The sequence below is a fragment of the Lithobates pipiens genome, unplaced genomic scaffold (genome assembly GCF_037356315.1).
Source record: "Lithobates pipiens isolate NorthernLeopardFrog02 unplaced genomic scaffold, aLitPip1_a1.2 Scaffold_3, whole genome shotgun sequence".
Classification (NCBI taxonomy): Eukaryota; Metazoa; Chordata; class Amphibia; order Anura; family Ranidae; genus Lithobates; species Lithobates pipiens.
Genome location: NW_027507790.1, coordinates 82,949,844 through 83,094,022, shown reverse-complemented (window position 1 = coordinate 83,094,022; position 144,179 = coordinate 82,949,844). Strand labels below are relative to the sequence as shown.

Genomic DNA, 144,179 nt, shown 5'->3' with positions numbered 1-144,179 from the left:
GCGAAGCCAGCAAAATAAAATATTACTAGGCTATTTTCTCTCCAGGTTAGATGTCCTTCATTCATAAGAGTGGTGTATATGAGCAAAATACCACATTATGGCCACTTGATATAGCTGATGATCATAGTAATTAAGTACTTATTTACAATGATTGTCTGATTAATTTCTCAGTTGTGAAATTGGAGCTGAGGGGATTGGTTCCAGTAAGATACTGTCAGCCCCCCCCCCCCCCCCCATTTTACTTACCGCACACGGATCTTTCCCTGGCTGGGAACGAGAACACCATCTGTAGCTGGTGTCTCGTGTCCTGATTGGATAGATTGATAGCAGCGCAGCCATTAGCTCCCACTGCTGTAAGTCAAATCCAATGACGTGGCGCCAGGGGGCAGGGGTAAGTCCTGCATTCTGTGTGAATGAACACAGATGCGGGACTCGGGGTGCATGGGTGTCCACCAAGGAGCGTGCTTCTTCAACACGGACACTCCATGTGGGGAGGAGCTACCAGTGCCGCCGGGGGACCTCAGAAGAGGAGGTTCAGGGCCACTCTGCGCAAAATGAACTGCACAGTGGAGGTAAATATGGCATGTTTGTTATTTAAAAAAAAAAAAAAAAAAGGCAAGGGTTTACAACCCCTTTAAGATAAAATAACCTTCTGACTTTACAACCCTTTTAATGTTGAAAAATGTAAAGTAATGCATTTGGGTGCTAAAAATATGAACGCAAGTTATTCGCTAGGGGGTGAACCTCTGGGGGAATCTATAGATGGAAAAGGACCTGGGGGTCCTAGTAGATGAGAGGCTCAGCAATGGCATGCAATGCCAAGCTGCTGCAAGCAAAGCCAACAGAATATGGGCATGCATTAAAAAGGGGATTCATTCCAGAGATAAATCAAAAATTCTCCCACTCTAGAGGTCTCTGGTCTGGCTGCATCTGGAGTTTTCCATCCAGTTCTGGGCACCAGTTCTCAAGAAGGATGTTGTGGAACTGGAGAGAGTCCAGAGAAGGGCAACAAAGCTAATAAAGGGATGGGAGGATCTCGGCTATGGGGAAAGACTACAAGCATTGAACTTATTTTCTCCGAAGAAAAGACACTTGAGAGAGGATATGATAGTGATGTACAAATACTATACTGGTGACCTTAGCATAGGGAAAAAACTTTTCAGTAAAAAGGGAACTTAAAAAGACACATGGCTATTCACTTAAATTGGAAAAGAAGCGGTTTATCCTTAAACTGAGTAGAGGGTTCTTTACTGTCAGAGCAGTAAGGATGTGGAATTCTCTTCTACAAGCAGTGGTATCAGCAGGGAGCGTTGATAGTTTAAAAAACGATTAGATGGGCACCTTAAAGATCACAACATACAGGGATATACAATGCACTATTGACATAAACACAAGCACACTCACACAGGTTGAACTGGTATCTTTTTTTCAACCTTACTGACGATGTAACTATGTAACCCCATTGGATTTCTGGTGCCGCTCCTTTACACTGTAATGATATAAAAGTATCGGAATTAGCTTGATTTAGAGCATGACAGACAGGAGTAAATGTTTGGCTAAGATGTGCCAAATTTGTTCATTTGTTTCCCTATGTTAGAAAGACCCTCTTGGGCCCAACATTTGGATCTCCTGTAAGAAAAATGGAAGTGTTCCCTTCAAATGATCAATACGCAAGTAAAGGCTACATGGCATATATCACAGATGATAAGGTATGTTTTCCTTCTCTAACTATGATTGTTTATTGATTATGCTCACAGGCAATGCATTAATAAGGAGTTGCATGTTCTGTTTTAATTATACATTTATCTAGTCATTGGCTGATGAATAGTGTTCTGTGGCGAATGAGAAAATATTATGCCTTCACTTAATAGTACTATTTCTGTCTGCTGGGAATGCATAAAGATGTAGTCATGGATTTAAACAAAATTAGTTTGAGGAGAAATAAGGCTGGATGTTTCCAGGTCCACAGGTTTTATGTTACTCATATTATGCTACATCACTATCGTTCCACCCCCTTCTTGTTGCTTAACGCTTTGCTGTCAGCATAATAACGTGGAGGGGTAGAAATAAACAAGAAAACATTTTTTTTTTTTTTTTTTGCAAATCTTTTTATTAAAGTTTATGCAGTAAACAACAGCAAGCAAACTAACAAACAAAAAAGAACACATACATTGGTCACGACTACAGTTACAGGCGTGATGTATACAGATTTGTAATACAAGATAGTTTGGTACATACAGAATATGACGGAGAGTCTAAGGCCGCGTACACACGGGCGGACTGTTCGCCCAACCTTGTCCGCTGAACAGTGTTTGGGCGGACAGTCCGCTCGTGTGTGGGCTTTCAGCGGACAGTTTCAGCGGACAGTTGGACGGACAAAGTCTTTCGGAAATTCCGAAAAACTGTCCGCTGAAACTGTGTTTGAGCGGACAGTCCGCCCGTGTGTGGGCTTGTCCGCTGTACTTTCGAAATGAGCGGACTGTTCCCGCTCGGAAAGTCCGCCCATTTCGAGCGCGTGTACAGGTAGGCGGGGCCCGCGAAGGAGACGTCGCGGGCTCCGCCGCCTGGAATGGGCTTAAAGGGGAACCCCAACGCCGAAAAAAATCAGCGTGGGGGTTCCCCCCAAGTCCACACCAGACCCTTGTCCGAGCACGCTACCCGGCCGGCCAGGAAAGGGGGGCGAGCGAGTGCGCCCCCCCCTCCTGAGCCGTACCAGGCCGCGTGCCCTCAACATGGGGGGTGCCTTGGGGAAGGGGGGGCCGCGCGGCCCCCCCACCCCAAAGCACCTTGTCCCCATGTTGATGAGGACAAGGGCCTCTTCCCGACAACCCTGGCCGTTGGTTGTCGGGGTCTGCGGGCGGGGGGCTTATCGGAATCCGGGAGCCCCCTTTAAGAAGGGGGCCCCCGGATACCGGCCCCCCACCCTATGTGAATGAGTATGGGGTACAATGTACCCCTACCCATTCACCTGTGAACTAAAGTACAATAAAAAACACAACACAGAGAAAAAATATTTTATTGCACAGCTCCGGGGGTCTTCGGGGGTCTTCTCGCCGGACTCCTCCGCTATGTGTGTGTAGCTCTTTTGCTAGCGGAGGAGTCCGGCTTTCTTCCTCCCCGCCGCCGGCCTCTTCTCCCGACTTCGGGGGTCTTGTCCCCCTCTTCGGTTCTTCTGCCGGGCCACCGCGCCTGGTCCGGTGGCCCGGTCTTCTGTCGCCGTCTTCCGCTCTTCTGTCGCCGCCTTCGGTTCTTCTGCCGGGCCACCGCGCCTTCTTGTAGCTCTTTTACAGGCGGTGGCCCGGTCTTCTGTCGCCGCCGCCGCCGCCGCCTTCCGTTCTTGTTCTTGTTCTTCTTCTTCTTCTCCTGGAGATGTTGACTCGACGATCTCTCCGGCCGGAATGCCAGAGCCGCGCTGTGCGGTCACTTATATAGTGACAATGGGGCGGTGTCACATGGTATATGTCACATGGGTTGGTCACATGGTGACCCCGCCCCCTTACGATGTCATAGTCCCCATGTGACATCAACCCATGTGACCAACCCATGTGACATATACCATGTGACACCGCCCCATTGTCACTATATAAGTGGCAGCGGAGCGTGTCCCTGGCATTCCGGCCGGAGAGATCGTCGAGTCAACATCTCCAGGAGAAGAAGAACAAGAAGAAGAACAAGAACGGAAGGCGGCGGCGACGACAGCGGCGACAGAAGACCGGGCCACCGCCTGTAAAAGAGCTACAAGAAGGCGCGGTGGCCCGGCAGAAGAACCGAAGGCGGCGACAGAAGAACGGAAGACGGCGACAGAAGACCGGGCCACCGGACCAGGCGCGGTGGCCCGGCAGAAGAACTGAAGAGGGGGACAAGACCCCCGAAGTCGGGAGAAGAGGCCGGCGGCGGGGAGGAAGAAAGCCGGACTCCTCCGCTAGCAAAAGAGCTACACACACATAGCGGAGGAGTCCGGCGAGAAGACCCCCGAAGACCCCCGGAGCTGTGCAATAAAATATTTTTTCTCTGTGTTGTGTTTTTTATTGTACTTTAGTTCACAGGTGAATGGGTAGGGGTACATTGTACCCCATACTCATTCACATAGGGTGGGGGGCCGGTATCCGGGGGCCCCCTTCTTAAAGGGGGCTCCCGGATTCCGATAAGCCCCCCGCCCGCAGACCCCGACAACCAACGGCCAGGGTTGTCGGGAAGAGGCCCTTGTCCTCATCAACATGGGGACAAGGTGCTTTGGGGTGGGGGGGCCGCGCGGCCCCCCCTTCCCCAAGGCACCCCCCATGTTGAGGGCACGCGGCCTGGTACGGCTCAGGAGGGGGGGCGCGCTCGCTCGCCCCCCTTTCCTGGCCGGCCGGGTAGCGTGCTCGGACAAGGGTCTGGTGTGGACTTGGGGGGAACCCCCACGCCGATTTTTTTCGGCGTTGGGGTTCCCCTTTAAGCCCATTCCAGGCGGCGGAGCCCGCGACGTCTCCTTCGCGGGCCCCGCCTACCTGTACACGCGCTCGAAATGGGCGGATTTGCCTCCGCCTTACGTGGGCGAGTCCGTTCATTTCAAAAGTTGAGCGAACTGTTTGCCCAACCTTGTTCGTCAAACAGTCCGCTCGTGTGTGGGCAAGTCCGCTCATGCAAATTTTGAGCGGACTGTTTGATGAAACTGTTTGCCGAACAAGGTTGGGCGAACAGTCCGCCCGTGTGTACGCGGCCTAAGGCACCTCATTGGCCACAGATAGCTGACTCCATGAGCAGCAGGACAACTTGGGGTTACAACACTCTACTCAGACATATGACATTTCCACTGGTGCAGTTTCCCGGTTACTAGCAAAGGGTAACTTGTTAAGTAGGCTACGGGTCAGAGGCTGTGGAGGTGTCAGCCAGCCAGCTGGACCAGACCTTGTCATATTTTTGCGGGCAGCCCCTATTAGCATAGCAGTCTTTGTAAAGAGGCAGGCTGTCGTTGACCAATTTCTTCCACAGGGAGAGAGGAGGGGGAGTTGGCTTACGCCAGCTGAGGGCTATGGCCTTGCGGGCGTAGAAAAGGAGAAGCCCAACCAGGGTGCGTCGCGCCACAGTGGGAATAATATGATCTATCAGGCCCAGTATGCAAATTTCTATGGAGGGCTGGAGTGATATGGAGGTGACCTGTGTAATGACCCTCAGTATCTCCTTCCAATAGTCGACAATGGCCGGGCAGGTCCAAAAAATATGAGTGAAGTCCCCCGGTATTGTCCCACAACGCCAACACCCCGGGGGGGAGGCGGGGTTCATTTTGTGCAATCTATATGGGGTGAAATATGCTCGGTGGACCATCTTAAACTGTATTAGCCGGTCTCTCAGGGAGACCAGGGATCTGAAAGGGAAGTCCCACATGTCATCCCAATCATCATTATCAAAGGTGGGAATGTCGCGCACCCATTTGTCTCTGAGCTTTCCCAAGGTAGGGAGGGAGGTCGTTATCAAATGGGAGTAAAGTTTCGAGGTGGGCTTATTTTCACATCTGGACGTGAGGAGGTCCTCTAGTGCGGACTGGACAACCTGGGGGGGGAGACCCGGAGAACTGGCATCTGAAGGCATGGGAGAGTTGAATATATCTAAAAAAATAGCTCTGCGGGATGTTGAAGTCAGAAATCAACTTGGGGAATGGGGCCAGCGATTGGTCGGAAATTATTTGGTCTGCTGTTTTAACGTTAAACTTAGTCCAAGCATGGGGTTCAGGTAGTTTGTAAAACTGCTCCAGGGTGGGGTTCAACCACAAGGGGGCAGCTGGAGAAAGGGCATTGGCAGGGTATTTTTCAACAAGAAAACATTTAGATGTGCCACTCGCCAGACTACAGACTTAGGCCAAACATACACGATGCAGGAAAGAAACTTGCATGATTCCTGCATCACCACAGATAGAAGCCACTAGCGATAATCGCAAGAGAATCCAGCAGGCTGGTTGTACCCAAGTTGATCGATTTGATCAACTTGGTACATTCAGCCTGCCCATTGATGGTTTGAACTATGCATGACCGGCCTAACTTCTTTCACATTCAAGCATTTGTCAAAGTTGCAGGTCTATGTAAGAGTAGGGTAGAAATGAATTCCTGAGAGCTACTTTAGCTCTGTTCACAATATGCTATGCAAATTATATTTATTTCATAAAAATGATCAAATTATGTACTTACCCTGCAACAGTATTATGATGTGTAACTACTGTACTTCATCATAATTCTACCAGACTTGGTACGAATGTGTGCAAAAATTGTAGTTTAATCTATTTCATATACCAGTGCTGCTTTTTACAATTGGTGCACCCCCATTCCCACTTCAAGAAAAGTAAGAAAGTGTTAATTGATGTTATGCATCTGGTCTTTCATAAGGGTGGAAATTCTTGCCCAAACAAGTGTCTCAGAGTTGGGCAAACATTGTTCTGTTTTTAGATACCCTAGGACAGTGATGGCGAACCTTGGCACTCTAGATGTTTTGGAACTACATTTCCTATGATGCTTGTGCACTTTGCAATGTAGGTGAGCATCATGGGAAATTTAGTTCCAAAACATCTGGGGTGCCAAGGTTCGCCATCACTGCCCTAGGAGGTGATAAGTTCTTCTAAGCCCTTGTACACACGGTCGGACATTCTGACGGAAATGTCCGATCGGACCATGTTGTCGGATAATCCGACCGTGTGTGTGCTCCATCGGACTGTTTCCGTCTGAATATCCAACCGACAAAGTTTTAGAGCTGGGATATAAAATTTTCTGACAACATGATCCGAACGGACTTTGTCCGATCATTTGTAGAGAATTCCGATCGGACAAAGTGCCACGCTTGCTCAGATCAAATTCCTAGACCAAAGCTATTGGCTACTAGCCTGAACGTAGTCCCGTCTTAATGAAATAACGTCATCACGTTCTGAACGATCGGATTTTCCGACAACTTTGTCCGACCGTGTGTATGCAACACAAGTTTCAGACAAAATCCGACTGACAAAATCCAACGGATTTTGTTGTCGGAATATCCGACCGTGTGTACAAGGGCTTATGCTGGCAGTATTTATTTTTGCTTGAGCGGATTTTTTAATGTTTTGAAAAAACATGATAAGACCTGGCCGATCCTTTCATCCCTCTTGTGACTGACAAAAGCAAAAGAAGGTGTTGAACACACATACTGGATGTTAAGAAGGGCAACTGACTTGGGAAGCAATGGCAGGACCCAGCATCACAAACAACATCTCCACATCCATCATAGCTCATCTACGGGTAGCTTTAGACTAGTCTTTTCTTTAAAGTAGGGTTTTTTTTAATTCAAGTTCCTATTGTTACATTGGTGGTTGAGCATTAATCTGCTCGGTATTACCAGAATAAAGTTTGGCCTCTGCATTGTCTCTATTACAGTACAATTTAAAAGTGAAAATAGACATATTGCTATTAATAAAAATGTGTTTAGTAACAACAAATTCCCATAAGCTCAATGTCTTTTTCATCTAGGTCGGGCTTCAGATCCTACCTATTGATGGAAACCCACACAAATCAATGGCTTTAATTTGCCATCCCGATGGGGTAGCCAATGCTGTCTGCTCACCTGATGGGCAGTATGTGTTTACTGCTGGAGGAAATGATTGCACAGTTTTTTTGTGGAAAACAAACTTTCAGTAAGTAGAAAATACATTTCTTATATTAAAATATAACACACTGTATTATAAGGCATTTACTGTGTTTAAAATAATTCAGAATAAACATATATGGGCAGGATATTAATTATATAAATAATAGCACCAAAATAAATAAATAGCATAGCAGTGAAAAAGTGAATAGACTCTCTGCTATGGCATCATTTAAAAATCACATTCCTGATAATTAAAGTATCAATTCTAGGTAGGATAATACTTTGTAATGAGGTGTAGGATGTAGCATAGAAGCTTGCAATAATAACAAGGGATTTAAAAATTCCCTAACTGCATGCCACCCTCCCTGTAGTAATGCAGATAGAGTACTCATCTTTTACAATCTCTTTTGTAATCCTCAGGATTTCTATCTGGCATTTAGCAGTATGCCTGCATGGGGATAGAAGTCCAACCATAAAAGCACAGTGATTTTTATACAGAATAACTACATTTTATGGCTGTGCTGAAATGGCAAATTTCTCCAGCAGGTGACACTGTGGGTAAAATGTTAAATCACATTTTTATGCTCAGCTAGAACACCGGAGCTATATGAGAAGAGGACCCCTCTAATGCCGCGTACACACAAGCGGAATGTCCGACCGAAAAAGTCAGATGGGAGCTTTGCATCAAATATTTCTATCGTGTGTATGCCCCATCTGACTTTTTACGTCGAAAATTCTGATGGACCTAGAAATGGAACATGTTCTAAATATTTCCGATGGAACCAATTACTATCAGGAAAACTGCTCGTCTGTATGCTGTTCCGACAGACCAAAAATGATGCATGCTCTGAAGCAAGTACGTGACGGAAGCTATTGAACTTCCTTTTTCTAGTCCCGTCGTACGTGACCGCGTTCTTGACGATTGGACTTTGGTGTGATCGTGTGTACACAAGACAGTTTCAGCGGAATTCCATCGGAACTCCGTTGGAAAAACCTTTCCGAGTTTATTCCGACGGGAAAACCGGTCGTGTGTACAGGGCATTAGGCTACAAAAGGAAGATTTCCAGTTTTACTAGCTTACAAGCTAAACTATCAAGCAGGTATAAACAAAGGTTATTAAAGTCATCATATAGCAGCTGCTTGTTAAAGTGGATGTAAACCCACTCTCATCCTTTCTAAACTACTACAATATTGGTAATCTAGAAGGATATACATGCCTTCTGCATGTATAATTATCTGTCAAATGTCTCCCCTCTGTCTGCTATGAGACCCAAAAAACTGCAGATTATGTGGGTGGGTCTGTTTTCCAGGGCTCAGTGGGTGGACCTCTACCCTTCCCTTATCAACATGCATTTTCTCCTATGTATTTATTACACTGAACTTCTGCTATGATCACTAACATCCAGTCAAAGCCCAGAAAAGTCCCCAGAAAAGTCAGCATGCCAAATCATGCTGAGGTGTGGAACAGCCAATCCTTGCAGAGCTGCTGAAGAAAGGAGTGGGGGTGGGAATTAAAAAATAATGCATTTGTAGCGCTGGCTCATGACGAGCAGGCACTATATGTTTTTCAAAGTTACATTTTCCTGAAACCACAGTTGGGTTTTGGGGCTAATTTTACTAAATGTATGGTTTCAGTACCAGTCCAGCTGGGTTGGACTGGGTTCTCCTTGACCGCAGGTGTTGCTGTCACCGCTGGCAAGAGTAAGAACGCAGTCTAGCTGGGTGTATTGAATGCCACTGTTCTTTCGGGAACCAGTCCGGTGGGAGTGTTCTGGGAGGTGGTATTTAAGGTACAGAGATCACATGGTTCTGACTGTTCTGGAGAATATTTTCTGCCTGTTTGGTTCTGGTCCTCCTGACCAGCCCCATGGCCCTCCTGGCCTGGGGTGCGGAACCATGCATTTCAAGTCTCAGGGCTGGCTAGCCCGAGGCAACGCAACTGCAGGGACAGGCCTGAATGGATTTCGGGGCCTACTGATCCAAAGGTGGTCCGGTGCCGTCTCATCTAAGGGAGAGTCCCAGCAACTGGAGAAAGCCCAGGGGAGGACTCTTCAGGAGAAGGCCATGTGCAAGGCTGGCTTCTCTGAAGGAGCCTGGAGGCTTAGTTGAAGGACACTATATGGATCTACACTCATACGGTATCGCTGGATTGGCTGAGAGATACTAGTACCGTATGATAGCTCTTTAAATTTGTCTATGTCCCTCAGTACGCTCAAGTCTGTGGCAGAGACTTTCTCAAATATTCTACGCTCAAGTCTGTGGCAGAGACTTTGCTCAACACTCTACCGGCTGCTAGGCCTAGTGAGAGGAGGTCTATCCGGGGGGTTGTAAAATCCAGCTGTGAAACGTTTGCTATTCTCTGGATTTTTCCTATAAGAGACTTTTCATTTTTGCAGTCTAAAGCAGTGGTCGTCAACCCTGTCCTCAGGGCCCACTAACAGGTCAGGTTTTATGTATTACCTTGGGGAGATGCGGACTAGAATACTGCAATCACTGAAGAGCAAATGATATCACCTTAGTTATCTTGCAAACCTGGCCTGTTGGTGGGCCCTGAGGAACAGGGTTAATGACCACTGGTCTAAAGTACCTGAACTTACTCCTAACCCTCTACCGTAAACTGAGAAACTCTGTTTCTGTTTGAAATAAATAACCCAAAGGAAGATTCAGTGTAGGTTTCCACATTTCTTTGGGCCATCTACCATGGGATCCCCTAGACGGAGAAGCAGTCAAGAAGGTAACGGTAAGCCCAATAAAATCAGCAGCTCCTTCGGGGGTCAGTGCTACACATGTCCTAGGCTAGTGCACGAGATATGTAAATCGCCTGTCAATCACAGCAAGGGGGAAGAACGGACAAAGATTTCATAGTTTGTCCATTTTATTTCACTGAAAAAAGATATGAGGATTGCTCAGAGCTGGGTCAACTCTTTGTGGCAAGACTGGGCATAGCTGATCTGAAATCCCATACTCTATATTGTGCCAGACAAAAAAAATTAAAAAAATTTGGGTTTACATCCATTTTAAGAGTGACTAAGAGGATATGAGTGCTGCATTTTGCACTCCAGTTTTGCTCTCCAGTAGTTGGTGGTGCCATAGACATTTATAGATTGCCAGTTGCTGGGATTAGTTGCTGGGATAGGTCACATTGTACTGTATTATTATTATACTTTTACTTTTTGTTCGGAAAAACTTTGATCAAAAATATAATTTATTTGTTTATTAATAGTAACACTAATCTGTATGAATTACATTTCTGTTTGTGTTACAGGTCTTTGGAAGCCGTTGCTTCCCTTGGGGGTGATGACTTAATACCTTTCTATGGGATGCTTCCTGGGGGAAGAGATGGAGAATTATTTAAGGTTAATATTTAGTCATATGAAAAATCGAATTCTCTGCAACATTGTCTGTTTCCAGTCATTTATTATCAGTTATTTTTTTAACAGAATGTCAAATAACTTAAAAAAAAAAATCTTGACTGGTTCACAGTGCTTCTTTAAAGTTATAAGGTGCAACTTCAACTTTAAACCAAGTCACAGATGTTGATGACCATCCACATACTGTAAAAGGTTCATGTTCAAAAAAGTTCAGGAATCAAAAAAAAAAAATCATACTCGCCTAGAGGGCTGCAGTACCGATCCCAGCTGCAGCTGTCCCCCGCCGACTCTAAGACAGAGAACTGAGCAATCAAACACTGCTGATCACTCAGTTCTCGGTCTTCAGTGAGCACACAGCTGGTGACTGTCAGTCTCATGCTTTCTGCTCTGCTCCTCCAGTGCTCACTGGAGCGCAGGGCTTTGGAGGGTGTGGGAGGGGCTGGCTCAGGCCCGAGCCTGAGGATCTTTTCGGAGCCTGGACAGGCTGAGTGATGTCAGCTGACAGCAGGCTTTTGCCCACTGCTGGCTGAAAACGGGTCACAGGAGGGCAGAACTGTGAAGAGAAGAGTTTCAGGTTTCTGTTTGTGAAATACATACAAAAAGCAATGGTAGGTCAGTAGAACTCTAGAACATAAAGCCAGCTAACACATAAGCTTTAATGACTGTACCACAAGCGAGTATGTAACAGACAGTACAAACCTCAGTACACTCCTTTTAATAAAATAAAACTGTTCTATTGCATATCCTTTACTACACACAGCTAACCTTAATGTGATATTAAAGTCTTGTTTTTTTTTTTTAATAGCAAACATGTTATAGTTACCTGCTCTGTGTAATGCAGAGGATCCTCCTCTTCTTGGGTCCCTCGCAAACACCCCTGGCCCCTCCCACCTGCCGGGTGACCCTATAGCTAGCAACCGAATCTCTGTGTGTCTGTGATTGATAGCAGCAGGAGTCAATGGCTATCTGTCCCCCTCCGGCTCTAAGGCTGAGAACCGAGTAATCAAACACCACTGATCACTCAGTTCTCAGCACTCCCTGAGCAGAGAGATGGTGACTGTCAGTCTCTGGCTCTCTGCTATATGATCCCCCTCTTATAGTCCAGGGCCTCCAGACACCTGCTGTCCTAGTCCAGGGCCTCCAGACACCCCCTCTCCTAATCTGGGACCTCCAGGCACCCCCTCATCTAGTCCAGTATCTCTCTTGTACGCCCTTCCCCCCCTCCCCATCCAGACGCCTTTGCCACACCAACCAACATTTCCTATTCAAGGGCCTCCTCTGCTCCCCCCCGTCCTAGTAGTCCAAGGCCTACTCCACAATTCCAAATTCAGAACCTCATCTTCACCCTGCCCTCCGAATCCCCAGTCCAGGGACTCCTCTCCACTCCCCTCCTAGTCTAAGGCCTCCCCTACAACCCCCCCCCCCTCCCCCCAAGTTCAGCTCCTTCTCTTCACCCTGCCCTCCGAATCCAGGTCCTTTGCCACACCAACCCCACTTTTTAAGTCCAGGGCCTCCTCTACAGCCTCAGCCCAGGACCTCCAGTGTACTCCCCTCCTAGTCTAGGACCCCCTCTGCATCACTCAGTCCAGGGCTTCCTCTTCACCCCTAGTCCAGGGCCTCCTGTGTACTCCCCTCCTAGTTCAAGGCTTCCTCTACACTCCCCTGCTAGTCGCGTACCTCCTCTGCACCCCCCAGTCCAAGGCCTTCTGTGTACTCCCCTTCTAGTCCAGGGCCTCCTCTGCACTCCCCCCTCTCCTAATCCAGGTCAGGGCCTCCTCTGCACCCCCCTCAGGTCAGTGCCTCCTCTGCACCCCCACCAGGTTCTCTCTGTATACTGTATATCCCTCTTTCTGTATACTGTATATCCCTCTTTCTGTATACTGTATCTCCCTCTCTCTCTGTATACTGTATCTTCCCTCTCTCTGTATATACTGTATCCCCCTCTCTCTGTATATACTGTACCCCCTCTTTCTGTATACTGTATCCCCCTCTCTCTCTGTATATACTGTACCCCCTCTCCCTCTTTATACTGTAACCCCTCTCTCTGTATATACTGTATCCCCATCTCTCTCTGTATGTAATGTACCCCCCCCTCTCTGTATGTACTTTATACCTCCGCTCTGTATATACTGTATCCCTTCTCTCTTTATATACTGTACCTCCCCTCACTCTGTATATACTGTACCCGCTCTCTCTCTGCATATAATGTACACCCTCTCTCTGTATATACTGTACCTCCCCTCTCTCTCTGTATATACTGTATACCCCCTCTCTTTATATACTGTACCTCCCCTCTGTTTCTCTCTGTATATACTGTACCCCCTTTCTCTCTTTGTCTTAGTATATACTGTACCTCCCTTCTCTCTCTGTATATACTACACCCCCTCTCTCTCTGTATATACTGTATCCCCCCTCTCTCTGTATATACTGTACCCCAGGGGTCAAGTCCTGGGGAAAAAAGTGTGGGAACTCCCACCCAAGATCCACTCCTCCCACCAAAAAAAAAAAAAACAATACGCTTGTATGCACAAATGCTTCAAAAGTGGTATTTTTCATCAAATTTTGAAGCTTAACTGTTAGTACATAAAAAAAAACAATTCTCAATAAACATATATACGGTAATTCTCTGAACAATCAGCATTCATTCAATTGTGCTTCCATGCAAATGTTAACATCATGTTCTGATCTTTATTGGGGAATGTTAGTTTGTATATAGTATTTATGTGGTGAGTTTACACTTTTCATTGAACAGAGTTTGGATAACACAGGGTTAAACGGAAAGGTCATAAATTAACTGCACATTATCTGGACAGAATGCTTAGGGAGATAGTGATGTGTTCCTGCTTAGGAGATGTATGTTAGCTTGGGGGGCTGCAAACTCTGCAGGGCTCCAACACACACTCGCTGCTATTCCAACCTAAGCTATTTCCACTTAAACTTCCCTCCTGGCATTAAACTTTGCCAGTTATTGTGCTCAGCTTACCACCCCAAACTGATGTTCCTCCCTCAGCTCACCTCTCTCCCTGCATGTCCTGTGAGCAGAATAGCTGTGCTCCTCCTCTGGGTTCTCTCATCATATGGCACTGAAGATAGAGGAGGGGGGGATTCAGCGGGACACACAGAGCAAGTATGCAGGACAAGGGGGGGAGGATGAGGAGACAGAAAATCAGGAGGGGCCAGCGGGGAGGAGCGCATCACGAGAGGTCTGACTAAATACAATCTCTTAGCAGCAGGGACTGATCCACCCATCAGCTAGCTGTGATTGACAGGTAGATCAAAGCGGAAGCTGTCATGGGCCCCCTACTGGCAATGCCTGAATGGTCAGGTGTGCGGCACTTACTATTGCGAGCTGTGTCGGCGGCTGCTGGTGTAGCACCTGCCATACAGCTCGCATACTTCAAAGTCTTGCAGGACATGGCTGCTAATGGGAACTGAGTTCCTGTTGTGGAAAAAATACAGGAACTCCGTTCCCGTGAGTTCCCGCAGGACTTGAGCCCTGCTGTACCCCCTCTCTCGCTGTATATACTGTATCCCCCTCTCTTTTTGTATATACTGTACCCCCCATCTCTGTATATACCGTACTTGCTCTCTCTCTCTCTCTATATATATATATATATATATATATATATATATATATATATATACTGTACCCCCTCTCTCTCTGTATATACTGTACCCCCTCTCTCTCTCTGTATATACTGTACCCCTATCTCTCTCTCTGTATATACTGTACCCCCCTCTCTCTCTCTGTATATACTGTGTAATCCCCTCTCTATATATACTGTAACCCCCCCCCCCCTATATATACTGTAACCCTCCCTCTCTGTGTATTCTGTAACACCCTTCTCTGTATACTGTAACCCCCCTCTCTGTATACTGTAACCCCCCTTGGTACATTGAAACTCTCGCCCTCTGTATACTCTAACACCCCACCCTCTCTGTATACTGTAACTCCCTCCTCTGAGTATACTGCAACTTCCCCTCTCTGTATATACTGTATCCCCGCTCTCTGTATATACTGTACCTCCCCTCTCTCTCTCTCTCTCTCTCTCTATATATATATATATATATATATATACTGTACCCCCCTCTCTCTCTCTGTATATAATGTACCCCCTCTCTCTCTGTATATACTGTATCCCTCCTCTCTCTCTCTGTATATATTGTATCCCCCTCTCTCTCTCTGTATATACTGTAACCCCTCCTCTTTCTCTCGCTCTCTGTATATACTGTACCCACCTCTCTCTATATAGATATATATACTTTATCCCCCTCTCTCTCTCTGTATATATTGTAACCCCTCCTCTTTCTCTCTCTCGCTCTCTGTATATACTGTACCCACCTCTCTCTATATAGATATATATACTTTATCCCCCTCTCTCTCTCTGTATATATTGTAACCCCTCCTCTTTCTCTCTCTCTCTCTCTGTATATACTGTACCCACCTCTCTCTCTCTCTCTCTCTCTCTCTCTCTCTCTCTATATATATATATATATATATATACTGTATATCCCCCTCTCTTTCTGTATATACTGTACCCCCTCTCTCCGTTCTCTGTACCTCAACAGTGTGGTTCTGGCTGTCCCTCACGTGTAGTCCATCTGCAGGCTGCAGCCAATGGTTGGGTGTAGTGTGGCCTCTGAATGCTCTTCCGCGAGTGTCAGTCTGGGCCCTGCCCCCTACCTGCTCCTTCCTTCCATTCAGTAGAGCGGCCAGCAGAGCCGCCTGTGTGCAATCAGCTGTACGCCGCTTGGTGGGGGGGCAAGGCTGGATAGGCACTGCAGGGGGAGAAAAACAGTGCCCGGAGTTGAACGTGGCAGCCCCTGCCTGCGACCCAGGGACATAACATAACCAGGGATGGTCTTGGACTGGGGACCATGTCCTCAGTCCGGGGACTGTCCCCGCAAACTGGGGACGTCTGGTCATCGTAGCCTATAGTCCAGGTAATCTGAGGACTGTGAGCTTGCAATACCAAGTATAATGGGAAACAGACAAGATGCAATAACATCTAGGCTAAGCAGTTATGTGTGCCCTGGTTCAAATACAGCATATATATATATATATATATATAGGATAGGTTTCCTAAGTTATGAGACCAGATTTGGTGTTGGTTCTCTCAGGCAGGAAAAAACAAAGCATCTTTGAGATTTGATCTGCAGAGGAATTTGATATCGTTATATTAAGCAATGAAACAACTACAGACACCCGGGTCATTTATAGCTTGAGTTCGCAGTCTTCCTTCTGGCAGCAGGAAGTACAATATGATTTGACCTTTCCAAAGCAGAAAAGGAGGAATAACACTCACTGTCTGTTTTAGGCCAGGTTTCCAGGTAGTGTCCAACCCCATCACAATACAGACAGAGGTTGTGCTGACAGCATCATCATCTCTTATCAGACGGCAGAGGAGAATGTAAGAGTAAGAACTGTATGGCCTCATGCACATGAGCGCTTTCAAGCATACATCGTAAATTGGATGTACAGTGACTTGAAAAAGTATTCATACCCCTTGACATTTTCCACATTTTGTCATGTTACAACCAAAAACTTTAATGTCTTTTATTGGGATTTTATGTGATAGAACAACACAAAGTGGCACATAATTGTGAAGTGGAAGGAAAATGATAAATGTTTTTACATTTTTTTTTACAAATAAATATCTGAAAAGTGTGGCGTGCCTTTGTATTCGGCCCCCTTTACTCTGATACCCCTAACTAAAATCTAGTGGAACCAATTGCCTTCAGAAGTCACCTAATTAGTAAATAGAGTCCACCTGTGTGTAATTTAATCTCAGTATAAATACAGCTGTTCTGTTAAGCCCTCAGAGGTTTGTTAGAGAGCCTTAGTGAACAAACAGTATAATGAAGGCCAAGGAACACACCAGACAGGTCAGGGATAAAGCTGTGAAGACATTTAAGGCAGGGATAGGTTATAAAAAAATATTGCAAGCTTTGAACATCTCAGGGAGCACTGATCAATCCATCATCCAAAAATGGAAACAGTATGGCACAATTGCAAACTTACCAAGACATGGCCGTCCACCTAAACTGACAGGACAGGAAAAGAGAGCATTAGAGAAGCAGCCAAGAGGCCATTGGTAACTCTGGAGGAGCTGCAGAGATCCACAGCTCAGACGGCAGAATCAGTCTACAGGTTGACTATTAGTCGCGCACTCCACATATCTGGCCTTCATGGAAGAGTGGCAAGAAGAAAGCCATTGTTGAAAGAAAGCCATAAGAAGACCCATTTACAGTTTGCGAGAAGCCATGTGGGGGACACAGCAAACATGTAGAAGAAGATGCTCTGGTCAGGTAAGACCAAATTTAACTTTTTGGTCTAAAAGCAAAACACCATGTGTAGCGTAAAACTAACACTGCACATCACCCTTAACACACCATCCCCACTGTGAAACATGGTGGAGGCAGGGAAGCTGGTCAGTGTTGATGGGAAGATGGATGGAGCCAAATACAGGACAACCTTAGAAGAAAACCTGTTAGAGTCAGCAAAAGACTTGAGACTGGGGTGGAGGTTCACCTTCCAGCAGGACAACGACCCTAAACATACAGCCAGAGCTGCAATGGAATGGCCCAGTCAAAGTCCAAACTTAAATCCTATAGAGAATATGTAGGAAGACTTGAAAATTGCTGTTCAGATGCTCTCTATCCAATCTGACAGAACTTGAGCTATTTTACAAAAAGGAATGGGCATTTCCTAAATGTGCAAAACTGGTAGAGACCCAAAATACTTACAGCTGTAATTGCAGCGAAAGGTGGTTCTACAAATTATTGACTCAGAGGGGCTGAATACAAATGCACGCCACACTTTTCAGATATTTATTTGTAAAAAATGTTGAAAACCATTTATCATTTTCCTTCCACTTCACAATTAATTATGTGCCACTTTGTGTTGGCCAATCACATAAAATCCCAATAACATACATTTTTGGTTGTAACATGGCAAAATTTAGAAAATTACAAGGGGTATGAATACTTTTCAAGGCACTGTAAATAATTGCATATTTCTGCCCCTGGCAGAGACAGCTCCCATGTACAGCTGGCAGTAGTAATAAATGGCTGTAGATGGGTATATGCCGCAGTTAAATAAACTCGCACGCGAGCATAAGTTTCTGATTGTGACTTTTGTGTTCATTCTGGGATTTACACAGGTTTGTACGTTTACACAAGCATAGTGTATGCCCATTTGCAGCCATTTATACCATACTATTTATAGCTCTATGTTGAAGCTGCCTCTCTAAGGCCTTTTCACACTGATGCAGTGCAGTTTGACCACACCATGGGTGCAGCGCAGTGTACCCGTGGTTTTGGTGCTGGTTAGTTGCACTTTCCCATAAAGTTCTATTATGTCCCATGGTTTTGGTGCACTTTTTAAAATATCAGGACAGCTGTAGCAGCAAGCATTACACAGAGGCGTCACTGTGCACCATTTTGAAAAAACAGAACTATGCACTTCCATGCAGAAATGTGGAAGTTCTCATGCTGAAGTCCAGCTATTTAGACTGGCTTGATTTTCCCGACAGCTTAACTGCTCCTTCTCACAATGCAAGTCTATGTGTAAGCTGACTTACTGAAAACAATGCTTACTCAATGCATTTTATATCTATCTCCACAGTTGCCATCTATTAAACCTCCTGCACTTGTTTTAACTTTGGATAGTAAAACATTTGTTTTCTGCCAGTAAATACCTTATACAGCTCACTTCCTCTTTCTTCTCTGGTAATTAGCCTAGGCTTATGACATCATGCACAGCTCTCTCTCTGGCTCTCATGAGCATTTGCTAGGGAGGGAGGGCAAGATGAGTCATAAGAGGGCAAATGAGAGCTCCAGGTCTGCAGATCTGGAGGTGTGAACAGGCAGCAGCTTCAGCTGCCCACAGTTAAAATTGTTGCAGCCAGATTCAGTGGAGGGAGATTTCTGCTGCATATTTGGCAAGTATAGAATCGCAGTATATATATATAATAATATGCAAAGTGGTTGGAGGGAGGATTCTAAATGGCAAAGATGTTTTTCTTACAAATTATGTCAGCAGACCGCAGTTCCTCTTTAAGGGAATGTATAGTGAATGTGTACATATTTTTTCTTTATTTTTTTAAGGTCTGGACTAAAAAATATAATTTCTATAAATTATGTTTTTTTAGTGAGTTAAATATGAAATATGCACATGATTATGTACTTCCACTAAAGAAAACAATTTAAGCTTTATGCCTCCTTTCACGTTTTCCTTTATCTCCATACCCCCTCCTGTACCAGCTCTGCTTTTTACACAGATCAATAGCGAAAATTTTACTTTACATAAAAATTAATGAGTTAGAACAAAAATGAATGAGTCATGTTCAAAAGCTTAAGTTTACTGAAAAAAAAAAAAAGGTTCCCTCCAATTTCTCGTGATTCCTGCTGCCATAATCTTCCAGTGTAGTTAGATTTTTTTTCTAGATTTTTTCTAGAATTAAGGGTTCTATTAACGCCACTGATGATGTCTATATTACCAAATGCGTTGTGTTGGGTCACCCAACATTTTTGCTGTTTTTTATGGATTGACATGTGAGTTTTACATCTATGTTTGTGAGTATACTGGATAACTGTTAATAAACCTATTGAATATCAGTAATACATCACAATGAGGTGTTCTTTATCTATCTCCAAATCCTGCATGAGTTGAGGTTATTTTCCGTTAGAGTCCATTCTGTCAGTGTGGCTACAGACATCTGGTGATCCTGTGGATTTTGTGACTTGGAGCTGGGTTAATTGAATGTGTTTGACTGCTGTACAAGGTGGTCTACTACTGAGAGTAAGGGTCAGTGTGTGATTTGCTCTTGGTGGAGGACCTCTGTAGCACTTCTTGTGTGTGGAAATTGCACGGTTGGAGCCCATACTTTTAAATACTAACATCATACTGAAAAGGACTTTAATTGTGAATTACATGTCAAAGCGCTACACTTATGATATTATTGTTTTTATATTTCAGTGAGCTAGCTAGCTAGCTGCTTTCTTTATTGAGTTAACCGGTCATATACTTTCATATTATTGTAAGCACAAGTGTATTGTGGTTATATACAGTTGGTGCCCAACTATGCCCGTCTTTTCTACACAGCTCTTCTATGCATTCTACAGTTTTTATAAATGGAATGTGATTGATGAAAGAAGGGGACAGACCTGTCAATCTGTCCTCCATTCATGGATCCTGTTTCTTACATAAAAGCTATAGCACTGGCATCTATGACTGAAGGTGCTAGGTGGAAAGGACTATAGCACCGGCATCTATGACTGGAGGTGCTGGGTGGAAAGGACTATAGCACCGGCATCTATGACTGAAGGTGCTAGGTGGAAAGGATTATAGCACCGGCATCTATGGCTGGAGGTGCTTGGTGGAAAGGACTATAGCACCGGCATCTATGGCTGGAGGTACTGGGTGGAAAGGACTATAGCACCGGCATCTATGGCTGGAGGTGCTTGGTGGAAAGGACTATAGCACCGGCATCTATGGCTGGAGGTGCTTGGTGGAAAGGACTATAGCACCGGCATCTATGGCTGGAGGTGCTTGGTGGAAAGGACTATAGCACCGGCATCTATGTCTGGAGGTGCTTGGTGGAAAGGACTATAGCACCGGCATCTATGGCTGGAGGTGATGGGTGGAAAGGACTATAGTACCGGCATCTATGGCTGGAGGTACTGGGTGGAAAGGACTATAGCGCCGGCATCTATGGCTGGAGGTGCTTGGTGGAAAGGACTATAGCACCGGCATCTATGGCTGGAGGTGCTGGGTGGAAAAGACTATAGTACCGGCATCTATGGCTGGAGGTACTGGGTGGAAAGGACTATAGCACCGGCATCTATGGCTGGAGGTGCTTGGTGGAAAGGACTATAGCACCGGCATCTATGGCTGGAGGTGCTTGGTGGAAAGGACTATAGCACCGGCATCTATGGCTGGAGGTGCTGGGTGGAAAGGATTATAGCACGGGCATCTATGGCTGGAGGTGCTGGGTGGAAAGGATTATAGCACCGGCATCTATGGCTGGAGGTGCTGGGTGGAAAGGATTATAGCACCGGCATCTATGGCTGGAGGTGCTGGGTGGAAAGGGCAGTCATAGTTGGGCACTCTTGATGAGTGTCTGTGAAAGCCCCCTTAGTTCTATTAACCTCCACTGCACTAGTAAATTACGGTGGTGGGGTGGGGGCATTAGAGGAGTAATATTTCTGCTAAACGAGGACACAGCAGCACAAGGAACATATTTTACTGAAGGAAAGTAATGTCCCATGTACTTATTCTTTATTTTATTTTTATTTTTTTTAAAGTAAGCTTAGGCTTTAAATGTTCATTTTAAACCATTTTTTTTATTATATAAAGAAATTAATATTTACACAAAACCAGTATAGTGACCCTGGGGGGACTGAGTGGTGGTGAATCAAGAGCTATAGATATCTATATTAAATACAGTCACAAGAGCAAATGCCCCCCTCAAAAATATGTGTGTCTCTATCCTATATATTGGCTGTTTGGGACAGGCAGAGAGCTAGGAAACAACTTCATTCCCCCACTTTCCTCTTGCTTCCTTATTAAATAATCCTAACTTTACTCAAGGACTACAATCTCACCTATTTAATTGGTAGGAAAATAAAGGCTTACAAAGGATTGGTGACTTTCTGTTCGGAACTGATACCGTAACCCGAAGTCTCGGGACTGATGTGGACGAGAAGGCCTGGCTCTCAGTCTCCGCTCTAATTCATCCCAAAGGTGTTCTACCGGGTTGAGGTCAGGATTCTGTGCAAGCCAGTCAAGTTCCTCCACTGGAACTAAGGGGCAAAGCCCAACCCCGGAAAAACTACCCCACACCATAATCCCTCCTCCACCAAATGATTTTGACCAGTGCATAAAGCAAGGTCCATAAAGACATTGATGAGCAAGTTTGGCTGGCGGAACTTGACTGGCCTGCGCAGAGTCCTGACCTCAACCCGATAGAACACCTTTGGCATGAGGTTGAGCTGAGACTGCAAACCAGGCCTTCTCGTGCACATCAGTGCTTGACCTCACAAACGCGCTTCTGGAAGAATGGCCAAACATTCCCATAGAGAAACTCCTAAACCTTGTAGACAGCCTTTTCCCAGAAGAGTTGAAGCTGTTATAGCTGCATATGGTGGGCCCACTCAATATTGAACCCTACGGACTAAGACTGGGATGCCATTACATTTTATGTGCGTGTAAAAGGCAGGTGTCCCAATACTTTTGGTAATATAGTGTAGCTAATAATTTAATAAAAATATCCATTATTACAACCCTTGTTGAATCTATTTATGAACCTTTCCTTAGATGGTATACATGGTACCCATCAGGGTAGCAAAGATGTCCACAAGAGTCTTCCTCCTGATTGCAGAACTATAGGTCTGAGTCAGCAGAGTAAAGCTGGATACACACTATACAATTTCCTTTAGATTTTTTCCTTTAGATTTACCAAAACCATATAATATGAGGTCAAACCCTAATGCTGGGTACACACAATCATAAAATCATACGAAAAATACCACTTTCGATTCGATCGTGCGATAATCGGATCGTTAGTACAGAGCTTTCAAGAGCCAATCAGGACAGTTCATCCAATATTATTTGATCGGACATGTACTAAAATATTTTTCGTACGATGCCAGATTGTACGATTTTCCTTTTAATCAGTACAGTTGTCGTTTGAAAATGTAATTCAAATGCATTACAACAGATTACATGACTTCTGAATTTTTATTCTGTCATATGAGAATTTTCGGGACTTTAGTAAACTCATCACATTCGATCTGAGATTTGCATGCAAAAAAAATAAAAAATAGACGATCATTCGTCTGATAATCTCATCTTGTATACCGGGCTTAAGAGTTTCAATTTGTATGCAATCAGACAGGCCCTTGCACTATATGGTTTTGGTAAATCTAAAGGAAATCAGACAAGAAAAGTTGTATAGTGTGTATGGGGTCTTCGGGTCATACCTGTGAAGTGACACCACTGTTTTCACACATAGAGCACAGATTCTTCTCTGCAGCATTCTGGTTAGGACTGGTGCAAGGATTTTTGACATCCTAGGTGAAACCTCATTTTGCTGCCCCCTCCCTTGGCTCCACCCCCTTTGCCCTGCCCAAGTATACCCCAACTTTTTAATGAAGCACCCATCAGATGCAGCCTCACCAGTGCCCATCAATGCAGCCTACCAGCACCCATCAATGCAGCGTTCCAGTGCCCATCAATGAATTTTTTCTTGCTTCCATTCATTCTGAAGTCGGGACACAGATAGTCCTCCGCCGCCGCTGTGCCTTTGACACTATGTGCGAATGGAGCGGCGGCTTCCTGCTGATGCTGAGACTTAGTTGCTTGCTGCAGAGAGAAGAGAGTAGGAACACCAGTGGCCGGGCACCCTAGGCCACAGTGCGCCATAGGCGGCTGCCTAGTTTGCCTAGTGGTAGCACCTGCCCTGATTCTGGTAGGTGATGTGCTTTTCTACTCAAGCTGTGGCTGCTTTCTAAAGACTGACTAAAAATGCGTTGTTGGGAATGAGGAGCCAGAATCCAGAGCAGCTGTGCTTGCCAACCAATCAGCTTTTCAAAGCTTAACAAAAAGCTGATTGGTTGCCTTACACAGCTGCTAAATAAATCCCCCCCCCCCTCGTGCACTTTCCTTTAAGAGGATTTTAATTGATTAGAAAGATTTGACAAACTGAAGTCTCAGCGTGTGAATAAATCAAGTGGATATCAAAGATGCAACATGAGAAAAGCAATTTTTATAGCATGTCAGTTTTTTTTCGGGCTTAGGGTTTCTCATGTACCGTATGCTGGGTTATGGAAGAGGCCTAGCCACCCGCAGAGAACCAACAATTCAATTATAAGCCCTTGTACACTCGGTCGGACATTCCGACAACCAAATCCGTCGGATTTTTTCCGAAACTGTTGCATACACACAGTCGGACAAAGTTGTCAGAAAATCCGATCGTACTTAACGTGATGACGTTATTTCGTTAGGACGGGACTACGTTCAGGCTAGTAGCCAATAGCTTTGGTCTAGGAATTTGATCTGAGCATGCGTGGCACTTTGTCCGATCGGAATTCTCTACACATGATTGGACAAAGTCCGATCGAATCATGTTGTCGGAAAATTTTATAGCCCAGCTGGAAAACTTGGTCCGTCGGATACTCCGATGGAGCCCACACACTGTCGGATTATCCGACAACACGGTCCTATCAGACATTGTCCATCGGAATGTCCGACCGTGTGAGCAAGGGCTTACACATGCACTTGGTTGTTAAAGTGGTGTTCCATACGCTTTTCTTTTTTTCAAACACAAACACTGTAGCTGCTGACTTTTAATAAGGGCAATTATCTGTCCAGCGAGCCTGCGATGTCGGCCCTCCAAGGCCGATCCGTCCATCGGATCGGGTGCCGGCGCCACCATCCTAACTAAGGGAAACAGGCAGTGGAGCCTTGCGGCCTCACTGCCCGTTTCCTACTGCGTATGCGTGAGTCACGCAACGCTTTGTGAATGGCCCTGTGGTTTTCTGGGACACACACATGTCCCAGAAGACAACGGGGCAGCTCGCCGAAGAGGAGGAAGTGAAGGAACAGCGCCGCAGAATAGGAAAAGGCAGATTAGGAAGACTACCTAGTAAAAAAAAAAAAAAAAATTCACATTTTTATAATATATTTCTTTTAGAATGTTAATGTCATTTTTAATTTTAGGGCAGCCCTCCGCTTTAAGTTTGCAGGCAACATAAGACTTTTTTCACTGGAAATTATGTTTTTTATTCATTTACATGTTTATGTTATGTGGCCAGTTTAGATGACAGTTTTGAGTCGGATGTTTTACAATGTTTGTTAGAACAAATAAATAAAAAAAAACACATGCATTTCCCCATTTTTTTTTTTATCCCTTTTAAAAAACCTCCAAGCTGATCTGCCAGAAATGCACTCAAGCTGTCCATACACAGTTTGTAACTATGGCAGCAACAGCTTCATTACCGCTGGTTCTCAAATAAGTAAACTGGAAGCAATTAGGACCCACTCTGAGCGTACAGAGAGGTAGAGCAGTACTCAGAGTGAGGCATGTCTATGCTGGGAAGCTATCATGTATCTGACAGCTTCCCACACAGTACTGTATCCTCAGCCCCATTTAGCTGTCAAATGGGAGATTCTCTGGTCTCAATGTAAGAAGAATGCTCATTCGTGAGTTTCCGGGTCGCGCATGTATTTGCAGGGCAGAGAGAGGCGGGCAATAGAATAAGCATCTTGAAAAGTAAACATTATTTTACAAAACAAAAGGCTAAATATTAATGTATTGAGTTTGTTGCAATGAATAACTGATGTTTTGTGCCAAATGTCATTGAAGATGAACTAACCCTTGAAAGAGATTTTATTTAATGGCACTGCATCGCAATTCATAAAGAGATACTAATCGTAAAGAAATGACCACCTAAAATCCTGTAACCGCTAGCTGTACATCGGTTCGTGTAATAGATACAGTGGCTGCGCACGGCACCGGCGCTGATGCGCGTGACCGGTGGTCGCTATGTCCGCCGGCCACCAGCGATCGATCCACAGACAGCCAAAACGGGGATCTGTCTATGTAAATAAATACATCCCCGTTCTAACTGGGGAGTAGAGTAAGATTGTCTGTTCCTTGAGAAAGGAGCACGGCTATCATACCATTTATAGCATGCACGCTCAGAAACGCGTCGTATTATAGTGACGTCACAGCCCGGCACCACGCTGTTTGTCTTCCAAGCCTCATTCTGGATCCTCACCGCACGGCCATTTCCCATCATTGCGGACACCGGACTGGAATGGGCTTGTCACAGGCTCTGGCGCTTTACTACCCTAATCCTTCCTGGAATCTACACCCTGCAAAGCGGACTTTCTGTGATCCCACCTCACTCTCTCTGGGTTTCGATGTGCTGCACTTTGTCAGCTATAAGAGGACTCGCTGGGACCTGTAGTTCCACCTTATCCTCCCTGGGATCTGATGTGTTGCATCTTACAGGTCAGAAGTGGACTGTGACACAATGTCACAGTCCTGCTAAAAATTGCTGATCACTGCCATTACTAGTAAAATAAAAATAAAATAATAAAAATGCCATAAATCTTTCCCCTATATTGTAGACGCTATATCTTTTGCGTAAACCAAGCAATACACTAATTGCGATTTTTTTTTTTTAACAAAAATTCGTAGAATATATATCGGCCTAAACTGAGGAAGAATTTTTTTTTATATTTTTTAGGGTGATATTTATTATAGTAAAAAGTAATAAATACTGCTATTTTTTCAAAATTGGCGCTCTTTTTTTCTTTATAGTGCAAAAAATAAAAACCATAGAGTTGATCAAATACCACCAAAAGAAAGCTCTATCTGTGGTAAAAAAAAAAAAAGACATAAATTTTGTTTGGGCACAACGTTGCAGGACTGCGCAATTGTCAGTTAAAGTGACGCAGTGCCGTATTGCAAAAAATGGCCTGGTCATTGAGGGGGTAGAGCCTTCCAGTCCTTAAGTGGTTAATCGATAACCCCACCAATTAAAGGGGACATACAGGTATGCCCATTTTCCCACTGCTGCCATTGTGCCAACGTATATTGGCATGCAGCGGTCGGCAAGTGGTTAAAGACTAAGGCTGGGTTCACACTTATGCAAATTGGTGTCTGTTAACACTCCTCAGGCGGCAGTGGTCCACATTTGGAACGGGTCCTGTGCATCTTTGGTTCTGATTCAAGTGCAAATTCAGACCTGATTCACACCTAAATGGGTGGACAGAGACGCACCGGACCCCTGCTGTGAGTCGTGGCTGCAGCATGTGTCAACCCAGCCTTGCAGAACGAGTTTGGTATCCCTTACTGTACCTGTCCAGGTCCACATCTCATTGACAGATTGACACTCCACTTATAGTTCAACTAGCTAATGTTACTGATAACCAATATATATATATATAATTGCGCTACCAAATAGAAACAATGTATAAGGCAGCCAGCATCAACCATGATACAATTGCATAGAAAAAAAAAAAAAAAATGCAGCGCTAAAAATGAAAAAATCACCTACTTGTGAAAAAAGGTGAAAACATTTTTGCACAGTGGCATAGCATAAGCCAAGCATAATAAAAATAACACAAATGCAATATGTTTAGATAAACAATACAGAGATCCACGTGAACAATGTGTAAAGATCCCCACAATATATGTGGATAAATAATAAAGAGATCCACGTGAACAATGTGTAAAGATCCCCACAATATATGTGGATAAATAATAAAGAGATCCACGTGAACCGTACCACGTAGCTCAAACAAATAATGTGAAAAACAAAAAAATTATCCTATGACACGTAAGAAAATAATCGTCCCCTTAAGCAACAAATAGTTCCTCTTCAGTAAGGAGTGTTCCAAATTGACAGGAGTGCCCAACTTCCAGTAAATGTAAAATGGAACACTGACGGTACCATCATAGCGACACCCTTCCAAACAGGCCCGGACTAGGACAAAAAATAGGCCTTTTAGATTGAGCAGCCAACCTTTCCAGGGACCGGGAGGGGGGTAGGTTCGGTAGACATTAGCGGGGGTGGCTGGTGTTGGTCCTCCACACTGTAATGTGCAGCGACACTGTGATATAAAGGGAACTGCACTAAAAAGGGGCACTGCAATGATTACAGTGCCCTTTTACGGGGAAGTCCCCTTTATATTATAGTGTCCTAGTCCTATTGTGGCCATGCCAGTACTGTCTGTCTCCTATTGTGTCCATGGCCCAGTGACACTGACCTGCTCTCTGGCGCTGCGGGTACAGGGTAGCTCCCTCTGGCGCTGCAGGTACAGGGTGGCTCTCTCTGGTGGTGCGGTGCAGCGTCGCTCTCTCTGGTGGTGCGGTGCAGCGTCGCTCTCTCTCTGGTGCGGTGCAGCGTCGCTCTCTCTGGGGGTGCGGTGCAGCGTCGCTCTCTCTCTGGTGGTGCGGTGCAGCGTCGCGCTCTCTCTGGTGGTGCGGTGCAGCGTCGCGCTCTCTCTGGTGGTGCGGTGCAGCGTCGCGCTCTCTCTGGTGGTGCGGTGCAGCGTCGCGCTCTCTCTGGTGGTGCAGCGTCGCGCTCTCTCTGCTGGTGCAGCGTCGCGCTCTCTCTGGTGGTGCAGCGTCACTCTCTCTGGTGGTGCAGCGTCACTCTCTCTCTGGTGGTGCGGTGCAGCGTCACTCTCTCTCTCTGGTGGTGCGGTGCAGCGTGGCTGGTTGTGCTGGGGCTATTAGTTCCCCCAGCACAGTCCTCTGTTTCATTTGCCATGTCTCCTGTAGTAGCTGCTACAAGCACTCCTCAGCTTGTTTCTGGGTTTTCTCTTTCACCCCAGCAGAGTGCATGCTGGGGACTGTAGTCTGCTCCCTGCTGATACCAATGGTGCCATGTATCTCTGGGATTACATTTCCCATGATGCCCCTCTAGTTTCTTCTGATTGGCCCTCTGTGTTGGCCAATGGGGAGGGAAAACTACCAAAAAGGAATGCCTTCTCGTCCCCTGCTGCCGACGTGAGAAGGGGAGGGGGAGCGAGGGGGGGAATAGTGACAGCAGCCTGAAGCTCTCCCCACCGCGCGGACGCCCACAGCTGGAGGAGGAGAGCGGAACTGTCAGCGCGGCGCTGAGGCTGAGCTGTGTGTGAGAGAGACACACAGCACAGCCCATGCAGTCGCCAGTTCCGCAGGACACAGGCACAGCCGTATGGCGGTAGGCGAGCGGCGGCTGTGGCCTGTGTTACCCACGATCAGGCCGCGGCCGCCGCTTACCTCCCGCTGTGCGGCCTGATCATCATCAGGCCACGGGCGGCCCCGGCCCACCGGGCAAAAGCCCGGTCTGCCCTATGGCCAGTCCGGGCCTGCTTCCAAAGCTCCTCATGCAGGTAACACAGCGTACTGGATAAACAGAGATAAGTAATGGGTACTCTTACCCCAAGGTGTGGACCCACACACCTTAGTGGTGAGTCAGGCGTCAAGCTGTAATGAACAGCAATCCTCTCAAAGGGATGGTATGAACCTCTACTCCGCCAAGCCGTCTTCCATACTCTGTAAAAACGGGGTGTCCAATGTAGGATATCCTCAGCTTAAACTCCAACGTAGGAAGTACTCACATCGTAGTAGGTGTATCAAAAATAAGAAAGGGGAAAAGAAAAAAGCAAAAGGCCTCCTCATAGAGTAGATTAAATCCATTTAAAAAAAAGTTTATTAAAAAATATATAAAATTTTAAATACATGCATGTACAAGCCTGCAGTGAAGAGGGGTACAAAAAAGAAAAACAACAACAAAGGTGTCGTCTGGATGCGTGGAAAATCTCGCCAGCAGGCTAAGTACCCGACATGTTTCGCAATAACTTGCTTCAACTGGGGCAACTGGATGCCGAGAGGATGCCGTGGGGTGCTTTTTTTGCCGAGAGCAAAAAAAAGCACCCCACTAGCAGCCGAAAAGTGGCACTAAAACGAGCGGCACTTTCAGTGTGAAAGTAGCCTTACCTACCTAGTACGTTTGAGGAATGGCATACAACTCCTTCCTTGGCATGGCATACAACTCCTTTACATTCCTTGTAATAGGAATAAAAGTGACCCAAATAATTTTTGTTTTAAAACAGTGTAAAAATAAATAAAATAAAATAAAATAAATAAGAAAAAAAAAATATATATATATATATATATATATATTTTTTTTTAAGGGTAAAATTTTGACGCCATTCCACGAGCGGGCGCAATTTTGAAGCATGACATGTTGGGTATCCATTTACTCTGCGTAATATTATCTTTCATAATATAAAAAAATTGGGCTAACTTTACTGTTTCGTTTTTTTATTCAAAAAAGTCAATTTTTTCCAAAAAAAAGTGCGCTTGTAAGACCACTGTGCAAATACAGTGTGACAAAAAGTATTGCAATGACTGCTATTTTATTCTCTAGGGTGTTAGAAAAAAATGTATAATGTTTGGGGGTTCTAAATAATTTTCCAGCAAAAAAAATTGTTTTTAACTTGTAAACACCGAGTCTGAAAATGAGGCCCAGTCCTTTAGTGGTTAAAAGGGGTGCTTCAAAATATGCCTTACTTTGAGCAGTGCAAAGTCAGAAAGTTTTTTATCTTAATGCAATCTATTCATTAAGATAAAAAACCTTCTGTGTAGCAGCCTCCCCAGCACCCCCTAACTACCTGAGCCCCATCTCTCTCCAGCTATCTCCACAAGTGTGTTAGCCATCTAAGACTCGCCTCCTGATTGGCTGAGACACATCAGTGGCGCCATTGGCTGTCCGTAGCTGTCAATCAAAGTCAGTTAGCCAATCAGAAGAGAGAAGGGACCGGGCCAGGTCAGGGCTTCGTGTCTGAATGGACACAGGGAGCTGTGACTCTGCTTGGGTGCCCCTTTAGCAAGCTACTTGCTGAGGGGGCATTAGACAGGACGTAGGGTTCCAGGAGCAGCCAAGAGGGACCCGAGAAGAGGAGGATCTACGCTACTCTGTGCAAAACCAACTGCATAGAGGTGGTAAGCATAACATGTTTGTTATTTAATTTTTTTTATTTTTTAAAACAAGACTTTACAATCACTTTAAGTTTAACAATTTATTGGACCCTTGGTTACAGGTACCTGGATTAGCCCCACTAGCTCTTGTCTCTCTACAACTCTTATAATGCTAATTGCTCTGCTATGGGTATGTTCAAGTAGACAAAACATGGATTACTAGTGTGCTAGTTAAAGTTAACTGTTAGTATGGAGGATCGGCATGCATACAGTGTGATGTTAGCAGTAGGATGGTTTAAAGTCTCGAATTGTTCAGTTGTTTCTTAGGCATGCATTTGTTATACCTCACAACACAATTGTTTTTTTAGAAGTAAGAATACATCTCTCGACTTAAAACATATGCCTGATTTAACTGCTTGCCAACCCTATACAGTATTCTACACATCCAGGTCTGGGGTGCCACGTGTCGCCAGCCACTCATTTGGCCTAAATTGATGAAGAAATTGGATATTTTCCATTTTTTATTGAATATGTTTTATAGCAGAAAGTAAGAAAGAAAACTCTATTTGTGGGAAAAAAAGTGCCATATCACAAAAAATTATCTGGTCATTAAGGGGGGGGGGTAAACCTTCCGGAGCTCAAGTGGTTAAAAATCCTGTGTTTTTTAGTGTACTGATTTGATGTAAATTCTTACCAGATCAGTCAATTTGATATGTATAACAACGCTTGCATTATGTGAGAACAAATGTACTGCTTTTTAGGTACTTGCCCTTTGTTTTTTTGTATACTTATTGTTTTGTCTGATGTAAAATTACAAAACCTTTAATAGAAAGTTATTTGAAAAAAAACAAAAAACAATTGATCAAGACGTGATGGTTGTTTTTTCCTGTTTACATTTGTGTGTGTTTTGTGTAGGAGCTGGAAGATTACTTTTACTATGCTCAGATGCGTAACCAGGGTATTGATACAATGGAGACCAGACAAGTTTCAACCCATATTCCCTTGAAAGAAGTTCCTTTCATCATGCGAGCACTGGGATATTATCCAACAGAGCAAGAGGTATTTAAAATGTGTGTCTAACTGGCTGTAGAACTGTAGAATTTGGTATCAGTGAATGGATTTAAATTCTTACTAAACGTGAAAAATACATATTTTAAACCAGTGGTTCTCAGCCACCTACCTGGGAGCTTTATGTGGTTCTTATCTATCTTTCCTGAAAGGCTCCATGGCAGCATACGTGTGGGGTAGCCCCGCCTCCACGATTACCCAATAGGACCCAACTCCCATAAATCTTTGCTCCTGGCCACTATCAGTGTTCCTTTTTTGTCCTCCCCAGTAGGACCAGATGGTTTCTTTCCTGGAAATAAAACTTCACGACGATCGATTGGCTGATTGACTGAGAAATTTTCCTCCGATAGGCCCTGACTGTTAAGCAGGGTATGGAGAGTATTTGCAGAGTAGCGCTGAAGAAAGGATTTCCTACCTGAGTGCGCACGGTCTGTGTCCCGTTGTTATGGGTGACCATTATCTGCTGGAGGTATGGCGTGTGTGTTCCAGTCCGTTCGGCCAGGTGATCGTTGGTGGAGTGGTGAGCCTTTTATCTATCCATGGCAGCATTGTATTTGTGTGTATTTCTTTTGTTTGTCTTGCGGTCTCCTCCATGCCGTTTGCGTTCGCTTCCGCGTTCCAGCAAACCTCTCTCCTACTTCCGGGTTATGCAGGCGTTCTGCGCATGTGCGAACCCGGTATGAGACCGAGGCTTGGTTCCCGCGCATGCGCGCGAGCGCCTCGCGTCTGACGTCGGCGATGACGTCACGGGCGCCAAATTTAAAAGGCTTTGGAAGCTGTCAGAACCCTGGGAATGTTTGCAGTGGTCGCAGCGACTTCCCGGGGCTGTCAGCGCGGCGGTTTAAGGTAAGAGCGTGTCCCTTAGGCTGGGGAAATGCTTTTTAAAAAAAAAAAAAAAAAAAATGTGTGTTTTATTTTTCTCTTTAGTTGCAGTGTTTCTTAAACTGTGGGTTTATTGTGAATATGGACGCCTTACTGCCTCCTAGTGGCCAGCCCGCTCATGTTAGGTAGGTCTTTTAGTATTTATGCTTTTTATATATTGGAGAGAGTGTTTGGCATAGGTAGGATTGACTGTATATCCTTTTCTCTCTGTCTGTTTTACCCTTACAGCCCTTCTGGGTCTGATCCACAACCTAACACTTCTAGACGCAGTGGATCATCAAGATCACACCGCCATAAATCCTCCTCAAGATCTAGCCAGCATAGGTCAAGATCTGAACAGCATAATAAGAATTATTCTCACCCCCCTGCTGCTCACTCCAGCAAGCGTACGGAAAAATCATGCTGGGGGTGCAGGATGCCTGTTCCTTCGGACGTATCCTTATGCGATCATTGCTTCTCCAAAGCTGCAGATGAAAGGGATGGTGCAGACCAGCGTTTGGAGTCAATAGTAAGACGGGTTGTGAAGGAGTCTCTGCAGGAGAGGGATGCTCTACAGCTGTGTGAATCCCCGTCAGAATTATTGGCTCCTCCACCTGGAGAGAACCCATTGCAGGAGACATGGGAATCCTCTCAGCCAAGCCGCCTATCTGCTCCCATCTCAGATAGTGAATCTGACTGTGAGGATCCTGGTTTAGGTTTTGACTATGGACTGGTGCCTTCATTGGTCAAAGCAGTGAGAGAGGCTCTGAAGTGGGAAGACCCTATTACTTCCCCACCAAAGCAGAGAAAGTTCTTTAAACAGCTCAATAAGGAGCGACAATTTTTTCCCTTCCTTTCAGAGTTGGGTGACATTATTACCGAGGAATGGAGCAAGGTGGATAAAAAGGGTTCCATGCAGTCAAAAATCCTGAAATTATATCCCTTTAAAGAAGAGGATGTGAAGCACCTGGAGTCAGCACCACTGGTGGATGCAGCGCTCATGCGTTTGGTGAGATATGTAACCCTACCCTTAGAGGATACGGTATCCTTTAAAGATCCTTTGGAAAGGCGGATCGATTCAGACCTTAAGAGGATATATCTGACTTCTGGAATGGCTTGCAAACCAGTGCTTGCAATGGCAGCGGTATCCAAGGCCATAGAATCATGGGCTGATTCTGTAGAGGAATTCCTGAGGGGTATTTCTATTGAATCAGCAAAAGACTCCCCTATTCAAGAAATCAGGATGGCGTCTGCCTTTTTGGGGGAGGCATCTATTGATGTTATCCGCCTGATATCTCGGGATATGTTAGCAGCAGTCTCAGCTCGCCGTGCGTTATGGCTCCGTCCATGGCTGGCGGATCCAGCATCCAAACAGGCCTTGTGCCGTATTCCCTTTGAGGGGTCATCTTTGTTTGGTAACAAGCTGGATACTGCCATATCCCGGGCTACAGGTGGGAAATCTGGGTTTCTTCCCCAGGACAGACGTCTTCAAAATCAAAGGCGTCCATTTCCTAGAAGACAAGGCCCTGATCGTGCCAGGGAGGCGCGGAGCTATAGACCTGGTCGAGAATTCTCAAGGTCATGGAGATCCAGGCAATCTTCTTTCAAAAATACCTCAAAAGGGGGTTCGTCCGGCAAGCAGGATTCCGCGAAATCCTTTTGAAATTGGGCCCGCTCAAACTTGTCAGGTGGGGGCTCGTCTTCTCCACTTCAGGCATGTTTGGGCGGCCTCAATTCGGGATTTTTGGACTGTAAAAACAATTTCCTCAGGTCACAAGTGGGGTTTTATCAGCACCCCAAAGCTAAGATTTATTCCCACAAATCTTCCAGAATCAAAAGAGAAGAAACAGGTCCTATTGACCTACGTGAACTCTTTACTGGATCAAGGCGCAGCCGTTCCCGTTCCAGAAGAAGAACGTGGAGAGGGCATGTATTCCCCTTTGTTTCTGGTTCAAAAGAAAAATGGCACATGGAGGCCGGTAATAGATTTGACCCATCTCAATTCCTTCATTCGCAAAGAGAAGTTCAAGATGGAATCTCTGCTTACCATCCAGCAGTCCGTGTATCTGGGGGACTGGATGATATCAGTCGATTTGAAGGACGCTTACTTCCATGTTCCCGTGGCAAAGGAGTTCCAACAATACCTCCGCTTTGCAGTAGGCATTCAACATCTTCAATTTACATGTCTTCCCTTTGGGTTAACAACGTCCCCACGGGTCTTCTCCAAAGTTCTTTTGGCAGTTGTGGCCTTTCTCAGAGTCAAAGGTGTTCGTCTCCATCACTATCTCGACGACCTTCTTCTGCTATCCCAGAACAAAGATCAGCTCTTGGAGCACAAAGACCTAGTCATCTCCACTCTACAGGAGTTCGGGTGGCTTCTGAACTTAGAAAAGAGTCACCTAGATCCAACTCAGTCTCTTGTTTTCCTAGGGGCGCAGTTCAACACAGCAGAAGGTACTATCGCCCTTCCAGAAGAGAAGGTTGGAGTCATACGAGACAGGATTCATGCAGCCCTTGCAGCATCCCATCTCTCGGCTCTCCAATGTCTGAGGGTGATTGGCACAATGTCAGCCACCATTCCCATGGTAAAGTGGGCCCAGTGGCACACTCGTCCCTTTCAGAAGGGGTTTCTACAACAGTGGGACTTATCCAGCCAGACACAGCGCATATTCCTCACTCCAGCCATGAGGACGTCTCTTCTTTGGTGGCTACAGGGGAAGAACCTGCGCAACCACCATTCAATCATTCCCATCTCATGGGTCACGGTAACTTCAGATGCCAGCAACCGAGGATGGGGCGCTCACTGCCTTTCGGAGGTCGCTCAGGGCAGGTGGACGTTTCCATCACAGAGAGTCGTCTCCAATGTTCTGGAGCTAAGAGCGGCCTTCCAGGCGCTTCGGTCATTCCATCATCTGACAGCGAATGCCTCGGTCATGCTAAGGTTGGACAACACAACCGCGGTGGCTTACGTAAAGAAGCAAGGGGGAACTCGCAGCTGGTCCCTGTTACAGGAGACGGAGCCAATAATGAATTGGGCTCAGAAGAATTTGTCCAACCTTTCTGCAGTCTACATCCCAGGGGTGCAGAATGTTCAGGCGGACTTCCTATCGCGTGTCGAGTTGGACAACAACGAGTGGTCTCTACACCGGGAAGTATTCGATTGGCTCCTGACCTTAGGATTGTCCCTGGAAGTCGACTTGTTCGCTTCCCCGTGCAATCGGAAGCTTCCGAAATATTACTCAAGGTTCAGGGATCCCCAGGCATATGGGATAGATGCCCTCACAGAACATTGGAAGTTTCAGACAGCTTACGCCTTCCCTCCAGTTCCGGTGATCCTGCAATTCCTTCGGAGACTCAGGTCAGAGAAGGCGGAGATTCTCGCAGTAATTCCTTTCTGGCCCAACAGACCTTGGTTCCCTCTACTGCTGCTCCTCAGTTATCAAGAGCCAGTTCCCCTGCCTCTCAGGTCGGATTTGCTATCTCAAGGCACAAGGTTACATCCATGCCCATCATGTCTGAACCTCAAGGTATGGTTTTTGAGAGGGAAAGGCTAGAAGCTCTTGGTTGTCCGGAAGAGGTCATCCCAACCCTTCTCAATTCCAGACGCGGGAGTACTAATAGGGTATATGAGCGTATATGGTCCAAGTTTTCGGCCCATATGTCCTCCAGAGAAAATTCTTGCAGTTCTCCAACAATACAAGACATACTAAGCTTTCTTCAAACAGGCCTTGATTTACCTCTAGCTATCAGTTCATTGAGAGTCCAAGTATCGGCTATTTCAGCCTTTACGGGTATTTCCTGGGCAAACCATGCACTGGTACAACAATTCTTCAAGGGAGCTACTAGGCTCAGACCCCAAAGAAAACCAAGGTTTCCTAAATGGGACCTCCCTTTAGTGCTGGATTTTCTCTCAAACCTTGGAAAGGATTCTACGGAGCCTCTGTCCATAAGGGATCTCACTCTCAAGACCATCTTCTTGGTAGCTATAACCTCAGCCAAGAGAGTTTCTGAGATTAGGAATCTAGGTTCGGAAGAACCCTTTCTGACTTTCTTTCCAGATAGGGCAGTATTGATTCCCATGTTGGGATCGCATCCCAAAGTAACCTCGGTCTTCCATGAGAATCAGGAAGTTGTGCTTCCCACTTTCAAAAACTCAGAGAGTCAGGATGTTCATCCTCTGGACGTAGGACACGCGCTGAAACAATATTTGGAAGTCACAGCTCCCTTTAGACAAACGAAATTTCTTTTTGTTCTCCCTCATGGCAAGAATAAAGGATTGCGAGCTTCGGCTAGATCTATCTCTACCTGGATCGTTCAGATCATTCAGAGGGCGTACAGAGCAAAGGGCTTGGCTCCTCCTGAGGCATTAACGGCTCATTCAACACAGAGTATTTCAACATCGTGGGCAGCTTCTCGCCATGTGGCGCCTGAAGTTATTTGCAGAGCGGCCTCTTGGTCTTCTATTAATACCTTTGTTTCTCATTACTGTGTAGAGCCAGCGGCTCTGTCTTCTGTTAATTTTGGTTTGCAAGTTTTGTCGGTTGACAATGCTAAATAAACTTTTGTTCTTTGCTCGACATTTTGCCCACCCGGGTGTGTTTGGCGAGTTATTTCCCACACGTATGCTGCCATGGAGCCTTTCAGGAAAACGGAAAATTTATATCAAATACTTACCGTAATTTTCCTTTCCTGATAGGCTCCATGGCAGCAGGAGTTCCCTCCCAAATGTCTGGAGTCGGCTAGTTACGGAACACTGATAGTGGCCAGGAGCAAAGATTTATGGGAGTTGGGTCCTATTGGGTAATCGTGGAGGCGGGGCTACCCCACACGTATGCTGCCATGGAGCCTATCAGGAAAGGAAAATTACGGTAAGTATTTGATATAAATTTTCCGTTTTAATGTTGCTTACAGCAGACCTTTCATAGTTGCTCAGTATATACAGTGCATCCGGAAAGAATTCACAGTGCTTCCCTTTTTCCACATTTTTTTATGTTACAGACTTAAAATGGATTAAATGCATTATTTTCTTCAAAATTCTACAAACAATACCCCATAATAACATGAAACATGAAAGAAATTTTTTTTTAATCTTTTCAAATTTATTAACAATAGAAAACTAAAAGAATCCCATGTATATAAGTATTCACAGCCTTTGCTCAATACTTTTAAGTACATAATGGGGTTTATTTTTTATTTTTTTTCAAATATATAATTTATTCAATTCCAGAGGGGGTCAAAGAAAGCTCCCCAGCACACATAATAAAACATACATACAGGGCTATGGCTACAAGAGAAGCAGTACAAAAACCAGGTCATGAGACAAGAAATAAACAAATAGTCTCTCAATGTACGTGCAACTAAAAGGAGGAGGAAAAATATTTAACAATAGCCCTTGTCAAAGCTCATTCGGATTGCCCCCGGAGCAAGAGTCGACCCCTACGCCCCCCCTCTATAAATAAGGGAGGGGGGGCGTCCCGAGCTCCTGGAGAAAAGAAGCGCGGGACGAAAAGGGAACAGCAGTCAAAGACAAAGAGGAGCGAAACAGAGGGGTCAGAAAAAGGAAGGGGGTGGGGGGGGGGATAAGAAAGGTAGAGAGAAAGCGTAAGAAAGATTAAAAAGGCAGAAATAGACATGGACATGACGGTGGCCCCAGCCAACCTTCCAACCCAGATGGTGAAGAAGGATTAGGACGCCAATAGGCGTTAACCCTCTGCTGAAAATATGAACAATAGTGGGGTTTATTTACTAAAGCTGAAAAGTGCAAAATCAGGCTCACTTCTGCATAGAAACCAATGAGCTTCTAACCCCAGTTTGTTCAATTAAGCTTCGGTAATAAAACCTGGAAGCTCATTGGTTTCTATGCACAAGTGAGCCTGATTTTGCACTTTTCAGCTTTAGTAAATAAACCGCATTGTGTACTTAAAAGTGGGGTACACCTGTACTTTGTTGAAGCACCTTTGGCACCAATTACAGCCTCAAGTCTTTTTGACTATGATGCTACACGCTTGGCACACCTATTTTTGGGCAGTTTCTCCCATTCTTCTTTGCAGGACCTCTGAAGCTCCATCAGGTTGGATGGGGAACGTCGGTGCACAGCCATTTTCAGATCTCTCCAGACATGTTCAATCAGGATCAAGTCTGAGCTCTGGCTGGGCCCCTCAATGACATTCACAGAGTTGTCCCGTAGCTACTCTTATGTTATCTTGGCTGTATGCTTAGGGTCGTTGTGTTGGTAGATGAACCTTCGTCCCAGTCTGAGGTCCAGAGTGCTCTGGAGCAGGTTTTCATCAAGGATGTCTGTACATTGCTGCGTTCATCTTTCCCTTGATCCTGACTAGTTACTGCCACTGAAAAATATCCCCACAGCATGATGCTGCCACCACCATGCTTCACTGTAGAGATGGTATTGGCCAGTTGATGAGCGGTGCCTGGTTTCCTCCAGACATGACAGTTGCCATGCAGGCCAAACAGTTCAACCTTTGTTTCACCAGACCAGATAATTTTGTTTCTCATGGTCTGAGAGTCCTTCAGGTGCTTTTTGGCAAACTCCAGGTGGGCAGGAGTGTGCCTTTTACTGAGGAATGGTTTCCGTTTGGCCACTCCATACAGACCTGATTGGTGGAGTGCTGCAGAGATGGTTGTTCTTCTGGAAGGTCCTCCTCTCTTCACAGAAAAATGCTGGGGCACTGTCAGAGTGACCATCGGGTTCTTGGTCACCTCCCTGACTAAGGCTCTTCTCTCTTGATCACTCAGTTTGGCCAGGCAACCTGTTCTAGGATGAGTCTTAGTGGTTCCAAACTCCATGTGCTCATTGGAAACTTCAACTCTGCAGACATTTTTCTGTAAACTACCCCAGATCTGTGCAATGATACAATCCTGCCTCGAAGGTCTACAGACAATTTCTTAGACTTCATGGCTTGGTTTGTGCTCTGACATGCACTGTTAACTGTGGGACCTTATATAGACAGGTGTGTGCCTTTCCAAATCATGTCAACTGAATTTACCACAGGTGGACTCCAATAAAATTGTAGAAACATCTCAAGGATGATCAGTGGAAACAGGATGCACCTGAGCTCAATTTTGAGTGTCATGGCAAAGGCTGTGAATATTTATTTTCATGTGATTTATTTATTATTTATTTTTAATACATTTGCAAAGAGTTCAAACAAACTTCTTTCATGTTGTCATTATGTTTTTTTTTAATCCTTTTTGGAATAAGGCTGTAACATAACAAAATGTGGAAAATGTGAAGCGTTTTGAATACTTTCCAGATGCACTGTAACACCTGCTGTATTATGTATTTCCCATAAGTAGAAATCTATGTAATTTTATTGATCAAAACACAGTTGCCAGTATTTTATAACAGATATCATATCGCCAGCAACAATCCCCCCAGAAAAAATAGATCCCCTACAACAATACACCTCTAATATAACAATAGAGTAGATCTCCCAGCAGCCAGCATCAACAAACCCTCTAGTAGCCAGCATCAACAGACCCTTCCCTCAACAGTAAATTACTCCCAGCAACAATTGACACCCTAGAAACATAGAATGCCCACTGGCAACAATAGGATCCCCCCCAACAACAATAGCTCTCCCTAGCAACAATAAACCCCCACCAGTAACAATACAGTGGGTCTCCCGACAGCCGGGAACAATAGACCCCCTCCCTCAAAAGTAGATCCCACCAGCAATAATCCACCCCCTGGCAACATAAGATCCCCCCAGCAAAAATAGAACCCTCACCAACATAAATAGACCTCCTCAGGAACAAATGACCCCCCCAGCGATAATAGATTCCCCAGCAGTTGGCAACAATAGACCCTCCAACACCCCAGCACCACATTCAGTACTGGAGGCGCCAGAACTGCATTCCCCCAAGTGAAAAATAGCCCTACCACTAGTGTTTTAGCAACATCGGTGAGACTTCAGGTATGCTTTAAGGCTGGGTTCACACTGCAGAACGGAGTGGCTCACAGCAGGGGTCCAGTGCGTCCCTGTTTACCGTTTCAGGTCCCATTTCAAAATTTTAGGCTCAATTCGGACCTGAAACTAACCAGAAGATGCTCAGGACTCCTGTGCAATTAGCTCTGGAGCTGCTGCAGAGATGTGTGAGTCGGCTCCATTGAGAGCTGGTCACAGTCTCCTGACATACGAATTAGATGCGGGGAAACCCACATCTAAATCGCAATAGTGTGAACACAACCTAAGGCCCCTTTCACACTTGTGCAACTTGGGACCGCAAAGTTACATGACAAGTCGTACCCCATGATTTCCAATGAGTACCAATAATTTCTGTGCAACTTCAAGTCGCAGCGATTCAAAGTAGTCCCTGCACTACATACTGTAGGTCTGACTTTGATGGGACTTGTGGTCCATAGACCTCAAGATTACACAGGCATTGCTACAAGTCGTGTCAAAGTCATGGCAAAATCACTGCAAAGTCGTGCAACTTTCAGGTCGCACAAGTGTGAGAGGGGCATAAAGGAAACTTGTTCGCATAAAAACACAAAAGCTGCCACTGCTGACTTTTTGAAGGTACGTGTTTCATGGCTGTTATTCTTATTCTTGCTTCACTTTCAAGTCAGTGGCTCCTCAAGTAGCAAAGAAAGGACATTAATAAAGATGAGCTTGACCATGTAGATCTATGTTCACATCTAGGCAGCTGTGCTTGATGCATCTTTCAGGCACGTTTTGCAGTGCGTTTGGCATTTTTAAACCCTTGTTTTTTATGCATTTTTTGTATGCAGTTTTCATGCATTTTGCTATTTTTTTCTCTTTAAACAAACTGTATATAACTGGTTGCTAAGGAGGGGGCTGGGAAGCTGGCCGCCGCATCCTTAACAACCGATGAGTCATTCCTCGCCGACAGCTGAATGTAAGAAAAAAATTGCCAGCAAAAAAAAATTAAAAATTGAGGGGAAAAAACAATGTGGGGTCCCCCCCAGGTCCATGCCAGGCCCTTTGGGTCTAGTATGGATTCGGAGGGGACCCCCACACCAAATTTATTTTTAGAAATGGTGTGGGGGGGGGGGGCTCCCCCCCCCAAAAAAAAAATCCATACCAGACCCTTATCCGAGTATGCCGTCTGGCAAGCCAGGAAAAAATACAGGCTGACTGCTTATGTTCAAAAACACAAAAACGCAAGAACAGACACATTTTTCACATAATGTAACATTTTGTCTTCTTCCATGTTTAGGTGGAAAATATGCTAAATGAAATCAAATTTAGTGAGTATGTAAATACTGGAAAACAAGTTAACCACATAGACCTTGGGGACTTCATAAAACTCTACATAAATCACAGACCTGCATTTGGATTATGCTTAAATGGGCTACAACAGGCATTTCAAGTTCTTGGTTTCACTAATGAGAAAGGGGAACTGGCTGTAAACAGAGGAGATTTACTGCAGCTTCTGCAGACAAGAGGTGAGTAACCAGCACACTAAAATGTATTATTAACAAGAGAGTAACCAAGGCATTAAAATGTATTATTCAGGCTGGGTTCACACTATCTTCGCATGCGGCTCACAGCAGGGGTCCGGTGCGTCCTGGTTCACCGTTTAACCACTTAAGCCCCGGACCATTTAGCTGGCCAAAGACCAGACTACTTTTTGCGATTTGGCACTGCGTCGCTTTAACTGACAATTGCGTGGTCGTGCGACATGGCTCCCAAACAAAATTGACGTCCTTTTTTTCCCACAAATAGAGCTTTCTTTTGGTGGTATTTGATCAACTCTGCGGTTTTTATTTTTTGCGCTATAAACAAAAAAAAGAGTGGCAATTTTGAAAAAAACTATTTTTTTTAACTTTTTGCTATAATAAATATCCCCAAAAAATATATTAAAAAAACATTGTTTTTTTCCCTCAGTTTAGGCCGATACGTAATTTTTTTTTGGTAAAAATTCGCAATAAGCGTTTATTGATTGGTTTGCACAAAAGTTATAGCGTCTACAAAATAGGGGTAGATTTATGGCATTTTTATTAATATTTTTTTTTTGTACTAGTAATGGCGGCGATCAGCGTTTTTTATCGTGACCGCGACATTATGGCAGACACGTCGAACAATTTTGACAAATTTGACAAGGGTGGTTACAATGATCGTTGTTTATTTATGTAAAACATTTATCCGAAAAGGAAAAAAAATGTTTCTGTAACTGCGTAAAGCTGTTAGCTTGAGTTTGGGTTCAATTTGTTAGTGTTAGGCCGCGTACACACGGGCGGACTATCCGTCCAACTAAGTCCGTCAGACAATCCGACAGACAGTCCGTCCTACTTTTGAATGAACAGACTTGACCACACACAACGAACAGACAGTCCGCTGAAAGCTTGCGCGATGACGTGTACGGCACGTACGACGGGACTAGAAATACGACGTCCAATACACTGCAATGCAACCTTCGGCCGTGTAAATCCTTTCTGAGCATGCGCCATACTTAGTCCGTCGAACTAGCCTACTCACGAGCGGACTGTCCGCTGAAACCAAGTTTGGACGGACAATATTACGGAAATTCCGAAAGACTTAGTCCGCCAGACTGTCCGCTGAAAAAGTCCGCTGAAGCCCACACACTAGCGGATTGTCCGCTGAAACACGTTTCAGCGGACCAAGTCCGTCAGACAGTCCGCCCGTGTGTACGTGGCCTTAGTGTTAGTGTATCTAAATCTGTTATTGCTATAACACTCCCCTTCCCCCAGACTGACAACGCTGCTGTCCAAAGGTGCCCCTGTGCGCCTTTATCCAGAACAGAGGCATTCTAATATAGGAGGTGTGTTATGGGCCAGTCCACCAGGTGAAAAGAGAGGGGGGAAAAGCCCCCCCCCCCAAAAAAAAACAATGCAACCACCGCATCTAATGATTGATAAGCTGCAATTTATAAAATGTTTGGCTTTAGATTTAACACCGCTTTTAATGCATAGAATGTATCATGTTAAAAAAAACTTTTTCTTTTATAAACCACTTTCAGGCTGGGTTCACACATGTGCTTTGTGAATTGCAGCTCTGGTTTCCCTGCGAAGATAAAAAAGATTCATTCAGTGGTTCCTCTCCATTGTAGCTGCTGACCAGGGAGAGGGGTGAGGTGTAGGAGGAGGGGGAGAGAATTTATGTTCAGAACGGAACACATCTGCAAATCAGATGCGTTCCCACTGAAGATTATGTGCCTGCAATTCGCACTGCACTGCCTAGAAAATGCACATTTTTTTCGTGAAATGCGGACTGCAGATGCAATGCACATATGTGAACCAGACCCATGGAAAAGAACATATTTTCAAATGTTCTGCAAACAATTTGCATATGTGTGAACCCAGCCTAAATGTTGTATCTTTTACACAAGCAACTTTTTTATCCTACTGTTTTTTAAACAGATGAAAGACCTGCTATTTTTGCTTTAGAGCTTTTGCCTCTGTTATTTACGTGAATTCTAAAATGTTGTGCTGGATTGGGTATTGCATTGCAAATACCATTGGGGTGATAGGCTCTTCAATATTTCAAGCAAAACCAACGAATATTCCCGCCTCAACCTACTAACCAGCCTGCAACCAACCTAATTATCCTGTTTAACAGTGTGTGTTAAAAACAGGAGTTTGTACTCTTGAATATTTCACTCTGTAATAATTTAGGGTTCCTCCACAGGTTGCTAGGGCTTTTTCTGATGGTGTCTGCATAGTCTTGGGTCTGAAGCCACTTAGCAGAACCAGCAGCATGGCACCAATGATCTTTTTAGCTGTCTGTAAGTTTGTAATTCTGACCATCAATGTAAAGGGGGCATTTTTCCCACTGACCACTAGTGTAAGGTACATTCCTTCCACTGATCACCAATGTAAGGAGGGTATTCTGCTCACTGATCTCCAATGTAAGGAGGACATTCTTCCCACTGACTAACAACGTAAGGAGGCATTGTTCCTACTGACCACCAATGTAGGGAGGACCGTCTTCCCACTGACCAGCAATGTAAGAAGGCATTGTTCCTATTGACAACTAATGTAGGGAGGGTAATCTTCTCACTGATCACCAATGTACGGAGGACATTCTTCCCACTGACTACCAACGTAAGGAGGCATTGTTCCTACTGACCACCAATGTAGGGAGGACAGTCTTCCCATTGACCAGCAATGTAAGAAGGCATTGTTCCTACTGACTACTAATGTAGGGAGGGTAATCTTCTCACTGATCACCAATGTACGGAGGACATTCTTCCCACTGACTACCAACGTAAGGAGGCATTGTTCCTACTGACCACCAATGTAAGGAGGACAGTCTTCCCATTGACCAGCAATGTAAGAAGGCATTGTTCCTACTGACTACTAATGTAGGGAGGGTAATCTTCTCACTGATCACCAATGTACGGAGGACATTCTTCCCACTGATCACCAATGTAAGGTACATTTTTCCCACTGACAATCAATGTAAGGGACATATGTATTAGATTGAAAGCTCTCACAAGCAAAGCCCTCCTAACCAGTGGCGGCTGGTGTTTTTTCACCTCCCTCCTGCAGTTTGCCGGTCGGTCCGGCACTTACCCTTCTAGGTGGGTGGTGGGCAGCGGCTCCATGTCCTCTCCTCCATCGGCGGCTTCCAGCATGCAGCTCCTCCAAGGCGTCCAATAGGATCATCTGTCCTTTCAGCCAATTGGGTAACGAGTGAATTGAGTGAACTTGGTGTTGAGTTGTTCTCTGTACGGTCAACCCAGAGGACAAGGGGGCACTCTTTACTTCTAGAGGAAAAGAGATTTCATCTTCAAGTACGGAAAGGTTTCTTCACAGTTAGAGCTGTGAAAATGTGGAATAGACTCCCGCCAGAGGTGGTTCTGGCCAGCTCAGTAGATTGCTTTAAGAAAGGCCTGGATACTTTCCTGAATGTACATAATATAACTGGGTACTAACATAGGTAAAGTTGATCCAGGGAAAATTCGATTGCCTCTTGGGGGATCAGGAAGGAATTTTTTTCCCCTGCTGTAGCAAATTGGAGCATGCTCTGCTGGGGTTTTTTTTCGCCTTCCTCTGGATCAATTGTGGGCATAAAATTGGGTATTTGGATTGTACGATTCTTTTTTATTTTATTTATTTGTTTTTAAGGTTGAACTGGATGGACTTGTGTCTTTTTTCAACCTGACTAACTATGTAACTATGTAACTATGAGTGTCAAAACACGCTTCCTGATTGGCTGGGAGGAGGATCAGTGTTACAGCAGTGAATATTCATTCATACCTGGGTGGGCTGTGAGCGCATTCTCTGCGCCTCGATCCCACCCTTTTTTGAAGCCTATTAGAGCCTCTGGTTCTAATCAGTGCTTCAAAAAAACACCCACCCCGCATTGGAATCCATGAAAGAGGCTGGACGCATAGATAGGGGGGAAGCACCGGTACACCCTTAAGGCCACTTTCATATTGAGGCACAGTATAGGCTAAAAATAGCGACTGCAAAGCGCCTTTCTTGTCACTCCAGTGTGAAAGCCAGAGTGCTTTCACACTGGAGCGGTGCGCTTGTAGGATGCTAGAAAAAGTGCTGCAAGCAGCATCTTTGGGGCGGTTTGGGAGCACCGCTCCTAAACCGCCCTGCCCATTGAAATGAATGGGCAGCGCTGCCAAAGTGCTTCGGCACTGGTGCTACACGGGCAGTATTAACCCTTTCTTTTCCCCCTTTGCAGGGGTTAAAAGCATTCTGCAAGCAGCTGAAAAGCGCCGCTAAAACTAGCGGCGCTTTACCTCTGAAGCTCTCACAGCCGCAGTGTGACAGTAGCCTAATGGACGGGCCGTTGCTGCTCCTAACCCTTTTCTGTTGAATTGTATTGTGACCGTACTAATAATTTCACCAATGGCTCCTGATAGCAGGGGTCCCCTGAGACCTAATATTATTTTAAGGGTTCCTTTGTGGTTGGGAAAGGCTGATGTAACTAATGGATTTTTTACATTTTCACCTAAATCACTTTGGTGTTAACATTTTGCACACAGGTGAGCATATGACAGAAGAAGAGCTTGCAGAATATTTTACAACACTGTTGGGATTAAATCCAGAAGGTGGAAGTTCAGAATTGGGCACCTATAATTCTACAGGTTTGTAAGAAAATGGAATGTACCCTCCAGCCAAACATAAATATATTATTATTTTCAAGGTTACCTGCCAGATTAAAAAGTTTAAAGAGAGGAACAGTACTTATTAGGTGCAACAATGTTTTCTGTGCAGACAAGGAGCCCCCTGAGTCCCTAATGCAAGGTATATACTGTACATGTTTCAGCCTTCAAAGCTGATTCGCACCAGGAATCACACAGGAACGTGCGATCAACTTAACCACATTAATAATTATGCTACCAAAATGGGTGTGTGCTGTAAATTGCCTCCAGCATTGTTCCTGTTTCTTTTTTCTGATGGCTGACAATTTGCTGAAGCCAAGAACCCCTGAACAGCATTACATCATAAAGTGGAACTAAACCCATTGATTTAACAGTTTCAAAAAAGTTACATTCCTGGAATGCTGGGATTGCTAACTGCTACATTTGCTTGTGTCCTCGAACTGCCAAACCATCAAATGACTGGTGTCTTAACTGATCAGAAGTGCAGATCAGACAGAAGCGGCTTCCTTGGCTGTAAAGGATAGGAGGGTTTCATTTCTCTTCAAGGCTGTCAGCAGATCGGCCTCTACAATTTCGGCAGTGCCTAAAAATGGGGAGCAACTGAGCATGTGCAGAGCACTGTGGGGCAGTATAGGCACTTATTTTTAATGTTTTACATAACTATACCTGCAAAAGGGGCCAGCCTGAAGTGATCTAGCAAGAGTTCATTTTCTGACTAGCGTTCCATTTTAAGGAAAAATGAATGTGAGGCTCTAAAGTTCTATACAGGATAACAGGGGTGTCTTAATAGAAAATTTGGCCTAAAGCTAGTACCTTTGCTCACTGTGTGGAAGAAGAAGTCTCTCTACAGAACTCTGACATGCCTCCTGCTACGTCAGAGCTAGTAATTTACAATCTGCTTGATTCACCGCTGCAATGAGACCTTTAGTTACCCATAAAGAACAAAGTTCTCACACTTCAGTTAGTGGCAGCAGACAGGCTTTTCTCTAGCTGTTTTAAATAGAAAACAATTTTGTTTTGATGCACCTGGAATGTATTTAGCTTAGTATGAACTGAAGGGTAATTTGAGCTTTAACTCTATGATAGTGATTGAGGAATATTTATGGCGCTTTCTGAGTAAGTGTTGATTTATTGGGAGTTCAGAATTCTTGGAAAACGGTAGAAGGACCTGAACTAAATAGGACTTTTTGCTATTATTGGACAGGTGCAGCAGAATTACTTGAACAGGAAATCCCAGAGGAAATTACAGCAGATCTGTTCGCTGTGGAGATTCTTGGTTTACCGATCCGTACAGCTGACAAGAATGAAGAGCACTCTCAAATTCCAGAGGCGGCCTCATGATAGCAGTTGATGATTGCTTATGATGGTACTTCTTGTTATAAAGTGCCAAAATGTTTTAGATAAAGTAGAATATAGTTTAAATGCCTGCCAGTTGTGGGCATATTTTGGGGGAGATGTCTGTTTAGAGATACACAACAAGAAATGAGAGGCAATATCTCCAAAGTGAGACGAAATCCTTTCTCGGACAGTTGTCAACAGAACCATTTCACCTTGTCTGTTGCTCCAATGACAGTCCTAAAAAATTGGATTTCCATACTTTACCTAAGACAAAAAAATTCTGTGTTGGCATTTATTATAAAGTGTTATTTCAGCCTTACAGAATTTTTTTTTAGAGGTGAGCTAACACCGGATATCCTCCCCACCCCCTAGTCCCAGCTGTACTTACCTTTAGGGCTGCTGAGCTATCAGCATCCCCCACAACCAATTCAACAGTCCAGGGATTTGAAAAACCTACTCTTCCCTCTCTTTTCTTTGTGAAGCAGCTTCACTGTGATGGTGCTGAACAATGTGGTTCGTTTCTGAAGCGGGTGCATGGACAAGAGTGGGGATTTCTAATTTCTGAACCACTAAACTGGCTCCAGGGATTCTGATAGCTTAGTAGCCCTGCAGTAAGTCCAGGGTGGGGTGAGCCTGGTGTTAGTTTGCCTTAATGTTTTTTCTGTAAAGGAGAACTACCACTTTAAGTTCCCCTTCACACCGATTCATTGGGGGTTGTTTATGAAAGGCAAATCCACTTTGCACTACAAGTGCACATGGAAGCACCCAAGACCCCCAGGTAGACAGGAACAGAGTTGAGATTTAAGGGAGGGAAGTCTTTTGGAGTTGCCAAGATATTTAAAAAGCCACGGACTGACTCAGACCATCAGGCACCACCTATATCTAAAATATCACACTCTGATGAAATACACTCAATATAATATTTTTAAAACCACATTGTTACCATGTTATAAGAGAACAGTTATTACAATCCCAGATTTCTTACATTGGTTCCTGATAAAATCCCTGGTGAACATTTATCCCTGATTCACATTGATGCAAATTGGCATGTGATTAGACCCACTAAATACTGTGTTCTCCCCACACTTCAACACTTTTTTAGGAAATAAGAACCTGTGTATGGGTGTCAGTTATATCAATACTATACACAAAGCATTTACTTCATTACAAATTCCCACCACATTTTTACCCCAAAAGGAAAAACACATTTTATACACCCTTATTCGTCCCATCAAACCTTGTGTAAAAATTTTAGAACTTTCAAAAATGTAATTAAAAATTGCACCCCAGAAAGGACTTGAAACAAATATCCTTATACTTGTATGGTGTTTACAATTAAAGTGTGTTTTCAGATATTAAAGCAAAACTTCGCTATGTGAATAAAGTTTGGGTCCATGTCTCCAACTAACCACCGATAATGGGAAGGTAGTTTTTGCATGGCTTTTCATTTTTTTTCTGGAGGTACCACTGCCATTCTGGCTTAGGCCAGATTGATCAACTGATGTGTCTTTGGAGGCTATGTTGCCTGAACCCAGAAGAGGCAACTAACTGAAGAAGACCAAAGTTGGAGTGTGGGACACAGAAAGCTGAATAGTGGAACATTGCAGGACAACACTAGGTTTGCTGGGTAGGCTAGTGTGCATTTGGAATTTAACCCAACATAACAGGTAAGTGGTGATGGGAGGGGAGAAAGGTAGGGGAGAGTTGAATTCTGCTTACATTTTTTTTTTTTTTTTTTACAGTTCCACAGCTGTACAATAATTATTAGGCAGCTTATCAATTCTTGTTTCCACACTGTATGGATCATTCATTTATATCTCTAGAGTAAAAACATTACAAACTCATTCAGGCTGTTGCAAACACAGATTGTGTCCTGGAGTGCACTGGATACGTTGTCAGGATGATCCCACTTTAACCATGCAAAGCCTTGCGTAATAAACACAGCGTCTCTTTGTGCACATCAAATTGTACTAAAACAGGTTAGATGTTGTAGGCTGCTTGTCAATAAAATGTTCTACAAGTGGTACTCAACTCAGGCAGACCTGGCATTCTTTAAAACACAGCTGTGCTGCACATACATAGTTTGAATCAGCAGTTCTTCCAATACCTTTTCACTCAGGGGAAAAGAAGAGGAAGCCTTAGGACCACACATCCATAAAATAAACATAATTCTTTTAAAATTCTTTATTTAGCGTGACATAATAAACAGGAGTTATATAGGGCTGTACGCCAGATTAACCAAACAGGTCCAGAGTCAGTGATTAGAGTATAATACAGAGAGTTACAGTATAATGAACAACATCCCTAAGGAGGTCTAAAAACTAACATGTAATCTGAAAAATTTGCTCGGAGCAGGACCATGGACAGCAAAGCTGCCAGAAGATTTATGAGAAATATGTGCAGTTATGAGGGCATAAGTTACAAGCGGGGGTGAAGCCAATGCCTCGCAGAAGTTTTTATATTCAGTGGAAGCGGACTTTCTGCTTTATTTTTTTTTTTTATTTTTTATAGAGAAGTTCCTCCGTGTACATAATATCATTTAAAGTTCTAATCCATTAGTACACTGTAGGAGGAGCAGATGAGTTTGTGCTGGGGTGCAGGCCCTTCCCACGTTCAAGAGATGTCTCACCAGTGATTAGCAGCCAGCAGCCAGGTCCCACTCAAGGGAAAGATCCATGAGTTCCCGAATCAAGGCACAGACATCTTGCCAGAACTGTGGGCAAGACATGCAGGAAAATGCCCTTGGCCATGCTGGATATCCAACAGGCAGGATCCAGGTCAGTTATACACACACACATACAGTGTAGCTTCTCTAGGACCTTGTGCCACCCAGTGAGGAGCTTGTAGCCAGATTCCTGCAGTCTCTATAAAATTGAGCTTTTATATGTAAAAAGGAAAATTAGTTTTGCTTGATCGACAGACATAGCTGTGTCTTTCTCCCACTCAGTTTTCTGGAGGAGCATTCAACGTGGTATATGTCAAAGAAAGGCCACATCTAAGAGGCTGGTCGGAAGCACAGCTATGCTTGAAAGTGGAATGAGTAGTGAGGGGGACAGAAAGTAGGTAATGTTGGACTTGGTTTGCCTGCCAAACATAAAAAATTTTGTTGTACTATCAGCATGGCCAATGTCAGTAATAGATATTAAATAAATACGTAAACTAGTTCAAGATTATGGGTTAACAGAGCTGGATTTGCCCAAGCACAGTAGGCAGATGCCAAGCAGCACCACTTCCGGAGATTTGTCTGCTCCTTGCATTTTCTTCTGTGGTTGACTTTTACCTACACAGTTATATTCACATTATTATAGCCTCTAGTCACAGAACTATACACACCCAGTGACCCCAAGGGTTCTTTATCTAGTTCTAGAGACATTTAGCCCAGTAAGAATGGTTAGGTACTGGAATTACTGGCATACAATAACACAATACTACAAAGTGCCCTTCTACCATATAGCATGGTGCAGAAAATTCACTTATTTTCAGTAGAAGGAGCCACTTGATTGTTTGGGTCCCACTGCCCTGCTCCAATGATGACCTACTATTACCTGGACCTGAATGACACCAACTTACCAGATACGATTCAATGGCATTTATTAACAGGTGAAAGCCCTGAAAAAAAAGGTTAAAGGTTAAAAAGTGCAAACAAATTCAATGTCAAACAGTTTACAATGCAGTAACACACGGTATAAAGAGGGGCTAACAATAAGCCCTGATGACTACTACTCCACTAGCTGTTGGGGTGCTAACTCAGCATGAGAAAAGGACAAAACAAGCTTTGGTGCACTGTTGCGGAGCAAATGCAAGTCTCTAAAATGAAGTCTCTGAAAGGAAATGCTGACTGGAGACAGCTGCAGGCTCGGGAAAGGGCTAGGACACTCTGCAGATACAAAAACCAAAGAAGAGAGAGCAGCGCCATCTAAATTCAGTATTCAGGGTACTTTACTTATCAGCAATAAATGTACACACTCACAAGATAAAAAGTAGGTCAGCACTTTGTAAACACTATACAGGGTTCATCCACTCTGGAGGGAGGACTAGCTGCGGCGTGTGGAGATGTCCCTCTGGTCACGTCTGTGCTGGTGGCTGCCAGCACTTCATAGTGCACTCGGGGGAAGTCGCTGACATCACTACCAAATGTCAGGTGTAGTGGGGCGGTGCGCGTGTTCGGCGCATGCGTGCTCCTTCTTCAGGCAATGAGTTCAGCCATCTTTACGATGGTATAAATGGGAACCGATGACCAGTGGGCGTGACTAGGGTTGAACTCCCTGATCTTAGAAGATGGGCTGACAAGGACTAAGACTACAACAGTGACTAATTGGGCACAGTAAAATCAATATATACAGCATAAAATGACAAGAAAGAAACAGACATAATAAATATAGTTGGAACTGGTGAAACTTATTTTTGTTTCTTATTTATTTATTTGTATTATTTATTTTTTCTCATTTCCTTTCTTATTGTTCTTCTTTTTCACTCTCTCATCACCAATTCCAACTGTATTTATTATGTCTGTTTCTTTCTTGCCATTTTATACGTCAAATTTGTGCTGTATATATTGATTTTAGTGTTCCCAATTAATCACGGTTGTAGTCTCAGCACTTGTCAGCCCATCTGCCAAGATCAGTAAGTTTAGCCCTAGTCATGCCCGCTGGTCTCGGTTTCCCATTTATACCATTGTAAAGAAGGCTGAACTCAATGCCTGAAGAAGGAGCGCACATGCTCCAAACGCACCACCCCACTCCACCTGACATCCGGTAGTGATGTCGGCGGCTTCCCTTGAGTGCACCTGTGGACTAGGAAGTGTTGGGAGCCACCAGCACAGCCACGACCAGAGGGACATCTCCACACACTGCAGCTTGTCCTCCCCCCAGACTGTATGAACCCTGTATTGTGTTTACAAAGCGCTGACCTCCTTTTTATCTTGTGAGTGTGTACATTTATTGCTGATAATTAAAGTACCCTGAATGCTGCACTCAGATGGCGCTGAGAGAGACCCCGCTCTCTCTTCTTTGGCTTTTGTGCTAACTCAGTCTCACTGATGTTCTGGATCTTACCATGATGGAGAGCCTACCCCTCCCTTCGGAGGGTATTTGTAATTCCAAAGACCCAGCAAGCAAAAAGAATAAATGGCCAGAGGCCTCTCACCACAGATGTAGTCTTTGGTCCCTGACAGTCCTGTAATGACCAGAGAAGGTCTTCAGTCAAAGGATCCAGAGACAATCTCTCATGAAATCAGGAACAGTCAGAGGCAAGCTGTAGGAAAAGCACAGGTAAGTAACATGTGACCTTGGGAAAAACTCCAGCACACTCACCAAAACCTTGACACCACAGGTCCCTAAGTAGGAAAGGTTCTCTGTAGTTTTTCTTCTGCAGTAAAAACATCAAGCTTGAGTCCTTCAGTTAACAACACAGCAAGTGGGCCCAGCAGCAGCAAGTCTCAATTCTTCTCCCCGAACTCCAGGTAAACCTCTGCACAGCGGATACATAGTTGTCAAGTGTCCTGAGATTCTACATTTCCAGGTGGGAAACTGCACCCCCCTAACCCCTGCTGCATGGTGCCTGCCTATGGCAGGTGCTTCTTCCACCACAGCTATTTTTCTGTAGCATGTTTTTCTTCCCAAGTGTAGCAGGCTTTTGCACATCAATAATGTGAGTATGCCAAACAATAGTCACTCTTCTGAGCTGAATAATCTCCACTGTTATTCAAACTATTTCATGTAAGCCCAGGGCATCATGAACACATTACTATTAAACAGGATTTACAGTATATAGCACTAACAGTTTGCACAGCACTTACAAAATTAGAGGAAACAGTACAGTTATAACTCAATACAGTAGGTTTCAAAGGGTCCTGCTCTTGACTTCGTACAATCTAAAGAAAGGCAAGTACTACAAAAGGGGCGTGTGTGTGTGAACATAATATTCCAGTTGTTAGGTGGAGGTGGGATAGGCTTCCCTACAGTGATGGTTTTTCAAGGATTGCCAGAAGGTGCACAGAGGAGGAGACAGATGGATTGAGGTAGGGAGTTCCAACGGAAAAGAGAGAATTTGGAGAAACCCTGGAGGTGAGAATGAAATGAGGTTGACGAGGGGGCTACAGAGCAGAAGGGGGGAGCGGAGAGGGTGGTTTGGCTGTCATTTTGACATGTGGCTAGTGTTTTAGCTTAGGGCAGAGTAGAATATGGCTTTGTTTAATGTAGTTAGTATTTTATGAGTTGGACGAACAGAAGTCAGTGGAGGGATTGACAGAGAGGGTTAGTGGACACTGAGCAGTTGGTTAGATACAGTAGATAACTCTGGCAGCTGCATTCATAATACTCCTAAAGGGGGGATAGCTTGTGCAGAGGTAGATGTGACATTACTGTCCAGCACCCAGCATTGGTGCTTCCGTCAAGATATAGCTTTCTCCAGTCTGGACTCAGGAACCAGGTATTGTAAATGAATATTGCACCGAAGACTGGGTGGCACTAGTTTAGATGCAAACTGGAACTCAAACTCAAAATTGAAAACTCACACAGAATTTATAGCACAGAAGATCAGGTGAGCCTGATCACATTATCGTATACAATGCAACCTGAAGGCACAGTTGTCACAATATTAATCAGCTCTCCAAGAGATGATCAGACAGACAGAAAAAATTGGTGACTCAATTTACAATGGGAATGCATATCTAGGAGGCACACAATGGGACGAAGACACACATAACAAACAGTGATCCCACCCCACCTCAGACTGTGTCCTGCAAAAGTCTTCAATAGTCTATGAGACAAACTCATACAACATTCCAGTAGTCTGAAAAGGTGGAATTAATTTATCTTCATAGATCTCTTGAGGGATATTGTTGATAAATATTTCTGTCCTAAGTGAAGGAGCCTCTTCATCCCAGTCTCCAGGAGGGACACCATATTCGCTCTGACCATTAACCTGTACAAGATTAATATTACACCTTTCTATCTACTCCAGAAGTAAAGCTTTATTGTCCTTATTTAGAGAATTAATCCAAGCCTCACTCTCAGCATTCATCACATGGCTGTCCATCATTAGAGAATGATCTGCTCTCTCAAAAGCCAGGGCCCATAGTCAGTTTGCAAGAGGATGCCCTACAGCCCCCTCCAAAAGCCCCTGTCCTGGTTGAGTCTGTCTCATTTTTCCCCCATTCAGAGTAGACTAACCAGGTCCCAGACCTCCACCTGGTCTGGACATGCATTACTCGAGCAGAATGAACTTACATAGTCAGTCCACATTATCTCCCTTTTGGGCCGTATGGAGTAGTTGTCAACAGAAGGCGTGGGACAGAGGTAGTGGAATCTCTGTCCAGCTGCCAGTGCTTCAGCTGGGTGGACTTTACCATTCCGGGGCTTCGGTCTGCTGCTAGGGAGAGGGGCCATCTGCCCCGGTTCCCTAAAGCCGTGCATAAACTGTAGGTGCTAGACAGAGGTCAGCAGCACTCTTCTCAGTTGCCTGTGCTTTAGCTGGTGTAGGAGCTTTACTACATCAGCCTGTAGCTGGGGAGAGGGGCCACCTGCTCCAGCTCCTTGGAACTCCGGAGTTGTTGCCAGTGCTGGGCAGAGGTTCGTAGACCTCACATCATTCACTCCAACTGTTAGGGAGGGAGGCCGGCTTCCTCCACTCTCAGACTGTGGATCTGATGCTGGGGAGGCAGGATGACCACCTACTCTTCTGGAATGCAGATCTGACATGGAAAGGGAGGACGATTACCTCCTCTTCCTGGTCCTTGGCCTGCCACTGGGGAGGGTAAATGGCTTGCTCCTCTCCCTTCATCTCAAACTGCCACTTGGAAGTGAGGACGGCTTCCTCCCCTTCCTGTATCTCAGACTGCCGCTGGGGAGGGAGGATGACCTCCTCTCCTGGCCCGTGTATCTGCCGAAGTGGAGTAAGGATGGCTTCCTTTCCTCCCTGAACTGCCACTGGGGAGTTGAACCGGCTGCTCTATCTCCCGTACTCTCATCCAGCTGCTGGGTAGACATTTCTCTGGTACTGTCTCTCAGGTGGACGGATCCTTGCTGGGGAGAGAAGAGTTTCTTCCGCTCTGGCTGACTGTTGGGGAGGGGGGCGACCTGCCGCTGGGGAGGAGGAATAGCTTCCTCCCCTCCCTGCATATCTGACTTCTGCTAGGGAAGAAGAACTGCATATCTGACATCTGTTAGGTAAGAAGAACCTTCTCTCCCTGGGTCCCTGGAACTGCTGCCGCTGTGGGGCAGAGATCTGTAGCACTCTGCCCTGATGTCATCGCTTATGCTGGAGAAGTTTATTGTAACTCCACAGATGCTATAAGCATAAAAATCCCTTGTCCCTGTCAGTTGTGAGGGAGAAAAGCTGACTGCCTCTTCTCTCAGAAAAGCTGAAGCTGCTGTTGGTGCTGGGCAGAGCTCAGTGATGTTCTGCCTGATGCCAGCTCTTCTGCTTGGAAGCAAAATTAAAAGTCTATGGCCTTGCACAAATTCTCCGGGGCCACTGATTGTTGTAGGCAGAGGAGAGCAGCGCTCTGCCTTGATGCCTGCTCTTCTGCTGGAGGCTCACTGGGTTGTTCTTCCTTAGCAAAAAGGTCTATTAAATTCCCAGTCACTGGAATTGCTGAAAATCCATTGCATGGGCTGGCAGCACTTGGGCCCAGTGCCAGCGCTTCAGCAGGTGACTCACAATCCATAACATCCATTGGTGCTGAGGCATACTGTTGAGCTTCGTTGAACAGTCTTTTATATGCTTGTTCCAGCTCTCATTCTTGTGTAACTATAAAGTCCATGTCCCTTCTCCATCGGAGCTCACGGGGAAATTCCAATGCTCTAAAATCTCAGATGTCCTCCCATCTCTGCTCCACTACCGAAATGTGGATCATCCTGAAGCATCTCAAATATCAATCCTGGGCCACTGTAGTCATAGCCTTCTATGGGATCACTTTTCTTTATCCACAGATACACTTGGGTAGCACACTATTGCAGCGCCCGGTAACCATAGTTTCCAGCCTTTCCAGCTCCTTCAGCCATTCCTCCCAAGGATGCTCTCCTAGTAATGGTACACGCAAGTCCAACTGCAGCCAGTACCTTTTCATGGCTGTAGGAAGGATCTCTCCATAATTGTTCTGCTCCAATTGGAGAGCCTCTGTCCAGAGCTCCCAGCAGATCATGTCTCTCTATTTCAGTACGTCCAGGGCAGAACCAGGCTCTCCCTACTGGGCGAACATCTTTTGCGATCACCACTGGAACTCCACTTCCATGATATCATCTGACACTGGGTCCTGTTTGTGCTTTGAACTGCTTGTAGGGAGGAAGCAGATCCCACTGCTGCCAACCAAATGTGACGGAACTATCCAACACCCAGCTTGGGTGCTTCCGTCAAGATATAGCTTTTTTTAACCTGGATCCAGGAACCAGGTATTATAGCTGAACATTGCAACCAAGAATAAGCAGTACTAGTTTAGATGCAAACTGGAACTCAAACTTTATTTAAATCTCACACAGAGTTTATGTCAGGTCACCTGAGACCAGGTGACAGATGCACTGCGTAGGAATCGGAAGTGCACCACTAAGATAGTGGACCCTAGGACTGACTGCTGCAGATTATACCCAGGGAGGTTCAGGAAACAGGTCTACTGGATCATTAACACAGATCCCAGTTGCAGCTAAAGCATAGATTTCCCAGGGCGTGGAGTCTAAGAGCCAGCAGGTGTTCACCAGAGCCTCTAGTGGTGAGAATGGACTGTGCCGCAGTCTGGCTCCAGGTCTCACAGCTCACGGTAGACTACAGGAGAAGGAAACAGCAGGCTGGAACAACAAGGATAGTAAAGGGATTAGACAGATAGGAACAACAGAGTACACACCAAAGATTCATGGTCACAAGCAGACAGGGATAGTCAGGGACACGCCAAAAGGTCAAGGTCACAAGCAGACAGGAATAGTCGAGAACATGCCAAGGTCGGTAACAGAGACAAACGTAGAGCACACGGCAAGCAGGAAACAGGAAGCCAAACACACAGTGAATACACAATGGTTGATCAGCATCGCTGGCTTGCAGTGCAAAGGTTAATATAGGGTTCCCTGATAGGGCCTAGAGAGGTTATAAAAACCACCCAGGTGGATGTTGCTTGCCTCTTAGTCTGAACACATGAGGAGAGGTAAGCAGACAGAGGAAGATTACTGCATAACCATGACAGTTCATAGCACAGATGATCAGGTGAGCCTGAGCACATTATCATATACAACGCAAATTGTAAACAGGAGTATAATTAACATAGCTAAGGAACAGCCAACATAAACATAAAACGAATTAAACAACTAGCCACCTAAGTGACTCAGTGCCCACCCAGACTGTTCAGCACCAAGCCCACAACCCTGGATACAAAGTACATTACACATTATCATAAGCATAAACACATAACATCCAACAATTTTTTCGATAACAAGGTACAGTGGTCACAATATTAATCACCTCTTCAGGAGATGATCCGACAGACAGAAACAATAGGTGACTTGATTAACAATGAGAATGCACACCTAGAAGGTACACAATGGGAAAAGTCACACATAAAACAGTGACTGTACGGCAAAAGTTTACAACAGTGTTTTGCTTGGTGTTTAATAAGGCTACATTCACACTTGAGTGTTTTTAGCTCATAAAACACCCGAAAAAAGATCAACAAGCAAAATCCCATTCATTTCAATAGCACCTTTATACATCTGAGTGTTTTGTCACCTGAAGCAAAATGCCTGAAAAATGCCCTAAGCTGAAAAAAGAACATGAGCTTCTTTGGGGCAGATTACAGGCATTTTTCTGCCTTTTTTCATTGGTGACCTAAACAAAATCTCTGCAAAAACGCAAGAAAAAAGTGGTAAAAAAACAAGCAACTCTGAAACGCTCAGGTGTGAATGCAGCCTTAAGGTTCTTGCCGTAAAAAGCCAAAGAAACTTAGACTTCTGTAGTTTATCAATGCTTTTACTAAACAGAAAAGCTGCACATACAACTGAACAAAACACAATTAGTTACAAAATATGCCTACAGCAAATTATCCTTTCTAGCAAAATAAGCATGTACAATATATATGCAATAAGTAAACTAAACAGTTACTCAACTTAGAGATGGATCAATCTTCAAAAGTCTCCAAAGTTCTCCAGCTTCTGGCAGCCATGTCTTGCCTTTTTGTGCTCCAAAACCAACTCCTTTGTCCGACCACATGCTTCTTTCAAAATTCTAAGCTCCTCCTCCCCACTGTATATCACATCCTATTCTTTTCTCAGCTCCTGTAAAGAGCTTCCTCTGAGACCAGTCCAACTGGTACATTTGCTTACCAATGGGGAGAGCCTTGGATTTTCAAAACAGCATCACATGGGCTTAAAAATCTAATTATGCAATATTAACTAACATATACCTATGCTATAAAATAACCTTAATATCCATAGCAACACATTCCACCTCTTGATTTTTGTAGGATGATATTTGACTAAATTTACATCTTCAACAGCTCTTAAAGTGGTTGTAAGCCCTTACAACACACTTTGACCTACAGGTAAGCCTAGATTAAGGCTTACCTGTAGGTCCAAGAAATATCTCCTAAACCTACACGGTTTAGGAGATATTTGCCAAAAGACAGGCACCGCTGTCTACGGTGCATGCGCCGTAGACAGCGGCGCGCAGGCGCACTTAACGCGGCACCCGCCAACGGCGTCATCGCGGCTTCGCCGAATGACAGCGGCGCTGCAGCGAGACCCACCGCGAAGATGGATGCGCCGGACTACAGGGGACAGCGGCTCCTGTGTCAGGTAAGTGACACATAATGGACTACTATGTGATGCATAGTAGTCCATTATGCTTTACCTTTGCAGGGAATGAAAGAGGAAGTAAACTCATCAGGGTTTACTTCCTCTTTAAAACGCTTGTCTAGGAAAGGGCAAACAAAAAAAAAACACATTTTAAATGGGAGGAAAAAATCCCTTTCAACCCTTGTATCTTCTGGGCAATCCAACTTTTTTTTGTTGTCCCTGGAAGGCTGCAACATTACTTTCAGCAGGGTTAGCAATGTCCTTGGCTGTCTGTGGAAAGAAAGTCCTAGATGATTCTCTCTCTTGTGCTCTTGGTCATAAGGAAATGCTCAGATGAAAGTCCAATCCAATTTAGCCACCATCAGGAAATCATTTGCATCTTCCTCAGGCTCTCTTCTGGTCCTCCTCCTCCCATCTAGCGTGGTCATCTGCTCTGCCTGCTCCACCTCTCTGTGCTCAGTACCTGAAAAGAGTAAGAGACAAAGAAAATGATGTGTTCTTTCCAACTGTACCAAAAACATAGCTCACTGTTCACATTTCTCTATCTCCCCAGGTCTAACTGCAAAACTATTGTATAGTACCCACTATTTCCTTGTAACACTTTCATGGAAAGGCATTGCTTTCCAAGGGAAAGAATAAACTTGCATGTCTCTCCATGCTGTCCTGGGAATACTGGCCTGCTGTTGTCCAGTCTTCAAAGCATTGCACGTTCTAGCAAAATGTCCCATTCTATGACAACAGAAACACTAAATGTGACTGAATCTACCATTCCCAACCACTTGCTTCCATTTCCTCTCTAGGGACCCCCGCCTTAATGCGGACTCCACCCAAAAGTGGAATTTCTGCTCATTGTACTCCTTCCCCCATCAGGTGCCACATTTGGCACCTTTCGGGGGGGGGGGGGCAGGGTACCTGTCTTTCACAGGTATCCTGTTCCCACTTCCGGGAGCCTCAGCCGCAGGTATTGACGTCACCGCCCGGGCTCCCAACTCCTTCCCCGGCCACCAGGCCAGTAGGAGAGAGGAGAAGAGCGGAGCCGCATGCGCAATATGGTTCCCGGCATGAAGCCATAAGGCTTCACTGCCAGGTTCCCTTACTCACAATGGAGGCAGCATGCACCCCACAGCTGCAGTGCCAACACCACTGGACTCCAGGACAGGTAAGTGTTTGATTATTAATAGTCAGCAGCTGCAGTATGTGCAGCTGCTGGCTTTTAATTTTTGCAGTGGTGGGTGGACCTTCACTTTAAGTAAATCAGTCCACATGTGTCTCCTGGAGACCATAGTCCTTGCCTTATTGTTATCCGACTCAACTCGGCCATCTATAAACAAGCTGATCAGATCCTCAGTTACCGCTTCTGGGTAGTAACAGTAGCACATGTCCTACATTTGCTTACAGGCTTAGGGCCTTTGTCAGGGCATCATTAGACTTGTTAATGAAGGCTGCACACCATTCATTCAAATCTCCAGCTCTGTCTACAGGGGTTTGAACACACATTTCATAGCCACTGGAGGCTTAACTTTGATTACTCTACTTTCTAAATCTTTTGCATTGCTTGCAGTGTCTTCCAAACACTTGGTTGCCACTGCAAGCTGCTCCTTTAGTAAATCTCTTTCTAATTCTGCCTTTTCCCTATTTTTAGAATTGATATATTGAGCATGTAGGAAGTGCAAACCAAATACAGCAACTGCCCGCATCTCCTTTACTGAACCCAAAACATTTGAGACTAAAATCTGAGGAAAGAACAGAGACTGCATTCCCCCAAGCTCTATTCAAAAGAGAAGCATATCTAGCCAGCTCCTTTGCATCAGACATCCACTGACTATCTCTGACCCAGTTAAAGAGGAAGTAAACCCTGATGAGTTTACTTCCTCTTTCATTCCCTGCAAAGGCAAAGCATAATGGACTACTATGCATCGCATAGTAGCCCATTATGTGTCGCTTACCTGACACAGGAGCCAGCGAAGTCGCCGCTGTCCCCTGTAGTCCGCCGCATCCATCTTGTTGGTGGGGTCTCGCAGCTCCACCGCTGTCATTCGGCGAAGCCGCGATGACGTCACTCCCGCGCATGCGCACGGGAGTCGACATGCGCGGCAGCTCCATTCTTGGAAATGCCGCGCTCAGTGCGCCTGCGCGCCTCTGTCTACGGCGCATGCGCCGTAGACAGCGGTGCCAATTTTTGGGCAAATATCTCCTAAACCATATAGGTTTAGGAGATATTGCTTGGACCTACCTTTGCAGCCTTACTCTTCCTAAACAGGGTATGCAGCATTTTTCTTCAGCACAAGCCACAGAAAACTTTAATTGAACTTTAGTGCAATCTTGGGCGAGCTCCCAGCGGATTTGCTTTGTGTCTAATAAAGGTTCTTGTGGTAAAAAGCCAAGGAAGCTTAGAATTGTGTAGTGTATCAATGCTTTATTAAACAGAAAAGCTGCACATTCAACTTCACAAAACACAATTCATAGCTTACAAAATATGCCTACAACATGCACAAGCCAATTATCCTTTGTAGCAAAATAAGCATAAACAATATATATATGCAATAAGTAAATTAAACAGTTACTCAACTTCCATTGATGGAATCATCTCATGGCTCCTTGGTCAAAGTCCAACTCAAAACTTCTCCAAAGTCCTCCAGCTTGAAGTAGCCATGTCTTGCCTCTTTGTCCTCCAAAACACAACTCCGTTTGTCTGACCATATGCTTCTTTCAAAATCCTAAGCTTCTCCCCCCCACTTCTTGTATATCAAATCCTGGCCTCTGCTCAGCTCCTGTAAAGAGCTTTCTCTGAGACCAGTTCAACTGGTAAATTTGCATACCAATGGGGAGAGCCTTAGCTTGTAACAACATATGGTCTAAAAACCTAACTCCATATTATTACTACAGTATCTCATAAAAGTGAGTACACCCCTCACATGTTTGTAAATATTTTATTCTATCTTTTCATGGGACAACACTGAAGAAATTACACTTTGCTACAATGTAAAGTAGTGAATGCACAGCCTGTATAACAGTGTACATTTGCTGCCCCCTCAAAATAACTCAACACATTGCCATTAATGTCTAAACCGCTGGCAACAAAAGTGAGTACACCTCTAAGTGAAAATGTCCAAATTGGGCCCAAAGTGTCAATATTTTTTGTGGCCACCATTATTTTCCAGTGCGGTCTTAACCCTCTTGGACATGGAGTTCACCAGAGCTTCACGGGTTGCCACTGGAATCCTCTTCCACTCCTCCATGATGACATCACGAAGCTGGTGGATGTTAGAGACCTTGCACTCCTCCACCTTCCATTTGAGGATGCTCCACAGATGCTCAATAGGGTTTAGGTCTGGAGACGTGCTTGGCCAGTCCATTACCCTTAGCTTCTTTAGCAAGCTAGTGGTCGTCTTGGAGGTGTGTTTGGGGTCGTTATCATGTTGGAATACTGCCCTGCAGCCCATTATCCAAAGGGAGGGGTTCATGCTCTACTTCAGTATGTCACAAGACATATTGGCTTTCATGGTTCCCTCAATGAACTAAGGCTCCCCAGTGCCATCAGCACTCACACAGCCCCAGACCATGACACTGCTTGACTGTAGGCAAGACACACTTGTCTTTGTACTCCTCACCTGGTTGCCACCACACACACTTGACACCATCTGAACCAAATAAGTTTGTCTTGGTCTCATCAGACCACAGGACATGGTTCCAGTAATCCATGTGCTTAGTCTGCTTGTCTTCAGCAAACTATTTGTGGGCTTTCTTGTGCATCATCTTTAGAAGAGGCTTCATTCTGGGACAACAGCCATGCAGACCAATTTGATGCAATGTGCAGCGTATGGTTTGAGCACTGACAATGCTGACCCTTCAACCTCAGCAGCAATGCTAGCAGCACTCATACATCTCATACGGGTCTTGGCAATCTTCTTATAACCTAGGCCATCTTTATGTAGAGCAACAATTCTTTTTTTCAGATCCTCAGAGAGTTCTTTGCACTTAGGTGTCATGTTGAACTTTCAGTGACCAGTATGAGAGAGTGAGAGCAATAACGCAAAATTTAACACACCTGCTCCCCATTCACACTTGAGACCTTGTAACACTAATGAGTCACGTGACACTGGGGAGGGAAAATGGCCAATTGGGCCCAATTTGGACATTTTCACTTAGGGGTGTACCCACTTTTGTTGCCAGCAGTTTAGACATGAATTGCTGGGTGTTGAGTTATTTTGAGGGGACAGCAAATTTACACTGTTATATAAGCTGTACAATCACTACTTTACATTGTATTAAAGTGTAATTTTTGTCACATGAAAATATATAATAAAATATTTACAAAAATGTGAGGGGTGTACTCACTTTTGTGAGATACTGTATAAAGTCACTAGAAATAGCCATGGCAACACAACCCTGCAACCCGCCTCTTCGTTGTCATAAGCTACTGGGTGGGAATGACCTAGCCCGAAGCTCATTGGAGTAAAAGAGCATGAGCCTAGATAGGGATGAGTTCAAAGCACTGATCTGATCAATCAAAATATGATTGAATTAATGACTAAAGATGAGCTCAGATGTATTTAGACAAGAGTTTGAACCCACCTGAACCCATCTGAGCTAATCCACCAGGAAACTGTCAAAGCCGTCAGCCAATCATAAGCGGCAGAGGCATTACTCACAGGGGCATGTATTATGTGTGGTTGCTGTCCAGGGAAAACCTCCACTTCCTATGATTGTCTGTCAGTTTTGACAGTTTCCTTGTGGGATAGCCCAGGCAAGTTTGGACTTGTATCAGAACACTCCTGAGAAAATCTTTTTTCATGAACAAGACATTTTCCACTCTGGCCGATTGACTCAGTTTGGTTGAATCTAGGCTGTTGTGAATGTACAATGTATATGTAAAGCGCTGCCTAAATTGATGGTGCTATACAAGTACCTGAAATAAATAAAATAAAATATTAATGCCAAAGGGTTTATGACCACCGTTAGTTGCATCAATTGGGTTCTTTCACATGGAGCCCCTCCACTCTCTTCAGTAGAGGATGAGAAGAGCCCCTGCTGAACAGGTTGAACGTGTTTTTTTTTTTTTTTAAATACGTGCCTTTTCAATTTGTGTCCGGCAGAGGGACCCTTGAAGGCTCTATGGGTGGCTGAATGTAAACCAACTCCACTATCTGTTTATATCAGGCTGCTTCTGATCTGTAAGGTTTAGGCCCACAAAAACTGAAAAGGGCACAGTCCTTTAAATTTTTATTTTTTCCAGACCTGGACGGATTTGGAGGTAGGTGGGTGCAAACGGACACAAATCTGTGTACATCTGCCTGTCCATAGACTGGCATGGAGCTTCTGATCAGGTCTGCGTTGATAAACTGACAGGTGGACCTGTGTGAAAAGGGTCTAAGGCCCGGTTCACACTGATGCCACAATCACTCCAACTTTGGAGCACTTGTCACATCAGAAGTCGGAACCCAGTTGGACCTCATTCTGTGCAATGGAACCATGCTAATCGGTGCGACTTGAATCGCTCTGAATTAGAAAAAGGTTCATGTACTACTTTTGGTCCGAAAACCAGGAAAAAACGCGGAGATGTGAACCAAGCCTTAAAATGCAACTGACTGGTCAAAAGAGCTCCATATTAAAAAGGATGCATCGTTTCCATTTTTTTTAACCAGTTCAGCTCTTTGGACATACTAAGTACGTCCAAAGAGTGAACCTTTACAAGTTGCAGGAGCCTCCATCAGCCTGTGTGGGTTTTGTGTAGCCGGCTCCAGGCTTGAAAGTGAAGTGGCAGCTCCATAGCTGCTAATCACAGAGTCAGTGCTCTATTGATTCGTGCCCTCCTTCATAAAGTGCCCGTCCTTGCGCAGAATGAAAGAACACTCCAGCTGATTAGCTGATCAGCTGGAATGACGTCACCATAGCACATGTGCACATCGTAGGAGGCTTTTTCGATGGGAGATACCATTTCACGGGCACAATTGAAAGCTATGCATAGAGCGGAGGGAAACCGTAGATGTCAGAATTTGCCTCGCTGTAAACCCACGGAGCAACAGCAAAGCACAAAATGACAAATACGGTGACCTTCCTCTGTTTTCTCCGGTCGAAAAAAGGCTCATACGATGTGCGCATGCGCTATGGTGACGTCTAGCCAGCTGATCGGGAAATCAGCTGGAGTGCCGTTCCGTTCTGCGCATGCGCAGGGACTTTTCAACGGCGGGCTCATATCGACAGAACACAGACAGACCGGTGCCCCCTCCCATGATTCTCTGGTTTTTCTGCTCTTACCAGAACCTGGAATCCCAACCACTGGCTGGCGGGAGAGAGATTGCTGTGAGACGGAGGCAAATCCATGCCTCAACCTCACATGCAAACAATAAAACAGAAAGTGATGTCACTTCCGGTTTCAGATCCACCATTTCCTGGCCAGTATAGCCAGGGGACACATCTAACCAAGCCGATGTGAAGGGCAGTGGAGACATTGGGGTCTGTCAGAGTACCTGTCACCTGCCCAATACTATCACATAGGGGTTTATTAACCACTTGCTTACTGAGCACTTAGACCCCCTTCCTGCCCAAGCCAATTTTTAGCTTTCTGTACTCTCACACTATGAATGACAATTGAGGGGTCATGAAACACTGTAAACATATGACATTTTTTGCATTTTTTTCACACAAAGCTTTCACAGAGCTTTCATTTGGTGGTATTTAACCACTTCAGCCCCGAAACATTTTACCCCCTTCCTGACCAGAGCATTTTTTGCGTTTCGGCGCGGTGTCGATTTAACTGACAATTGTGCGGACGGGTGACATGGTTCCCAAACAAAATTGACGTCCCTTTTTTTCCCACAAATAGAGCTTTCTTTTGGTGGTATTTGATCACCTCTGCGGTTTTTATTTTTTGCGCTATAAACAAAGAAAAAGTGTAAATTTTGAAAAAAAAACACATTCTTTTTTACATTTTGCTATAATAAATATCCCCCAAAAATATATATAAAAAAATGTTTTCCCTCAGTTTAGACCGATACGTATTCTTCTACATATTGTTAGTAAAAAAATAAATAAAATCCCAATAAGCGTTATTGATTGGTTTGCTCAAAAGTTATAGCATTTACAAAATAGGGGTTAGTTTTATGGATTTTTTATTAATAACTTTTTTTTTTTTTTTACTAGTAATGGTGGCGATCTGCGATTTTTATCGTGACTGCGACATTATGGCGGACACGCTGGACATTTTTTACACATTTTTGGGACCATTGTCATTCATACAGTAATCAGTGCTATACAAAAGCACTGATTCCTCTAAGTGACACTGGCAGTGAAGGGGTTAACCACTATGGGGCAGAGTAAGGATTAAGTGTGTCCTGGTTTCTAACTGTGGGGGGCATGGATACATGTGACACATCACTGATCTCTGCTCCCAATCACAGGACAGAGCTCAGTGACACTGTCACTAGGCAGAACAGGGAGATGCTTGTTTACATTAGCATCTCCCCGTTCTTCCTACCCATGAGACGATCGCAGGTATTGTGGCAATTGAGTCCGTGGGACCCACGACCCTACTCACTGAGATCCTGGTCAGCATGCAATGGCACAGTGGCAAATTTAAAGGGATGTACCTGTATGCCCATTTGCCTGTCCGTGCCATTCTGACGACGTACATTGGCATGCAGCGGTCAGGAACCGCTTAATCACCGTTGGGTTTTTTATCTTTTGCTAAATAAACAAAAAAAAGACCAAACATTTTTAAAACAAAACAAAACATTTTTCATATTTTGTTATACAATTTTGCAAACTGACCATTTTTCTCCTTCACTGATAGGCACTGATGAGGTGACACTGATAGGCAGCACTAATAAATGACACTGATGATGAGCTGACTGATTAGCAGCACTGATGGCCACTAAGGGGACCAATGTCCCTCTAACAGAAGTTGGTTAACGGCTTTCTTCTTTTCTTCACACTGACAGCATGAGGGGAAAAAAAGCAGATTATTGGCTTCTGTTTACTTCTGTGATCAGCTGTCATTGGCTGACTGCTGATCACGGTGTAAAGGGCCTGCTGTGACCAGCCAAATCCCAATGACTTGGCAATCACAGAATGGGGCACGTGAATGGGAGGATGTCCATTTATGCCCTCCTGGCAAAGAAAGCTTGTGCTGTCATCAGTGCCCTGATTACAATTAAGTGCCCACCAGTGCCAGCAATGATTGCCCACCACTGCCAGCAGTGCCCACAAGTGCCAGCAATCAATGGCCAATAGTGATGCCAGTCAGTGCTGGCTATCAGTGCTGCCCATCAATGCTCATCACTACTGCCCATCAATGCCACCCATCAGTGTCACCTATCTGTGCCCACCAGTGCTGCCTATCTGTGGCCAGTGCCCACCAGTGCCATCTATCAGTGCCCATAAGTGCGGCATATTCGTGCCACCTCATCAGTGCCTATCAGTGCCCATCAGTGAAGGAGAAAAATTACTTTTTTACAAATTTATTGACAGAAACTAAGAAAACTTTTATTTTTTTCAAAATTTTTGGTATTTTTTTTAGGAAAAAAAAAACAGGCGTGATTAAATACCACCAAAAGAAAGCTCTATTTGTGTAAAGAAAATAATAACAATTTCACATGGTTACTGTGTAGCATGACTGCGCAAATGTCATTCAAAGTGTGACAGCGCTGAAAGCTGAAAAATGGCCTGGGCAGGAAGGGGGTGAAAGTGCCCTGTATTGAGGTGGTTAAAGAGGAGTTCTAGTCTGTAAACAATAAAATAAAAGTCAGCAGCTCCAAATACTGCAGCTGCTGACTTCTAATATAGGGAAATTTACCTGTAGTATGGAGAGGGGTGCAAACAAGCGGAGCTTCTTCTTTTGGGTGGAGCTCCACTTTAAAGGGGTTGTAAAGATAATTTCTTTTTAAAATAACAAACATATCATACCTCCACTGTGCAGCTCGTTTTGCACAGAGTGGCCCCGAATCTCATCTTCTGGGGTCCCTTGGCTACTCCCCGCACAAACTAACCACCTTCATGCAAGCTCCCTCGCATGGTGGTTAGTTCTTGCAGGCACGCTCCCGTGATACAGCTGGCGGCGATAGCTGCTCACTGTATCACTTGGCCCCCCCCCCGTCTCGGCACGTCATTGGATATAATTGACAGCAGCGTGAGCCAATGGCTGCGCTGCTTTCAATCCATCCACTCTAGCCAATCGATGGTCAGGCTGAGCGGCGAAGAGGAGATTGGGGGCGAGCGCAGCAGGTGAACGGGGGGGGAGGGACCTTTACAACCCCTTTAACGATGAACTTTTTTTTAAAGCGTCACCTATGGTGATTTTTGGGCACCATAGTTTTACGCAATTTTAAGATATGGAATGTTTGGTATCTATTTATCAATTTCCCTTTGGGATTAATAAAGTATTCTGTATTCTTTTAGATTTTAACCAAAAATTGTGTTTTTTTTTTTGTTGCACTAAAATAAATTTTATTCTATTTTTTCCTGAAAATGTGGCTTTTAATAAACAGTTACGTAAATAAATAACATTTGCAACGATCGCCTTTTTTTATTCTACAGGGCCTCTGCTTTTAGAAAATATATAAATGTTTGGGGGTTTTAAATGATTTTATTGATTCTTACATGTATGGGAAAAATAAAATAAAAAAAAACTCTCTGGAGATAACCTGGTCAGCGTGGAAGGACCCCAAATGTTCATGTGGCCCCCTCAGTGAACCCATACTGTCCCCCATGACACATGCAGCTCCTCCATGACACAATGACATCACCAGCTGTGGCCACCATTGTTGGAGCTCAGTCCCTATCATGTAGGGAACATTTACTTCATGAAAAGTGGATATTATGTCGGATCCGGGTATCAATGTAGCCCACGGGTCAGACTGTGGAGCGTCTCCTCAGAGCTGTAATGAATGGAATGGTGGGTGTGCAGAGCTCGGCTTCCCCCATCCCCCCGCAGCACTCGAGCACTAACAGCAGCAGCAGGCGGCGCAGTACGCATGCGCGGCGTTGGCTGTTCTCGGCCGTATGTGTGCGGAGAGGCAGAGAAGAAAGAGAGACAAGTAACCGGTGGATACTCTCCGTCCTCTTCCCCCCTCCTCCTCCCTCATAAACCACTGCAGCCATGTCGGGCCGCTCGGTGCGAGCCGAGACACGGAGCCGGGCTAAAGATGACATCAAACGGGTGATGGCCGCCATCGAAAAAGTACGGAAATGGTAAGAGGAGGAAAAAAAAAAACCCGACAGACAACAAAGGAGGACCGGAGGGGGGAGGAGGAGGGGAGCGTGTGAAGGGCTCCAGTGCTCGCCGCCTCATCTCCGCGCTCCCGCCAAAGCCGGCAGCCATTTGTGAGGAGGAAGGAGAGCGGTGTGACCGCGGCGGAGGCTTCGGGGACTTCCCCCACCTCTCTCCTCCCTCCCGGGTGACCGGCGAGCACTTCTCCTTCCTCTCCGGGGCCCACACACATTTCTTTTAAATTTAGCGCTTTGGCCCCGAGGCTCCCTCCCCCACCTTTCCCTACACTATGGGGGCTGTGAGGTAGGAAGTGCGGCTCCATGACTGAGCACTGCGGGAGTCCTCCTACACCGGCCACACAACGTGTTCACCAACTTCCCCTCCTCTATGTACACCAATAGTCAGCCGCCCGCTTCTTGTGGGATGACCTCGCCGATGCCGATTGGACAGACGTTTAAATGTCCTCACATCAGGGCTGTGGGAGGAAACATTCATCTTTTATCATTCTTATATCACAGCCATGCACTGTGTACTACAAGGGGGGCCTGCTCACAGGAACTTGCAGTCTAAGGCCTCATCTACTCTATTTCTCATATACTCTTATTTATTTTTTTCCCAGATACATAAAAATGCCTCTAGTGTTGCGTAATTTATGCTCATTTACAATTGTACGTATGCATGTTTACATCAGCGGAAACCAATTCTACTCCCTTGAATGTTAACTTATTCTAGCCTTTAGAAATAATTTGCGCACATACTTCCACATTTAGGGGCTTTTATAGGTGTAAATTATTCTGGAAAACTCTCTGAACGTAGGTTTGGAACATTGCTCTAAAATACGCCAGCAAACATCACAGTGTGTGCGTTTTTTTAAGAGCCCTTTCACACTGCTCTCCCTAGGGTGTCCGCGGTAAAGGGGCGCTATTCAGCCACTAGTGGGGCAGTTTTAAACCCCCCCCCCGCGCTAGCGGCCGAAAAGGGGTTAAATCCGCCTGCAAAACCCCGCTCCGGCTGCAGCGCTGCCCCATTTGATTTCAGTGTGGAGGAGCGGTGAGTTTACCACTCCAAAGAAGCTGCTGGCAGGACTTTCTGATGCCCTGCCAGCGCACCGCTCCAGTGCGAAAGGCCTTGGGAAGCCGCTTTATCAGGCACTATTTGTAGCGCCTGAAAAACTGGCAGTGTGAAAGGGTTCTAAAGGTGTAAACTCTTGCGTTTTTTGTTTTTTTCACCTTAATGCATTCTATGCATTGAGGTGAAAAACCTCCTGTAGTGCACCAAGCCCCCCTTTTCCTTACCTGAGCCCGATCGTTCCTGCACCAGGGACGAGCACACCCGGTGTCTCAGGTCACAATTGGACAGATTGATGGCAGTGCAGCCATTGGCTCCTGCTGCTGTCAATCAAATCCAATGACATGGGAGCCTGGGGGAGGAGCGAGTATTGCTGTCTGTGTTAATGGAGGCAGCAGCAGGACACAGGAGCATGCCTGCACGGGTGCCCCGAGAGAGAGGGCTTCTCCAATGGGGCATTCAAGAAGAGGAGGAGCCAGGAGCGTCGCTGAGGGACCCCAGAAGAGGAGGATCGGGGCCACTCTGTGCAAAACCAACTGCACAGAGGAGGTAATTATGACATGTTATTTCAATGAAGCTTTACAACCCCTGCAGTTGTACTGCAGCAGGTTGGCTCTCCTGGGCGAAACGCCTTTATTGTAGGGTGACGTGCCACCGATGCGCATGGTCTCAATGTCCGCCGGTGTTCTATCGATTTGTGCCCTCTATCGAAAAGTGCTGCACAGAAGAAGGCCACTCCAGCTGAGTTGCAGATCAGCTGGAGTGATGTCACCATAGCGCATGCGCACGTTGTAGGAGGCTTTTTTTTTTCATTTTTTTTTTTTCAATGATCGCTGATACCGTTTCATGGCCACACTTCAAAGCTATTCAAAGAGTGGAGCGACACCATAGATGTCACATTGTGCCTCTCTGTAACAGCGAGGCACAATGCGAGAAATATGGTGTCCCTCCACTGTTTGCAAAGCATTAAATTATGCCAGGTTAATGGTATCTCCTGTCAAAAAAAGGCTCCTACGATGTGTGCATGCTCTATGGCAGTGGTCATCAACCCTGTCCTCAGGGTCCACTAACAGGCCAGGTTTTATGTATTACTTTGGGGAGATACAGACTAGAATACTGCAATCACTGAGCATCACCTGTGATGTATTTCAGTTATCTTTCAAACCTGGACTGTTAGTGGGCCCTGAGGACAGGGTTGATGACCACTGCTCTATGGGACGTCACTCAGCTGATCGGCAACTCATGCCCAGGCACATTTCAACGGCGGCACATATTGACAGAACACCGGCCAACCTGCGATTGCTCCACAGAGAGCCAGAATGAGAATCTGTCAATGTAAACAGACAGATCCCTGGTCTGACAGGGGAGGAGAGACAGATCTGCTGTTCCTAGTGATTAGTAACATCTCTCTCCTCCCAGTCAGTCCCATCCCCCCATAGTTAGAAACACCTTCCAGGGAACACATTTAACCCCTTGCACACTCCCTAGTGTTAATTCCTTCCCTGCCATTGACATTTACACAGTAATCGATGCATTTTTATAGCACTGATCGCTGTATAAATGTCAGTGGTCCCAAAAATGTGTCTAAAGTGTCCGATCTGTCTGCTGCAATGTCGCAGTCCCGCTAAAAATCGCAGCTCACTGCCATTACTAGTAAAAAAAAAAAAAAATGATATACATTTTAAAAATCCCATAAATCTATCAACTATTTTGTAGACGCTATAACTTTTGCGCAAACCCATCTATATACACGTATTGTGATATTTTTTGTTAAAAAAAAAAAAAAAATGTAGAAGAATGCATATTGGCCTAAACTGATGAATTCTTTTTTTTTAAATAATATTTATTATAGCAAAAACTAAAAATAATTTTTTATTTTTTTTTGCTCCTTTTTTTGTTTATAGTGCAAAAAACCCCCCCCCAAAAAATGCAGAGGTGATCATATACCAACACAAGAGAACTCTATTTGTGGGAAATAGGACATCAGTTTTATTTGGGTACAGCATTGCGCAATTGTTAAAGCAACGCAGTGCTGTATCGCAAAAAATGGCCTGGTCAGGAAGGGGGAGTGACCCTTCCGGAGCTGAATTGGTAAATGCGCCTTGTTCCACTTTCACTCAACCCATATGTTGGTGTCTCTCCAGTATGTTATCCTATGCGTCTATGCACACATAGGCTGTTCTCAACAGTTTTTGGCTGTAAAAAAACCCCAAAAGTGGGTTCTGAGAGGAGTTTTTCAGCTGTAAAAATGCTCTAACGTCAAACGCTATAATCCCATTGATTTAAAAAAAAAAAAAAAAAGCTTAAAGCAGAGTTTTACCCATAAATGGAACTTCCGCTTTAAGTGTTGGTGATCTCCTGACATGCCACATTTGGCATGTCATTTTGTGGAGGGGGAGAGGGTGGTACCCTGTTTTTAGAGGCTCACACTTCCTCCACTGGCGCTGGAAGGAAGATCACCTCTTCCTCCTCCCTCCCTCTCTGCAATCTTCTGGGACATGTCACAAGTCCCAGAAGATTGCCTGGCAATTTGCAGTGCGCACCTGGCTGTGAAGCCACAGCTGGGCACCCACAGTTAAAATGCGGGCGCTGCGGAGAGGAGTGGGGCTTTGTGTGCCCGCATTGCTGGACCGTGGGACAGGTAAGTGATTATTAAAGGTCAGCAGCCACACTTTTTATAGCTGCTGACTTTTAAATTGATGGAACTACGCTTTAAAAACGCTATTGCAAAAACTTTGAAAAACTCACTGCAAAGCTACTGGCATTTTTATAACGTCCAGAGTGAATTAGGCCTTAAGCCTTAAAACACTATTGTTTTTTTTTTGCTGAGTTCTTCCTTCAGATTTAAAGGGGACAACAAGGAATAGATCTGGCGCTATACCGTTTACTACCGAAAACTTATCAATAAGAACTCAATTACATATAATTTTCAGCGTGCTGGCAATTAAATGAAAACTAGTGGGATGAAAACCATAAAGGGAAAACTGCTTATCCATATACCAAAATAGCTATAACAATATGCTGCTATTGGTAAAGTGCCAGTGCATCTACGTGTGCCAATAATTATATATTTTAATCAGTAAAATGAATAGAAAAAAATTAAATATAAAATTAAAAATAAGAATAAGGATAAATAGAATAAGGCAGGATGTGTTATCTTTAAACTGCCAGTGACTGTGGTGTTTACACAAACTTCATGTGAGATATAAACAAATTAATGTTATAATAAATAGTAAATAACAATGCTGGTACATAAAAGTGAAATAAAAAAAAAAAAAATATTTAAAAAATGTGAATAGTCTCTGGTAGGTGACGGAATCTTCCGTAAGTGAGGGAGTGGGGTGATGATTTCAAATGTTGTTCCCCGTGCTCAGTGGTTACTTCTATGTTATGCTCTCACCGGAAAAAAGACCCCAACCGGGGTGGATCAGCCTTCACAATATCAGCTATTGTGTCGCTCTCTGGCTTGCTTCAGATGTAATGCTGGGGATCCCTCGTTTTTCCGTGAGTAAAGTGTGCCACGTTATGTATGATAAAAGAGAGGCACATCCATAGTGTGATAACGTTTAAAGAATCATATTTATTCATAAATAGATTAAAACTACTTACAAAAGCAGAAAAATCAATTGCGGTTGTTAGTGCAGCTTTAAAAGTCCCGCTCGGCTTCCTCGCCGTCTATGCTAGAGGTGTACGTCGCTTGGCCACGCCCTGGCATAGACGGCGAGGAAGCAAGGCTGGGCAAGGAGAAAATTAATCAGAGAAGCAGCCAAGAGGCCCATGGTAACTCTGGAGAGGCTGCAGATATCTACAGCTCAGGTGGGAGATTCTGTCCACGGGACAACTTAGTCGTTCACTCTAGATACAGTGGTGTGAAAAAGTGTTTGCCCCCTTCCTCATTTCCTGTTCCTTTGCATGTTTGTCACACTTAAGTGTTTCGGAACATCAAACCAATTTAAACAATAGTCAAGGACAACACAAGTAAACACAAAATGCAATTTGTAAATGAAGGTGTTTATTATTAAAGGTGAAAAAAAATCCAAACCATCATGGCCCTGTGTGAAAAAGTGATTGCCCCCCTTGTTAAAACATACTATAACTGTGGTTGTCCACACCTGAGTTCAATTTCTATAGCCACACCCAGGCCTGATTATTGCCACACCTGTTCACAATCAAGGCATCACTTAAATAGGAGCTGCTTGACACAGTAAGGTCCACCAGAAGATCCTTAAAAGCTACACATCATGCCGAGACCCAAAGAAATTCAGGAACAATTGAGAAAGAAAGTAATTGAGATCTATCAGTCTGGAAAGGGTTATAAAGCCATTTCCAAAGCTTTGGGAATCCAGCGAACCACAGTGAGAGCCATTATCCACAAATGGCGAAGACATGGAACAGTGGTGAACCTTCCCAGGAGTGGCCGGCCGCCCAAAATTACCCCAAGAGCGCAGCGACGACTCATCCAAGAGGTCACAAAAGACCCCACAACAACGTCCAAGGAACTGCAGGCCTCACTTGCCTCAGTTAAGGTCAGCGTTCATGCCTCCACCATCAGGAAAAGACTGGGCAAAAATGGCCTGCATGGCAGAGTTCCAAGGAGAAAACCACTGCTGAGCAAAAAGAACATCAAAGCTCGTCTCAATTTCTCCACAACACATCTTGATGATCCCCAAGACTTTTGGGACAACATTCTGTGGACCGATGAGACAAAAGTGGAACTCTTTGGAAGGTGTGTGTCCAAGTATATCTGGCGTAGAAGGAACACTGCATTTCAGAAAAAGAACATTATACCAACAGTAAAATATGGTGGTGGTAGTGTGATGGTCTGGGGCTGTTTTGCTGCTTCAGGACCTGGAAGACTTGCCGTGATAAAAGGAACTATGAATTCTGCTGTCTACCAAGAGATCCTGAAGGAGAATGTCCCACCATCTGTTCGTGTACTCAAGCTGAAACGAACTTGGGTTCTGCAGCAGGACAATGATCCTAAACACACCAGCAAGTCCACCACCGAATGGCTGAAGAAAAACAAAATGAAGACTTTGGAGTGGCCTAGCCAAAGTCCTGACCTGAATCCTATTGAGATGTTGTGGTATGACCTTAGAAAGGCCGTTCATGCTCGAAAACCCTCTAATGTAACTGAATTAGGACAATTCTGCAAAGATGAGTGGGCCAAAATTCCTCCAGGACGCTGTAAAAGCCTCATTGCACGTTATCGCAAACGCTTGGTTGCAGTTGTTGCTGCTAAGGGTGGCCCAACCAGTTATTAGCTTTAGGGGGCAATCACTTTTTCACACAGGGCCATGATGGTTTGGATTTTTTTTCACCTTTAATAATAAACACCTTCATTTACAAATTGCATTTTGTGTTTACTTGTGTTGTCCTTGACTATTGTTTAAATTGGTTTGATGTTCCGAAACACTTAAGTGTGACAAACATGCAAAGGAACAGGAAATGAGGAAGGGGGCAAACACTTTTTCACACCACTGTATCTGGCCTTTATGGAAGAGTGGCAATTCCCCATTGAGAATGTCATATTTGACGAAACGCGTATGAGGAGTTAACGTGCTGACATCACCACGCCATCTCATTGAGAAGGACGGGAGTTTGAATTTTGTTTTCCTATGTGTTTTTAGAGACGTTATAAATGTAAGTGTAACTTTTTAATTGACCTAAATAAATCGGGATAAGGACAATATCATGCTATGGTCCATTTCTATCTCTTTTTGGCTGATTGTTGATGTACTGTTCACGGAGCCATGGCGCATATGGTACCTGCCTGAGAACCTTATTTCTCATATCACCTTTGGGATCCACTGATGAGCAAAGGCCTGGGCTGGATTAAAGCTGTATGTCTATTTCTGCGTATCATCTGGTAAGCATGCTCTGTGGCGGTACACTTGTTTGTGTTAAAAATCACTGGGGGGATCCAGTCACAATGCAGTATCACGCTGTGGTCCATAAATTTGTTTATTTTTTGGACTGATAAATCATCTCCTACGGATCTTGTGGTATAAATTTTGAGTATTAATTGCACACTCCACATATCTGGCCTTTATGAAAGAGTGGCATGAAGAAAGCCATTGTTAAAAGAAAGCCATAAGAAGTTCTGTTTGCAGTTTGCAAGAAGCCACGTGGGGGGCACAGCAAACGTGGAAGAAGGTGCTCTGGTCAGATGAGACCAAAATTTTAACTTTTTGGCCTAAAAGCAAAATGCTATATGTGGTGGAAAACAAACACTGCACATCACCCTGAACACATCACCCCCACTGTGAAACATGGTGGTTGCAGAATCATGTTGTGGGGACAGGGAAGCTGGTCAGTTGATGGGGCCAAATACAGGGCAATCTTAGAAGAAAACCTGTTAATCTGCAAAATATTTGAGGCGGAGGTTTACCTTCCAGCAGGACAACAACCTAAACATACAGCCAGAGCTATAATGGAATGGTTTAGATCAGGGGGTCTCCAAACTTTGTAAGCAAAGGGCCAGTTTACTGTGCTTTAGGGCAGGGCTCGACAAACCCCGGGCGCCAGATCGCATTGGCGACTAGAATTTGTGATCTGGCGCCTGGGGCAGCACAGCGGGGGTATCCTGTCTCCTTCCACCCCCCCCCCCTGGCGTGATCGTGTCGGGCCGCGCCGCCGCCGGCCGGTAATTGAGGCCGCGGCTTTGAGGCCTTCTGTGGTCCTATGTTTAGTTCTGTAATCTGGCGCCATCTAGTGGTGGCTGTTGGTATGACAGCCAGCGATGCTAATGAAGCTTTCACTGCCCACCCATCTCACCTTTACTTAGAATAAAAAAAAAAATGTGTGTGTGTGTGTGTGTGTGTATATGTGTGTGTGTGTGTGTGTGTGTATATATATATATATATATAACATACATACATACATACATATAGGAGTTCTAACAACCTAGAGAATAAAATGGTGGTCGTTGCAATACTGTCTGTCACACCGTATTTGTGCAGCGGACTTACAAGCGCATTTTCGGGGAAAAAGTCTTATTTTTTTAATTAAATATAACAGTGAAGTTGGCCCAATTTTTTTTATATTGTGAAAAATAATGTTACACCGAATAAATTGATACCCAACATGTCACGCTTCAAAATTGCGTCCGCTCATGGAATGGCGACAAACTTTTAGCCTTTAAAATCTCCATAGGCGACGTTTAAAAAATTCTACAGGTTGCACGTTTTGGGTTACAGAGGAGGTCTAGGGCTAGAATTATTGCTCTCGCTTTACCGAACGCAGCGATACCTCATGTGTGGTTTGAACACCGCTTTCCTATGCGGGCGCTACTCACGTATGCGTTCGCTTCTGCACGCAAGCTTGGCAGGACAGGGCGCATTTAAAACTTTTTTTTTTTTCTTATTTTAACTTTTTATTTTTTCACGGTGCTTTTAAAAAAAAAAATTTGTCACTTTTATTCCTATTACAAGGAATGTAAAAATCCCTTGTAATTGAAAAAAACAGGACAGGTCCTCTTAAATATATGAGATCTGGGGTCAGAGAGACCTCAGATCTCAAATTTACACTAAAATGCAATAAAAAAAAAAAAAAAAAAATTGTCATTTGAAAAAAAAAAAATAAAAAAAAAAAAAAATGTCCCTCTAAGAGCTATGGGCAATGACATGGAGACAGGTGGGGGGGCCGCGCTATCCTCCCCTCACTCGTCTCCATGTCAGGCCAGGGACAGGTCTGGATTGCCGTTACCGACCTGGCTCCTAACTTTTTTAGCTGGCTCCTAGATTCCAAGCAAATTTGTCAAGCCCTGCTTTAGGGGGACCAGTGGGAGTAAATATTGCCCCAACATTAGTGCCCAATCATGGTTTCAATGGGAGGATTGAGGCCCTGTTGGTATCATTTGGAAGAATAGTGTCCCATTGATGGTGTCAGTTGATGGAATAGTGCCCCAAGGACCAGATAAATGCAAGCAAAGGGCCACAGTTTTGAGACCACTGGTTTAGATCAAAGCATATTCATGTGTTCGAATGGCCCAGTCAAAGTCCAGACCTAAACCCAATTGAGAATCTGTGGACAGACTTGAATTGCTGTCCATCCAATCTGACAGCTTGAGCTATTTTGCAAAGAATGGGCAAAAATGTCACTCTAGATGTGCAAAGCTGGTAGAGACATCCCCAAAAAGACTTGCAGCTGTAATTGCAGCAAAAGGTGGTTCTACAAAGTATTGACTTAAGGGGCTGAATACAAATGCACACCACACTTTTCAGTTATTGTTTTGTAAAAAAAATGTAATTTTTTTTTTTTTTTTTTTTCTTCCACTTCACAATTACGTGCCACTTTTGTGTTGGTCTATAACAGCCTTTCTCAAACTTTTCAACACAGAGAAACCCTTGAAATAGTTCTCCAGTCTCGGGGAACCCCTGCTAAAAATGAAAAATCTACAACTCTTGATACATTAGTGTGATGGTCAGTGGGAAGAATGCTCCTTACATTTGTGGTCATTGGAAAGAATTACCTCCTTACAGGTAGCTAAAAATGTCAATGGTGTCGGTGAGAACTTGTATACGAGGCAGAAATTGCCCAATGCTGAAGGAACCCCTAGCAACCTCTGGAGGAACCCCAGGGTCCCACGGAACCCTGGTTGAGAATCACTGGTCTATAACATAGAATCCAATTAAAATACATTTACGGTTTTGGTTCTAACATGACAAAACTTTGACAATTTCAAGGGGAATGAATACTTTTTCAAGGCACTGTTATGCAGCTTACCTGAGCTTAGATGTGGCTGTGTATTTTTCTTTTTGAGCTTCTTTTACATTTTTCACCTGGTGATTCTGTCAGTAACACACTTGTGCTAGGATGACAACACTCACCCTTCTGTATCAGGACAACAGAAACCAGATAGAACTACTGAACCCCACTCCTATCATCTATAACTTGGGAACACGGTGTTCATGTAATTGCAAATTGTCTCTTTAGCCCCGGAGCATTTGGCTGGCCAAAGACCAGTGCTTTTTTTGCAATTCGGCACTGCGTCGCTTTAACCGTTAGCCGACCAGCCGCTGCAGTTGTACTGCAGCAGCTAGGCTCGGCTGCGCGAATTGCCGTTTTTGTTACGTCACTAACATAAACGGCCACTAGTGGACGCTTGCGTGCCACCCACTCGCTCTCCGAGCCGATGCGAGTGCCCGGCGGTCTCGATCACTGCCGGGGCTCCCGCGATCGCTCGGGGCACATGGAGAACCAGGAGCTGTGTGTGTGTGTGTGTGTGTGTAAACACACCGTTTCCGGTTCTCTGAGCAGCGAACTGGCAGATCGTCTGTTCATACAGAGTATGAACAGCGATCTGTTAATTTCCCTGCACAGTCCCATCCCCCTTCAGTTAGAACACTTCCCTAGGACACACATTAACCCCTTCACTGCCAGTGACATTTTTTACAGTAATCAATGCAATTTTAATCCCACTGTTCGCTGTATTAATGCCAATGGTCCTAAAAATGTGTCAAAATTGTTCGTGTCCGCCATAATATCGCAGCCATCACTAGTAAAAGAAGAAAAAATTGTAAAAATGCCATAAAACTATCCCCTATTTTGTAGACAATATAACTTTTGCGCAAACCAATATACGCTTATTGCGATTTGATTTTTTTTCTCTCTCTCTCTCTCTCTCTCTCTCTCTCTCTCTCTCTCTCTCTCTCTCTCCCTCCCTCCCTCCCTCCCTCCCTCCCCTGTGTTCACCTGATGACCCCTGTGTTTTTGTTTTTTGCTATAAACAAAAAGAGCGACAATTTAGAAAAAAACTAATTTTTTACTTTTTGCTATAATAAATATCACCAAAAATATATATAAAAAAACACCACTTTTTTTTCCCCCCCTCAGTTTAGGCAGATATGCATTCTTCTACATATTTTTGGTAAAAATAATTTTTATTTATTTTTACTAGTAATGGTGGCGATCAGCGATTTTTCTATCATGACTGCGACATTATGGCGGACACTTTTGATGCTATTTTGGGACCATTCACATTTATACAACGATCAGTGCGATTAAAAATGCACTCATTACGATGTAAATGTGACTGGCAGTGAAGGGGTTAACCAAGAGGGGGTGCTTCAGGGGTTAAGTGTGTCCTAGGGAGTGATTCTAACTGGGGGGGGAGGGGCTGTGTATGACACTACACTGATCACCGCTCCCAATCACAGGGAGCTGTCACTAGGCAGAACGGGGAAATGCTTGTTTTACATTAGCATTTCCCCGTTCTTCCTCTCCGTGAGATGATTGCGGGTATCCTCGCGGACATAGAATCCGTGGGACCCACGGAGCTTGCGGTGGGTGGCACGCGCCTGCTATGCAAGCTTCGTGAGATCACGCACAATAACATGATTTTGCGCAGCGGAGCCAACCTGCTGCAGTAAAACTCCGGCTGGTCCGCAAGCGGTTAAAAAAAAAAAAGTTGTCCTTGAGCAGCCAGTAGATGACTCGATTTTCCTTCCTTCCACCATGGGTGGAGGATCCCCTGCTGTGGATCCCATGCTGATTGGACAGAGCCCTCCCTGTCTTAAAGGGGCCCTAGAAGTAGAGCAGACCTTGCCAATTATTTTCAAATTTTGTGCTTTTGTAGGGCAGGGGTATTGAATTAAAATTCACAGAGGTCCAAACAAGCAAAAAGACGTGGCGTCCAAGATGAAGGTTGCCTAACGCACAATTATTTCCACTTCAAGGACTATTTTTATTTTTTACCTGCAAACCCATGGCACAGCAATGGGTGCCAATTTCACCCCATCATATGCCAACCTGACCATGGGCTTTTCGGCAAATCTGCTCATATAGAAAAACCCCTTCACCAAACATTTGGTATTCTATGTGTAGCACTTACCCCCAAAGGAGTGGCTGAATTTTTCTGGGCTTACCGATTACCTCCTCCAGCTCGTATTCGTTGTCCTTGTCTAGGGGCTCCCAGTAGGGGTGCAACGGATCGTTACCGATCCGCAAACCGAACGGGTCACCCCGCTCGGATCGGCACATGCCACAATCCGCGGAACGCTCCGCGGTCTCGGCCTTAGGAAAGGCCGCAGCTTTGGCCTAGCTTTGAAGTGGCGGCCATCTTTCTACACCCAGGCTGTTTACACTGATCGCTCCGACGGAAACAAACTGGCGTCATGTCATGACGCCGGTTCCTCTCTCCCCTCTCTGTACTAATCTGTACAGTGGAGGGGAGAGATCGGATAGAAGCAGCCATCCCTTCATATCCTGAAGTACCCAGCAATACCCTGCCTGCCCATGCTCTGCCGTACCCTGCCTGCCCATGCTCTGCCGTACCCTGCCTGCCCATGCTCTGCCGTACCCTGCCTGCCCATGCTCAGCCAATATTACAGTGGGGGAGATTGTGGATATTACAGTGGAGACTATGGTGGTGGAATTTTCACAGGTTTTTGCAAATTAAATTATTATTTGCTGATCTGAAAAATGATATGATCCGTGACTCTCATCTGAGGAACGATCCGATCCGAGTTTTTTGATCCATTGTACCCCTAGTTCCCAGGGTTGATAACCCAGTAACTGTAGAGACTGACACCTGAATTCCTTGTTAGGGTTTTTATTTTGCATAAAACTGTTGAACAAACTCAGTCTCTAAGTTGGGAATAGAGGATATACGGGTAGAGTTTAGCTTAGGTGCTTGGAACTGTTGACTTCAATAAAAGTCTCTCTCGCTATCTACACAGTCCAGGGAACAGCCGCCCGCAACTGGACTCTCTAACTGTTGGATAAATCCTTAAGTTTTGGGTTTAGCAGCCAACAGGTAATTCTAGATTTTCAAAGTCTCTCACGCAGACTTCGTTGGAAACTTAGTTACAACTGGAAGGGTAGAGGTAGGAACTTTTCTTACTGTACCACAATCTTTCAGCCGTTCCGGCGATACCGTAAGAATTGTGGATTCAATCAATGTTCATGGCAGCTCAGCTGCCAGGCTCTTACCGAGCAGCCAGCCTTGTGCGTGGCTCTCCTACCGAAGAGTCCTCCCCTGGTCGCATGTAGATTTGCTGGGCCTCTCCAAAACCAGAGACGGCACCAGAACACCTTAGAATCCTCCTTCCAGTTACTGTGCCTCAAACTAGCCAGTTCTGAGGCTTGGAAACGGATGGATCTGCACCCCAGGCCATGAGGGCCCCTGGGGGCTGGTCAGGAGGACCAGGACCATGGAATCGGCAACAACTTCTGGACCAGAACCCCGTGACTTTGGCACCTTAAGTCAGGGGTTGACAAATTTGTTTGGAATCTGGGAGCCAGCTAAAAAAGTTAGGAGCCAGGTCCGTGACGGCGATCTGGACCTGTCCCTGGCCTGACATGGAGACAAGTGAGGGGAAGATAGCCTCCAGCCCCCCACATATGAGATCACCTCTCATTGGACACACCGCTTGAGTGCTAAATGGCCGCTGTGATTGGCCATTTAGCATGATCTGTGATTTGCTGTATCCAAGGGACACGGCCAACACAGAACTTCCCCGATGTGCGGCCATGGCGGCGTTCAGAGGGGAAGTAAACAGGAGGATGTCCAGGGACACCCTCCCGGCAATTGGTGTCCGTGCTGTAGACATCTTTTGTCTATAGCGCGGGCACGAAGTGGTTAACAAAAGAATGTGACTTTTATTTCCGCCATGTTCCCGCTTCTTAACGTCATATCCCCGCTAAGGGTTAGATCAGGTCCGCCTGAAAAACTGACAGGTGAACCTGATCAGACAGCCCTTGTGAAAGGGGTCAAGCAGGGAGGATTACAAATAATTTTTTTTACTTTTTACAAAAAAAAATAATAATAATTAAATAATAAATATATATATATATATATATATATATATATATATATATAATATTTAATTATTATTATTTTTTTTTGTAAAAAGTAAAAAAAATTATTTTAATTAGGGGAAGGAAATGGGCGGGCAGTGAAAAACAGTCAGGGAGCTTCACTCCATTAGGAATTATCATTATTGGAATAGGGTGTAATTTCTACATCCACCACAAGATGGCGCCAGACTACCGAAAGATTTTAGTAGGCCGCAAAGCCGCGGCCTCAATTACTGGCCGGCGCGGCCCGATGGAATTGCGCGGCGGAGTTCGGGGTCCAAATGGAGACAGGATACCCCAGCAGCGTTGCCCCAGTCGCCAGGACACGAAATCTAGGCGCAAATGCGACCTGGCGACCGGGGTTTGTCGAGCCCTGCCTTAAGTACCCCTTCCCGGATTACGCAGTGAGACAAACTCCCACTGATTGGTTCCGAGATAGATTGGTACCCATTGTGTCCAACCAGACTATGTTCTCCAGCCTCACACAGGTGTACAACCCCACCTATGACCAGGCAATTTGGCAAAAACGAAATTTAACATATAGCGCGTACTCGTTAGGAGTACCGGCGCTACATATGTCAGATACATCAACGACATTGTCCTTATTTGAGATGATTTATTTTATATTAATATTATCTTGCTATGTTTTAAATGTCATTCTTTCTTTTTTCTGCACACTCCAACCAGTTCATTGATCCACTGAACAGCCAATCGTGTTAATCGGCCAATTTAACGTTTTCTTTGAGCAGAGCATTTAAATCTCACCCCTTTCTTCTCCCTGTACACTTGAGAAAGGAGCGCACTTGCTCTGAAACACGTTGTGGTTCCTCTACACCAGGGGTCTCAAACTGGCGGCCCTCCAGCTGTTGCTAAACTACAAGTCCCATGAGGCATTGCAAGGCTGGCAGTTACAAGCATGGCTCCCACAGGCAGAGGCATGATGCTCTACACCCTGCTGACCTCAATCCCAGAAGCATCCCTCCCTGAGCTGATCATCTCCATCTCCTCCAGTCATCCACAAGGATCAGCCGGCCCCACTCTCTGGTTCATTGCGGCTCCTGCAGCTGGACTTACTGCTCACCCAGGACACACTATAGAGGCTGTAGAATATCCCAGGAGATTTGATCTCCCATGAGCACACCATTCCTTACCTTGATGTAAGTGTTGGATATTTTATACTACTGCATATTAAACCTTGCACTTTTCTGTTTCTTCCCCTGCACATCACATCCCCCCTCCACATCACCCCCTTTACAGCAGTGTCTTCAACCCCCTCACATCACTTCCCCACCACATTCCTGCTCTCTGCCCCTTTTATATCAGCCCCCTCTTCCTTCACATTACTGTCCTCAGCCCCCCTTCACATCACCCCCCCCCCACCAACACACACTTTGTATTACTCCTTCATATTCCTGTCCCCAGACCCCCCCCTTCTGTTTTTACATTCCTGTTCTCAGCTCCCCCCTCCTCCAGATTCCTGCCTCGGCCCCCCTTTACATCATCCCTGGCTTCCCACACATCCTTCACAGTAGTGGCAGCTCTTATTGATGTCCTACCTACACAGAGCAGAAGGCAGGAGGCACATCTATAGCTGATGTCGCAGGCAGGACAGCTCCACCTGAACGGCAGGAGGTGAGAGGCAGAAGGCTGACATCGGCGGTTTCTAGCAACCGATCACCTGCTGGTTAACTTGGAAGCTACAGTCGTCCATACGGAGCTGTACTGCCTCCTGCAACCCTTGCAGAGCTGCCATTGATAACTCGATAAGGATGACAGCAGTGAAGTCAGCTAATCGGGCTCCTAAATGGCAGGACTACGGCCGGCTGGATGAAACGGTGACTGGGGTTGGACCATGGTGCGCCATTTAGTGATGTCTGTTGTAGGAGATTGCCCTGCGATTCTCTTTTTCTCTGCAACTGATCTTGCTGTTGCTTCCTATGCAGACAGGGAAAGGCAGTCCTGTTTTCAGTCTGTTCCTAAGGAAGTGTGGATATAAAAGCCACAGCCGCTTGTTGCCCTTACTTTTCATTGCTAGAACTACCGGTTACATTAAAGCTTTTGTGTCAGTTGCCAAAATAGTAAGCCCCAGTGTTAACATCAGTGACTGCTATAGTAATCACCAGCATTGGTGTCAATGGCTGCACTAATAAACCCCCAGCATTGGCATCAGTAGCCACAATAGTAACCTCCAACTTTGGCATCTGTGGTTGCATAATAAACGTCCAGTTTTGGCAACAGTGGCTGAATAATAAACACCCCGGTTGGTGTGGGTGGTTGCAGCAATAGCTTTGCTGTTAGTTGCTGCAATAATAACCTCTAGCTTTGTCAGTTGCTTCAATAATGACCCACAGCATTTATTATGTTGCTCTAGAACTAATAGCAGGACTTTAGGGCTTGTGTAGATGGCCTTTGCTTTTCTGTATATTTACTTGAATGTCAGTAATGAAATGCATTTGCATTGCAAGAAAAAGAGGTCAATGGCATCCTTTTGCTTCATTTTGCATGGAGCATAAGGTAAGTGCGTTTTACAACCTTGTCCTTACTCTGGCTAGACTGGTCAGTTTTTGTTAGATTTTGAATATCTGCAGTGTGGGCGGATATGTTGTTTTTGCCACTGGGATAACTTGTGCTACAAGGTGATTGGCATTCATTCAGAAATTATATTCGTAAAGGTAGGCTCGGGATTAGGTAGCTAATGTTAGGTTTGGGAGTGTTTTTTGTTTTCTATTGCCACTACTCTAGTCTTGAAATACCTTTCTGTTCTGGTCTATTTTTTTTCCTGATGCATTTTCCATTGAAATAAATGGTGTGTTTTAATTATTAACACTTGACAACAATGGGTTGTAAAGCCTGTTGACATTTGATGCATATCCATTTATTCAAGCTGAAATGCATCAGGCAAAAAGGTGCATATCCAGCCTCAGAGAGACTTCCCCTCTTTTTGTCAGGGACCCCAAAAACAATTTTAGGGCCTCAAGTAGAGGTGGAGTCTTGGTGTAGTTCAGGGATATGCGATTAGTGGACCTCCAGCTGTTGAAAAACTAAAAGTCCCATCATGACTCTGCCTCTGGGTGTCATTCTTGTGGCTGTCAGTCTTGCTATGCCTCATAGGACTTCTAGTTCTGAAATAGTTGGAGGTCCGCTAATTGCATATCCCTGGTGTAGTTGGTAAATTTACAGGAACCAAGATTTTACAATGTTCTAAGTATGTGTATAATATGTAATGTAAAAAAAAAAAAAAAAAACGGGCCAATCCAGATCACCAGGCTGCCGTGGTGATTACAAAAATGCTGTCTGGCAAGTCTCTATACACGGGCATAGATTTCACTGATATCGAACGGTACTGATCGGAGTGGTTCAGAACCGGTCAGAGGAGGTCGCAACTGGTTGGAGTGGAAGTTAGACTGCTCAGGACTCATAGACCTAGAGAATTGAGGCACACTTCGGATCCACCGCGACCGTTGTGCACCACCACAAGTTGTTTGTACACTGTTTGCTGTGAGAGGTTTTGTTTTGCTGGCACCAAGTTTTAAACCGTGTGAGTGGAAACATTGATGAGTGGTTGTGGAATATTTTAATCAGTTTTACAGTATCGCGCTATGTGGAGCACTTTTTTTTTTTTTTTTTCACATATGAATATGCTTGGTTGGAAGTAATCGTGGTACTTGCCCAGGTGGGGTTTACCTGCTCCTTTGCCAAACACGAGAGTGGGAGGCAACATCGGCTGGTGAGGGCGTTTTCATTGGGAGAGGAATCGCAGTCGAAGATTGAAGGATTGGATGAATATTCACTTCTGTTGTTTTTTTGAACTTTATCAATGGACTTTATTTATATAGCACGTCATCACGGGGTGTTATAGGTTTAGTGTTGATTTTTTATTTAGGTCACTCATTAATGGTATTAAGCACTACTTAAATTGTTTCCTAATTATTATTTGCAGTACACGTTTTTTTAGGTATAATTTTATTCTGTTTGTATATTGTTTCACGAAAGTAGCTGCTGTTTTTCACTGATATTTTGTTGTACTTTTATTTAGGGCTGCAACTAACGATTATTTTCATAATCGATTAGTTGGCCGATTATTGTTTCGATTAATCGGTTAATAACCTTAAAAAAAAAAATGGGTCAAATTGACGTTCATTCTCAACCACAGTGACGGGAAAATTTAGAAATGATAGAAAACTTCTTAGTCAAAGGACTTTTCAGACAGTTTATGTGGTTTTCGTTCAGATATTACATTCATTTTTAAAAACAAGTGAAAATTTCAAACAAAATTCTTTCATTCAGCGAATGTACAAAGATTTTTTTGTCTGAATATTCTCATCTGAAAATTGATCTGTGTGACCAGCATAAGGCTCGGTACACACCTATGCAGTTTGCTTTTGATCGGTGTCTGCAGTGCCTTTTTGATGTGCGTTTTGATTTTTGCACACGTGTTTTTACTGCAATTTTAATTTTTGCATTTTTTTTGGGCAGATTAAAAAACACAAATTGCTGCAAAAATGCATTACATGCTTTTCTGCAGCTTCTCCATTGAAGTATATTGAACCAATAAAGCACCATTTTGCGTTAAAGGTCCCCGACCCTTTCAGATGTGAACATGTCCCATAGGAAACCATGTAAATGAACTGTAGTGCATTTCTGCAAAAAGCACCAAAAACACAGAGATGTGAACCAGGTCTAACAAGTTTAGTAACATAATGGGGGTTAAAAAAACTAAAATTGGCCCTTTTATAGTAGGAAAAAAAGCAGATAATCACTACTTTGAGGGGTTCATCTTTTTTGTAGAACAGTGAAAGTAATATTTACAGTAGCGATTATTTGCTCTTTTTGTACTATAAAAAAGAGCTAATTTTAGTTTTTTTTAACCCCATTATGTTACTGGCCGATTAATCGATTATGAAATTAATCGATTACTATTTTCATAATCGATTAGTTGTCGATTAATCGATTAGTTGTTTCAGCCCTACTTTTATTGCTTATTTTGGTGCGTTGGTGGTATTGATCAATTTTTTTTGGGGAGGTTATTTTTCAGTACCAGCAGACAAGTCTCTATATGCAGTCTCATTGTTCGCAGTTATATCAGTTACCACTGGGTGGTGTCTGGAGGAAGTGGCTGACAATCAATGCCCTCTGTGTGTGCTAGGAGCACTAGCGTGAGTCTGTGTGTGCTAACCGCACTAGTGTGTTTGCCTCAGTAGCCTAGTGTCTCGTTTCTGAATGTGGATCGTTGAGGCACATGGCTTTCATAGTTAGTACAGTTGAATAAAGACACCAGTCCATCCAGTTCAACCTGAGTGAGTGTCTACAATTGTCCCTATCCCTGTACATTACACACTCACATCGGTCCTGACCCTCAAGGAGCCCACAATCCAAGGTCCCCATTCATATACTAGGGCCAATTTTGGACAGAAGCCAATTAACCTACCTGCATGTCTTTGGATTGTGGGAGGAAACCAGAGTACCTGGAGGAAACCCACGCAGGCACAGGGAGAACATGCAAACTCCAGGCAGGTAGTGTCGTGGTTGGGATTCGAGCCAGTGACACCTCTTACTGCTAGGTGAGAGTGCTATCCACTACACCACTGTGCCGCCCTTTAACCACTTGCTTACTGGGCACTTAAACACCCTTCCTGCCCAGACCAATTTTCAGCTTTCGGTGCTCTCACACTTTGAATGACAATTACTCAGTCATGCAACACTGTACCCAAATGAATTTTTTGTCCTTTTTTTTTCCCCACAAATAGAGCTTTCTTTTGGTGGTATTTGATCACCTCTGGGGTTTTTATTTTTTGCGCTATAAATGAAAAAAGACCGAAAATTTTGAAAAAAAAAACACATATTTCTTTGTTTCTGTGACAGAATTATGCAAATTATTAATTTTTCTTCATACATTTTGGCCACAATTTATACTGCTACATATCTTTGGTAAAAATAACCCAAATTAGTGGATATTATTTGGTCTTTGTGAAAGTTAGAGAGTCTACAAGCTGTGGTGCGAATCGCACAAAATTGATCACATCTGATGTACTGGTGGCCTATCTCATTTCTTGTGACCCGAACAAGTCAGGAAAGTACAAATACCCCCAAATACCCCCAAATGACCCCTTTTTGGAAAGTAGACATTCCAAGGTATTTAGTAAGAGGCATAGTGAGCTTTTTGATGTCATTTTTTTTCCCACAATTCTTTGCAAAATTAAGATATTTTTCATTTTTTTTTTCTCCACAAAATTGTCATTGTAATAGGTTATTTCTCTCACATGGCATGCGTATACCACAAATGACACCCCCCAAAAAATTCTGCTACTCCTGAGTATTACAATACCACATGTGTGGGACTTTTTCACAGCCTGGCCACGTAGGGAGGCCCAACATGCAGGTAGCGCCATCATGTGTTCTAGGAACATAAATTACACATCTAACTTGTTGACTATTTATTACACTTTTGAAGCACCAGGACAATGACACGTGGCACTGATGACACTTAAACGTGGCACTAATATGTGGCACTGATGACAGATGGCACTAATATGTGGCACCGATGACGCGTGACACTGATGACAGATGGCACTGATAAGTGGCATTGGTGACACTGATACGTGGCACTGATGACAAATGGCACTGATACGTGGCACTGATGACAGATGGCACTATGTGGCACTGATGACACGTGGCACTGATGAGAGATGGCACTTATACGTGGCACTGATGACAGATGGCACTGACAACAGGTGGCACTGGGGTGGATGGCACTGCTGGGGGAGGATGGATGGCACTGCTGGGGGAGGATGGCACTTTTTTTTTTTTTTTTTACTTTTTTTTTTTTTTTTACTTTTTTTTTTTTTTAATCAAAACAAAGCAACGCAGAACGGCTGCCGCTGCAGCCGTTCATCTCTCCCCTCTCACACTCTGTGTGAGGAGGGAGAGCGGCACTGAGAGATGATCTCATATGTTTAAATATGAGATCATCTCCCATTGGACACATCGATCGCGCTGTAAACGGCCGCTGTGATTGGCCGTTTACAGCGATCTGTGTTTGCCTGTCCCCGGGGGACACGGCGAACACAGAACTTCCGCGATGCGCGCCCGCGGCGGTGCGCATTGCGGAAGTAAACATTAGGACGTCCAGGGACGGCCTCCCGGACGAACGCGCCTGCTCTACGGCTGTCATTCGGCTATAGGGCGGGCGCGAGGTGGTTAAATGTGTGCAACTAAAGTCTTTATGGGTTAAGATTGCTATGTGTTAAAGTGATTGTAAAGGTCACGTATTTAGATTTATTTTGGTTGAAAAAAGACACAAGTCCATCTAGTTCAACCAATAGTTTTACTTTTTTTTTTTTTTTACCACTTCAATACCGGGCATTTTCACCGCCCCCCCTTCCTGCCCAGGCCAATTTTCAGCTTTAACATTGGAATGACAATTACACAGTCATGCAACACTGTACCCAAATGAATTTTTTTCTTATCTATTTTTTTTTTTTTGCCACAAATAGAGATTTCCTTTGGTGGTATTTGATCACCTCTGCAGTTTTTTTTGTTTATAGCGCAAAAAAATTAAAAAAAGAAACCATTTTGAACACACTATTTTTTTACTTTTTTGTTATAATATCTCAATTAAAATAAATACATTTTCCTCAGTTTAGGCTGATATGTATTCTTCTACATATTTTTGTTAAAAAAAAAAAAAAAAAAACGCAACAAGCATATATTGATTGGTTTGCGCAAAAGTTATAGTGCCTCCAAAATAGGTTGTTAACCACTTGACCACTGGGCACTTAAACACCCTTAATAACCAGACCAATTTTCAGCTTTCGGTGCTCTCGCATTTTGAATGACAATTACTCAGTCATGCAACACTGGACCTATATGAAATTTTTGTCCTTTTTTTTCACACAAATAGAGCTTTCTTTTGGTGGTATTTAATCACCTCTCAGTTTTTAATTTTTTGTGCTATAAAAGAAAAAATACCGAAAATTCTGTAAAAAATGAATTTTTCTTTGTTTCTGTTAGAAAATTTAGCAGATTAGTAATTTTTTCTTCATAAATTTTGGCCAAAATTTATACTACTACATATCTTTGGTAAAAATAAGTACAAATTGGTGGATATTATTTAGTCTTTGTGAAAGTTATAGGAGTCCACAAGCTATGGTGCCAATATCTGAAAATTGATCACACCTGAAGTACTGACGGCCTATTTCAATTCTTGAGACCCCAACATGCCAGAAAAGTACAAATACCCCCCAAATGACCCCTTTTTGGAAAGAAGACATTCCAAGGTATTTAGTAAGAGGCATGAGTTTTTTGAAGTTGTCATTTTTTCCCACAATTCTTTGCAAAATCAAGATTTTTTTTTTTTACTTTTTATTTTTTTTTTCACAAAATTGTCATATTATCAGGTTATTTCTCACACACAGCATATGCATACCACAAATTACACCCCAAAACACATTCTGCTATTACTCCCGAGTATGGCGATACCACATGTGTGAGACTTTTACACAGTGCGGCCACATACAGAGGCCCAACATGCAGGGAGCACCATCAGGTGTTTTGGAGCACCCAGGACAATTCTGACATTTCTCTCCTACATGTAAAAATCATCATTTATTTGCTAGAAAATTACATAGAACTCCAAAACATTATATATATTTTTTTAGCAAACACCCTGGAGAATACAGTGGTGGTCTTTGCAACTTTTTATCTCGCACGGTATTTGCGCAGTAATTTTTTGAATGCCTTTTTTTGGAAAAAAAACAGTTTTGTGCTTAAAAAAAAAAAAAAAAAAAAAACACAGTAAAGTTAGCCCAGTTTTTGCATAATGTGAAAGATGAAGTTACGATGAGTAAATAGATACCTAATATGTCACTCTTCAAAATTGCACACGCTCGTGGAATGGCGCCAAACGTCGCTACTTAAAAATCCCCATAGGCGACGATTTTAATTTTTTTTACTGGTTATATGTTTTGAGTTGCAGAGGAGGTCTAGGGCTAGAATTATTGCTCTCGCTCTAATGTTCGCAGCGATACCTCACATGTGTGGTTTGAACACCGTTTTCATATGTGGGCGGGACTTACGTATGCGTTCGCTTCTGCATGCGAGCACATGGGGACAGGGGCGCTTTAAAAAAAACTTTTTTTTTTATTGTTCATTTTACTTTATTTTAGTTTGACATTTTTTTCCCCAAAAATAATTTTTTTGATCACTTTTATTCCTATTACAAGGAATGTAAACATCCCTTGTAATAGGAATATGGCATGACAGGTCCTCTTTACAGTGAGATGTGGGGTCAATAAGACCCCACATCTCACCTCTAAGCTGGGAAGCCTGAAAAAAAAGATTCTGGCTTTGATCGTATTAGGTAGAAGCACCGGAGGGTGGCGTGAGGGGGGGGTGTCTATGGCTGGGTATTGCAGGGTATCACCGACTATGGCTGGGTATCTCAGAGTATGGCGTTGCAGAGCATTGCAGGGTATTGGTGGGTGTTGCGGGGCGTTGCGGAGTGTTGCGGGGCATTGCAGAGCATTGCAGGGTATTACAGAGTGTTGGCAGGGAATTGAGGGGTTAATTTTCGGTGAGCAGCGATGTGAGCACTGCAGATGCAGCCCACATCGCTGCTGACACCGATCTCTTCCCCCTCTGCTGTACCGATCGGTACAGAGAGGGGGAGGGAGGAACCGGCGTCATAACATGACGCCGGTTTGTTTACAAGTGATCACTCCGTCATTTGACGGAGCTATCACGTGGTAAACGGCCGCGATGAGCGGCCGTTTACCGTGATTCGTGATGCGCCGGGTCCACTGGACCCAGCGGTCACGGATGCTCTCGTGTTAATTAACGGCCTCTCAGAGTTAAACAACCGCCCTGAAGCCGTTAATCGGCAATGGGCGGTTGTTAAGTGGTTAATTTATGGCATTTTTATTTATTACTTTTTTTTTTATTTCTTTTTTAATATTAGCAATGCCAGTGATAAGTGATTTATTTGAATTTTTGTGACATTGCGGTGGACAGATCGGACACTTTTGACACTATTTTGGGACCAGTGGCGTTTATACAGAGATCAGTGCTATACAAATGAACTGATTACTGTATAAACTGGCAGGGAAGGAGAGGAGTTAACACTAGTGGGCGATCAAGGGGTTAACTGTTACCTAGGGAGTGATTCTAACTGGGGGGGGGGGGGCTGACTAGGGGAGGAGACTGTGTATATATGAACACCGATCAATCTGTCTCCTCCCCTGACAGGATGTGGATCTGTGTGTTTACCCACACAGATCCACGTGTTTTTTCCTCTGACACGAGTGATCACGAGTGCCCGGCAGACATCACGGCTGCTGGGCACGCAAATCGGCTCCTCGGTGACATGGTGCCCCCTATACTGCTGGGAAGCTGAGGACGTCCTATGACGCCTGCCCAGGATGGGAGATCCCATCTGTGGACGTCGTATGACTATAGCTGGGTAGTGAAGTGGTTAAATACAAACCTGATATACTCGCTTGCACTGTGTAATGGATTTTCAGATCGCCACTGAACCTCTACCTCTGGGGTCCACCACTTCTCCTCTTTGTCAAGCCCCCCCCCCCCATAGCAAACCACTTACTATGGGCAGATGCAGGGGCTTGATCATGAGCCTGGCTGTGTGTGTCTGTAGACTAGAGCTGCATGATTCTTGCTAAAATGAGAATCACTATTTCTTTATCATACATCATAGGACACGGAGTCTCAAGTAATTACTTGGTGGGTTATAGGCCTACCTTCAGGTGTTGACACTGGTATAACCAATACAGGAAGTTGACTCCCCTATATAACCCCTCCTCCTTTCAGGAGCACTCAGTTTTTTCGCCAGTGTCTAAGGTGTTGGTCACGAGTGAAGATGTGCTCTGCGGAGCTCCAGGAGGGATCCATGCTGGATTTAAAGAAACCTCCACAATCAGATCCATCCTTGCCACTGAGGCCATAGGATGGTACCTGGACCTCGATGCAAGAACGAGGTTTTTCCTTTAATGCTTCTCTTTGAGAGCTGGACCCTAGGAACCAGGACGCTTTTTGGTCTTGCTACATTTCCTAAAGTTGTCCTGAGGGGTGCTATACAAGGCCCAAAGGAGCGGAACCCCTTTTAAAAGGGCCCCAGTCTTTGAGCTTGTTTAAACGCAGCCCGCCGTGATGGGTGAAAGTTGGATCTGTCTGTTAAATCAGCAGTATCCTGCAGTGAGGACAAGGTAAGGGAAGAAGCTTTACTTTTTCCTTCAATATACCTTATATGCCTTTATAAATGTCTCCTCTATAAGGAGTAACTTACACTACCTATGATGTGTCTTAGTGCAGCTCTGTCTCAGAACATGTGTGGTCCCAGCTGCAGAGGGGGTTCTTACTATAGATCTTGTGGGATTTGGTAAAAAATACAGCAATTGCTAATACAGAGATGTGTATAAACTTCTATATGGGCGGTGGCTGATTGGTTGACGCAGCTGCTTTAGCTGCATGGTTTAATTACAACCCAGCACTTCCACCTAGTAACTTTGGAAATGCCCTATGCTTCTGTGGTTTAAAAAAAAAAACTATAAATCTGCTGACAGAACCCAAACTCCCCTTCCCCTCTTCCCCCGCCCCCTTGTAGAGGTGTATAGTACATTCACCTTACTTTGTGTTGGCTATCCGGGTCCCTAGCAGGGCCTGAGAACGCAGAGGGGCATGTCCGCAAGGTCACGTGGTGCTGTGTATGGATGTAACGTCCACAGCACTCGCAGCATAACTGAGGGGAAGCGCTGAGGATGCCAATCGGGTTCCACCTGAGGCTTTATATCACAGACACTCATTTCAAAAATACTTTTTAACTGAAGAGAGGCAGTCTGTCACACTAAGACACCAGAGCCCTGGGCACGTAAGAGTGTAAACGGGCATTTCCAGACAGATTGTTACTTAGTAGCAAAAGAACTGTTATTTTGTATGTACCTCTGCTTGTGTTTTGCACTGTCTTCCAGACCTACCGTAAAGGTACCTAAGGTGTCACAACCCCCCCCCCCCCCAGGCGCTGGGAATCCCAGTTATGCCTCCATACTGTCTTCCTCTTCGGAGAGATCAGACATGGCAAGCCAGGGTGAGTCATTGGAAGCTAGCGGTGGTGCAACTGCTTCACACGCTTTAGCCCCTGTAGAGGTGACTGAAAATGCATTTTCCTCTGCCTTGCAAGGCTTAGAAGGAAGATTAGCAGCTTTAATTGCATCCTCCACCCAGGGTATAGGAAGCGTCCTAGATCCCCCCCCCTCCCCCACCTTAGACTCTTTGCAGTCAGTGGAGGGTCCAAGAGAATTATGGGGACAGGATGGGGTATTGCCCTCAGATGATCGGGAGGAAAGACATGCGATTATTTCTCTGTGGAGGAAACAAAACTTGAAGTTCCCAAGGATCCCTACTTCACAATCGGAAGTACAGAGGCTTGCAAAGATGGTTCGCTCTACTTGCATGCTACCCCTAACAAAGTTAGCTGAAGGGCCGTTCTCTTCCTTGAGTTCTTTGAAGCCTTTACAGCCTTTTGCATGTGTTTCTCATCTACACTTTACTAAAAAAAGCTTATTTTATACCAAATGGGATCATCCGGATAACCATTTTTTTCCCTTCCAAAGAGACTCGCAAAGCTCTATCCTATGGAAGAAAGATTCACTAAAAGATGGAAAGTTCCAGCAATTTTTTTTTTTTTTTTTGTACCCAGTGGACAATGCGCTTATGCTTAAAGATCCAATAGATAAGAAGTTGGAAGGTCTGTTAAAATCCTTTTTTTCTTAGCCGGTACTGTTGCTCAGCCTGCAATTGCAGCTATAGGCATCTGTCAGCCCTTAAAGGACCAGTTCACAGATGCTCTCAGATGAGCTCCCTGCACAACAAGCACAGGAACTGGCTGAGCTACCTAAAGCATTATGCTTTGCTGTAGACGCTATGAAGGATTCTATTCACCAGACATAACGCCCTGCGTTTGTACTTGTACATATGCAAAGGACCCTTTGGTTAAAGGGTTGGTCAGCTTAGACGCCTTGTAAGAACCTTCTAACTAGTTTCCCCTTTAAGGGAGAATGATTATTTGACGATAGTTTGGATAAATACATTCAAACAATTTCCAGTGGAAATGGTACTCTTTTGCCAGTCAAAGAAAATATAAGCGTCTTTCATTTAAACTGTTCGGCCTCTGCCATCTGTGCAGGCATAAAGGAAGACCTGGGGCTACAAGTCTGCAAAGCAGAATACAAGACCTTATGAAGCGGCATCTCCCCTCACCAAGGTGGGGGGGAAGACTGCTGATGTACTCAGAAATCTGACAAAGGGAGATTCAGGACAAATGGACTCTCTCCACAGTGTCTCTATGATACAAGCTAGAGCTTTGAGCGTTTCCACCATCTCGTTTTCTGAGATCAAACGTTCCCAAGGATCCAGGGAAAAGGCAATCCCTGTTGCAAGCATTAGACCGATTATTGGCTCAAGGGGTGATCAGACAGATTCCCAAACAAGAGCAAGGTTTGAGGTTTTACTCAAACCTAATTACGGTGCCAAAGCCAAATTGGGGTTATCAGACAAAGTCTAGATCTACGTAATCTAAATCGGTTCCTGAAAATCCGCTCCATTTGCACGGAGTCAATCAAGTCGGTCCTTTCCATCCTGCAAGAAGAAAAACTTCTGCCGTCCATCGACATAGCTGCTTGTCCATATATTTCTTCCTCACCAGAGGTTTCTGCGGTTCAAAGTAGAACAGAAGCATTTTCAGTTAATAGCCTTGCCCTTCGGGCTTGCTACAGCACCTCGGGTATTCACTAAGGTATTAGCCCCACCTCTAGTCAGGTTAAGGGCACAGAGCATAACTGTCTTGGCTTACTTAGACAATCTATTGTTAATAGACCAGTCAGTGGCTTGCTTGTGAAGCAAGGTGTAGCCATCACAAGCAGTTACCTGGAAGGTTTGGGTTGGATTCTCAACCTAAAGAAATCCTCCTTCAAGCCACTAAGAAGGCTGGAGTAACTGGGCCTGATCATAGACACAGCCCAGAAAAGGGGTGTTCTTGCCTCCCGCAAGGATCAGCTCCATACAGGAGCTGGTGAGGATGATCAGGTCGAAGAGAAAAACTTCAATTCGCCTTTGCATGAGGTTGTTAGGGAAGATGGTAGCTTCATTCGAAGCAGTTCCCTATGCTCAATTCCATTTGAAACTGAAAGCAGTATTCTGTCTGCTTGGAACAAAACGATTCAAGCTTTGGACTTGCCAATGTGGCTGTCCCCTTGAGTGTCCCAAAGCCTCAGTTGGTGGTTACTATCTTGGAACCTGCTGAAGGGAAAGTCTTTCAGATCAATTATCTGGAAGGTAGTAACGACAGATGCCAGCCTTTTCAGGCTGGGGAGTAGGAGGCTTGCCCATCGACATCCTAGAGATTCTGGCAGTGTATCTGGCTCTAGAAACCTGGACCTCCAGGTTAAAGAATTGTCCTGCCAGGATCCAGTCCGACAATGCCACGGCTGTGGCATATATCAATCACAAGGGGTCACCAAGAGTCTCTCGGCTCAGAGAGAGGTGAACCAGATTCTAACTTGGACAGAAGATAATGTCCCATGCCTATCGGCAGTTTTCATTCCGGGAGAAGAGAATTGGCAGATGGACTATCTAAGTCACCGGCAGTTATTCCCAGGAGAATGGTCTCTTCACCCCAAGGTGTTTCAGGCTGTTTGCCAAAGATGGGGGGACTCCGGACATAGACCTTCTAGCGTCCAGATTCGGCACTAAGCTAGTCAACTTTGCATCCAGGACAGGGGACCCACTCGCATATGGAACAGATGCGTTGGCGACCCCGTGGGATCAGTTTTTACTGATCTATGCATTTTTCCCCGATTCAGTTGCTACCTCAAGTTCTTTGCAGGATCAAGCTGGAAAGAAAATCGGTAATACTGGTAGCACCAGCATGGCCCAGAAGGTCATGGTACGCAGAGATCGTAAGGATGGCAGTGGAGGGTCCAGGGCTCTTCCCACTAAGGCCAGACCTGCTATCTCAGGGGCCCGATATTCCATCCTACTTTACGAACGCTAAATTCAATGGCTTGGCTATTGAGACCCACATTCTGAATAAACGTGGGCTTTCTAGGTCCGTTATCTCTACTTTGATTAATGCTAGGAAGCCAGCTTCTAGAGCTATATATTTTAGAGCCTGGAAAGCTTATGTTTCCCGGTGTGAGTCCACGGGTTGGTACCCTCGGAGATATATCATAGGCAGAATTCTTACCTTTCTACAATTAAGCATAGAGATGAAGTTGGCGCTGAGTACTATTAAGGACCAAGTCTCAGCCTTCTCAATTTTTATTTCAAAGACTGCTTGCTATGCATTATTTAGTCCAGGTTTTCATGCAAGGAGTGCTGCGGATTAATCTGCCAGTTAAATCACTTTTAAGCCCTTGGGACTTAAATTTTTGTTTTGTCAGTGTTACAAAAACAGCCATTTGAACCGTTGCAGCATGTTCCCTTAGTCCTTCTGACTAGGAAGCTGATATTTTCGTTTGCTATATCCTCAGCAAGGAGGATTTCAGAATTGGCTGTTCTTTCTTGTAAGGAGTCATATTTTATTATTCATGAGGACAGAGTGGTGTTACGCCCTCGTCCAGGTTTTTTACCAAAAGTGGTTTCAGGCTTTCATCTGAATGAAGATATTGTCCTGCCAGGGTTTTTTTCCCCAAGACCTTGTTCCAGGGAAGAAAGGTCACTACATTGTCTTGATGTAGTGAGAGCAGTGAAAATGTATTTAAGAAAACTGCTCCAATTCGTTAGACTGATGTCTTATTTCTTCTGCCAGAGGGTCCTAAGAATGGACAGACAGCATCAAAATCCACTGTCGCTAAGTGCATTTGGCAAGTTATAATTCAAACTTATGATTTAAAGGGAAAGATTCCCCCTTTTCAAGTTGAGGCGCACTCTACCAGAGTGGTTGGTGCTTCTTGGGCAGTGTGTCACCAGGCCTCCAGGTCTCAAATCTGCAAGGCCGCGCCTTGGCCTTCAGTACATACATTTGCAAAATTTTATCAAGTGCATGTAAGATGGAATGAGGATATTGCCTTCGGGCGCAGTGTGCTGCAGGCAGCAGTATAAGTCCTCAGGTCTGGTGGTTACCCTACGGGTTGTGTCTCCCTCCCCTCAAGTAGCATTGCTATGGGACATCCCACCAAAAAATTACGAGACTCTTTCCTATGATGTACGATAAAAAAATTGGATTTTTAAAACGGCTTACCTGTAAAATCCTTTTCTTGGAGTACATCATAGGACACAGACCTCCCCTCTGTTTTATGGGGTGAGAGTATATTACTTGTATTGCTTGGCTACAAAAACTGAGTGCTCCTGGAAGGAGGAGGGGTTATATAGGGGAGTCAACTTCCTGTATTGGTTATACCAGTGTCAACACCTGAAGGTAGGCCTATAACCCACCCAGTAATTACTTGAGACTCTGTCATTTGATGTACTCCAAGAAAAGGATTTTACAGGTAAGCTGTTTTACAAATCCTATTTTTTTGCTTGGAATAAAGATCACGATTCTGGCAGTGTAACATCTTTCACATTACATAAAAAATTGGGCTAACTTTATTTTTTATTTTTTTTAATTCATTCAAGTGTATTTTTTCACAAAGAATTGCATTTTGAAAGACTGCTGCTCAAATGCTTTGTTGCATAAAATACAACCATTATTTTATTCTCTAGGGTCTGAAAGAGAATATATATTATATTTTATATATATATATATATATATATATATCTCCTAATAATTTTTGGAGGTTCTAAGTAATGTTTCAGCAAAAAAATAAAAAATACTGATTTTAACTTTGTAAGAAACAAGTGTCACAATAAGGACTAAAACTTCCCTCATGTCAGACCAAAGTTCATTCCTTTGATCTAAGAATGGACAGTTACACTGTTTATAGTTCTCTACCAGCTTGGACAATGTTGTGAAAAACTTGGCAGACTGCCCAGTTTTTTACTTTTGACAGCTGAGTGAGCAGAGAACACTCTCTAAGCTCATTACATGAATGAATTTTGAAATTCTGCATAGAGATCATGAGGGGGGGTTGAATCGAGATCATGATTATTTAACGATTAATCGTGCAGCTCTACTGTAGACACACAGAGCATAGTTCAGTGCTCACAGGATTTGACTTACAGCTGCGGGAGCCAATGTCTTCCAATGCTGCAGAATCTCCTTTGAAGGGGGAGAGAGAGGGGAGAAGAACTGCTGCAGGCAGGTGGGTGCTGGATTGGGCTCGGTATGTTTTTAAGAAGGGGGGGGGGACTTTTGAAAGGTTTTTTTTTTTTTTTTTTTTTTTTTTTTACCTTTTTTAATGCAGAGAGTTCATTCGAGTAAAATAACCTTTTTGGCTTTATAACCGCTTTAACTGATTTACGTGTGTATACACAGGAAGCACTATACTATACTATACATCATTTGTGTGTGTGCATGCTAAAGACACTTTGCATGACTACGCATTAGCGTGAATGGATCTGTAATGTATCTGTCACAGTATGCATAAGTAAGATATATATATATATTATTATAATTATAATCCAAGACAATCGCTACCATTTTTTTTGTCAGGGTATGTTTTGCTGTTCTGTTTACAGGCAGACTTTAAAACGGTTTTAAATATGTCAGGTAAATAACATGGGGAAATACTAATTGCCATGGCGGCTGGCTATGTGTTACTGGCTCCTAACTTTTCATCTAACTCCCAGATCTCATTGAGCTTTGTCCACCTCTAGTGGAAGATGATTAAATGCAATGTTCGTACTGACAATTGAAACATGAACTTGTGTCAAAAATGATTCCAAATCCATTGCTGCGTCCTTTGTGTAAAATAAAGCTTTAATGACTTATTTTGAGAGCCTGTTTTGTAGATCTCACATTTTATGGTAATGTTTTCCTCTTCATGCAGAATAGTCTCTTATTTTGAAGCGCTGTTCTGTTTCACACAACAGACATCTGTTTACACAGCTAGGATGGTTGCCAGTGTCCTACTACTGTGAACATCCTTTATTTTAGGTACTCAAGGGAAAACAGGATAATACTGTAACCAAAATATCCTGTCACAATTGTTATTTTTAATGTAATTGTGCAACACTGTTCAAATGTATTTTTTTTTTATGTAGATTGAGCCAGATCTTTACATTTTTCCTCAACCAGAGGAAAGGGGAGAGATCTCTTCTGACCTGTTCTTATGGCACTCAGCTGTGATAATTCTTTGTATATTCCCTAGGAGAATTTACTGGCGGTGGTAATGCCAGTATTATGCCACTGGCTTCCTAGTAGATACTTTTAAAGAAGAATTCCATGCATGGTATCTTTTTATAAAGTTACATTGGTTCGGCTTGTACCAATAACTATGTACCCTTTGACACTGCTACTCCAGTGATCTCCACTTGCTTCTGAGTCCTGAGCTGAGTAGATTGCCTGATACATTGTGATTACAGGAGGTCGGCTGCTCCCATCAACCGCTGCCACCCTGAAAGAACTTGTTGCTCCATGTTTTGTGTTATATGCCTAGTAGAGCTGCACAATTAATCATCAAGAATCGTTATTGCAATCTTGACTAAAGTGTTTCACAATTCTTTCTATGCAAAAAATTCTCTCTGCTCTTCTAAAGCCATAGCCTTCAAAAGAAAGGAAGAGAAAAACTATGCAGTCTGCCAAGAATCAAAACATTCTTTATCAGTTGAACTTAAGTATAAACATTGTAACAATTTGTCAATGCAAATAGACTTTGTGTGTAAGTGAAAAAGTTTAACCACTTAAAGAGGAGTTGCACCTAAAAAAAAAAAAATAAAAAAAAAAAAAAAAAAAAATATTAAAAGCCAGCAGCTACTAATATTGCAGCTGCTGACTTTTAATAAAATCACACTTACCTGTCCCAGGGTCCAGCGATGTCGGCGGCAGATGACGAGCGATCGCTCGTCTCGCTGCTGCCACCGCCGCCATCCTCTGTCAGGGAATCGGGAAGTGAAGCATGACGGCTTCACTGCCCGGTTCCCTACTGCGCATGCGCGTCTCTTATGGTCCCCGCTGTGTCTCTGGGAACTGTGTGTTTCCCAGAACACAATGGGGGGGGCGGAGCGTCTGCGGGGGTCTGCGGTGGTCTGGCCGGAAGTGGGCGCAGTTACCTGGATTATCCAGGTAACTGCACGCACCCCCCCCCCCCGAAAGGTGCAGATTGTGGCACCGGAGGGGGGGAGGGATCAGATTAGCTGAACTTCCCCTTTAGGGTGAAGAACCGCTTTAAATACGGAACCCTTTTCTGACATTTTGTTGTCTCAAAGTAATGGGTGACTTCACACCGCTGCGGGGGGAGATCCGGATGTGATTCGCACAGCAAATCACATCCGATCTCCGTAGCGATGCGAGTACAGCCATACAGATAGTATGGCTGAATTCGCAGCGCTCCCGCAGCAAACTCGCACGGGACCCTTTTTTGGGTCCGCAACAGAATCGGATCGCATGGGGTTCACACCATGCGATCCGATTCCTGTGCGAGTCGGCAGATCGCACTGCGATATGCCGACGGATCTGGGGGTGTCATTAACATAACATTGACACTCCCAGCCGTCCGCATAGGGCAGTGTGAACTGCCGGCGGGAGGTGTGCGATGCGGGTAAATGCCGCGGATTCGCGGCGTTCCCGCATCGCTATAGTGTGAACCCGGCCTTAGTGTGTGTATGTATATATTGCAACAACCCCCATTTTATTATTTAGGGAATATATATATATATATATATATATATATATATATATATATATATATATATAATTTATTTATTCCCTAGATAATAATAAAATGGGGGTTGTTGCAATATTTCATGTTGCACTTTATTTGCGCAGCAGTCTTTCAAATGCAATTTTATTTATTATTTTTTTAAAATTACTTTTAATGAATAAAATAAAACAGAAAAACACTAACCAGTAAAGTTAGCCCATTTTTTTTTTTTTTTTTTTAAATGTGAAAGATTTTACGTTGCGAGACTCGTGATCTTTTTATTCTAAGCAAAAAATTTTGTGATCCTCATTTTGGCCAAAATTGTGCAGCTCTAATGCCTAGATTGACCAGCTCTATGTGAGTAGGTTTTTTATTGAATTAAAGTGGTGAATTGTTTTAACCAGAGAGCCCTTAGATGTGTTTATTTATTCTGTCTTGTCCAGGGCGGCACAGTGGTGTAGTGGTTAGCACTCTCACCTAGCAGTAAGGAGGGTCGCTGGTTCAAATCCCAACCACGACACTACCTGCCTGGAGTTTGCATGTTCTCCCTGTGCCTGCGTGGGTTTCCTCCGGGTGCTCCGGTTTCCTCCCACAATCCAAAGACATGCAGGTAGGTTAATTGGCTTCTGTCTAAAATTGGCCCTAGTATATTAATTAGGGACCTTGGATTGTAGGCTCTTTGAGGGTAGGGACTGATGTGAGTGTGCAGGGGTGATTGTAGACACTCACTCAGGTTGAACTGGATGGACTGGTGTCTTTATTCAACCTTACTAACTATGAAACTATGAAACTATGAAATGGTTTTGGATACCAGGATTTCCAGCTCCTGTTGTACTTTACCCTCCTATGGGAAATGTGCTTACTTGTTAGGTCAGGGGTCCATTACTTTAGGTGAGCGAAGCGAGTGCTTTGGAGGTGGAGGCATTGTCACTTGAAGCTTTTTGCTTTTTTTTTTTTTTTTTTCCATCACATGGAAATTCTGTTATCGTTTCCTGGGCTTTGTAGTTCTTCTCACTGATCTATGGACTTTTATATTTATATTTTGATTGGACTTATTTGCGCTGCACTTTTCTTTTGTATTGATGTGTTACATTGGTACATGCTGGGCTAATGTAACTATGTAAAATTGTACCATGCCTGGAATTCATCTTTAATTCCTTTACTGCCAGGTATGTACATTTTGGGGGGGTTCACACCACCCAGCAGTTGCATTGGGAGTGTGTATATGTGACAAGCAGCCACCCAATTATTTCTAAACACCCTCAATCAAGGCAAACGTATTCCCCCCCCCCCACCCCAAGTGAATCCCACCATCAACTAGCACATCTGTGTGCCTGAGACTGGCATGGTGGGTGCCACTGGGTTAGAGGGTAAGGAGCAGAGTACACTCCTTCTTGCTGACCTGGAAACAACATGCAAAATGTGACTTCTGGATCTCCACGTCACTTTCCCCAGCCCATATGGCTGGGGGAGAATCTAATTAAGTGTAATCTGCCCTGCATTAGATTCATTGGAGGGCTGGTGAAACCATCAGGGTTCTTTAATGAGTTGCAGGGTATTAATGTTTTTAGACTGTAGCATGTTCAATTTTCACAAAACTCACACCAACCTGATGAGTGTGAACTGAGGCTATTGAAAATAATTTTAGCTTTTTGTTTCATTGGTTCTGTATTGAGCTATGCAGTCCAGTGCATTTGGTGTGAGTCGGCCCTAACAAGTACAGGTTCCAGGTGCTTTGAGTTTTCATAGTTTCTTCTCACTGCTAAGCTAAAATGCTGCGCATGAAGGTGGATTGTGTGGTTTATTTACTTTACAATATATTTGATGTATTTCATATATTTTTTTGATTTGTTTTTCAGGGAAAAGAAATGGGTGACTGTCGGCGATACTTCTCTTAGAATTTACAAGTGGGTGCCTGTTGCTGAGCCTAAAGTGGATGATGTAAGATATTCTCAGTTTAAGAGTGATTTATTATAAGAAAAAATCAATATTTCACACCTTTCTTTCTAGCTTCACAACATGATTCCCAAATGTTCATATAGTGATCTGCTTCTTGCTTTACTAACAATGATGGCTTAGGCCGCGTACACACGCGGGGACTGTTCGCCCACGTTTGTCCGTCAAACAGTTTCGGCAAACAGTCCGCTCAAAATTAGCATGGACGGACATGGCCACACACGATGAACGAACAGTTTGCTGAAACCGTGCGCGATGACGTGAACGGCACGTACGACGGGACGAAAAATACGACGTCCTATACACTGCATTATAACTTTCGGCTTGTAAATCCTTTCTGAGCATGCGCGGAACTTAGTTTGACGAACAAGCCTACACACGAGCGGACTGTTCGCTGAAACAAGGTTTCAGCGGACAGTTTTTCGGAAATTCCGAAAAACCTTGTTCGTCAAACTGTCCGCTGAAACTGTCCGCTGAAAGCCCACACACGAGCGGACTGTCCGCCCAAACACTGTTCAGCGGACAAAGTTGGGCGAACAGTCCGCCCGTGTGTACGCGGCCTTACATGCACAAATTGTTTGTGTTTTTTTTTTTTTTTTTTTTTGCATAATCTGAACAGTAGTAGTCCGCAAAACGTTTTTGTCCTTTTAATCCTATTTATTTTGGATGGGTTATAATGCAAATTTCTGTATAACTATACTTTTCTGAAAGAAGGCTACACGGCTATGTTTCAAAGTAGATTTATGTAAAATCTTGGAAAGCTTTATCAAGGTTTTCAGTGAACCCATGCATAGCATAAGCAGTGTGATTATAGTATGTAAAAATGTCCCCCTCATGTGGTTAGAAGTAGCATCGCACCTTTTTATATGGCGCTGAAATGTTATATAAACCTTCCCAATCTTTTCCACTCTCCGTATCGCATTACTTGTTCAGTGGTTTTAACCATTTGCTTACTGGGTACCTAACCGCCCCCCCCCCCCCCCCCCCCTTCTGCCCAGACCAATTTTCAGCTTTCAGAGCTGTCACTCTTTGAACGACAATTGCGCAGTCATACAACACTGTACCCAAATTCGTTCATTGACAGACATAATCTTCTTCTTTATTCAGAACCATAGTTATATCGCCCCCTACAGTAGTAGGACACTAGGCAGAAAAATACTTGGCTACGCCCATGCACAGTCCTAGGTGGTATACACCCCCTCTCTCTGCTATATGCCTTCAGGTTTTTTTTTTTCTACCTAGTCAGGAGTGAGGACCTACTTCCCTCCTGGGATCTCTTGTCCTGGCAATTTTTTTTTTTTTTTTGGTCATTCAATCCAGTGGTCACCCCAGTCTGGCCAGTGAGCGCATGCAGACTGCAGCTACACGCTAGGTCGGCCGCGACATAGCCCCATTGGACGGTGGGCTGGCCCTGTGAGTTAAGAGTCTTGCGAGGTCGCATACGACCGGGTCTCGGCTTGAGTCAGTGTCCCTCATGGCCAACAGCCCTCCAACTTTGGGTGGCAAGGAGGTTCTGTCTGGAGTGGTGCCCGCTTGGTCCTGGTATGGTGACTAAATGTCCCCCTCTCCCCTTAGGCCTCATGCACACGAGACGCAGTTAAACGCGTGTTCAGATGCAGTTGGACACTTTTTTTTTCAACTGCCCCTGAACTCATTCAATGTTATCCTATGTGTCCATGCACACAGTCTCGTTTTTTGCCGTTTTTATGCAGTTACGTTTAACCTTGTTTTTCCAGAAGCAAAAAAATGGGTTCAGACGCAAACATTTCCATGTTTCAGACGCTAAACGTGGCACCTGCGTTTAGCCGCGTTTGCGTTTATATGCATTTTTAAAGGAACCCAATTTTTTGGACCTGAAAACTCAAATATGATCTGAGAATGACATTTTGTGACCCGAATTTTGGGCGCCCATATCTTGGGGCCACTTATTGCCAGGAACCCCAAATTTGGTATGCAGACACTGTGGATCTAGCACTACAACATATCCAAATTGACCCCGAGATAGGGGGCCCCAAAGTCGGGTCGTAAAATGTTATGCACTTTTCTGCATCAGAGATACATGGCCTCAGTCAACTGTGACCATCTGCGGCAATGTAATTTGGTCATTAGGGTTGGGTGTTATGGTAAGTGTTTATCCGTTAGGGTTAGGGTTGTTATTTAGGATTAAGGGTTGGATTAGGGTTAGGGTTTTTTAAAGTTGGTGTAAAGGATAGGGTTAGCTGTTAGGGGTTAGGATGAATGGTTAGGGTTAGGATTCTGGATATTTTAATAAGGCATTAAAAAATATTATACTACCATATACAGCAGCAAAGAATTAAAATATATTAATCAGTACATATTTCACGATAAAAATATATTAAAAAATTGGCCAAATAAATTTAAAACAATTATAAAAAATCTAATTAAAGCTGGGTTCCACCCTAAAGTGGAACTTCTGCTGATCGGAACCCTCCCCCCCTCCGGTGTCACAATTGGCACCTTACAGGGGGGAGGGGGGTGGAGATGCCTGTCAAAGACAGGTATTTACACCCACTTCCGGGCATAGACTCCCATGGGAGTCTGTCATTTCCTGTCCTGCCGCGTTGTCTGCTGGGACACACACGGGTCCTCGTGACAGCGCGGACAATTCCTATTGCGCTGCGCGACTCGCGCATGCGCAGTAGGGAACCGGGAAGTGAAGCCCATTCGCTTCGCTTCACTTCCTGATTCCCTCACCTAGAATGGTGACGGCAGCAGCCGAGCGATCGATCGGCCCTTCGGCTGCCGGCATCGCTGGAACCGGGGACAGGTGAGTGTCCAAAGTCAGCAGCTGTAGTATTTATAGCTGCTGGCTTTTAATATTTATTTATTTTTTAGGTGGAATCCCTCTTTAACATAGATTTGCTTTTAAATAAAACAATTTGAAACTAGAAAAAATGAATAAAAACATATATTAAGATTAAAAAAATAAATAATTAACTATTTTAATATTGTTTTATATTAGAAATAATGAAAACATGTTAAAAATTGCCACAAGAAATTTTTTAGATATTTTAAAAAATTGGATAATTTTCTATAAATGGACATAATTAAAAAAAATAAAATAAAGGACAGAGAAAAAAAATCATCTGTACATCTATAGATAAATATATTTTATAAATATATACACATACCTGATCGTTACCAACAGACGTTCCTCTGGTGACACACTGTTTCGCATATTGGTGTCCACGAATGTCAGACCAGGTCGTACTTTTTCTAAGAGCAGATCAAATGTGACAATGAACATCCGGCTAAAATTAAAAAACTTGTTGGGGTAGGTACGCAGCTGCACATACATGTTTGTGAAATATCCAACGGACATTCGCTGTCCCATCAACGGATGGGTCCAATATCGATGAGCTCTGACTCTGGACCTCTCACAAAATTTGCGACAACGTTGCTGTCTCATCAAGAGCAACATCAGGAGCATTTCCTGACATATATTCAATATGGGATCCATTTCAAAATATATACCACAGAAAGAGAGGCAAATGCAAGTGTACAACTGCTCTTTATGCTGCTGCTGCTCACTCTGATCAAAATAGCAGAAATAGTTAAAAAAAACATGCTTTGAGAGCTTGGGGAGGGTCTACATGATGTTATCTTTATAAACGCAAATGCGGCAAAACGCTTTTTTTGAGCAGAGTTTTCACCTGCGTCTCGTGTGCGAGGCCTTAGGGGTTTTTTGTGGCAGACGTGGGCCCCTCCCCGGGTTGGTCATTCCTGCGGGTCCCCTCTGTCCTTGCACCCTCTTTTCCTGGCCTTGGAGGTCCCTTGGTGTAACCCCCCTCCTGGTGGGGTGGTGAGTCTGGGGGTTCCTGCCTCTTTGCTGCAGGCTGTGGGGTATCCTGGGGGTCCGGTACCACTACTGGTGTGGGGGGTGTCCCATTGTAGTGGTCGCTCTTGGTGTGGGGCTCCTTCTCCACTCGATCTCGTTTGGACAGTGAGGATGATTCCTTAGCCTCAGTGGCTGCGCACGAGAAAGCGCTGGTTGACGCACTGATTGCTTCCATGTGGGAAACTTTAAAAAGGGAGGATTCCACTGTGGTGGAGGTGTCGGTCCGCTTTGGCACTCACAAGCCACCTCGTGCAGTAAAAGTGTTCCCTTATCCCTCCCTTTTTTCACAAGTTTGCCTATAAAGAATGGGAGTGTCCAAAATGCCCCTTTGTGATCCCAAAGTGTTTCGCTGTGCGTTATCCCTTTTGAGGAGAGACTGCTCAAAAAATGGGCAACTCCACCTGTGGTGAATCCCTCGGTTGAACAAAGCCACTATGATTCCGGTTGAGGGCTCTCCGGCCTTTAAAGACCCGGCTAACAGGAAGGCAGAGTCTCTGAGCCGCACTATATTCTCTATTGTGAGTTTGGTGCTTCGGCCGATTTTGGCTATTACTATGGTGTCGCAAACACTGACAGAATGGGCGAAGCTGTTGCGCAGTAACCTGGAAAGTGGTGACCAGTTTCCTGCCTTCACGGAATTAGTGGACCAACTGGGCCAGGGGCTGCAGTTTGTTTGCCTCTTTGAACGCAGCTCCCTTGCTTTCTAAGCGATCTGTTTAAGCAGTAGTGCTTTGAACAGGTATTGTGGCTGAAGTGTTGGACTGCGGACCAGGCCTCTAAAAAGGCCCTAGCTGATCTGCCGTTTCAAGACGATTGTTTGGTGCCAGTCTGGGTGATATCATTAAGAGCCTCACGGGGAGGAAGAGTACTTTTCTTCCACAGTCAAAGAAGGGGAAGGAGCCAAGTTGCAAGCGTGGCCCTTCCTTCTCGTCAAGTTTTTTTTTTTATTTTTTTATTTTTTTTATTTTTTCGTCCCTCAGGGTCCACCGACAAAGGCTCAAAGTCTTTCAAGCCCTCCTCAGGAGGTCCCAAGTGGCCCTGGTTGGGCAAACCAAGAGCGGGCTTCTCCAGACCCCTAGATAAGGCTCTTTCGGCATGAAGAGGCGCCCTCGCCCACAGTCCGAGTGGGGGGATGTCTTCGCTGTTTTCCGGGCCTGTGGACTTCTCTGATAAACGCAGAGTGGGTCCACGAAGTGATTCTGTCTGGTTACAAGATCGAGTTCCAGACTTGTCCCCCAAGCAGATTTTTTCCGTCCAATCTACATCTGTCTCCGGACTGCTTGTTAGCCCCCCGGGGAGCGGTGCAAGGCCTGTTGCTCCAGAGTGATGGTTCCAGTGTCGGAACGTTTACAGGGCTTTTTTTTTTTTTTTTCAAACCTAGTTACAATTCCCAATAAAAAGGGTACGGTACATCCGATTCTGGATCTCAAGTCCCTGAACTGCTATGTGCGGGTGTGAAACTTCAGAATGGAGTCCATTCGCTCTGAACTGGCATCTCTTCATCAGGGGGACTTTCTTGCCTCCATCGACATCAAGGATGCCCACCTGCACATTTCAGTTTGTGCACAGCACCAGCGGTTCCACTGCTTTGCTGTGGGAGAGGAGCTTTAGCAGTTTGCGGCGTTACCCTTTTGGCCTCGCCTCTGCTTATCAGGTCTTCACCACAGTGTTGGCACTGGTTCTGGCGATGCTGCGCCAGTGGGTTTTGAGCTATCTGGACAACCTTCTGTGAGCAGAGCCCCCAGCGGCCCTGAAGGGTGAAGTGGAGATCACTGTTCAGACTCTGGCAGATTTTGGGTGGCTGATAAATTATCAAGTCTCGTGGATTCCAGTTCGGAAATTGATTTATCTGGATCTGACTCTGGATTCCGCTCAGGCCAGAGTGGTCCTTCCGCAGTACGAACTCCAGAAATTACAGGAGGCAGCCCGCTTGCTGCTGTCCAGCAGGTGGGTCTCCTTGCAGACTTGCCGGGTACTGGGCCTGATGATGTCTACGTTTGAGGCAGTCCTGTTCGCTCAGTTCCACGCGAGACCCCTGAAAAGGGAGATCTTGTTAAAATGGGACGCATGATCCGAGTCTCTAGACAGTCAGATTCAGCTGAGTCGAGCAACCACAGGTTCCCTGATCTGGTGGCTTTGTTCCCTGACTGTTCGGCAGGGAAAATCCTTTCTCCTGCTGTACTGGACGGTGGTCCCCACCAATGCCAGTCTGTCCGGGTGAGGAGGCGTCCTGGGCCTGAGCTTGGCTCAGGGACACTGGAGGAATCCAGAGTACCTGTGAACATCTTGGAACTCCGGGCGATCAGACTCTGGATCATTGGATGGATCAACTTCAGGTTCTCCCGATACGGATCCAGTCAGACAATGCCACGGCGGTGGCCTGTGTCAACCACCAGGGAGGAACAATGAGTGTTAGCCGGCCTGGAAGTAGCCGTCATACTGCGGTGGGCAGAGCGTTTTGTTCCGGCCATCTCTGCCGTTCACATTCTGGGGGTGGACAACTGGCAGGCAGATTACCTCAGTCGTCAAGTATTGGACCAAGGGGAGTGGTCCGTCCATCAGGAGGTATTTTAACAGATCTGTCTAGGCTGGGGATCTCCAGAGGTAGATCTGATGGCATCCCGAATCAACAGGAAGGTGCAGAGGTTTGTGGCCAGGTCTTGGGACACTCTGGTGGATGCCTCAGAGGCTCTGGTTGCTCCGTGGGGCCAGTATCATCTGATCTACGCCTCTTCTCAAGCTGCGGCTGTTGCGCAGGATCGAGGCCGAAGGAATGCCTGTAATTCTAGTGGCCCAAGACTAGCCGCGTCTGCCCTGGTACGCTGACCTGGTGCGTCTGGTCTGACTCCTGGCGGCTGCCTCTCAGGGAGGTTTCTGCTATTCTAAGGGCCAATCTTCCACCCTGCTTTGCCATTGCTGGCTTTAACGGCCTGGCTATTGAAAGCCAGTTGTTGAAGGTTAGGGGCTTATCTGCATAGGTGATTCCGACGCTGCTCAAAGCTAGAAAGTCTACTTCCAGGAAGGTATATTGTCTGACGCGGAGCATACACTTCTTGGTATTAGTCAGTGGGGTTTCACGCACGTTCCTTTTCTGGGACTCGGATTTTGACTTTTCTTCAGAGGGGTGTTGAAAAGAATGTGGCCTTGAGTACTATTAGGCCAGGTGTCGACCTTGGTGCTTTTCTTTCAACGCTCCCTGGCTTCACATTCTCTGGTGCGTACCTTCATTCAGGGAGTGCGACGTGGTTCCACAGGTGCAAACTCCCTTGCCACCGCGGGACTTGAATCTTGTACTTTAGGTTCTACAGAAGCCTCCGTTTTTGAAAACATGACATTTTCCCCTGCTCACGCTATCACAGAACATGTGAAAAAGAGTGTAGAGTTTGCGCTATGGAGACAGTGGTTGGAAATGAGAAAAAAAGGAAAATTGGAATCGCTTGAAAGGGAGGCTGCCACTACCAAAAAACGTCCCAACTGAATGAGTAGGGAGAAGCTGTATGAAAAAAGAAAGGTAGTTACGTGGCTCTCCTATACTGGTGAAATGGATCGCTTGCTACTCATAGATGAAAATCGCATGAATAAAAAAATTGCATGTAAACTAGGTTACCACTATTCTACCTTTTCAAATGTTAGTGTTGCTGAATCGCAGTGAAAACAATATATATTGATACAAATTCTTTAAAAATCTATAAAAAAAACTTATATAACAGTAAAATAAACATAATAGAAAAAACCTAATGGAAAAAAAAAAAATGCTGCTGTGCAAGAAAGTGCTGACGTGCTATAGTGTAAATTAGTGCATCTAGTGCCTGACTGGCTTACGTTTACTTTACATAAACAAAACTTTATTTTATAAGGTGCATCAAAAACCTTTTCAGATTTTCTAAAAAAACAAAAAAAAAAAAGTTGGGAAAAAGTTATTACAATTGCAAAAAAATTACCACAAAAAGAAAAAAGTTTGGAAACAATCAAATTGAAGATTTTTTTTTGGAAAAAAAGTCCTCAAGGAAAAAACATTCCTTCTGAAAAAGTTTTTTTCTTCCAAGAATTATCCACAAAAATCAATGAAAGTGACTCGTGCTCAGTGCCTTAGAGTATACTGGAACAAAACCAGTGCGCTATCCATGCGTGAAGCAAATTGCCGCACTCACCAGCTGCCCTGCCCCTGCAGGGGTTAACTTGCCTGCACAGTGTGAGCCCCTGTGTCGCTATATGAAGCTGGTCTGGTGTGCTGTTCAATTGTTCCTCATTTGCTCATATGTAAAGAGATGCAGAAACTTCCATAGTGCAAAACTATATTTCAAATCAATGCCTTTATTTATAACAAGTGGCTACTCACATATATGTAGATTAAAATGTTTGTATTATCACAGGTAGTAAAAACACCGCCACCTTGTGGGAGAGAGTGTGTATGCTAGCCCCCCCCCCCCCCCCTCTCCCTCTTAGGCTGGCCATACAATGTTATATTAAGAAGTTTTTAAAGAGGACCCCTACACCCAGGTTCCTTCCTCCCTCCTTCCTTTTAAGCTAGCCATACATTGTTTTTTATGTATGTTTGTTTTCTTGGTTCAGCCTGCAAGGTAGCTGGAGGGATCCCCATGCTGGGAGATTGCATTCTGACAGTGGCACCCACCTCTGTTAGAATATGCTGATTTGAAGCTGATTGGCTTCAGCTACTGATTGGCTTCAGATACTTTTCCAACATGTCCCCTCTACAGAAGTCTATTAAAGGGTAACTCCACTTTCATGGGAAAAATATATATATATTTTCCTATATTCCTACAATTTGCGACACAAATCATATTGTTATTGAATGTTGTTAAAAATGACCTTTTTCCTTTTCAATCTGCAGCTCTGTCATTTTCTGTAAATGCAATAGCAATGGCTACCTGGAAGTGTCAGTTTTTTTTGCATCCCCCTGCAACAAAGATGTAATTTTTGGCAACATACTCCCAATAGGAAATTGTGTTTAAAGGGATGCAGGCCCTGCAGCTTTCCTCATTAGAGCTCTATAGCTGCAGCAGCTGGTTGATAATTATGAAACCACTCCCATTAGACTCACATCTGCACAGGGGAACAAACCGATTTCTTCAGAATAACAAAAGGTAGGAATCTGCAACAAAGTTTGTTAAAATCCTTGCAATGCACATAGATCTAGAGAGGATTTTATTTTTTTCTCAACAAAAGTGCAGTTCCCCTTTTAGGCAGTCGACTTCTGTCGAGCAGGAGGTCCCACACGCTCGTTGACGTTTGGTCAGTCCAGCAGGTAATTGCAATCGGTGTGGCCAGCTTTACGTAGTTTGGAGAACTTTTTTGTTTTTCAACTTGGCACCTTTCTAGTCCTGCCTACTTTTCCACCTAGATGAGGGGAGAATGACATGGGGCCTCTTCCACCACTACTTGGGATGCCCACATCACATTTCAGGAGGCAGTATTATTCCGCGGTAGCTTGCGTGATTCTGTGTACATGCAGACATGACTGCATACTCTATCTGATATTCTGCAACTGGCAGAGACTTGCAGCATGTCTGTGAATATGCAATGGATTCCAATGCATACGTGTGTGCATGCATGAGTGGGAATCCCCCACATGCACACATGTGCTGCACAGGTCTTTGGGACCTGGCAGAGACCTGTGGCACCTATTGGCAAATTAAGGATATGTAAAGATGGCAGCTAAGAGGAGGAGCTGCAGGAATGAAGTTCCTCTTTAATCACTCTATCCAATTTGTGTTCAATGACTTTGCAAAATGTGTATTTGATAAAAACAATGTAAAGATTTTGTTGGAAGTTAATTTGGCAAAAGCTTTTCTGTCTTCTATATTGATTGACATTTAATAGTATGCAACATGTGGTTGCTTTACACTAGTAAAAAACTGAATTTTCCCAGATTGTGCATTTATTAGTCATCATTGATATAATTACGGTGGATCTATCCCCACTGTATTTTCATAGTACTGCACTTGTTAAGTTAGTATATTATGTCTTGGGCAGTCACTTAGGCTTTTCCAGTTATTGTGTTAAACCTTCATTTTACTTCATCTTACTCCGAGGACTTGCATTGCATGAGGTACAGCTTTTGTCAAGGATTTGATGCAATCTAAGTGCCCATCAACTTGCTGCATGCACTGTGAGGATGGTGTAAGCAGATGTTACAATGCCCACGGAAGTGCCATACCATACATGCGGCTGCAAATTTTTTCTTTTTTTTTCAGTTTCTCTCTCTCCCCAAAGCCACCCCCCCAGTCATTTTTTTTTTTTTTTTTTTTTTTTTTTTTTTTTGCAATTCAGTTGGTTAATTTTCTGTTGATGGAGAAATGTATGTTGAACTGACTTTCATTTTGCTTAAGTTTACATCAAATTTATTTTTTTACATTTCTTTTCCATCAGATTGAGTTGAAGGTGACAGATGAGAATTCGGGACTTCTGAGGCGACCAAAACCCTGTGGAAAAGTCAGATACTGCCTTTTCTACTATTGTGTGTTCTTTAATGTCACAGGGAGTGGGAATATTACTAACAAACTAGCATGCCTATCCAAACTTCTTTCTAACACCTACTGAACTGTCTACTTTTTATTTACTATTCGTTTGAGTGCCGATAATGACTGTTCTTAAATATTCCTAACATGTAAATTGTATCCCAGGTTTTCAATGACATGTTTTTTTCAATGTAACCACTTGCTTACAAGGCACCTAAACCCCCTCCTGCCCAGACCAATTTTCAGCTTTTAGCACTGTCACTCTGACAATTGCGTGGTCATACAACACTGTACCCAAATTAAATTTCTTTATTGTACATCATGGGACACAGAGCATTAAGTAATGGGCTATGGGCCACCTTCAGGTGTTGACACTTGTAAACCCAATCAAAGGAAGTTTTTCCTATATAACCCCTCCTCCTTCCAGGAGCACATCAGATTTTTCGCCAGTGTCTAAGGTGTTGGCTATATGGAAAGTGGTAACGACGGATGCCAGCCTTTCAGGCTGGACAGCAGTACAAGAAAAGACAACTGTCCAAAGACTGTGGTCCACAACAGAGAGAATCTTGCCCATCAGTATCCTAGAGCTAGACGTACTGCCTGAATCTCTAAAGGCCTGGACTTTCAGGTTACGGGATTGTCCTGTTAAGATTCAATCCGACAATGCCACAGCTATAGCCTATATCAATCACCAAGGGGGCACCAAAAGTCTCTCAGCACAGAGAGAGGTGAACCATATTCTAACTTGGGCAGAAAAGAATGTTCCATGCCTTTCTGCAATCTTCATTCCAGGAATAGGGAATTGGCAGGCGGACTACTTAGGTCATCAGCAGTTATTCCCAGGGAAATGGTCTCCTCATCTCAACATATTTCAGGCTGTTTGTCAAAGATGGGGGACTTCGGACATGGATCTTCTAGCATCCAGGTCCAACGCGAAGTTGGTCAACTTTGTGGCCAGAACAAGGGATCCATTTGCATGTGGAACGGATGTGTTAGTGACCCCATGGGATCAGTTCTCACTGATCTATGCATTCCCTCCTATTCTTTTGCTGCCTTGACTTCTTTGCCGGATCAAGCTGGAAAGAAAGCTGATAATTCTGGTGGCACCAACATGGCCCAGAAGGTCATGGTATGCATAAATCGTAATGATGGTAGTGGAGGGCCCATGGTCCCTCCCACTATGGCCAGATCTGCTCTCTTGGGGACCAGTATTCCATCCTTCCTTATGGTCCATAAATTCATCGGCTTGGCTATTGAAATCCACATTCTAAAGAAACGTGGGCTTTCCGGGTCCGTTATCTCTACCCCAAATAATGCTAGGAAGCCAGCTTCCAGAACTATATATTAGAGTCTAGAAGGCTTATGTTTCCTTGTGTGAATCCAAGGGTTGCCACACTCGGAGATGTATCCTAGCCAGAATTCTTGCCTTTCTACAATAAGGGGTAGACCTGAAATTGGCCTTAAGTACTATTAAGAGCCAAGTCTCTCAGCTTTATCGGTCTTATGTCAAAGACCACTTGCTACTCATTCTTTAGTACGGGGCTTTATACAAAGTGTGACGTGGATTAATCCGCCCGTCAAACCTCGCTTGAACCCTTGGGACTTAAACTTCGTTTTGTCAGTGTTGCAAAAACAGCCATTTGAACCAATACAACCTATTCCCCTAGTCCAGTGATGGCGAACCTTGGCACCCCAGATGTTTTGAAACTACATTTCCCATGATGCTCAACTACACTACAGAGTGCATGAGCATCATGGGAAATGTAGTTCCAAAACATCTGGGGTGCCAAGGTTTGCCATCACTGCCCTAGTCCTTCTGACAAGGAACTTGGTATTTTTGGTTGCTATATCCTCAGCAAGGAGGGTTTCAGAATCGGCTGCTCTTTCTTGTAAAGAGCCATATTTGATTTTCCATAAGGACAGAGTGTTACGCCCTCGTCCAGGTTTTTTGCCAAAAGTAATTTCAGGTTTTCATCTGAACCAAGATATTGTCCTGTCATTGATTTTTCAAAAACCATGTTCCAGGGAAGAAAGATCACTATATTGTCTTGATGTGGTGAGAGCAGTGAAAATCTATTTAAAGAAAACTGCTCAGATTCGTAAGACTGATGTCTTATTTATACTGCTGGAGGGGCCTCAAAGGACAGGCACTCTGCCTCTCCTTTGAGGCCCCTCCGGCAGAATAAATAAGACATCAGTCTTAATCCATTGTCCTTAAGTGGATTTGGCGAGTGATAATTCAAAGTTTATGATTTAAGGGGTAAAATTCCCCCGTTTTCAAGTTAAGTTGCGTTCTACCAGGTCGGTTATTGCTTCTTGGGCATTGCGTCATCAGACTTCCCTGGCTCAGATCTGTAAGGCCGCAACTTGGTCTTTAGTGCATACTTTAACAAAATGTTATCAGGTGGATATAAGGAGGTATGAGGATATCGCCTTCGGGTGCAGTGTGCTGCAAGCAGCAGTATAAATCCTCAAGTCTGGGTGTACCCTGCGGTTTGTTTTCTCCCACCCCTCATGTGGCATTGCTATGGGACATCCCACTAAGTAATTACTAAAGGCTCTATGTCCCATGATGTACGATAAAGAAAATAGGATTTTTAGTACAGCTTACCTGTAAAATCCTTTTCTTGGAGTAATCATGGGACACAGAGGTCCCTCCCCTCTTCTTGGGGATGTAAGTATATTGCTTTGCTACAAAAACTGATGCCCTCCTGGGAGGAGGGGTTATATATGGAGTTAACTACCTTTTGCTTGGGTTTACCCGTGTCAACACCTGAAGGTGGACCATAACCCATTAAGTAATTGCTTAAGGCTCTGTGTCCCATGATGTACTCCAAGAAAATGATTTTACATGTAAGCTGTAATACAAATCCTATTATCATTTTTTTCCCCACAAATAGAGCTTTCTTTTGGTGGTATTTGATCACCTCTGGGTTTTTTATTTCTTGCTAAAATTTCGGTCTTTTTAAAACATAAATACAAAACCTTTTTATAGTTTGTTAATTGTGCAATTAGGTAATTTTTTTTCCGCCTTTATTGATGTAGGCTGATGAGGTGGCACTGATGGGTAGCAGTGATGGGCACTGATCAGCACTGGTAGGTGACAATGATGGACATCATTGCTAGGTGGCACTGATGAGTACCACTGGTGGGCATTGATAGTTGGCTCTCTTGGGTTTTGATAGGTGGCACGTATGTACTGGTGGGCACTGATTCGTGGCACTAGCAAGCGGTACTGGAGGCAGCTTCACCTCTTCCTCTTTGAATTTAAATTGTGCAGATACAATAATGCAAATATTAGTCCTCTAATTAACAAGATTTGCACTTTGCACAGATTTTACAAAAACACACCCACTAATTTCATTTAAATTTTTGTATATTTTACATTTCCTGGGGTTATAAAACATCAGAGTAGAGCGCTTTTACTACCTGTATTTATAACATTGGTATACTGTTCCAACTTTTTGTTGTGAGCCTGGGGTAGTGGCAGCCCTCTTATATCCATCGTTCCTTTTTGCAGCTTATCCATAGCGCAAACCCCCTTTTTTCTGTTATTATCTGTCCAACTCCGCCCGCAAGTCTCCGCCCGCTTCAGTCCATACTTTTTATCTGCCGCTAAAGAAATATCATGCGCATGCGCTGTTAATAGCATTGAAGTGGCGCATGCGCGGTAAAGGGCCGCCGTCAGCTGTTTCAGTGACGGAGCCGCACCGGAAGTGACGGGGTTACAATTTACAACACCGCCGCCGGGTGTGCCAAGATGGCCGCCAGCTCTGGAGCTAGGCCGAAGCCGCGGCCTTTCCTAAGGCCGCAGCCACGGACCGCACCGTGGATCGCATGGTGCGGACCAACTAATTGATAATGAAAATCGTTGACAACGATTTTCATTATCGATTATTATCGATGATGTCGATTAATCGTTTCAGCCCTAGATCTGTGATCACCTGAGTCTCATTGACTCAGCGATCACAGTGCGTGCCCTGCATGGGCCGTGCGGGGATTGTGCAAAGGGGTGGAGGTCTATTGATGGCCTCCCGGCAAAGCACATCCGTGCTGTAGCTGTCATTCGGTTATAGCGTGGATCTGAAGGGGTTAATAGTGAAGAGCAATGATGGACTTTAATACCTAATTAAAACTGGTATTTAGTAACAAGACTCAATTTTGGAATGCTGCACACTTCTGTTCAATAGTAAAATGCATATGAAACGTAACTGCTTCAGAAATTTCTGGTGTGTTATCTGTGCAGTTTAGGGAAGTTCATTCATGCTCTGTATCCAAGAGTGAGAAGTGTAGAAATACTGGACTATCCCTAAGCACTATAGCAAATGCCAGGAGTACAAACCATTTCTCTTCATTGTTCACTGAGGGTCACAAGTGTTGGAAAGGAGGTTGGGACACACTGCCAAGCAATTGTTAAGCCAGTTCCTGTATAACCACGCCTCCCAATTGTCTTGCTTCAGTCTTTTGCCAATGGCCAAGGAGGTTGAATATCTTTCCCTGACCTCTGCTGAGAAAAACGTTCCTAAATTTTTGCTAGCTTTTTTCTTTAATTTTTCTCAACTCGCCTTTCAGGACAACCTTGGGGAGAGCGTAGCTCCGCCCATTTCCCAGGAAACACATGCAGCCTTTAAATCCCACCTCTTCCACCATGACTTCAGTTATTGTGTTTTCCTCCACCATGGTGGAAGCAGGCATCGGCGCTCTTTCCAAGGTGGAAGGGAGAAGGCTTACCTTTGATTTGTGTGCAGTGACTATCCCAGTACCTCCCAGTACGGGCGGGGGATGTCTGGGAGTCCCCGGTCTCTCCAGTTCAGGGGATTCAAGGGCATCTGTGCCTGGGGTCCACTGGCATAGCCCTGGTGGCTGGGCGGGTGCCGCTGCTGGTCATCGGCGCATCCCACATGTTGGTTCCGGGTGACGTCGTATCCGGTGACGCGGCTTCCTGGGGGGGGGGGGTGGTTGACACAAGTGGTTCGAAGCCCCTGGAACACAGAGACCAGGGGGTGGATCTGTCCGGCCCTCATTGATGACGCCGGGACTGGGTAATTCAAAAATCAGATGGGTTTTCTCAGTATCCTGCTGCATTCTCTGCTAAGATGGAGGTGAGACTGGCTACAGCGGAAGCAGGCACCTGTTAGACTCTGGTAAGAGGGGTACAGTGGTACCTTTTTATTTTTTTTTTTTTTTTTTTTTTTTTTTTTATTTTTTTTTTTATTCTTGACAATATGGGCTTATTTTGTGGTTGTTTGGTTGGGATCCTCCCTGCAGGGAGCCTGTAGCTGTACAGTCAGAGGTTCCAGACCCTACAGTTTGGACTAGGTGATTGCTGAGGGATTGCACTGATCGAGGCAGTTTTCCTTCTGTCTGTTTGTGGTCTACCTGTGCACTAAGGGTTGGAAAAGTTGTTCGGGGTTCTGAATTTTTTACTTATTTTTTCCTCATTGCAGGAAAAAGCTTTAGGAAAATCCCCAGCGTTCAAACCCACCAAGTCAGAGAAAATGCCCTTCCTGCAGGAAACCCCTCAGATTCATGGCAGAAGGCAATGTGCAGGTCCTGTATTAAGGACTTGGTTGAAGAGGAAACTTCCCAACAATACAGGGACCTGTTTTCTTCAGTTCGAGAACTTACAAACTCATTGAGGTCAGTCAAATCCATGCTGGTACAGAGCCCGGGAGGCCAGGTTGATTCCCAGAAGCCACCATCCAGCCCAGGGGCATCCACCTCTAGGCTAGTAGAGGTCATGGATTCGGGGGATGAGGGGGAAGGTACTCTTCCCTCCCTTAGGGATTCAGACGAGGAGGAGGAGGAAGACTATAGCCGAGTCTCTAGGTACAAGCTATCTTTGGAGGAAGTGGACAACCTTCTGGGAGTGATTTACACTACCCTTGAATTCCAGGAGGAAAAGGTACAGTTGTCGGTTCACGATAAAATGTACCAAGGACTAGATGACGGTAAACAGTGTTCCCAGTCCATAGAATCCTCTTCGATACGGTAAAAGAATGAAAGGACCTGTAGAGAGGCTCCTTCTTTTCTAAGACCCTTAGGAGAAGGTTTCACTTCAAAGATAAGGAGTCAGAGGTATGGAATAAGAAACCATGGGTAGATGCCACATTCTCGCAGGTTTCCCATCACACAGACCTAGCATAAGAGGATATGGACTTGCTGAAGGATGCAATGGATAAAAGAGCGGACTGCCTCCTGACAAAAAGTGTGGGATTCCACATCGGCCAGCCTTGAACCCACTATGGCTTCCATGGTTGTCGCAAGGAACCTAGAATGCTGGTTAGAGAAACTGAAAATCCACGTAAAGGCAGGTACATTGCTGAAAGATCTTTTTTAGTCCTTTCCTTTGATACTGAAGGCAGTAAAGTACATGGCTGCTGCATCTGCCGAATCCGTTATGATGTCAGCAAGGTCATCAATGCTGGTGAATTCAGCCAGACATGCTGTCTGGCTAAAAACTTGGTCTGGTGACACAGCTTTCAAGATTAAGCTTTGTGACCTACCCTTTTCAGGTGAACTTTTTGGTCCAGACCTTGAAACAGTCCTGGACAGGATGGCCGACAAGAAAAGGGCTTTCCCTTCCAAGAAGAAACAACCAATCAAAAAAAAAACATTTTCGTGCTGTTTAACAGCCCCACAAAAGTAAGGATCAAGACCACAAGTACCACTGGGTCTCCCAAAGGGGTAAGGGAAGCGGAGGAGTTCTCTTCAGATCCCCAGACCATTCAAAACAAATGACTCTTATCCCAGTAGGGGGAAGATTGTCTGTCTGCCTTTCACCTACAGTGGAACAAAACAACATCAAGCCCGTTTGTGAAAAATGTCATCTCCCAGGGATACAGTCTGGCGTTTTTTCAGAGCCCCACCCAGCAGATTTTATGTTACGACCCTTCCAAGGGATCAAGAAAAACCTTCCGTAATGATGAGCCTACTGCAGGATCTGTTTCAACAGGAAGTGATTATCCAGGTCCCAAAACATCAGGAAGGCTGAAGCTTCTATTCCCACATCTTCTTGGTTAAAAAACCTTTGGGAAGTATCGGTTGATTCTGAACTTAAAGATCCTGAACAGATCAAACTGCTATGAACATTTCAGGATGGACACGATACATACAATCACAAAATTGCTGATTCCAGACTGTTTCATGGCATTCCTAGATCTAAGGGGCGCCTATTTGCATGTTCCAACAACTCGGGCTTCCCAATGCTTTCTCCGTCTGGCCCTCGACCTCGGAACTTCGGTCTGACATCCTACAATTGAGAGCTCTGCCGTTCGGACTTTCATCCTGTCCCAGAATCTTTACAAAGATAATGTCGGAAGCCCTGGAACCTCTGAAGCTAAGAGGGATTTCAGTAATCCCATATCTGGTTTTCGCAGACTCTAAAGGACGTCTTGACAAAATCTCCATGTGTCTCAGGCTCACCTCAAGAACTTAGGGTGGCTCTTGAATCTGGGCTATACGATAAACTGGGTGCTTCAAAAAGTTTTTCTGCCACAGGAGAAGATAGAGAAGATCCAATCTGCGGATAGACAGATTCAAACCAATCTGTTTCAGTTCGATCAGCCATGGCAGTCTTAGGCCTTCTCATAGCATCAATCCCAGCTATTCATTGGGCCAGATTACATTCCAGACCCCTCCCAGATGAATATCTTACAAAGATGTTCGCACCAGGAGTCGCTAGAAAAATGGATCAAACTTAAAACCTAAAACTGGCGCTCTGGCGGTGGATAAATCCAACCAACCTAGCAAAGGGTCTTTCCCTTAGACAAGCGTCTAACAGACGCAAGTTCTTGGGGCTAGGTAGCTCACCTGGACAGCCAAACCTCTCAGGGGGCCTGGTCCAAAGCAGAAGCCTGAAAGTCCTCAAATTGGCGGGAACTGAAGACTGTTTTTCTGTCTCCTAGCTTTCCAACAAGTGGTAAAGGGACAAGACAACTGCAGTAGCTTATGTATTGAAACAGGGAGGAACCAGGAGCAGAGGACTCCTAGAACTGGCCAGTCAGCTACTTGACTGGGCATAACAGAATGTGGCCTCATTGTCAGCAGTCCATCTGAAGGGATCCCAGAATCTGCTAGCAGACCTACTAAGCAGAGAGTGGTGGAAGCAGAGTGTTTTTGATGATCTCCGAAGCTTTGGGGCAAGCTCAAATAGATCTGTTCACCAGCCAACAGAACTCGAAAGTACAGAGGTTCTTCTCACTCCACCGAGAAGACCAGACGGTAGGCATAGATGCTTTCGCACATCCGTGGCATCACCAGCTGTGCTATGCCTTTTCCCTGATGCCACTGGTTCTAAGGAAATTCAGGGAGGAAAATACCAACCTGATCCCGGTCACTCTCTTCTGGCCAAAAATACCTTGGTTTGCAACACTACTAAACCTGGCTGCAGAACCTCCGTGGAAGCTTCTGCCCAGAAAGGACCTGCTAGCGCAGGGGTCTGTGTACCATCTGGAAGCAGACTGGCTACATCTAACTGCTTGGTTTCTGAGAAAGACCACCTGAAAGTCAAAGGACTGTTCGATAAATTAGTGAAGACCCTACTTTCCAGTAGAAAGGAGGTAACTTGGGCCATATACCTGAAAGTTTGGAAAAAAAATTTAATTCCTGGTGCACCTCCTAAGGGCCTCCAGGTCAAAAGTTTTTAGTGTCAGTCTCCATTCCGTCATGGAGAATTTCTCCATGATGGAATGGAGAAGGGGCTGGCAGCCAGCACCCTGAAGACCCAGGTGGCGGTTCTGTCTTGAAGATTCTATCCAAAAAAGTCTTAATTTCAAGATTTTTTCAAGGCACTTGCACAAAATAGGCTGGTAGCCCTTAAAGTTTTCACCAGTTGCAATTTGTCTGTTTTGCAAGGTCTCATGGGAGCTCCGTTTTTGAGCCCTTACAGGAAGCATCCTTACAAAACTTAGTTCTTAAAATTAGGCCCTGGCAGTCACAGAACCCTTTCTAAAAGTTTTTTTTTTTTTCAGACCGGGTGATCCTTCAAACAGATCCAGTTTTCCTACCTAAGGTTTCTTCGACCTTTCACCGTTCACAGGAAATAGTCTTGCCTGCTTTCTCCTCAGCTCCTACCAATCCAGGAGAAGAAGCTTTTCACACAATGGATGTGAGGAGATGCCTGCTACACTTTCTAACGGTCACCAAAGCATTCAGAAAGTCAAATGCTCTTTTCCTGATATTCTCTGGCCCACGTAAAGGGGAGAAAGCTTCCAAAAGCATGCTGCACAGATGGCTTAGATCGGCAATCATGGAGGCCTACAAAGCTAAAGGAGAAATGCCCCGACCAGGTATTGCTGCTCATTCTATGAGATCAATGGCAGTTTCCTGGGCCTAAAGGGCCGGTGCCACGTGTTAACAAATTTGCAAGGCTGCCACCTGCTCCAACCACGCAACATTTCTCTGACATTGTAGGTTGGACTTGCTGTCCGCCACTGGCCACATGCATCGGCTACCCCGCCATGCAGCAGGCGTCGCACGGCCATGTAATTGCCAGCTAAATCAAAGTGCTGTATCGGCCTACTATAGCTGTTAAAGGGAACGATATACAGCTAAGGCAATTTGCGGGATCGAGCCAACCTACCACAGTATGATGGCGGCTGATCGGCAAGCGGTTAAAGGAACAAAAATAACCTGTATTACTTGCCTACTTTGTGCCTGGATGGCCTAAACACTTGTAGACATTGCTGGATAGAGATGGGGCTCAGGTAAGTAATTAGGGGGGTTCTGGGGTGGCTGCTACACACAAGTTATTTTATCTTCATGCATATAATGCCTTTTAAATCAAAAACTTTTGGTACAACTATCTGGATCCCTGCACTTCAGCTGCAATGGCCTTTTACAAGCAACTAGGTTGTTTTATTTTTTTTATTTTATTCTAGCAGAACAGATATATAGCACCCATAAGAGTACATGATATAATTGAACAGAGTTGTACAAATTGCTGAGCAAATAAAGCCATGTGTGTAGATAAAACTACAGGATTTAGTAAGCGCAGGCCCGGGTAAAGATGAAAGCAGTGAGAGCACGCCGCTAGAGGGCTTTGTTTTAAGGCAAGTCTTTTATAATGTGCTAGTATGCAATGCATAGTAGCACATGTAACATTATCTTGCAGCAGAAAGTTCTTTTTTTTTTTTTTTGAGTTGTTACTACCGCTTTAAGAACTCCAAACTTCGTCCAATACAGTAATAGTAACACTAAGGTGACCAGAGTCTACATCTCCCTCAAGCCATCAATCTTGAAGCCAGAAGACCTGTCTTCTGACAATCATCACTTGATACTGAAGTGGAGACAGGCACCAAAAAGAAAATTCTAATTATAAATCCGAGCTGGACATGCACCTCTCAGATCTGGGAGCCAGCAAAATGAGGCTAGTCACCATGGTGATCAGCATTTCCTTACATTATTTAACTGACCTATTTACACACGTTTACAAACACTTGGTAAAGACCCAGATAAATCCTGGTTGCCATTGCATAGTGCAATCCCTTGCAAAGTTGCCTTTAGCGAATCAAGCTTGTGATGTCTACTGCATGCACACTTGTAATTGATGCATTAGGGGTTGATTTACTAAAGGCAAGTAGACCGTTCACTTTTGCAAATTTTCTATAGCTTAGCAAATGTGAAAATTCACTTTGTAAAGAATACCTGTCACAAGCAGGGAAAATTTGTATTTTTGCTTGCATAAGATTGGATGATGGAAGTTGGCAGTTTGCAGAAGTTTCAGTTCCCTTGCAAAGTACAAATTCCCTTGCAAGGTGAACACCTTGTTTAGTAGATAAACCATTTCCTCTCTACACGCACACACTTAACTGAGTGACGCAAAACAATTGCCTTGTGTTCAGACATTCACCCATGCAAAGACCTTTTGTTGCACATATTTAGACCAACGCACCTCTCTGATCCATGATCACAAGACACTAGGCTACTGACAAGACACACTAGTTCTGCTAACACTCACAGACTCTTACTCTGGCTCCTAGCACACAGATACTCTCTCACACTGAAACACACACAGGCACTTGCGTTAATGCAAGCTTTAGGTGTAATTAATTTACTTGCATCATAAAGCCTGACTGGAATACTCCCACAACATTGCTAAATGAGGCCTAGTCATTACTGCTCTCCACCATAACAGGAATGAGCTTTTTCACTGATTCAAACCCCTTCACATGCGCGCTCTCTCTCCCCTAATGCAGTAGTTCTGAGGTCAGTATTTGAAAACTCACGCCTGTGATGGAGGTATGCAGTAACAGCCGGGCCTCTTAGCAACATCTTGGGAGTATTCAGTCAGGCTTTGTACGTAAATGGCCTACACTTATAACAATGGCATTATTCAACTTTAGTCACAGCTGCACAGTTTTTTTTTTTTTTTTATCTACAGACCCCCTTATCTGCACAGGCAGTTTTTTGGTAAAGGCGAACTAACCCTTTAAGCAAGAAAAATATCCAAGGCTGCAGTTATAAATGAGTAAAGTTGTAACAGTTGGGTAAAACGAATAAAGTCTCAGTAATTTTAAATATGCCGTAGCCATGAATGACTGCTTTACGCTGATCCAGGATTGTGTACCATCTAACAGTGCAGTGCTGTTACTGACAAACTCCGGTAGTTTCTTTCCAGTGTTATCTTAACCTGTCTGATTTCTTTCCATCTTCCCTCTAACAGATCTATCAGTTGTTTTTCATTTTGGTATTTGTTTTGGATTTCAGTGGTCAGGTAATTATTATTTATTTATTTTTATTGTAGAAGACTAAAAACAAGAAGAAAACAAAGGATGAGAAATGTGGCTCCGAACTGACCACCCCTGAAAACAGCTCCTCTCCTGGCATGATGGACATGCATGGTAAGTAAAGGTGTCACAGAAGCACAGTATATATTTTCTTATCTTTGTACCGTTTACCAAAGAAGCTGTATTACCACATAAGTGTTCCAGCTATTATTTACCAAAAATCGTGCATGTTTAATGCTCAAATGATTAAACTGCTGCTTTTGTTAAGACACACGAGTTAACTTGCCATTGTTCTGAAATCTAACAGTTCTGTGGTTTGTTGCAGGAAAGCGTGGTAATTTAGGGAGTAACGTACCTGTTTTGGGATTGAGGTCCTTGGGTTTTGCACCTGTTAATGACTGCTACCAATTTACATTGCGCTATGATCATATTCTGTTTGATTGCAGTTAATAGACATGTTTCAGGGGGGTGTGAATTAAGTAGGTTCATATTAACTGTATTGTAACAAATAGTTCCTCTCACCTCAACTCGTTCATGCCCTGGTCTATAATGGTGAAGCAGAGTAGGGACAGGGGGGGTGATGGAGACACATGGCATGGAATATGACAGCTTTGTAACTGTTGTAGTGTTCTGGTGACAGTCCTTCATGCTGTGTCCTTCCCAATTCAATGTCTTAGTAACTAAGCGCACACTGATTGGAAGTTTAGGTGAGCATAGTCTGGGTACAGCACCTCTAGGACTCTAGTGATGCAAACTAGATGTCAGATTCCTCTTAACCTCTTTCAGTATAAAGGGCAATGGCCAGAATCTGTGTCCTTCTACTAGGTATTTAAACTTTTCTTGCCTTTCAGATGATAATAGCAACCAAAGCTCTATAGCAGATGCATCACCTGTGAAGCAGGAGAACAGCAGCAATTGCAGCCCTGCCCCAGACAACCTTAAGATCCAGGAAGACAGCACGGAGTTGAAGTCTGAGGAGGCTAATTCTAATGCCAGTGAGCACCAAGATTCTGAAGGTGATAATTAGTAAAAATTCTATGTCGCCTGCTTTTACTGACCTCTAGATTTTGGTTAGAAAACCTGATTTATTGTGCATTTTTACATTTTAATTGCTAGAGATATTAACATTTATGTGTGAAATATTCACTCCTAGGCAGAGCTGTAATTATAGGAAATTATTGTAACTTTGCTATGTCTACTAATAATGTGTGAACCACCACTGTAGACACTAGAAAGAAATGGCTTCTATAGCAGTCTAAATTACCTGCAAAAATTGCAGAGCTGCACACTGCTTCCAATCTTGCATACAAAATTTTATTGAACAAGTGGCAGCAACGATACCCGACCCTCTCCTGACCTGTTTTGCAACCTATTGAGGTTTAATCCACATTTATGGAAAATGCACTGTATGAAAAGGTTTATAATATCTGGATGCAATTGCAGATATCTGCAGTCCTAAAGCTCTTTCATTGGGATAATTGCATAAAATGTAAATTCTCTGCATCATTCACCCTAAGGTAGCCCATAGATAAGTCTTTGCTCAACCAGGGGGTTGAATGAAAAAACTGAACCTATTTATTTTTCCCCATCCACACACATTTGGCAGTGGGGGGGGGGTCCCCCCACTGTATCTCTGTATCCTGACAGTGGGGAGACTTCCCGCAATGAAAAGACACTGATCAGTAGCCTGCAGCGCTGATCAAGAAAATAGATTGACTTCTGTTCAACCACAGTGCCCATACATTGATAACAACATGGAGCTAAAAGCTTTTGGGATTTTCAGCCCAGCTGTAGTACTTCTAACAGCTAGATATATGTATAGGTATACTAAAGATTGCCATTGTTGTGAGGTTGTTTTCCTCATTGATTTGGCATGTGGCAAAACGAAGTTTTGAGAATCCAGTATTTGGCCGTTGGCAATACAAAAATTGGGTGATGTATAGCAATATCTTTTTGTTGTTCAGGTTTTTTTTTTGTAAACACTTGGGCTCTCACCTAATTTCTCACATAGCCACAGACCCGAATTATGCTTTTCCTTAACTACCTAACTCCCTTCCATTTGTAGTCTACCCTAATATATAATACATTATTTTTTTCCCCCAGGACAGATAGGGATGGATATAATTTTATCTTGTGTAGATGTTAAAGCAGAGTTTCACCCAGAAATTGAACTTCCGCTGATCGGACTCCTCTCCTCCTCCTCCGGTGCCTCATTTGGCACCTTTCAGGGGGGGAGCAGATACCTGTCAAATCCAGGTATCTGCTCCCACCTCCAGACATCACCACACTTTGTGGAGACACACAGGTCCCAAAAGACAGTATTCAGATAGCGCAGCACGACTCGCGCATACGTAGTAGGAAACGGCCTGTTAAGCCGCAATGCTTCACTTCCTGTTTCCCTTAGTAAGGATGTCGACGCCTGCACCTGGAGCTGAGGGACAGGTCGGCTTCGGGTAAGGACATCGCAGGCTTCCTGGACAGGTAAGTGGCCTTATATTAAAAGTCAGCAGCTGCAGTATTTGTAGCTGCTGACTTTTTTTATTTATTTATTTTTTTTCTCAGGTGGAACGCCGCTTTAAATGCATTATTTACCCCAAAATACAACAGTCTGTTGAATTTTAAAATGTCACATAAGGAGAGCTGTATTTTGACACTACATTGAGACTTGCATGGGGAAAAAATTTTGTTTTGCGACACTTGTTAGCACACCATAAGTGGTAGTAATGTTCGTTTTTTGGGTTATACCTACAGGTAAGCCCTATAACAAGACTTCACTTGTAGGTAAAGTAAATATCTCCTAAACATGCACAGTTTAGGAGATATTTACTTAAGTTGCAGCCAGTGATGTCACAAGCACATGCACACTGCACTCTCATTGGATGGCATGCCATCCATTGAGTGGGGCTTGGGAGTGAGCATGCACAAGTGCTTGCTATGGGGAACTGGGGGGAGCCCAGAGTGTGGATGGGGGACCTGCGAAAAGGAGGATTAGGGCTGCTCTGTGCAAAGTTATTGCACAGAGCAGGTGAGTAGAACATGCTAGGTATTTAAAAAAAGAGAGCATTTGATATTTATTCTGTAATATGTTTTATTTAGTAAGAGAGCAAAAATATTGCAATACAATAAAAAGTGACTCACTGCAGACAGAATTCACTTTTTGATTATTTAAAACAGTGAAAAATAAATCAAGTTTGCTGATTGATATGAATAACTGCAGTATGTTGTGTTTTTTTTTTTTTTTTTTTTTTTCTTTTAGGTTTAGCAGTCCTTTAAAAACTGATGGCATTTAGTATTCTCGTATTAATGGTTTCTGTCTGCCTTTTTCAGTTACTTCGGGTCAAAATTCACAGTCTTCTGTGGAAAGTTCAATAGTCAATTCAGAGAAAACTGAGCTACAGTCTTCTGTTGATAAAGATGCTTCTACAGAAAACACTAAAAATTCTCAGGTAATGGCTAGAGCAGCTCCTCCATACTGTGCATCTTTCAAAGGAAATGTATGTCGTCTTTTGTTCTGGTCAAGACTAATGCTGGCCATACACAGATAGGTTTTGTAAATGAAAATATTCATATAAAAATTGTATATTCGATGACAGACTGAACTAATGTTTCTCAAATATTTAACATTCGATTTTAGAATTAAATATATTTCCACAACAAAAACCATATACATTGTTTGAAATCTGTTCATTCTAGAAAAAAATTCCATTATGTTCTTTTGTTGAAAATGAACGTCAATTTGTCTCCACTTGAAAATCGAATTAATTTTCTTAAAACTAAAATTTTCTAATTAAAATCTTTGTGTATGGTCAGCATACGAAAAACAAATGCCAACCAAATTGGGTAAATATGAAATACTGTTCTTTCAGTAAGCAGATGAAACGCTAGACTCCTTTTCATGTTTACCTTTCTGGTCTTACCTGTGCTGATAAAACATGGATAGCATAAGCTGACTGTAAACGGCACAGAATTCCCCGTTTTTTTTTTTTTTTTTTTTTGTACAACAGAAAATTATTAAAACTGAACCGTTTGAAGGTGGCTAGCAATGTTTGAACAGATATGGGATAGGGTCAGGAAGAGGGGACTGGAGGAGGAGTTCCTTGGGATGGGAGGCTGCAGGTTTTAGCAGTAGAAAAGGGGTACTCATGTAAGCTTAAATAATCCCTATTGTTCCTGCCATTAAGGTCCTTGGTCAGGCACAGTTATGAGGTGTTAACAATCTCCCAATTTTGCTCCTGAATTGACACCCTGCTGCTTCTGCCTCTGACTGAGACTAAAAGCAGCTGTGCTAGCACAAATTGTGCAGGTATGTATAACGCACTGTTGAGAAGCTGGTTCAGAACAATAATGTGCATCTGATGGAGTGAGTGTATTTACACAGCAAGTGGCTGAAAGAAGCCAGAGCAGATCAGCAGCACTGCGTTACAAAAATGGATGAAACAAATTAAATTTTAATGGCGAAAAAAATGGCAATTATTTGATACACAGGTCTTTGAACAAAATTGTTATCCAGTTTGTGTTTAGTTCAACTTTAGCTCCACCATTTTTTAGTGTTACTGTAGTATGTGTTTTGTTTTCGCCCATTTAGATGCCAACCATTGTGTAATTGTGATAACTTTTTCCCTTGTGATTTAGGATTCTGATGATGGTGCCCCTCCAAGCAAAAAGGCAAAATCTGACAGTTCGGCACAAAACACCGAAGCAGTCTAGACTGTCAAGCTAAACGTCTTTCTTTTATTATTTGGGGTCGGTTTACTGTAAGGTACATTGGTTACTGCAACTATAGGACAGCCTTACTGACATCTTTGTCTCTTTAATGAGAATAGAACTCTTTTTATCTTCTCAACCTACAAAGCAAAAATCCAACAATGCCTGGACAGGAGACCAGGACTTGAGGAAATGGGGGAACTTTCTGTGACAACTCAAAATACCAATGACAGTCTTTTTGAAGTGGTTGTTGTAAACACTCAGGAGGGTCTACGCACTGTTTTCTGTAGTCATTTTTACATTTGTGTTGCTGCTGTATATATGTTTTCCATTTTGCTATTTAACATGTAAGATATTTAAAGATGGTACCTGTTCAGTTTTAAGCCTCCACGTGAATTTCCATAATTCTGGTTTTGTTACTGTGCCTTTTGGTCTAGGGATTTTTATTTTAATATAAAGTTCCACATGCAGTGGATAAATGTTAAAAATTTGTAGCAATTTAAAAATCATTCTAAGCCATTTTCACAAGTGGACTGAGCTGATGACTTTATCTAAGAGTATTTGAATGCCTTTTTATCATGCACCATTTATCAGCATCAATGCATTCCACAGTCTGACTGCATCTGCTAGCTTGCTTTAACTGCTAACGCATCATAATGTTTATCAAAATGTTCTTAAATCCATTTTACAACTTCCCTCTGTTCCAGGCAGCTAACTCATTCATTATGTTTTACTACAGAATCAGTGGTTTATCCATATTTGTAGATTACTCTTAAGATAACTGTTTTATGACCAAGGGTTTAGTCAAAGCAGTATTTTTTACTTTGCCAACTGCTATTTTTTTTTTTTTTTTTTTTTTTTTTGATTAAAAAAATCAATAGAAATCAATTTTATAACTTGTCATTCTAGTTTGATGTGTGAGTTGCTACTACAAGGACAGTACAGCTTAAGGCAGTATAAGGGTTATATGCTGGTGCTTTGTGCATTTTAGGCTTTGTGTGGTTGTGTTTTTTTTAATTATTTTTGTTTTGTTTTTTTACAAGTAGAACATGTTTCTTTTTTTATTTATTTTTTTTATTGATATTCTCAGCATATCGGTTTTAATCGAACACTACAACTTTCATCCCAGTAATGTAATGCATTTGTATGCCAACTGACCCATACATCGGGTACTCAGATTTTCCTTCTGAGAATTTATGGTCTTTTTGCCTGCTCACTATTGAAGAGGATAACTGTACAAACTGCTGGGCTATTCAGGTTTGCCTACACAACATTTCCCAAATATGTGATACATTTGGACACCTAATACTAAGTCAGGGTTGTGATGAGCTGCTCCATCTACGTGTGTGTGTGTGTGTGTGTGTGTGTATCTGCTTTGACTTGGGTTAAGTTTTGAAGCACCATGTTGGGTACACAACCCTAATGTGATTCAATTCCATATCTAGCTTCACTGTTCTTTGGTTTAAAAGCGCTAATGGTTATCTAGTATTAGTTTAATTTGCAGGGCTTTTTACAGTTAAAATGTATAGGTACTAAATTTTCAATTGGACAAAATCTTTATTTTTACATATTTGCTCCTAAAATTATAATTTAAGCCCAAATATGATGCCCTAGTGAAGTGCGAATGTTGAAAAATAGAATGAATGCAACCTTTTGTAAAAGCTGAACCCCCCCACCTCTCCACAGATGCGTGCCTACCTTGGTGTTTACATCAAGTACAGCAAGTATTCACTGTAATGACTGCATCTGTGAGTTGCAGCCAAAATAAGACTTCTAAGGAACGATATCTGATGGTCTCTGGCATTGGTGAAACCCAATAGTTTATGGGGCACAAATACGCTGGTTCCTCCAGGATAGTCAGGACTTGATCTGCTGGATGAATACAGAGAAACTATCACTGTCAGATTATAGCATGTATGCATCTCTTGGGGGGGGGGTTAGGTCAGGGGAAGGGGGGAAAAAAGAATAAACGCACTTTGTTTTAAAGTGCACTTATCCTTTCATTGTATTTTTAAAGTGTTACTAAACCCACAACTGTAAAGCATGCTACTTAGAACCTAAGGGGTAACCCTCTGCATTGTGTAAAAAGGCTGTTTGAGCCTGTCTTCCATGATCCTCCCCTTCTTTTACAGCCCCCAAACCATCCCTGAAAGAACAAACCAAGCATTAGGTGGCAAGCTGCACATGCTCAATTTGGTGTATATTGCTAGAGTTGGGAGAGTGCATGTGATCAGCACAGGGCCAATCAGCACTGTCCAGACAGAGGATCAGGAGTCATGCAGCTTCATAGGACAGTCCATAGGAGAATGAAAACTCCTCTCAGAAGCTTTAACCAGACACTGATAGAAGTCACAAGATTGCTCTATACTGCTGATAAGAAACTTGACTACTTCCGCCCCCCATCGTTATACGTCGACTGTTTGACGTTAAATACCGGGGTTATGGCAGCAGATAGCTGCCATAACCCCAGTAACTTTAACAGCATGCTGTCCGCTTTCATGTAAAGTGGTCTCTGCAGCGGATTCTCTGCAAGATCACTTTAAGCAAGCCACCGGTAGCAGAGGAGATGATTGGGTCCTTTCCACTGAGAGGCAGAGTCGAGTGAGGGAAAGATGGCCCTCACTCGGCTCCATACCTTTGGATGACAGATGTGTTGTCACACGTCACTTCCACCCAATGGTCTTTTTTTTTCTTTTTTTTTTTTTTATTGCTTTTAAGTGTAAATGTGAGATGAGGTCTTTTTGACACCAGATTTCACTTTAAATAGGTCCTGTCATGCTTTTTTCTATTACAAGGGATGTTTACATTCCTTTAACAGGAATCAAAGTAGCCCCAATTTTTATTTTTTTTAAAGACAGTGTAAAAATAAAATAATAATAAAAAAAAAGTTTAAAGCACGCAGAAACGAACGCATACGCAAGTCGTGCCCGCATATGAAAACCACACGTGAGGTATTGCTGCAATCATTAAAACAAGAGCAATAATTCTAGCAAAAGACATCCAATAACTCAAAACTGGTAACCTGTAGAAATTTTTTAACGTTGCCTATGTAGATTTTTAAGGGTCAAAGTTTGTCGCCATTCCACAACCGGGCGCAATTTTGAAGCATGACATTTTGGGTTTCAATTTACTCGACGTAACATCCTCTTTTTACAATATAGAAATGAATAGCCTAATTTTAGTCTTGTCTAATTTTTTATTTATTTTTTTATAAAAAAAGTGTATTTTTTTTCCCCAAAAATTGTGCTTGTAATACCGCTGTGCAAATACGGTGTGACGTAAAGAACTGCAACGACTGCAATATTATTCTCTAGGATGTCTGAAAAAGAAAATATATGTTTGGGGGTTCTAAGTAATTTTCTATCAAAAAAAAAAACTGATTTTAACTCGTAAACAGCAAGTTTGAAAAATAGGCCTGGTCTTTAACTGCTTGCCGATCAGCGCACGACGATGTACGGAAGCACAATGGCATGGCTGGGCAAATGGGCGTCCCTGTACGTCCCCTTTAAGACGCAGCTTAGTGGGTGCGCATACTCCTGAGCGTGCCCGCAAACTCTGTCCACAGGGGGTAGCGATTGTGACACGGAGTGGCAGAACGGGGAGATGCAAACAAGATCTACTGCTCCCTGTCATCGGGAGCATTGATCTGTCGCGTTGTAGTGAGCCCACCCCCCACAGTTAGAATCACTCCCTAGGGGACACTTAACACCTTGATCGCCCCCCTAGTGTTTAACCCCTTCCCTGCCAGTGTCATTTACATGGTAATCAATGCATTTTTATAACTGATCGCTGTATAAATGACAATGGTCCCAAAATAGTGTCAAAAATGTCCGATGTGTCCGCCGCAATGTCGCAGTCACAATAAAAATCACAGATCGCCGCCATTACTAATTAAAAAAAAAAAATCATATTAAAAATGCCATAAATCTATCCCCTATTTTGTAGAAGCTATAACTTTTGCACAAACCAATCAATATATGCTTATTGCAATGTGTTTTTATTTTTATATTTTTATTTTTTTTGTCCTACCAAAAATACATATCGGCCTAAACTGAGACAAAGGTTTTTTTTTTTTTTTTTTATATATTTTTGGGGGATATTTATTATAGCAGAAAGTAAAATATATTGCTTTTTTTTCTTCAAAAAATAAAAACCACAGAGGTGATCAAATACCACCAAAAGAAAGCTCTATTTGTGGAGGGGAAAAAAAAGTATTGCAATTTTGTTTGGGTGCAGCGCAACACAGGGCCGTGTCACAAAAACTGCTCTGGTCAGGAAGGGGGTAAATTCTTCCGTGGCTAAAGTGGTTAACCACTTCCGGACCTGCTCACTCCACTATACATCGGCACTTTTGAAGAGAGATATCGTTATGGCAGCAGCTAGCTACCATAACCCCAGTATCCTCTTCTCCAGTGAGCGGTCCGGTTTCAGATAAGTGTTCTCTCGGGCAGATTTGCCGCAAGACACTGCTCTCCGCTGCTTACCGGAGCCGTCAGTAGCGGTGGAGGCGATCGGGTCCTCTCCCTGACTTGGTATGGAGTGAGGGGAAGATAGCCTCCACCCATCTCTATACCATTTCAGGGCAGAAGCGATGTCAAACCTTCTCTTCCGCCCATAGCTCTTAAAGCAACCTTCATTTATTTTTATTTTTAACTGCTTGCCGACCAGCCGCCACAGTTTTACTGTGGCAGAATGGCACGGCTGGGCGAAATGACGTTGCCTTATGTTTCTTCGCCTTTTGGCCACTAGGGACAAGCGCACTCCCGCAGCATGTGCCCGGTGGGTGCGATGACCGCCGGGCACCCGTGATTGCTTGTGACAGAACGAGAACTGGGATCTGTGTGTGTAAACACACAAATCCTGGTTCTTTCAGGGGAGTAGAGACAGATCGTGTGTTCATACTAAGTATGAACACCGATCTCTCCCTCCTAGACAGTCCCATATCCCTACAGTTAGAACACACCTAGGGAACAGTTAACCCCTTAATCGCCTCCTAGTGTTAACCCCTTCCCTGCCAGTGACATTTATACAGTACTCTGTGCATTTTTATAGCACTGATCGCTGTATAACTGTAAATGGTCCCAAAAATGTATCAAGTGTCCAATTTGTCCACTGCAATATCGCAGTCCTGATAAAAATCGCAGATTGCCACCATTACTAGTAAAAAATAAATAAAAATGCCATAAATCTATCCCCTATTTTGTAGACGCTATAACTTTTGCTCAAACCAATCAATATACGCTTATTGTAATTTTTCTTACCAAAAATATGTAGAATACATAGCAGCCTAAACTCAGGAAAAAAATTGCTTTTTTAAAAGGAATTGTCAGTTAAAGCGACGCAGTGCAGTATCGCAAAAAAATGGCCTGGTCATTGAGCAGCCAAATCTTCTATGGGCTGAAGTGGTTAAAATTAAAAAAAAATGTATATATTTTTTTTTTTATTGCATTTTAGTGTAAATAAGAGATCTGAGGTCCAGATCTCATATTTAAGAGGTCCTGTTATGCTTTTTTCTATTACAAGGGATGTTTACATCCCTTGTAATAAGAATACAAGTGACACAATTTTATTTTATTTTTTTAAAAGAACAGTGTAAAATGAGAAGAAATTATTTTTTTTTTATTTTTTTTTAACCACGCCCCGTCCAGCCAAGCTCGCAGACCGAAGCGAACACATACGTGAGTAGTGCCCGCATATGAAAACTGTGTTCAAAGTACACATGTGAGGTATCGCCGCAATCGGTAGCGTGAGAGAAAATATTCTAGCCCTAGACCTCCTCTGTAACTCAAAACATGCAACCTGTAGAATTTTTAAAACGTCGCCTCTGGAGATTTTTAAAGGTAAAAGTTTGCCGCCATTCCATCAGCGGGTGCAATTTGGAAGCGTAAAATGTTGGGTATCAATTTACTCGGCGTAACATAATCTTTCACAATATAAAAAAAATTGGGCTAGCTTTACTGTGTATTTTTTTCCCAAAAAAGTGCGCTTGTAAGACCGCTGTGCAAAGACGCTGTGGCAAAGTATTGCAACGACCGCCATTTCATTCTCCTAGGGTGTTGGAACCCCCAAACATGATATATATATTTTTTCTAAGTAATTTTCTAGCAAAAAAGTTTTTAAATTGTAAACCCCAAATCTCAGAGGCTCGGCCCTTAGGTGGTTAAAGAGGAACTGCAGTCTGCTCACATACATTGTAAAAAAAAAAAAAAAAAAAAATCTTTGCCATTCTGAAGCTTCCCTCCAACCACTTTGTATATTATTTTATATATACACCGTGATTCTGTACTTGCCAAATATGCTGCAGAAATCTCTCTCTACTGAAGCTTCTGCCTGTTCACTTCCTGGATTTACACACAGAGGCACATCTCCAGCTCTGCAACCCTGCAGCTTTCATTGGCCCACTTATGACTCAAACCCCTCTTTTCCTGGCAAACTCTCATGAGAGAGAGTTGTGCATGTTGTCGTAAGCCTAGTCTTCTTTTACCAGACAAACGGGAAGTGGGCTGTAGAAGGTATTTACTGGCAAGAAAAAGTTTTACTATCCAAAGTTAAAATAAGGGCAGAGGATTTAATAGATGGAAAGCTGAGAAAATGACTGAAGGTCCGCTTTAAGCAATTGCATTTCCATGTGCTGTGTACTGTGGGAGACCAGATATAGGGAATGCAGGGTCCTGGGTTTAGTAACACTTTGACCTGCAGCAGCAAAGTTGGGATAACACTCACATTATGTGTTTTGTTCCCATACACACAGCATAACATTAAAAATGTGTAAATTGCCTAAATTTAAGCATGCTCTTTATTTTTATTTTTTTTTCTTAAAACCCCAAAACTGAAAATCATTACTTAGCCTTTCTCTTGTATGTCCTGTTTATAATTTCCTGGGGCGGTAGGTTTATCATGATTAACTCTGTGTGTTTTGTGTTGCCAGACCTTTATTATCCAGTTACAAACTATATTTGCACAGTGTCCTACTAAAGGGTTAAATATATCAAGGCTTGTGTTCTGCATTGTATGTTAATGCCCCTCTAGTCCAATCTGTCCCTGAAGTGTCCCTAAATAAGCACATTGCAAGTTTTTTTCTGAAAAATGCAAGCTGTCTGCAAAGTTCTTTCTGTGTATAATTCTGCTTCATTCTAAAAAAAGATAAGGTAAGAAATTATGTTTTTAAATATTTTTAGGTATGCTGTGTAAATGGGAACATATAATGTGAGGATTTTTAAATTTGGCTGCAATGGTGAAAATACATGAAGTACAGATGGCATATGGAATCTCAATACAGAATTTGAAATATGCTTTCGTACAGAAAGTTGTTTGATTTGCAGTGATGTTTGTACATATACATTTTTGCTTTGCCATTCTGCAGTTTTTTTATTTTTATATATACCATTAGAGAATAAAAATAAACATTTTTTTTTATACACCCTTTCTTTAGTTTGTAGAAGGTGCGCTGCCTGTGAAGTCCTACACATCCATCAGTTCCAGCCTTGCTTAAGCATGGGCTGTTTATCTAAATCTCAACCTATATGAGGGGAGAATTTCAGGATAGTGTTGACTAATTTTCCTCTGTAGGAATATACCTCAAGACCTCACAGTACATGTACATTTTCTGTGTGTATATATTAAAAAAAGCAGTTTCATCATTGTGAATGCTACATATATGGTGGTAAAATTCTATCTATCATAAGAATGTATCTATACTGTTATACATTGTCCATGTCAACAAGTGAAGAATTCTAGAAAACCATCATTGTGTTCATTTTAATAGATGTACTAACAAGGAAGGACTGGAAATCTGTACATTTGCATGGGGGTTGATGATTTTTGGTTTAACTGAAAACTGTCTGGTTCAGTTTGTTTTTTACTTGAAAGCGGTTTAACTTTAATCATGTTCCACGCAGTGATTATTAACCCTTATTTTGTGTAAAAATAATGGAACCACATATATATAAAACACTCACTGCTATGTGAATACATAGTTATCTACTGTGAAATCACAACAAATGACTTTTAAAATTCCAATACAAGGACCAATAATTTGTAGGCTTACACATTATAGGCCAAATGTTCAGGTAACTGAGCCATCTGTGAGAGTTGTCCTGCTCAATCTTTATTCGATTGACGATACTGATGGAGTAGGATGTGTAAAGCAGTTCACGTGGCTTGATCTTTATGTTCATATGCTGCCTTCATGAGACAGTTTCCATTGTTCCAACATATGTCATAATTTAGCATGATGAACTTCCAGATGTAATAACAGCTGAAGCCTCTTGGAAGTACTTTAAAAACTCAGGTGCAATGCAAATATACCTGCAGATTGGGTCTTGCTTTCCAAAGTGAGAAATCAAATTTATGATTTGGCCAACTTTGATAGTCAGCTCTTACATGTGCTGCCATTCAGGTATGTCCAAATTGCACAGATTGTGTAGGGAGCAATTGAAACTATTATTTGAGAGCAGCAGCCCCATGCCTATGTGGGTCGCAAATGATCACATTTTCCATTAAGCTGAGACAATTGCCAAACTTATTTATCAGCAGAGGTAGTTTATAGAAAGCTTTCGCAGTGATTGCCCGCATGTAAAATGTGCTCCTTTCAGGGGCGAGTTCAAACCATAAAAGGTGTGCCCAAGCACTTGTGTGAGGTGTGATTTTTTATTTTTTATTTTTTTTTAAATTGAGCTGCACCAAACTGCATGTAGTTTTTGGGTATGAACGAACCTGCATTTGCAGAAGGCAATGTGTTCCCATGTGGTGCTGGAAATGTGCTTTTCCTGTATTGTCAGACTTGCATTTATCGTTGGATTTTATTACATGTACCTAAGTGACTTTGCACGCATGTCTACCAGGTCTTCAGGAAACCAGAGTTTGTCATCTGCGCTGTAAAAGTCAACATGAAAAGGAGTAGAAGCTTGAAGATACACAAGGGTTTGATTGTTTTGTTAAAATCAGGGTAGAGTAACTGGTTCAATTTACAAAAGGTAGTTTCCGAAACGTTTACTTTCCATGCTTCTCCACTAGCCCAGTTTTGCACCTCTACTCCCCCTTTTGACAGCGCTCAGTTATGATTAGAGGTGCACCAAATGGAAATTTTGGTTCCCTAAACCAAAAATGAAAGATGTGCTTGGCCGAAAATGACAGTGTGTTTTTGTTTTCTAAAATAAAAAAAAAATATAGATTTATATTCTATTTGAATTTTTAACATAAATCCATATTCATTTAAATTCATGATTAAATTGTCGACCATTATCTGCACCCTTTAGCTCCAGAAAAGCTTAAAATAAAAGTAACCCTTAAATTATCTATGTAGGTCTTCAAACTGGTCCGTTACGCATCCTTTGGTGGTGTGTTAAATCTTGCTGGCTGCATTTTTGGTCAGTTAAAAAAAAAAAAAAAAAACCTCCCTGTTATAATGCATTGAAACTGCAGCAATAATGCACGCCCCCGTTAAGTTTTTGATGTCATTTTTTTGAGTCCCATGACCTTTGAAAAATACACCATAAGCACAGTAAAATCGCATGTATTTTTGGCACAATTATCGACACCTTTTTTCCTCCAAAACGCCATTTTCGGCCCATATGTTTCGGCTGCCAAAATTTTCGGTGCACCTCCTAGTTATGATGGTCGTAAACACCAACTGGAAATACAATTGTGCATACATTGTGGAGAGGCAGGAAGAGTCGCACATTCCCTCCATATTATGAAAACCATGGTACTGTTCTTTCTAGGCTCTGTCAAAGCATAGGAATAGTAAGTAAATGATGCTGTCTGCCTCCTAAAAAGGAAACCTGCATAATAAAGTGAAAAATAAAAATGCAGTTTTTATCCATGTAATATAAAAGCCACAGTAATGACTGAGGACAGGTTTATTGTATGTAACCAGTCAGAGGGATATGGCGACTGATAAATTGGATTCTTGTATCCATTCACAAGCCACTGAATCTGCTTGCTTGTAATAATGCATAATTTTGAGGTAACTTTTACTTTTTTCTTGGTGCATAACTGTAATAGTATTTTTCACCCTCTGTGCATTTAGTAAAATATGAATGCTTGAGCTCACTGTCATCTGTAGATTGATCACCAATGCCTCATGTTCTGGACATTTAACTGGCTAACATTCTGATATTTGTAACTTTTTTTTCATGTATTTATTCCATTGGTAGTTATGGGTTTGTACAGTGTACAATTTCTTTTGGAAATAAAATTTCAGAACCTTGTTTATGTATTTCCAATTTAATTTATCACAAAGTAAAATGAGTTTTCTTAGACACAAAATACAGGACACAGGCTTTTAATCATAACAACTGGGTTATAAGCATCTACCTTCAGGTGACTAGACACTGGCAAAAAGAAAAGGCTGCAGGGACATCCCCCTCTAACTCTCCCATCATGGCTTCTGTTGCCAGCCCTTTGATGGCTTGACAGTTTGGTTATGAGCACAAGCAACTGTGAAAGTTATTCACAACATGCCTTAAAAGTAGATGTTTTGTGAAACCGTTAAATTGATGGGTTTATTTTTGCTTTAACCACTTCAGCCCCCGGAAGAATTTACCCCCTTCCTGATCCATACTGGAGGATGGGATTGACAAGGGGAGGAGACCGATTGGTGTTCCTACTTAGTAGGAACACACGGTCAGTCTCCTCTCTCCTGACAAAACCGGGGTTTGTGTGTTTACACACACAGATCCTGGTTTTCGCTCTACCACGAGAGATCGCAAGTGCCCGGCGGGCATCATCGCATCGGCTCTGTGGGACAAGCTGCGGGCACGTGCCTCTTACAGCATCTTAACCACATGCCGACCAGGCCATAGCCGAAAGATGGCTACAGCACGGTCGGTTTATTCTGGGAGGGCATCCATGGCCACGCTCCCAGAAATATGCGTGACCACCGGATTGCATCATGGATCACAGTAATTGGCCGCTGGTAGCGGCCGTTTACCACAAATGATGGAGCGATCACTTGTTAACAAGCCAGCGTCACAACGCCGGTTCCTCCCTCCCCTCTCTGTTCCGATCCATACAGTGTGAGGGGAGAGATCGTTTGTAGCAGCGCTGTGTAGTGCCCACAGCGCTGCTCAGTGTCAATACTCTGCAATACATTTTAAGATTCTTTTTTTTTTATTTTTTTAAACAAATTTTACGTCTTTTTTTTTTTTTTTTGATTTATAATGCAAAAAAATAAACTCAGCAGTGATTAAATACCACCAAAAGAAAGCTCTATTTATGTGAAAAAAAGGACAAAAAATTCATATGGGTACAGTATTGCATGACTGAGTAATTGTCATTCAAAATATGAGCGCACTGAAAGCTGAAAATTGGTCTGGTTAGGAAGGGGGTTTAAGTGCCCAGTGGTTAAAGAGCCGACGTACAGCCCAGGGGAGCCATCCTGCCGCAGTATAACTGCGGTGGCTGGTCGGGAACCAGTTAAAGCAGGATAGCCATACATTTATACAATTTTTTCTTCTACAACTTTTCTTTAGATTTAACAAAAACCTTATAATATGAGGTCTAACTTAAAAAAAACACTTTCAATTGTATACGATCAGGCAGGCCCTTGGGCTACATAGTTGAAGGTAAATCTAAAGGATATTGTACAGACAATTGTAAAAACGTACAGCGTCTTGAAAAACTATTCATACCCCTTGACATTTTCCACATTTTATCATGTTGCAACCAAAAACTTTATTTTATTGGGTATTTATGCGATAGCCTAACACAAATTTACACATAATTGTGAAGCAGAATGAAAATAACTGGGTTTTCACAGTCTCTTACAAATCTATGAAAAATGTGGCATGCATTTGTATTCGGTCCTGAGTCAATAGTTTGTAGAACCACCTTTTGCTGCAATTACAGCTGCAAGTATTTTTGGGTACGTCTCTACCAGCTTTGCATATAGATTAAGCTCTGTCGGATTGGATGGAGAGCGTTTGTGAATAGCATATTTCAAGTCTTGCCACAGATTCTCAACTGGATTTAGGTCTGGACTTTGACTGGGCTATTCTAACACATGACTATGCTTTGATCTAGGGTCATTGTCCTGTTGGAAGGTGAACTTCCACCTCAGTCTCAAGTCTTTTG

General features: G+C 43.8%; 2 protein-coding genes across 3 annotated transcripts in view; both read left to right on the top strand.

Moving 5' to 3' along the window:
• Positions 1-49,163, top strand: part of CFAP251 (cilia and flagella associated protein 251) — a 164,544-nt gene extending 115,381 nt beyond the window's left edge. Inside the window, exons 17-23 of the mRNA XM_077461962.1 lie at positions 1,598-1,709; positions 7,467-7,630; positions 10,850-10,940; positions 31,358-31,501; positions 41,573-41,801; positions 46,322-46,423; positions 47,646-49,163. Coding sequence (XP_077318088.1) covers positions 1,598-1,709; positions 7,467-7,630; positions 10,850-10,940; positions 31,358-31,501; positions 41,573-41,801; positions 46,322-46,423; positions 47,646-47,782 — 979 coding nt within the window. The 3' untranslated portion in view covers positions 47,783-49,163. The remainder of the gene's footprint in view (positions 1-1,597; positions 1,710-7,466; positions 7,631-10,849; positions 10,941-31,357; positions 31,502-41,572; positions 41,802-46,321; positions 46,424-47,645) is intronic.
• A 20,345-nt stretch (positions 49,164-69,508) lies between these two features.
• On the top strand, positions 69,509-132,960 carry BCL7A (BAF chromatin remodeling complex subunit BCL7A). Of its 2 annotated transcripts, XM_077461960.1 has the most exons (7): positions 69,510-69,741; positions 105,237-105,318; positions 115,583-115,645; positions 127,418-127,514; positions 128,252-128,416; positions 130,728-130,846; positions 132,033-132,960. In XM_077461960.1, exons 1-7 carry the CDS (start codon positions 69,650-69,652, stop codon positions 132,105-132,107), a joined length of 693 nt encoding a protein of 230 aa, XP_077318086.1. In that variant the 5' UTR covers positions 69,510-69,649; the 3' UTR covers positions 132,108-132,960. The 2 variants fall into 2 exon arrangements, with proteins under 2 accessions (XP_077318087.1, XP_077318086.1); XM_077461961.1 differs by lacking the exon at positions 115,583-115,645 and having other exon boundaries at positions 69,509-69,741.
• The last annotated feature ends 11,219 nt before the right edge of the window (positions 132,961-144,179 follow it).

Excerpts from the sequence above, each read along its gene's own strand:
- BCL7A (XM_077461960.1), top strand. The coding sequence starts at position 69,650 with ATGTCGGGCCGCTCGGTGCGAGCCGAGACACGGAGCCGGGCTAAAGAT. Across the intron at positions 115,646-127,417 it reads GACCAAAACCCTGTGGAAAA|AAGACTAAAAACAAGAAGAA; the intron begins GTCAGATACTGC and ends TTTTTATTGTAG. Across the intron at positions 127,515-128,251 it reads TGGCATGATGGACATGCATG|ATGATAATAGCAACCAAAGC; the intron begins GTAAGTAAAGGT and ends CTTGCCTTTCAG.